Raw genomic sequence first — 124,341 nt, 5'->3', positions numbered from 1 at the left:
TATTTTTTTACAAAATCACTTCTTCAACTTTTAGATTTATGTCACCACGGTTTAAGTATTAATCAAGATTAATTAGGTTGATGAAAAAAATTAATTGAAAAATAATAATTTAAGTATCAAATTAAATTATTTACTATCATATAGTTAGCGTAATTGTAAAAATAAAAATAATATTATATTATTATTTTGACTAATCCAATAACTAATCCAATGTGGGGTTATGGTTAGGGAGGTTTTGGATTTATGGAAAACATGTACTTTTCATCAAATTTTGAAGATGGCTTTGATGAAGCTAATGTCAATGCTCTTATTTATGGCTAATTATTTACTGCAAAATTGATTATTTTCTAATAAAATAAGTCTATTTTCATCACAAATAATTATTTTTGTCGTAAATAATCCGTTATAAATACTCATTTTTCTTGTACTGGTACATATTTGAATATCAGTCTTGTTCATTACCAATTGGTGATAGTTGAGCTGATGATTAATATTGGTGATGATTATATATGGTCAAAAAAGAGACAATGCTAGCGGGCTATCCTGGTTATACCACTGAGCGTGCTCTTAGTGCACTTAGCTTTCTATCTTGGCTAAGTCAGCCAAGAATCAGGCCCAACGCAAACGGCTACAATTTCACGTAAGGAAACCGCCCAACCAGTCAAGGACCCAGAATGGAAGCTACACGCCCAACGACTACGAGCACAGCAATGGAAACTACACAATCAAGCACTGAATCCTCTTAGCATATTTTTCAAATTGTAACGCTACTCTATAATCTGTATAGTACTTTCCTCTGTACATATATATACAATACAAGGCTCTCATAGTTATTATTTATACTTACATATTAAGTTACATACTTACATTTATAATAGGGTATAAGTATAAGAGTACCGTTATATATATATATAATATGTAATTGTAATTTCTTTTAAGCTAAGTAGTTGGTAATAAGATATCCTATAACTCTTTTTATATACTTTGGAGTTGGACCTTTTATTTTGGCGGTTGTATTTGCAAATGTTCGTTCATTTTTTTAGATTTTATTTATTTGATTAATTAGTTATATGCATGATGTTTTGAAAATAATATTTTGGGCTCTACGATATTTGGGATAAAATTTGTTTTCATTTGGGTCAGAAAAACCAACTAGCCGAACAAAAAAAACTCAAAACCGAGTTACAATTGTAAATTGAATCAAACTAGACCAAAACTAAAGAAAATCGAAAGTTCCGTTTTTTTAGATGAATTGGTTTGTATCGATTATCAGAATTCCAAAATCGACTTAGACCAACTCGATTTCAAAATATGTCCAAATCATGAACGAACCAAATTACTGATTACACACCTAATTTTAATGCTTGTTTACGTTCATATTTTGCAGTTTATTTTCATAAATATGGCTAACTAAAATTTTAACTACAGTTGAGGTTGAAACGTTATCGAAGATTAGTAATATTACTTATGAAATGTAATTTTTTCCCTGATTATTTGTGTATTAAATGATCAATTGTTCTTACTTCACATCAATTAAAAGAAATAAAATTCTTGATTTGAGTTCGATCGCGTTTTTCTCATGATTTAGAATACTCTTAATCCATTGAAAGTTTGGTTCATAAGTAAAATAAAATCTAATATATTTTGTAATTTATTTTAACATATACAAGTGATTATTTGATTTTATATTTTTAAGCAAAAAATATATAACATATTTATTTTAGATATTCTCTTATATAAAAAGGGTCTCAACGGTGATATTTTCCATGATGGCGAAATTGATTTCTAGCCATTCTTAACTCAAACTCGATTGCTTGTCTACAACAAGCAGTTAATGTTGTTTCTTCTTAATCTTTTGAACATCTCTCAGGTGATTTTTCTTCCATTATTCTTCATAAACACTTTGTTTTCTATTCCAAGAAAATCAATCCTTCTATGTTTTCTTCTAATGATTAGATAATTGATATTGGTGCGACAGATCACATAGTTTATACATTCAGTATCTTTGTTCACCCCTGCTCATTCTGTACTTAACACATGATTTGTCAAGCTACCTAATGGAGAGCTTTTGCACCATTCAAACACATTTGTCAATTTTTTGTTTTTCGACAAACAGAACTTCATTCAATTGAAAATAGCATCAATACATCAATTGTTATCAAACCCATAAAGCATGATGAACGAAAGAAGGGACTTGCTCCCACCATATATTGATATCAACAACGTTCCAAGCATGTCTAGCTAAAGAATGAGCTACCCCATTCCCCATCCTATTAACATGTTGAACTCGGACTTCTTGGAAACGCATCATCAGATTCTTGGCTTCATTGATCAAATTGCCAGCACTTGCATAAGAATCTTCTGTGGATTGCAGCTCCTGAACCACGTTAATATAGTCATTTTCAATGATCAATTTTGGAATGCCAAGTGGGAGGCATAGCTGTAGCCCTCTCAAAACAACAATGGATTCAATTGTGGTTGCCTCATCCACTCCTAACTCATACTTGCTTGCAGCCCTCACAATTCCTCCACTTATATCTCGCAGGACAATCCCAACTCCAGCTTTCCTCAGATCAGCACTCCATCTACTTTTACTTTGAGAAAACCATTTGGGGGAGCTTGCCACTTAGATAGCTTATGAAAATCCCTTACTGTTGTTGCTCGCACATCATTGAAAGTTTTGCAGAGTGATAAAACATGTTCAGCTGCTTGAACAAGTTGTATTAAATTTTTTTCCATCTGCCGCTGATTTCGCCTGTACCATAAGCTCCAACATAGAATAAAAAACATCGTTAACTCAGCTTCACTGCCTTGCATCATAACCATTCTCATAGTTTCAATAAAACTAAAAGAGGAATGAAAATTTTGTAACATTGGGAGGAATTTCTACCATAAAATATGATTCGTAGAACAAGCTAACATAGCATGGCTAATATCTTCCTCATGATCCTGACAAAAACAACATTGAACCTCCACATCAATCTTTTTCCTCTTGAGATTAGTGAGAGTTGGCAAGATATCCTTGCAAGCCTTCCAGGCAAAAGTTTTAATCTTCTTGGGAACTTTCATGTGCCAAATTCTCCTCCAATGAGTTCTATCTTGCATCTGCAAAGATGTTTCCCCAGCACAACTGGCCACTAAATTTTGAATCAGGTTATAAGCACTCTTGACAGAGAACTTGCTATTTGCTTCCTTATCCCAAATCAACCTATCCATACACTGAGTTGCTAACAATCGAATCTTTAGGATCTCCTTAGCTATACTTGGATTAAAGAGAGCTCTAACCAACTGTTCATTCCATGTCTTAGTAGTAGCATCAATTAAACTGTCCACTGTAATTTCTTCACCAACAATTGGCCCATTTCTGCTATCCAACGTAGGTTATAAGAGTCGAAGGCCAGGTAACCAATGATTCTTCCAAATCTTCATTGTTTCACCATTTCCCACTTGCCACCTAAACCCTTCCAAAAACCATCTCCTTGGTTCAAAAATGCCCCTCCAAGTATAGGAAGGGCTAGGGCCTAAAGAAGCTTGGAAAAAAGTACAGTTAGGGTAATATTTGGCCTTAAATATTCTTTGCATCAGTGAATTCTCATTTTGCAATAACCTCTACCCTTCCTTACCCAATAATGACATATTAAACATGTGTAAATCCTGAAACCCCATCCCACCTCGAAATTTTGACACATATAATTTCTTCGAACTTAACCAATGATTTTTCCTCTCATTACTTCTTTGACGCCACCAAAACTTGCCATCATTCTTTCAAGTTTATGGGACAAAGTCAAAGGTAATTTAAACTAGCTCATTGAGTAAGTGGGTATTGATAAAACCACAGCTTTTATAAGAATCTCTCTACCCCATTGAGAAAGCAGTTTTTCTTTCCAACTCAACAAATTTGTTCACACCCTTGTCTTAATACCTTCAAATGTGCGAGACTTAAATCTCCCAACAAAATTTGGCAAACTTAAATATTTGTCGTACTGTTGAAAAGTATTGATGTCCTATAAATGCAACAGCTCTCTTTGCTTAATAGAATCCACATTTTTAGAAAAAACCATGGATGTTCTCCCTTCACATTTTTCCCATAAGCCATTCCATATTTATCTAACAAACCTTGAATAAATCTAGTTGTATCAACATCAGCTCGACAGAAAAGTATGCTATCATCAGCAAAAAGGAGGTGTGTTATCCATTGGAGCCCCTCTACAAACTTTCACTCCTATCAAATTCCTCTTTTCCTTAGCATCTCTCAATAAGGCTATTAAGGTTGCTTTTGGATGTTGAACTGAGTTGAGTTAAGTTGAGTTGAGATGATAAAATATTGTTAAAATATTATTTTTAATATTATTATTATTTTGGGATTTGAAAAAGTTGAATTGTTTATTATATTTTGTGTTAGAATTTGAAAAAGTTGTAATGATGAGTTGAAGTGAGTTGAGATGAGTTTGGCTTCCAAACGAAGCCTAAACCTTCAGTGCCAAAGAGAAAAATGTAAGGGGAAAGCGGATCCCCTTACCTAATGCCCCTTGTAGGTAAAATGGGTCCATGAGCATTCCCATTAATTAAAACTAAAAAAGTGACAGTTTTAATACATTCCATAATGAGATTAACAAATCTGGTTGCAAACCCCAATTTAAGCATGGTTTTCTCTAAAAAGCCCCATTTAACTCTATCGTATGCCTTACTCATGTCCAATTTAAGAGACATATACCCTTTCTTTTCATGCCTTTTATTTCTCAGATAATTCACTAATTTATAAACTGTCAATACATTGTCACTAATCAGTCTTTCCTCCACAAAAGAACACTGAGACTCAGATATGATAGTAGGTAAAAAACCCTTCATTCTATTCACAATTACCTTAGAAACAAGGTTATAAACCACATTACACAGGTTGATTGGGCAATAATCAGAAACAAGCTCACAAGTTTTCTTTTTAGGAATTAAACTTATAAATGTATGATTTAGTCGAGAGGGCAGCTTACCTGTAGTGAGAGAATCCAACACTGCACTTGTAATGGAATCTCCCACTATATGCCAGTATGATTGGAAAAACAAAGCGGACATGCCATCAGACCCAGGTGCCTTGGTAGGTTGCATTTGATTCAAGGCTAGCTTTACTTCATCCGCTACAAAGGGCTTGGTGAGTTCAACATTCATTTCATTAGTTACCCTTTTGTCAACAAAGCTCAAAACAACCTCCTGGTTACCCTTCACAGAAGAAGTAAAAAGGTTCTTGAAAAAATCAACAACCAACTCATCACGATGTACACCCTCATGCCATATTCCCCTATCATCCTTAAGACCCCATATTAACTTTCTTTTCTTCCAGAGAGATGCCTTAGAATGGAAAAATCGTGTGTTTTGGTTCCTTACTTTTAACCATTGCACCCGAGACCTTTGTCGCCACATCACCTCTTATCTTTCAAGCTACAACTGAACTTCCTTTCTAGCATGACTAAGGCGACCAAGATCTGGATTACAAGAGTCAATAAGATGCATTTTCTCAAGCTGATTCCTAGCTTCATTAAGTTTTCTTGACATGCCCAAACGAGACTTTGTTCCATACTATCAATTCTCCTCCACATCCCTTAATGAGACTAAGAATCCCTTCCATACCAAGGCTATTGTCCCTATTGCTCCAAACTAGTTCAATAATTTCCTCACATTGCTCCTCTCCCACCCATATGGCCTCAAAGCGAGATTGTTTTTTTTTTACACATCCCTATAACATATGGAGTCAAACAGAACTGGCAAATGATCCGAATATGCAACAATACCATGTCTAATCACATCTTGTGGAAACAATTGACACAACAAATTATTTCTCAAATACCTATCAAGACGCTTAAAGATGTTAGCAAACCCTTCCCATTCCACCAAGTAAACTTGGGTCCTTTAAAACCCAAATCTCTCAAATTGCAATTTGTTAACAAATCTCTAAAAGCCCCAATCTATGCTACAAATCGTGGTCTCCCACCTCGCTTTGCAAGTAAATGCAACACTTTAATAAAATCTCCCCTTAACAACCAAGGAATTTGCTCAAAAGAATTAAGTGCGCTAATGAGATTCCATGTAGAAATTCTACTTGAGGCTTCCGGGTGACCATACAAACCCGTAAATCTCCACTCCGTTAAATCCTCTATTTTAATATGAGCATCTATATGATATCTTGAGAAGGACTTAATCTCAACACCTAGGTCGGAATTCCACAACAAACCCAAACCCCCACCACCCCCACAGAATCAACAGAAAAATAATTTGTAAAACCTGATTTATATTTACAAATTTCCATACCACGCACTGTAAGCTTCGTCTCCTGCAAAAACAACAGGTCGGGCCCTTCTCACACGATTAAATCACGAAGAGCTTGAATTCCCTGTGGGTTCCCAAGCCCACGGGAATTCCAGCAGATAATTTTCATGGTTATCGGTAAGGCTAAAATTTAGCCTTTGCTGATAACACAATTACCTCATGAAGAACACAAATATGATCATCTTTAGAAATGCTCCTCCCCTTCTTTCATCGGAACCTCATTCAATAGGTAATTGCAAATGCAATCACCCGTTGAGCAGTAAGTAGCCATTGTGGACTACTTGCTTGGGAAGGGATTTCGACAATTCTCGCCCTCCATGCCCATTTACCTAGATGCTATCTGTGAGATCTCTAATTTTTTTACTTGTGTTTATATTTTCTTATATTTCAATTAGTGTGTTATTTTAATTATTTTTGTTATTGTAATTTATTTTGGTGTGTTTTGTTCTGGATTTTATTTTCCTTATTATTTATTTATTTATGTTATTTAATTTATTTATATTATGATATTTTGGTGTGTTTTTATTTTGGGATTTTTAATTTGTTATGTTTTTATTTTGTTGGGCTTGTGTGTGTGTGTTGTTTTTAATTCAGCCCGTGTGTGTGTGTTTAATTTTGGTCCAACCCGTGTGTAATCTGAGCCCAGTCCAACAACCCAACCTGTGCACCAGCCCAGCCCGTAAGTGAACCCAGCTCCCCCTTAGTGGAAAGGCGCCGTTTTGGGAGAGAACCACTTAGGGTTCCATCTCTTTTCCCCTGCGCCGCTCAGCTCCTTCTTAGGGTTCCATCTCTTTTCCCCTGCGCCGCTCAGCTCCTTCTTCTTCTTTCTTCTTCTTCCTTCTATTTTCTTCTTCTCTCCAGCAGCTACCGTGAGCCACCTCCACCTTTCTAAGGCAACTCCATGTCGCACGGTTGCGGCCCTTAGTCACGCATTTTCACCCACTGCCACCACCTCCTCCTTCCTTGGTCTTTCTCGGTGTCACTCGGCATGTGCATTGAAGGCTTGCTGGCAAGCCATCGCCCCACCGCCACCACCTCCTTCTTGCTTGGGCTATTCGGTGTCGTGCGGCAGTGGTTTCCGTGGTGCGCTATCCAGCTGTCGTGCCACATGTCCATGGGAAATGCCACCTCTCCTCCACGGCTTAAGCTGCCGCATTGTTCTTCTTCCACCAGTGTGACACACGGCGCTTCAAACCGCCATTCTTGGCCTATTTATAGGTGACGGCTTCAGCAAATTAAATCTTCTGAAATCCTCATCTTCTCTCTCTCGCTTCAGTTAATTGCATTTCTTGGTGTTTGAGATTTGTTCTTTATATTTGTTGGTGAACCCATGAGCTTGTGTTGTTCTGCCGAGCTCTATTTGATTCTAAAATTGTGAATTTCACTCGGTTTCTCGGTAAAATTGTTGGGTTGTAGTGAGTTGAGTTTCCATCCTCTTGTAAATTGACCCAACCCGTGAGTTGAGAGGCCTTTTTGGCACTGCTTTGCCGTGAGCTCCGCCGTGTGCCGCCGTTGAGCCGTCACCTTGAGCAACACTTCCTTTCGCTTGATCTTTCAGAGTTATTTCCCATTTTTGTATGTTATTTTTCAGTTTTATAATTATACTGTTGTAATTGTCAATTGTAAACTGTTGGTTTGTTGGAAATGTATTGTATTTGTTAAAGTGTTGGCTTTAAACGGTGTTGTTGTTGGAAATGGGCCTTGGGCCGTTGGAGTGTTGGGATTTTAAACGTAGATGGGCCTTGGGCCAGATTGGAGGTTGGGATTACAGATGTATTTGTGAAACTGTATAATTGTAGATGGAGGATTATTTTATTGTAAATGAGTTGTTTTAATATTTATTCTAATAAACTGTTGTAACGCATATTTATCATTTTTAATAAATTATGCTGTGATGTCACGCTATCTGTTGGAATTGAGATTGAATATGTGGGTGCGTGTGTATCACGACCCTAAGCCGAGATGGGACATTATCTTGGTGAAGCTCCTCTGGTCACTCGGGAGTGTAACAGACTGATATGACGTCCCCTGAGTTGTCACAGGGCGACAACGGGAATGGACGAGACGGTAACGCTCTTGTACCGATTCCATGACCTTTTGGCTGGCGAGGTTAGAGGATGCTTGGCCATGTATACGCTGGGCGCGAAACTGGACATCGCTCGTTACGAAGTCTCATGTACGGATGTTACCCGTGATGTAATGATGAGAGCCAGGGTGTGCGGACGGTCCATAGGGGAGACCGTGGTGCATGCGTAATTTTGTAATACTTATGATCGGGGCCAAAAATTAGATTTTTGGTGTGAGTATTAAAAGTATATTTTTGGAAAAAAGGAATGTGAGTTGTTATTCTGTTTATTTGTTTATATGGGGACGTGTGATTATATTGATATGTTTTAAAATCTCTTAAATGCTGTTTTGCTTAATTACTTGCTGAGATGTCATAATCTTATTATGGTGTTTTACCCTACGGTTCCGTCTTATGGTGCAGTAGAGTCTAACGCAGAGCCCGAGTATGAACCCGAGGGATCAGCTCCGCCGAAGGTTTAAGTTTCTGAATTATTGTTCAGCGTTATGGGATTTGTTTCCCTTATGTTATTTTTTTTTAATTTATCTGTCGGATGACTGTATAATCCTTGTAAAGTTATTAGACTATTTTTGAACAAAGTCTGGTACTTAATAAAGAAAGACTTTTTTATTTTTCTGCTGCGAATATTTTTTGTACACTTATTGCATGTTGTACACATTCTGAGCATTGGTCGTTGGGGTGCGTGATCCGTGTGATCATCATCTTGGTGTCACGAACTCCACATAAATAACACGTGGGGGTTGAGGGCACCACACTATCCATCCCAGCTATGTCTTTGCATAGCTTAAGTTTCTCACTTGTAACTGCCTTTGTCAGCATGTCCGCTGGATTCTCTTTCATATGGATTTTCATAAGCTTCAACAGCTGTTGTTCTATCTCTTTGCATATCTAATGATAGCGGATATCAATATGCTTGGTGTGGGAATGGTACATTGAATTCTTACTCAAGTCTAGAGCACTTTAACTATCACAATGTACCACATAGTCTTCTTGACTAACCCATAGTTCTTGGCGAAAACACTTCATCCACAACATCTCTTGCCCAGCTTTCGCTACGGCAATGTACTCTGCCTCTGTTGTAGATAAAGCAACACACTTTTACAATTTGGACTGCCAAGAGACAGCTGCTTCTGCAAAGTTGAAGAGAAATCCCGAAGTAGATTTCCTACTATCCAGATCAACTGCCATATCTGAATCAGTATAGCCTTCCAAAACTGGTTTAGCTCCCTCCAAACACAAGCACATATTCGATGTACCTTTTAGGTAGTTGAGAATCCACTTGACTACTTCCCAATGATGATTTCCTGGATTTGAAAGGAATTAGCTCACAATGCCTATAGCATGAGCAATATCTAATCTAGTACAAATCATTGCATACATCAGACTTCCTACTGCTGAAGAGTAAGAGACTGTTTCCATCTCTTCAATCTCTTTCTTTGAAGAAGGACACTAGCTCTTGCTAAAGTTGAAATGGTTAGCAAGTGGAGTATTGACTGGCTTAGCATCTCCCATGTTGAAACGGTTGATAACCTATTCAACATATTTTTGTTGTGATAGCCACACCCTTTTGGCTTTTCTATCACGAACAATCTTCATGCCCAAAATTTGCTGTGCTGAGCCTAAGTCCTTCATGTCAAAGGACTTGGATATTTCCTTCTTTAATTTGTTAATCATGGACCTATTCTCACCAATGATTAACATATCATCAACGTAAAGAAGGAGTATGACAAACTTATTATCCTGAAATCTTCGAACATAGACACACTGATTTGCAAGAAGTCTCTTGTAACCCTGACTTATCATGAATGAGTCAAACTTATTGTACCATTACCTCGGTGCTTGCTTGAGGCCATAGAAACTCTTCTTTAGCTTGCAGACTAAGTGATCTTTCCCTAGAGCTTCAAACCTTTATGGTTGCTCCATATAGATTTCCTCCAAATCTCCATGGAGAAAGGTTGTCTTCACATCCATATGTTCGAGTTCCAAATTCAAGCTGGCTACCAATCCGAGTATGACTCGGATTGACATCATCTTCACCACTGGAGAAAATATCTTGTCAAAGTCGATTCTCTTCTTCTATTGGAATCCTTTGACAACCAATCTGGCCTTGTGCTTTATCAGCTTTCCTTGGCCATCTTTCTTCAGCTTGAACATCCATTTGTTCTTTAGGGCTTTCTTTCCTTCAGGAAGTTTCACCAACTCATAGGTATGATTTTTCTGCAAAGAACTCATCTCTTCTTGCATTGCCTGCACCCATAGGCTTCTATCAACATGAGTTTGAACTTCCTGGAAGCTCTCCAGCTCCCCCTCATTAGAAAGCAGAATATAGTTTGATTCTTGATATCTTCTCTAAGGAATCAGTAGGCGGCCTCTTGCCAATCTTCTTGGTTGAGCTTTATCAACCAAAGGAGGTTCATCACCATCTAACCCTTGTGGTGGTATAACAGCTGCTAGTGGAGAGGGTTCTTGCTCCCCCTGCTCAACACCCTGAGTTTGTTTTTCTGCTTTTGGATCTAGATCCTGCATATCCTCATTGTCTGTGGAAAACTGTAATGGTGCAGGATTTGGAGTGTAGGAACTAAGCTTTACTGACATTGAAGAAGCTTCAGTTCCTATGTGCTGGTTTTCATAGAACATAACGTCCCTACTTCTGACTATTTTCTTTGCCACTAGATCCCATAACTTGTATCCGAATTCTTCATCTCCATATCCAACAAAGATACATGGAGTTGACTTGACATCGAGCTTCTGTCTCAGCTCCTTGGATATGTATGCAAAGGCTTTGCACCCAAACACTCTCAGGTGAGAGTAAGAGACATCTTTTCCAGACCAAACCTTTTCAGGAACTTCAAATTTCAATGGTGTAAAAGGTGATCAGTTGATCAGGTAACAGGTAGCATGAATAGCTTCACCCCAGAATGAGCATGCATCTTGTCCTTTCATCTTTCCATGATGGTCCGATTCATTCTTTTGGCTACACCATTGTGCTGATGGGTATATGAGACCGTTTTCTCATGTCGAATACCACAATTAGTGCAGTACGCAACGAACCTTTTAGAGATATATTCTCTTCCATTGTCTATTCGCAGGCACTTCAACTTCTTTCTTGTCTCTCTTTCCACTAGAATGTGGAAACTCTTGAAGTGCTCGAAGACCTAATCCTTTGATTTCAAAACATATACCCAAACCTTTCGTGAAGCATCATCAATGAATGTCATAAAATATTTGATACCTCCCAGTGACTCTTTTTCCATGGGACCACATATATTAGAGTGTACTAGACTTAACAACTCTGATCTTCTCTTCGTAGAGGAATTAAATGAGACTCTGCGTTTGCCAAACAAACCGTACTCACAAGGGTTAAATGCTATTCCTTTGGCAACTTTGATTAGTGCCTTCTTCAAGCGTATCCAACCCCTTCTCACCCATGTGTTTGAGTCTCTTGTGCCACAGATTCGATGATGCCTCGTCTTCCACTACATTGAGGCTATTAGAATAGATCTTCACATGGGTCTTGAACAATGTACCGCAAATATGTCATCGGGCGATAACCATGGCACCTTGTGATAGCTTCCAAGTGCCTTTGCTGAAGTAGCTGTCATAGCCTTGTCGATCAAAGGCTGTTCCTGAAATCAAGTTGAGCCGAAGGTCAAGAATGTGTCGAACATCCTTCAACACAATGGTGCAACCAATGTTGGTTTTTATCTGCACTTCACCAACTCCCTCGATCTTCGAGGAACTGGCGTTCCCCATCCTTACCGTACCAAAGTCTCCTACTTTGTATGTAGTAAAAAATTCACTATGGGAAATGACGTGGTATGATGCTGTTATGTCTACCACCCACTCAACATCGTGGCTTGTAATGTGCAGACACGTTTTATCACTGGTGGAGAGTATTGCCACATCTTCTGAAAGAGTGACAAGTGTTTCACCATCTTCTTTCTTCAACTTACTGCTTGGACCTTGCTTCCTTAAAAACTTGCGGTGGGTTTTCCTCATGTGGCCTTCTTTGCCACAATGGTAACACTTTATGTTACCTGTCTACTGGTTCCTGCTACTATTGGACCTTCCAAGTGGCTGAGACTTCCCTCTGTTTCTGCCTCTACTTCTCTCTCTGTCATTACCTTGAGGCATTTCTTTACTCTCGATGACTAGAACATGAGACTGATTCATGGCCGGTTCCTTTCGTTTGGCCTCCTCATTAAACAGGGCATCCTTAACCATCATCATTGTAAGTTTGCCATCTAGAATAGAGTTACTTAGGGAGACCACCAGCATCTTCCAACTGTCTAGTAACAAACTGAGAAGTAGCAAAACTTGTTCTTCATCGCCAAGATTCAACTAGAGGACCCGAGCTGGTTAACTAAGTTTTGAAACTCGCTAGTGTGCTCGGCAACAGAGGTGTCACTCTTCAACTTCAAGTTAACAAGCCGTCTCATTAAGAGGGCCTTGTTTCGAGCAGTCTTAACTTGATACATATCCACTAACTTTTTTCAGAGTTTGTATGCATCTATCTCTTGGGCCACGTGCTAAAAGACACTATGGTCGATCTATTGCCTGATTTGACCTATAGTCTTCTTATGTATTTTTTTCCACACTTGATCCGTAAATTCATTTGGTTTCTTCCCTTCATCTTCCAAGGGGTCAGACAGATCTTTATAGTTCAAGAGATCCTCTATCAAAAATCTCCAAAGACTGTAGTTTGAGGCAGTCAGCTTTATCATTGCGTATGATGCTAAATCCTCCATGGATTTAGAGTGATTCTAAATACAAAATACAATTACAGGATCTTCGAGGTGGAATATTGCAAAACGGACATCACCGTTGTGTCTGGAACACCTGATTTTTTGGAAATAAGTCTTGTTTCGTCAAAATCACACTCAGATAGCACAAGGATAAGGAAAAGAACCAAAATAGGAACTCTGTCGTGCGTGCGATGCGAAAAATGCATAGGCGCGTGTACTTCATGCACCGAAACTCTCTGTAGCGCGTGTGATTCATGTGCTAGGCAAGTCAGGTGTGCGTGCTTTTCACGCCCTAGGTACCTCTAGAGCGTGTGCGGTGCGTGGGTTTCACACGCTCGACTCTCCCTTGGGGGTGTGTGGTGTGTGTCGAGAGTGGGCCTCACTCTCCGAGTTTTAGGTGGTGCGTGTGGGTGCGTGTAGCGTCCGGTTGGCCTCTAGTTTTCTCTGCTTTTCTTGTCTCAATGAGACGAATACATTGGTATGCTCAAATTTGAAAACTGAGGAACACACTAAAAACAAGTTTTCTATAAAAACTCCTTTCAACAATCGGTCCGATACTACTTGTTAGGGAAATCAACACAGTAGAATGAATAAAAGCAGAAATAAAAGAGTACACTCACGCACTCAGTGACACCAAGAATTTAATGTGGTTTGGCAACTGCCTACATCCGCAGAAAATAATTTCATTAATAAATAGTGGAACACAAGAAAATATTACAGAGGAGAAGGATCATATTTCACTCAACTCAACTCTCTTATTTTCTCTGAGAGCTCTCCTGACTCTCTCTCTTTTCTTTTCTTCTTGGGTGTGTCTGAGGCTCTCGCTAGGAGCCTCAAGTTATAGGTGAATGTATATCACCTCACCGTATGAATGCATTTAATATGCATTAAATAAGTAAATGCAGTTACCTATTGAGCGCTGAGCAGCCATTGTGGATTGCTCAGGGCATGGGCATGGACTTCAACAATGATCAGCTTATAATAAATTTCCTGCAAGAAACATCAAAGACGACATCTTCATGAAAAAGGCCCTATGTCAACGACAGCTCTTAAATTCTAGAATTCCAGCATTAATTCTTAGAACTCACTAAAAGTCCAAACACATTACAATCAAAACAAGGATGGTGATCTGTATTATCTCAAGAAAATCTTCAACCTTTTTAATATGTTGGCGAATGCAGCTACATCTTTGACTTACGGTCAAAATCCTTTGCTCAATACTCACTTTCTGCCACTCCATCTGTTATCCAAAATCGTCCCTAAAACTTTTATATTTAGTGTAGGTTAATTTTCACCGCCTTGGGCAAAGACTTGAAGGAGAAGTTGTAAAGCAATTCATGTAGGGGCAGATGTTAGCTCCCTCGCCTGTCTTCCGAGGGTTTAGCGAAATCTAATACACACATTTTTTTTTAAAAAAAAATTCAATCTATCAAATTCACAAATTCTGACCGCGTTTTCCTTTTTTATTTCAATCTACCAATCTCAAGAGGTTGTCGATCGCGAACTTCAGATGAAACTTGAAGGAACACAACTGTTTTTATTGTGTAGGTTAATGAAAATAGTGTAAAGCCATTTTTTGTTCTAATTTCAAATTACCACTCAAACTAAAGTAAACACAACTTAATTGAGTTAAATTCTGTCATAAGAATATGCCAACAACCGCTTTTACGTTAACAAATATAATTTCGCATCAACTAAATACAGTCAACAATTTGCCCCCATACAAACACGCCCCTGACATTCTCACTGCCGTGCCATGTACAAAGTGTACCGTTTGTATGCTTTAGGCCGACTTCCTTCCCGCAATGACGTTCTCCAAAAACTCACTGATCAAAGCCTCAATTGGGACCCCAACAGCTCAAGTACATGACTGTCCTCAAAGACTCTTCCGACTTCTTCATTTTCTCCTGATCTCTTACTTTGCTTGAAACCACTGCAGAAGTCGAAGAGGAGAGGTTCTTTGCCCGAGATAAGGAGCGGAGATGGTTCTTTGTACTTTGCTGAGCGGATCTTATAATATAATTCCACCTGCATAGACCCATCTGGTCTTTCATGGCCTCCACAACTCCTACGCTGGCTGCTACAATTGCTCTGCTTGTTGAACTCATCTTCTACTAGTCTTCACAAGACTCTGATTTGCCCTTGAAATTAGAGAAAAACGAATGGCAAATTCTGTGTAGCAACTAATCAAAACTGATCGAAGAATTAAGGATTAAATGATTGATGTGGCAAACATATGGAGGAGCTTCTTTTATAGAGGGAGAGTGATGGAAGGTCCGATACTTGGAAAGGCCCGCCGAAGTTTGGGATAATGCATCGATCAGCAATACCACTGGTGTTTATGGTTTTCGGGTCTGGGAGCCAATGGGTTTTTTTTTTTTTCCCCATGATACGACAAATCCTTAATTTCTGTCGCTTTAGGATAAAATGGTCCCGTACGTCCACTTGAGTTGGTGATGCGCACGCTGTTTTGCAATATAAAACTAATGAGTGATGCTATTCATCTACCCGCAAGTCTCATTCATCACACACCCCCTTGCGATGTGTCATTTTTTTTTAAACGTATGCGTTTTACCTTACCCTACATACTCCAAATCACGACCAAGTTGATTTCAAATTTCTCTCACTCCATAATCAAGCTGCAAGGGTTTTCTTTTACAGTTTTCAATATTTTCATGTATTTATTGTCTTCTCTCTATATTCAAGTTAATCCATGGTTTTACAGTTCTTCATTGTCTTCGCTCCATATTCAAGCTGCTCCCTGGATTTTATGCTCATGTGGGGGGTTGTTTTCCTGGCTAGCTATTGGACATTCATTGGATACAATATCTAATAAGCCAATAACTTTTTTGCTTGAACACAATACGTGCATTTGAACACAATAAAGCCAACAACAAATTTTGTCCGCCTGTGGGGGCTTGATGTTGCATTTGCTTAAAAGCTCACTGCACCAAGCCAGCCCTAGTTCATAGAGAGATACTCCTCTTTCTCTTTAGAAACTACTACCAAATCAAAACCTACGCAGAGGGAGGAGCCGCCCCTCCCTCCCTCATCTCTCCTTCATCCCTACTCCCACTCTTCTCTAGTTTTCTTCTTTCATTTTCTTTTTTAATTGTTTTTTCAGGGCGATGTATGGAGGAAGGCCAATCTGCTGCTCTGCGATGTTCAGCAACCACCACGTGCCCTCCTACAAGTTTCCCAAGGCACCGATTCTTCAGACGGAAGAAGTTTTTTGCCGAATCGAGCTGCGCATGACCCACACGCACGGTCCAAAGTGGGTGCATGAAATCCACAAGCCACTACTAAAGGTGCTCTTCTGCTGCCATGCGCAACTTTTCTAGGTCTTGGGCCACCGGTTACTTCAGACCTAACTGACCGCCATACTCCTAGGGTGGCGCGTGGCTCTCACGCACATCACAATCACTTTGTTTGTAATTTTTTCCTCCAATGTTGAAAATGTGGATTTATATCTTTTTAAGATGTAATTCATTTTTTTCCATGTATCTTTAATTTATGTTACGTCTTTTGTTTTAGAAAAACAAAAACAAAAAAAACACATTGTCTCTTGGACTTTTGTCTATAGAGTGTGTCCTCTACTCCCTCTTAGACAGAGTATAGGGTTTGTTAACTCTATCTTGGACAGAGTTGTGCTCTCTCTCATGTGGTCTGAGAGAGGTTTGCAGCATGAACTAGACCATATCAGTCACAGTTGTGTACTAGGGAGTCATTAATGTTGTAGCTGGCTTGTAATGAATGTTTCAAGTCAAAGTTGTAATATTTGTTATTGATGAATGCAGTTTGTTTTATAAAAATAAAAATAATAGTAATAAAAAAAAAACTCTCTGCACCCACCCAACACAGAGAAACAAGACACCCAAAATCCATCTCTCTCTCTCTCTCTCTCTCTCTCTCTCTCTCTCTCTCTCTTTCCCCCATCCACACATGCAATATAAAACAACCAATGTAATACTTTGAGGGTATGTGGATGCTAGGGCTACAAGCGATTTACTGGGACGAGTGATTTACTGGGATCGATGGGTGGGGGGATTATGCTCACGGGGAAGAGGCGACCAATGGGAGCTTCTGATTATGCTCACGTGGGAGAGGGGATTGACAGGAGGGGGAACAGGGATTTCTTTTTGCTTAGAGGCGATGGGAGATGGGAGAGGGGGAGAGTGATGTTAGGGCTACGAGCAATTCATTGGAACGAGATTCACAAATGGACCGGACTTCTCTTAGACTGGGTTTGCCACATTAGAAGTCATGTGGTGTATGATAAAAAAGCCAGACTAGGAATAAAATTTCTCAAAACTCATTCATGCTAGGAGAGTTGGATTGTAATAAACAAAAGGAGTAGTAATCCACTTGTCTTTTTTGTTATAACTTTTTATATAATTATATTTTAAATTAAGAGTATTTTAATAAAATGATATTATTTATATAAATTATTTTACAAAAGCATTTATGCTTTAAAATAAGAATGTGTAAATAATTATGAAAAAATTATATATATATATCTATCTATTCTATATTAAAAGCATGAATGGAAAAAGCAACAGTGATTTTTGTCTTTTTCTTTTTTTTTTCGTACTTCTTCTTTCTTATTTTACCCTTCTGTTTTAATAGTTTTCCCATTTTATCTTTAGCACTCTTACTTGAACGACAATCACTACAAGAAATTTTAGTTTTAGGAATGAAATTATTTAGGGATGAAAAAATTTTGTCCCTAAAAGTAATTATTGATTTGGTCTAAAAAAATGGATGACTTTATAAAAATGTTCGAACAACAAAAAATCCGTTCGAACCAGATCTTCTGTGACGAATTAGGTTGTTTCAAAATGTCAAAACCGTTTGAATGGTCAAAAATACTTTCGAACCTGGAATTAATGTTTGTTCAAATGGTTTATAGTTTGTTCGAATGATAATCTTGGCGAGAAAGTAATTTATTTTGGCGGAGGAAGTTCAAATACGTTTAAACAAAAATATGTTTGTTCGAATGAGAAAGATTTGGTGGGAAAAATAGGCGAGAATGTTGCAAGCTTGTTCGAACACAAAATTTATGCATTCAAACGGAACATTTGGTGGGAAATTAAGTTAAAATTGACGGAGATTTTTTTAAACCTTGTTCGAACAGAACATAAAATATTTACAAATTCATAAATTAATTTTATGTAATTAATGTAAAAATATTTTAGTAATTTATTTTATGTGAAACAAATATTACTTATAGTGCCATTTTTTATATTATTGTGAATGGTAAGTAAAATGAAAAAAAAAACATAATTAACAATAAACAAGCTAGCAAATACTAAAAATAAAAACCATACATTAATTGCATCCCAAAAATATTATGTTTGGCGGGAATATAATGTATGACTATTTGAATATTTAAATTAATTATACAACATAAAAGTAGTCATAATTGTCCATACAAAAAAGCACATTTAATACAAATAAAAGATATACAATACTACTGGGCCAGATCATGTAGCACCGCCTCGACTCCAGCAATGTGTGCCTAAATATCAGTCACTCGAGACATGAGCTTTGACTAAGTCTCTACGAGGGCAACCTGGACTGCATCAATGATCTTTGATGTTTGTGCGAGCATCTTTGCACACACGATATCTACAATCTCCTCACGAGTAGCACTGTGTGACACCCTATGTAGATGCCTCACCAAATATGCCATGTGCACCTCCCTGAGTGTCGACAGCCTATGCAGTGGGTGCACAAATACGGAATCTAAAGTGTCCGGTGCTACGAGACAAGTTCGTCGAGTTGATTGGTCCAATTGGCTGCCGAACATGCTCAAACTCATCTGGCCTGACTCCTTTTGCTAAAAGGAATCGTGTGAGCATGACTCCAAACAACAATATATCTGTGATAATTTTTTTTTTTGATAAATACAAGTATTATATATATCAAAAGGAATAACCAAGTACACTGAATAAAATAAAACTCTACTTGTCGTAATATAGGTGGTCTTTGATCGAATCCTAGTGAATATATATCTCGCCAAGTTGATAGGAACCCCACGAGCAACCCGTAACATAAATCGTGCCCTGTGCATACTCACCTCAGTCTTGTGCAGTCGATGATCGATATTGTTGGCTATTATAATGTTCATGATCTTGAAAAAACTAGATAAGTTCACATGTTTGATGCTCTTGCTCCCATCATAGTAAGGAGCATTTGGACCCACAATCAACGCATGATCCTCATGATTAGTGAAGTCATCGATTCCATCAGGCATCATAGTATCCTCTTCCTCTGCAGTCTCCCCATCGCCTACAGGTGTAGACTGATCTCTAGGCACCACATTAGGATATGCAGTTGGCAGTCGATGGATACTTAGAAAATCAGTAACTGCATCAACTAAAAATCGTACTGAGATGCCTCGAACGGAGAAAGTGTATGCCTCATCCTCCTGGTTGGCACGATCAAGTTCTCTATAGAACTCAGAAACAATATTGATATACGAAACTATCTTGTCCGTGCCTTCGTCCTTCTAATCGATGATCGGTGTCCAACCACGATCGAGAAAGACAGATGGGAGAGAATGTCTCTCCCACATAAGATCCCTAAAATCATCTATCTTCACCTGGCTCTTTAACAAAATAGTCATCTCTCAGACTTCTTCGCTAGATTATTGTCCTGACGCAACTCGCTTCTTTCCTTGTGAAGCTATTAGAATGATGCTAAATTGATGATATAAAATTAAGAACAATGATTACAAAATATCATAATTATAATTAGATCAAGGTAATTATATCTAAAAAAACTAAAATAAAAATGTATCATTTGAAAGCTTAACAACACGTTCCAACAATGTTATAATGCATTTGACTAGTAATAAATATACGTTCGAACGCTGATCGATTTCCGTTCGAACCATCTAATTGTGGTTCAAACGACAACCAATTTTATGTCGTTCAAACGTATACACGGCAATTTCTGGTTCAAAATCGGCAATGGCATTGCCAAAATCGTAAATAATAAGTTTAGAACCATCTTTTTTCCTCCCACAAGTACAATGAAAGGCCGGGATGATCATAGAGTCATCCCGTCCCCCATTTCCAACCAACTACGGGATTGAAATCAAAACCTCATTTTTAACCCATTTAAAACATGTTTTAAGAGGAATGAATCGGTAAAAATGGTTGGGAGAGGACATACATATTGCGGGTTGGAGAGTGGTGGTGGACGGTGGCTTCGATGGCGGCGTTTGGTAGCTCGTGGCACTGGAGTGGAGTAGTGGGAGAAAGGATTTTGAGTTCTAATGGCCCTGGGTCTGGACACGATGCCTAATATTTATTTATTTTTTCGTTCGAACGGCTAGTAATGACGTTTGAACGCATTCATTTTATTCGTTCGAATGCTTACGAATACCGTTCCAACGGAGAAAAAATATTGCATAGGTTATTATTATATTTTGTTATATAATATAGTATATATACTTGTACTACTTATATAATACTTATACTTAATTATTATATACTTATATTTATAATAATACTTATATATATTTGTTAACTTATATTATTGTTAGATATAAAACTATAATATATAATATACTTATATATTTATAACTATCATATAATATACATATATAGTTATATTTATATACATTTGTTCATTTATATATATATTTGTTCACTTATATTATAGTTAGATATACAACTATATCTACTTATATACTATGATATATTATACTTATATATATTTAATATACTTATATAATATACTCTTATATTATACTTATAATACTTATATGGGTGTACAATATAAGTATATAGTTTTGTACACTACTATATCCTTATCTTCTACTATATATTTAGACTTATATATATTCTATTCTATATACCTATAGTTTTGTATATATAGTAATAAAATTAGATATATATATATATATATATATTGTACATTCAAACTGCCTATTATCCATGTTCGAATGGTATAATTACTTGTTTGAATGGAAATTTCCAGAGTTTGAATGCATATAATTTGTTGGTGCCATTGATAAGCTGTGACGGGATCAATTTGCGCCATATTACACTTTCAATTATCCGTTCGAATGTCTATAATGGACGTTCAAACAGGTGTGAGCTAAATTGATCCAGACGGGAAATGTTTCCTGCTTCCTTGTTTTCGGGTTCGAATAGTTAGTAAATTACATTCGAACGAGAAAATAAGAAATAAGACGTCCTGAAGCATAAACGTGCTGGACGTTTGTGCTTATTTTTTCTTGAGATTCAGAGAGCATGAGAGAGAGCAACCGTGAGAGGGACCGTGAGAGGGCTGGAAATCAACTATTTCTTTTCAAATTGGTAAGTTATTTTACTTTAATATTCTATTTCCATGGGATTGTTTTATTAAAAAACTCAAATTAATGTTCTCTTAAACTCAAATTAGTTATTTTCTCTTTTGTTTTTGAACAAAATATTAAGGTTAGAAGAATATATTTGTGTTTGGATGTGAGAAACATGTAAATATATTTGTGTTTGGATGTGTGAATATATTTGTGTTTTTGAACAAATATGAAAATATATTTGTGTTTGTACAATGTTCGTAAAATATGCATCTTATGAGTTTGTGTTTAACCCAAGAACGTGTTTTCTCAGATGTTGTTTGTCTCTATTTCGTGTCTAGAATTTGGGTTGCAACCTTTCGAACGCGTTATCTTGTTCGAATAGATCTTGAAGTGTTGAAACGAGTGTACTCCTATGTTGTAATACTTAAACTCAAATTTAATACTTAAAAGATAATTTATTAAAAACTATAAGGTATAATTAAAAAATAAAAAACATAAGATGGACATTAATACTTAAATTAGAATTAATAATTAAAAGATAACTTATTAAAAACTATAAGGTATTGCTAAAAAATTAAGTAAATTCAAATTATAATTAATACTTAAAAGACTAAAGTTCAAAGATTTTACTTAAAAGACAAATAGCGTTAATAGAACACATTTTGCACTCTAATTAAAGTTATTAATACTTAAAATATATAAACATAAGAATTAGAAATACTTAAATTAAAATATATACTTATAAAATATTTAATTAAAAAACTATAATGTATAATTAAAACATATTTTGCACTCTAAGTAAAATTATTAATACTTAAAATATAATAAACATAAGAATTATCAATATTTAAATTAAAATATATACTTAAAAAATAGTAAAAATTATTAATACTTAAAAATATTGGTGATTTGTAATGTAATTTTGCAAGATATTTGTGATTTGGAATGTGATTTTGCAATGTATTTATTTAGAAGATGGTTGGTTTACTATTTAGGTTCTGGATTTTAGAATTATTTTTACATGCAGTTAAACCTTAGACTCGTTCGAGAGTTGTGGCCAAATATTCTCTTTAAGAATGTTTGGGTACAACTCTTGAATTGTCCAAAGTGAACAGTTTGTGATTCTGTCATCTATATGGCAGATATATTCAGTTTAAACTCTTGTGTTAGTCAATTTAAATTTTAGTTTAGCATTTTCTTACATTCTTCGAGTATTTGGTCCGTAAGTTTCTCGGCCCATAAATAAGGTCGACGACCTATCGTGACTAGCATACTTGGAGATGATAGGCTCGCGAATGGGATAGGACTAACTATCTTATAAAATAGATGGCAATTCAACAAGTCTATTAGAATATACTCTTGATAGTGTTTATCCCATGAAATGAGTTATTTTGTAGCAGCCAACGAGTAATGGAAATACGATGGATAAGAGTTGGATGTTATTGGGAGATGGACTCGAGTGAGACTACAAGGAGGATGCACGATGGCTTAAGTTTTTTTATAGAATTTGCTTGCATGAGTGTTGACAGTCGAGGATTTATAAGCTGCCCATGCAAGAAGTACAAAAATCTTAATTCTTATAATTTGGTGGTAGTAGAGGATCATTTATTTGTAAATTGAATCGATCGAAAATACTCACCTTGGGTCTTACATGGTGAACCATTTCCTAAATGAGTTAGATTTAATAGTCAGTCCAATCAAATGGAAGAGGGTAACGACATCGACATGGAAGACATTAATGTGGATGCTTTTGATGACAGTGGTGATAATGGAGAGGATATGACTGAGATGTTAGGCGATCTGGGTGTAGGAATATTTGGAAGGAGGGATGGAGAAGGAACATTTACACAATCATTTGAGGGAAATAGAAACTTTAGAAGCCTGTGGGAGGATGCACCACTACTTGAGGTTAGTGATGATCCTCTAAATAAATAGTATCTAATTTAAGTTCATGTGTAATAATATAGTATTAGTTGTTATAAATTAATAGTTGACATGAATATGCGCAATGATCATATACAACTACTTCACACGAATGGTGTAACTGACGTAGAAAAGACGCACGAAGAGGAATTTCCTTGTGGTTTGAACATATGATATTACTGTAAACCCCCATCTTATAATAATATGAATTACATAGCACTAAACTTCATAGATTTCTATGTAACATTGATATAACTATAATAATATTTATTGATGTAGTTTGTATCGAAATATACTGAAAATTCAGAAGAAATCTCACCAGAACTGTATGCTATGGCATGTGGTCTATCCAGATGGGCCATCCAATACTTAGGATGTTTGGTGTGTGGATATAAATTTCACACTAGTGACAGAAAACGATATAGGAAAACTCAAAATTGTGGGGTCATAGTTGAAGGATGTCAAGGGATGATAACATTGACTTCTACAGAATTGTGGAAGATATCATAGGTTTAAAGTAGGTGCAGGGGGGGATATATGGTTTGGCTATTTAAATGTAACTGGTGGGATGCCTCAAATTCTAGGTTTGGAGTGTGTAACAATGAAAATTTTGTGAGGGTCAATACAGTTCGTACATGGTATGAGGATGATTCTTTAGTTCTCGCTTGCCAAGTGAATTAAGTTTTTATTTAGATGATTCGAAGTATGGGAACCCATGGAGGGTAGTGGAGAAGTTTGTACTAAGAAATGTATATGATTACATTCCAGAAGCAGACGAACCACATGAAGAAGTTGATAGTCCAGTAAATGAAGAAGTATATGAAGAAAATGAATCAACATCAATTTATTTGTTGATCTAAGCCAATATGACAAGGTCACATTGCGTAGAGAAGATGTTTAACTCGAAGTAATTGAGAGTGAAATGTCGAAAGAAGATGAATCAACTGAAGTGCCTATTGAGGATGAGGACGATTGGTCCAGCAAAACTTATAATGGTCCAACAAAGCAACACGTGCGCCATCCCCATCCATTATTGACTCCTCGTGTGGTTCACCTGCCATCAATAGTGGGCCAGCATTACCAGATCCAGAACAAGGTGTTTTATCAAATTAAATATCACATTTTATGCTCAATTTAAGTAATATATATCTATAAAATAAAATAATTTAATTAAAATATATGCTTTAATTACTGTGCATATAGCTGTTGTAAGCCAGTGCTGAGATCAAGGTACTATGAGGAGTGTCTGCATAGAGAAAGTAAGAAAAATAGGTAAAATTAAAGTTGAAATTCCTGATTATCACACCAGTGCTTTCGGAGATTCAGCAGCATGGCTTAAATCTTATGTTGGTACGCTGACTCGCACGTATGCACCGATAACCACATCCTCCAAGTCTAAAGTTCCCTAAGATGTGAAAGACCACATCAAAAATCATTGCTTGGTAATAAGTTACATCCCAAGCAACTAAGTATATAACATATTAATTTAAAGTTACTTTGTATTTAAACTAATTGTTTATAATTCTGAAAGGACGAGCTTGAACTTAAGTTTAGCCAATGAGATGATCGATTAGCGGTTGAGGAACTGATGTCGAATGCATTCCAAAGGTACAAAGGTTGATGCTATGCACACTATAAGAAATTCAGTATTACAACAGAGGCATACCAAAATCCATTCCAAGCAATGCCACCCAATGAATGGGAGAATATTTGTAATATGTTTAAAGATCCTACTTATCAGGTAATTTCATAGTTATTTTTTTTAATTGTATATGATAGATGTATTAAACATATAAACATAATTTTTTTTAGCAACAGAGTACTGTGAACCAAGGAAATAGATGAAAATTAATGATACAACATCATGCGGGTTTTCGATCTTTTCATTGTTTGTCTAAAAATGATAAGTTATTCTCGTCCTCGTTAAATATTAACATATAATACATTTTTCTGATTAATTAAATAATATAGATTTTCATTTTGCAGGAAGAAGAAAGTCTTGTTGACTATAATCTGACCCAATTATATGCTAAAGCACATTAAAATCGTGATGGTGTTTGGACTAGTATCAAATTATGTAAGTTTAAATTTATCTAACTCCATTGTCTAATAATATTTTTGTTACTTATACTAACTATAATGTTTTTATTTTTGTAGGACAAGATGATATCTTTTAAGGAAATTGTTGCGGATCTGAATGATGAATCATCTGTCAATGATGCTCAGATCATTTTTCAAGTTCTTGGATCACATTTTGGATATTTGAGGGGCCTAGAACTTTGTGTGAAACCATCATCATCATTTTTTTTAGGCAGATTGAATGACAATAAGATTAAGAAATTGGAGGAAGCAACACTTGAGATAGAACGATTGAGGTCCAAGGAAAAAGAGTTGCTGACCCGATTAGATCAAGCAGCGGATTTAGAGGCAAGATTAGAAGAGAACATGCAGAAGAGGTTGGAGTTGAATAACCAAAAAATGTTTGAATAATTCCAGTCAAAGATATCCCAAAACTCGATGCCACCACCACAATCTTAAAATTTATTTTTTCTTTAATTGCCTTTATATTATGATGTTTGAATTGCAATTTGTGTAATATTAGTATGATATTTTTAATTAAATTCTGATTTGTATGATTAATACATTTAAACGGTAAATAACCAATTCGAACGGTTACTTACCATTTATAAATCCATTCGAACAAAACAGACCCATTCGATCAAAAAGTAATCAATTCAAACGACAACCGAGAAATACATTCCGTACGGACGTTTGAATAATAAAATATTTGTTCGAACAATATTAATATACAAAACCCCATTCGAACGTATATAATTTTTGAAAAATAAAATTTCTATTCAAACGGATAGAATTTATGTTCAAACAACAAGACTAAAGAAAAATATATTAGTTTGAACGCATAAAATTTGTTCAAATACTCCATTCATTCGAACAAGATCAAATATGGCTATTAGTTTGAATGAATATTTCATATTGTTTAAATGGATGTGTCGGTTCGAATGGAGAAATATTAGATTCGAACCATTTATTGAGACGAAATTTGTTCGTCTAAAACAAATTCCGTTTGAACGGTTTCGACTGGTTTCGCCCAATTTTGTCTTTAGAATGATTTTTTGAGACAAAATTTGATTTTCGCCTTCAAAAACTTTTTGAGACGATCTTTTCGAGACAAAATAGAGAATAAATTTTTTCATTTTCAAAAATAATTTGAGACGAAATTTGGGATATTTGAGACAAAATTTTTCGTCTCAAAAAACCCAATCTCTTGTAGTGAATGTGACAATTATATTTCTAATTTATTTAGAGTCCCAATGCAGCCTATAAAATCAATATCTAAAATTTTTTAAACACTTGCGTACACGATTTGAGAGTTTGGAAAGCCATAAAAGAAACTCCAATTGCCTTCTTAAAAGTGATCTTTATTCAAAGAGGTTGAGCCTTAGTTTTTCTTATTTTATTGTTTAACAACCGCCACCATCATGTTCTGATGCTCTTTCTGTGATTGAGATTATCCATATATAAGTAATAAGCTCATCGGTGTTTCAATAGTTTTGGTGAACCAGAGAAGTTTGTTTCTTCAGAGGTGCTAAAAATAAATTTCTAAGTTTTGAATTTTTTGAATAGAATGTGTGGCTCACGAGGATTGCAATAATAGAAGACTTTACACAAGTTTGTTGAGATTTAAATTGATTATAATGTCATCTTATCATAGTAACTTGCTAAGCATTTGGAGTGATTATTACTTAAAAAGTCGTTGACAAGGATGAAACTAGGATTTTTTCCCTAGAGGGACCAAATGGGATTAGAAATATTCAACCCATTATCCCAAGTGATGGAGTCACAAGGGCCCCATTCTGACAAAGACCAGGGACCATGGAAGAAGAGGAATGAAGGGAATAACTCAAGACAGAGGCAAGCCCAGGGAAATCAACATATTACCTATGCAAGTCATGCAATCGAGTACAATTTGGGGAATACAGAAGGGAGGTTGAACTGTGGTTTCGATGTGGTAAATCAAGTCACTATATCTACGATGGACCATTACAACTGGATAGCAGCAAAAACACCAACCCACCTCAGGGGACTAATCGAACAACACGGGTTAACAATCATTAGTGTAATACAGTGCCATCTCGAGTTTATGCATTGACACATGGAGAGGTAGAGAACAACAACGACGTAATTACAAATACTCTTTCTATTTTCTCCAAGAAAGCTGCAGTTTTTTTCGACTCTGGGGCTACTCATTTTTTTATTTCAACAGATTATTCTAAGTTTTGTACTATAGATTCTGAAATATTGGGTAACAATTTATTAGTACCAATCCCAATAGGGAACTCGGTGGTATGTAGTAAGATTCTTTGTGGGTGTCCAATCTCCATAGAAGGGAGGTTGATGCCAACTAAGCTAGTGGTATTTTAGATGTTTGGCTTTATGTGATATTGGGGATAGACTGGCTAGTTTTCAAATATGGCACGTTGACTGTTTTAAATAGAGGTAGTGTTCAAGCCTCCTAAGAATTTCGATTTGTTGAATCAGAGTGCATTCTCTTCCACCAATAATATATGTTGTTCAAGTTAGGAAGTTGATGTAAATTGGGTGTCAGGGATTCTTAACCTCTGTGGTTGATACGCTAGCCGAAGGAAGAATTGAAGTTAGAAGACATCCATATTGTGAGGGTAGTGTTCAAGCCTCCTAAGCTAGTGGTATTTCAGATGTTTGAAAAATCCCACTAATAGAGGAGGAGGATTTTGGATTTTCAGTGACACATCGAGGTTGGGATTGAATTTTGTCTTAATTCAACATAGGGAGGTTATAACCTACAGTTTCCGACAACTGAAGGCATATGAACAAAAATACTCCACACGTGGTTTCGAATTAGCAGAGGCTGTGTTTGCACTAAAGTTTTGGAGGCATTATTTGTATGAGGAAAAGTGCGAGATTTATACCGACCACAAGAGTTTAAAATCCATCTTCACCTAGAAGTAATTTAATATGAGATAGGGAAGATGATTCGAGTTGATCAAGGACTACAATTGTACAATCAACTACCATCACGATAAAGCTAATGTAATAGTTGATGCACTGAGATGGGAATCAATGGGGTCAATAGTTTCAGTTCTTATTACTCCACATCAGGTATTGGTGGGCCAAGAAAGGGTTGGGATTGAAGTTATAACCGGTGAACAATAGGCTTTCATGGCCAACTTGATGGTCCAGCCAACATTGATAGAGAAAATTGAGGCCGCCCAAAAAGAGGACATGGGGATAGTGAGACTCGTAGAAGAAGCAAAAAAAGGAGGTAAGTCTGAGTTTGATTTTTCTAAAGATAGGGTATTGAGGTTTAGGGGTAGACTGTGTTTGCCTAATATGATGAAATAAAAGAATGATTCTTCAGGAAGCACATTGTTCCCCTTTAGGGGTGATAAATGGTCCGGTTGGACCGAATGGACCGGACCAGACCTAGACTTGGTCAAGTCGGTCTCGGTCTACATTTTAGAGGACTGAAAAGTTTTGGTCCAATCCACGGTCTAGGGTTTTTTTGGACCGGACCGGACCTAATGAAAAAAAAAATATATTTTATATATAATAATTGTACAATTAACAATATAAAATTTTAAATATGTTATTAATACTTGTTAATATTCTATAAATTAACAATATTTTATATATATCTTCATCTAACCTATCACTATTAACAATATAAAATTCTAAATATGTTATTAACACTTGTTAATATTCTATGAATTAACTAATATATTCTATGAATTAGTTAATTATATAGTAATTATATAAATTAATAATATAATTTTAATCTAATTTATTATCATTGACCTTATAAAATATTTTTTTATTGAGTTTGTTACTTAATCCATATTAATAAGTCACTTAATTTAATTTAGTATTTTAAATAAATTTTTTTATTAATTATTTAAAAAAAAATTAGGCCAAACCGATTGGACCGGACCGGACCGATATCTATCGGTCTGGTCAGGTCCGATCTGGCGATGGACCGAAAATAGCTGGACCGAACAGGGCCGGACCATTTGCACCCCTACTCTCTTTACACCGTTCACCCAGGGAGCACAAAAATGTATCGGGAGAGTGCCACGTGGCATCTAGTTCAAATAGCTATCAAATCGCCATGTAGGATGTCCAAATTAGCCTAGGATCATTGGAAAACCTTTTTGGACATATGGAACAATCTTAATCATTGATTTGGCAATCAAATTGACACTTGTCAAGAGGAGTACAAATGTGTAAGTGATTGGAGTTAAAACCAAGTGATTAGGCTTATTAAAAAATTCAGTATTCCATCTACTTAAGTACTTTTTGACCAACCCAAAAGTGGGTTTCAACCTAGTGAAATCCCAAACTTGATGGGGCTAAATGGTTAGGGTAACCGAAACCTTAAACCTCCAAACCCTAAACTTGTGGCCGACTTTGATCATGTGATTCTCAATTGGTTTAAGCAACTTCCACAAGCAACCAGCCACTCATATACACTCTCCTACACCCTCATATACTCTCTTACACATTGGTACTTGCATTTGACCAAGAAAAACTGGCTTTGGATTAAAACCTAACTGAAAGCCCCTTGAAACCCCAAATGGAATGCCATTTCGGTTACACCCTTTTTAGTCCCATCAAAACCCCTAGTTCCCCCAAGATTCTCCCACAAGATTTCCTCCACTTATAAGGCCATACCATGGCTGACTTCCCACCTCATGTTCATCCTTAAATAGTTTTTATAGAAGGCCAAACAAGCAACCAAAAGCCTCCTCAATTTCACCCCAGTTGACAGCAACTTTCTAGCACACTCCATCATCTTTTTCCTTCTCCTTTTCACAAGTTAACCTCACTTCATGTGTTATGAATTCAACCACCAAGTCAGCCCCAGTACACCCCCAACACCTCTCTCTCATTTCCCCCACACGGTTTATTTTTCATCACTTGTCCTAGAGAGAATCTGAGTGTGCTTGGAGAGAACAATTTCTGCAGGTTTGTGTTCTTGACTTTCAGCCTTTGTAAGTTCCTTCCCTTGTCTTAGGTCTCTTCTATTTTGTTAAGTTATGATTTTTGATTACTTGGGAGAGTATTGGTTGAATTTTCTTAGTACTTTGATGGATGAATGTTGGTGCTGATAATGAAAGGGTTTGGTTTGGATGTTTGTTCTTTATAAGTTTTGTGTTGTTTTGACGAAAAGATTTGTGAGTCTCTATTCTATGAAGTGTTCACATGATTTTTGTGTAATTTTTGGTTTGATTTATAGTATGTTAGGTTTTTATAAAATAGTTTTGCATGATCTATTATGTGCTAGAAACTGAATCCTCCAAATGAGTTTTTGTTTGGTGTAGTTGTCATTTTAGCCTTCGGATATTGAGTCTATAGTTTTTATTTTTTTAAATCTTGTTCTTAAAGCTTTGATCTATGGATTAAGTTGGATTTTTTAAAGTTTTGTGACTTAAGTCTTTGTTGGATTTGTAATAAACATGCAAAAGTATGTTTTTAAGTATGATTAGAGGCTCTCGGGTTTGGTGTTTGTTGAGATGGATTATTTGTTGTAGTATGTTGGATTTAATGCTTGGATCAAGTTAGAACTTGAACGTGAGGAATATGGATGTGTTGTTTCAAGTTAGAACCTGGATCAAGTTACAACTTGGCTTGTTTTCGCATATGAGATAAGATGAGTGAGATTAAAGTTAAAAGTAGAATAAAATATTGTTAGAATATATTTTTTTAATATTCTTTTTATTTTGGAATTTGAAAAAGTTGAATTTTTATTTTATTCTTTTAGGGAATTTGGGAAAGTTGTAATGATTAAATAAGATGAGATGAGTTGAGAAGGGTTGTGAAATCAGGCGATTTGATTCAAGTCAAAAGCATGCAAGTTTTGGTTTCTATGATTTCCTTGTAAACCGAGTTTCATTTTTTGACTTTTGTGCTTTTGTTGTTAGTTATAAATGCTATCAACTAGGTTTGAATGATGAACATCTTAGGAGTGAAATTTGTGGACTTTTGGAGTTCTTGAAGTTGAAATGAAAATATTAGACCAATAACACAAAGATTAGGTCCGATTTGACCTAATCTTGATGTTTCATATTATTCTTTGAAGTGGTAAGTTTAAGTTTTTGTAAAATGTGTGATTTAGTATCTTGGCTTGATCTTAGAACTAAGGATGTGATATTTGAGAGTTGTTCTTTTTGGTTAATCATGTTAGTGTGTTAAATGGTCAAGTAGCAAGCAAAATCATAGTTTTTAGCCTTTATATGAATAAGCCAAAAGTAGTTCTCATAGTAGGGTTTGGGTTTTGAAAATTCTAAGCTCATATTTGGATTTATGATGAAATTTATATGACGTATGTAAATTTTAATAAGTTTTGGAGTTCATTTGCATTTTCCTTAACTTTAGGAGCTAATTTGCAATTTTCCAAAAGTTAATGGGTAATTTTGCAAATTAAGCCCAAAGTTAGTAGAATTTGTTTTTATAAAGATTAAGTGAGAAATGCTAACCATAGAACGTATTTCATTTCAACTTACGCTACACTTACATTACACACGACATTCTGTAAGTTAGCTTCTAACTTATAGTATGCTTATGTATGTATGGTGATGAGATTCAGACAATTAAATTCATTTTTTAATTATGCTTATTAAATTGAATTATGTTATGCAATGCCATGATGCTATTTATCACAATTATGATCATTTGTCACATGTCACAACCATTATGTCATGAAGTATGCAAGCAGGTCATGAATATTTTTAAGTCAAGTATGAAGAGTCAAGTTTACATCAAGCTAAGCCCATGAGACAAGACATCATGGTTACCCCATGAGACAAGACATCATATGTAAGTCTATCTTAAGTAAGCAAGCATTCCATATTTTTCATAAACAAGATCTTGTGCATTAAGCATACATATTATTGTTACAATCACGCACACTTATTTATATTATTAGTAACTTAGGAGCTTTATTTGTTGAGATTTGTAAATCTCATTGTGCTAGTCTCAACTACCGAATGGTAGATGATGTGTCAAGGATCGGCGAACCCGCACACCCCAAGCTGGATGTCGTCGAATAGGCCGAGGAAGAGCCTCAAAAAGCTCACGGAGTTGATCTTCCAGCGTTTGGATTTTATTTTGGAACTAATAATCGAGTTGTGTGAGCAACTTGGAGTTTAGATTAGGTTTTCTATCATCTGTGACTATGGAGTTCTGTCTCCAGTACCTTATTATTTTATTTACAGACAAGTTGGACAAATGTTATGACTTTTGTTTATGTGACTATTAATGAAAGTGTTTTTGTTTTGAGATTAGTATTTTGGTACATTGTGTATTGCTAAAAATTATTATTATTATTATTATTTTCTGTTGCGATTATGTATATTGTTAGAAGCATGTTAGGTGCATCACATTCTTAACTGTTATGAACGAGGGTATGTAACCTTGTGTTGCATGTCCTGACTTTTCAAGTTCAGTCAAATCCCAAGTGAAATTTGGGAGCGTCACAGATGTGTACCTAGCCCATCCCGAAGACCCAAAACCCATTCCACTAGTACAAAATGAGAAAAGATGCAGTGTGCCGCTTTGACCTAAGGTTTTTGTTTTCCCTCTTCTTTCTCCTTCAGCTCGAGACACTATCTCTCTTTCTCCCCTCTGTGATTTTCTTCTCTTCGTGGAAAACCTCGCTTCGCCGCTCTCCATTCTTGATTTTGTCACCGATGTTGGTAAGCTACTTCCATGGACTCTCTCTCTCTCTCTAAATCCTTTTTGGTTCTCTCTCTCTAGGTCTTAGGTCAAGTGTGGTGATCAACAGAGGCCACTTGAGCCAACGTGCGCTTCTCGCCACTAAGGTATGTCTCGATTTCTATCTCTTTTACTCTCTCTCTCTCTCTCTATCTATCTATCTATCTATCTATCTATCTATCTTTCTCTCTCGTGGTCTCTCCTTCCAGTTTCCTCACCATCTTAAACTTGAATTTAACCTTGTTTTTCAGTGTTGTTGAGCATAAAGAACATCACTCGACATTGCCACCTCGCTCTCGAATACGACCGACCATTGCTCCAAAATTGGGTAAGGTACCTTTGAGCTTTTGCCTCATAACCACCATTTAATTTTTGTGAATCTTGTGATTGGTGCCAATTAGAAGTTTAGATTGTCTTTGTTTGCATATTGGAATTTGTAGATTGAGTAATTTCATGATTTATATTTGGAGGGTCTTTGTTTATAATGTCATGGACAGAGGAGGGATGGATGCAAAAGTGTTGGATAGTGTTCTGATTTGTCAGGAGTATGTTTGTAAATGGTGATGTACATTGTGGAGACATATATTGGTGAGTAGTGTGTTAGAAATTGTACTTAGACCATTATAAACCCAAGGCACCATTATGTAATTTTTTTTTTTTTTACAGGATCATATTGGGCTATAGTTTGTGTTATATAATTTTGTTATATGTTAGCAATATTTTTAAGATTATGTTGAAATATATGTTACAATTCATGTTGAAGGCTTAGATAGTACTCCCCAAAAGTCAGTTAAGTGGTGCTCCAATGCTAGAGAATTTGTCAAAAACTGATTAAGGTTGATTTTGTGAAAAACTTACTTCTTCTTGTTATGAAAATAACCTTTGTCGTTTTCTGCATTATTCTTAGTATCTAAACAAGAAAATAAAATATTTATGTCATCAATTGTGTAGCCATGAGCATTTTTGGTACTTTGTTCTCAACTACATAAAAAGGAAATATGAAGTATGAAATTCTTATATGATTTTATGATATTTATCTGCTTAGTACTCTGTTATGGTACGACATTATATTAAAAAACATTCTGACATGACATTCAGTTTTTGCGTCTGTTATGATCTTACTATGGATGTAAAATTGTGGCCTCTATTAGTATGTTGGTACCAACATCTATGTTTGTGACTGCACCCACTTTGTTAAGCAGGGTCAAATTGACCAGATTGTATTAAGAGATAATGAGGCCTTGAGTGACTGTAAAATCACCATCATAGTAAATTTTGCCCCAAAATGACCCGTGAACATGGGCTTTTACGCCGAACCACGTAAATCCAGGTGTCTCTATCTTTATTTATATTTTATGTATTTATTTTATTGTTTATTTTTGTGGATGTACGTTTGAGTACTGTATCGACTCCCAAACCACAATCGTGGGCTTTTTCAATACATCATCATGGCCCGAAGCACCTCCGTGGGCAAGGATGACTCTTTCCTCCCATTTCGGTGTATTGTGCAAATTTATGCATTAACAGTCAGCGTTGTATGTGGAATCAATGTATTCTTTAGACCAAAAATGGGAGAAGGATGATTCCCCGATTTATGAAATCATCTCTAAAGAAGCTAGCAAGATCACTTAACTTTTCACCTCTTATTTTTATTTCGTTAAAAATGTTGTTAAAAAAAGAAGAAGAAGAGAGAAACAAAGGAAAGAGAAGCATGTGCAGATGCATGGCAAACACTATGCACACGAGCGTGCACTCTGCACATAATACGTACATCAGATGTGTGGCACCCACTGTGCACGTGGGCGTGCATTATGCACATAATAGATACATCCACTCTGCATCCATGAATGCGTAGTGGCATGAGAGTGCGCATGGCCGTGCTCCTAGTAGGGGTGATACCCGCATGGTGCGGGGGGGGGGGGGGGGGGTACCCTCCCCCGCACCATGCGGAGGTGGGGGCAGGGGAAAAAATCCCATCCGTCCCGCCACCCGCTTAGGCCACCCCATTGTGTTTAAATAAAATTTTTTTGGTGTAAAAAATAAATTATAATATAATTTAAATAATATATTAAAATTTATAAATATTACATTGCTTAAGAATGACTATTGTATTGCCTTGGTCTCCTATATAAAGGTTGGCTTAGGAGGCCAAATCAATCTAATGGCTTGAAAATAATTTTATGTTTTTAATAAATTGTATATATCTATATACAATATATTTATTTATATATTAATATATATAAATAAAAAATATATATGCGGAGCGGGAGCGGGGGCAATGGGCGGGGCGGGGCACCGCTACCCACCCCTAGCTCCTAAGAGGGTCGTAGTGGTAAGTCGGCTACCCATTGCCCCTCTCACGTGGTGAAGTTTGGGTCCCCCCCCCCCCCCCCCAATTGGATGGCTAGACAGAGCTGGCAGAGGTTCTGTTAGTTGGTTCTCGTTGGCTAGCATCTCGAAGGTCAACGAGGCACACCCCGCCAGCCAATCAGAAGCTAGTAAGGCAATCGAAGACCACCACGTGAACTATCAGTGGTCTCTTCTGCCGAGGTGGTACCCCTTTCCCAAGATGATTTCGAAATTGTTGTACAAGTGGGATTGGGCAAGGCATGCTGAGTAGGGAAGACGGTGGCGAGGATGCCACCTGTAACTCCTTGCACAACACCAGTTGTGTTTGTTGGCCATAATGGATGACCAGACGAAGACGGTTGGGCATCCCTATTGTCCCTCGATTCTACGTGACTGAGAGCCTACTGGAGAATCACACCACTACACCCTGCTAGCGGACTACGAGTTGCTAAAGCCACCCACAACTACCACATGACACGCTGACACTTTCTGTCGTTGGTGTGGTTGTCTTCAACATACGTGGTGGTCCTTAAGCTTGACTACAACATGAGTTACATGGCGTAGCTCGGCAGTAGGCTCACCACGGATGTTGGAAACTGGCAGGTAAACCACCCGCTAGCTATATGCTCACAACCGATGGCGTGGGGCACAGACACCCACAAGCCCACTGTTGGAAGTGATAAAGACCACTGGTGGTAGTTTCTGTCATCAATGGGCTTCCATAGAATCGTAAAGCAACATGTCAGTGTTGGGCTTGCCCACAGCAACTCACCACCCCCGTGGCAGGCAATGGTCCCTCATGAGCACTACTTGTGGTAGGTAGTAACCACTAGCCGTGATGGACTCGTGGTGGCGAGTAACACCTAGGGAACATGAAAGGCAAGTTCCTTGGCATGCCCACAACATTTTATCACCAAGACAACGGGCACACTTGAAGCATTTTATCACCTGCATGGTGGGAAACCTCCCTTGCTCGCTCACAAGTATCTTATTGCCTCTACAGCGGGCAAGCTCCATTGCCGGCCCACCATGACTCACTTCTTTTGTGACAAGTTACTACCCACAATATACGCATCTGCCATTGCTTGCCCCTAGTGACAGGAAGTAGGTGGTGGACCGCTCACTCACATCAAACAAGCTCAAGGCAATGATATGAGTGTCACGATTGAAATTGCATCTTGCCCTCCCTGCGCACTTCCTGGAGTTCTCGTGCACCATATTGTTTTGTGAGATGTTATCGGGACCAGTAATTGCCCAAGGCCAACGAGTTGGAACCCATGGCATAGAAAATTATTGATCATCCACAATAGCTAAGATATAGCACCAAGAAGAACAGATTTGGAAGGCGTGTGACCAGTGCATTTCTCACAACACTCCCATTCTCTAGCAAACATGAGCACAAAATTTAAAAATCCAAATGGCTCAAGTTTGCTTCTTCAAACCTTATTATATAAGTTTATATGTGCTAACAAATTTGGTTCGTGGGTTTTTTCCCTCTAAAGTTCCTTAGGATTTTACAAAGCTCTAAAGGAATGGAGAAACGAAAACATGGAGGACAGGTGGATAAGTGACATATCACTCGCTAGTTTTAAGTAATTTTTGAGGCACCTAGGTTGAACCATGAGTTCCAATTCATGCAAGCAAAGCAAAGAGGATACACAAGCGGAAAAAGAAATTAGAATAAAAAACACTAAAGGATAGGCAACTTCCACCATTCAAAAACTAATTACCAGTGGACAATCTCAATCAAACAAAAATTGAAAATAATAATAAAATGTCCCTAGTTTTCATCCATCGAACTCGCTATTTCAATTATTTTCACTAACAAATTTGGTTTTAGAGGTTTCCCCACCAAATTCCCTAGAATCCCAATGGATGAAGAAACAAAAATGAACCTTACTCGTTGGTCTCAACCAAAAAGCAAGTTTGGACGATCCATATCCCAAACGAGGGTCCCTGGGCGAATAAACAAAATAAAGAGACTGGACAATGACGATTAACTTCCACCAGAAAAAACTAGGAAACCTTACACTTGAGTTGGAACACCAACTGCAGAGTTGCCCTTTAGCAGCGCTTGGGCACCACAACTCCTTATCCACACTAGAGCAAAATCTCACTCCGAGGAATGAAAATGCTCTCCAAAGCAACAAAAGTATCGTGCCACCCTCAAGGCACCTGGGCACCTCGAGCCTTGCTTAAGTGCTACTGGAATCGAATGCCCACCGGACATCACACACACTTGGCTCATGTTTTCAAGTCTCAGACTTGTATCTTGGATTATCTGAACTAAACTATTTGGTCTATGGTGAAAACATATTGTGCAATCGAGTATGTCTCTCGCCATAGCAAAGTGGTAGAGCATTGCTCTCCTCGGAGTAGAGTGGTTGAGTACAACTCCCGCAAAAGCAACGCAGTCGAGCATCTCTCCCACTGGGTCTAATCCTACTCGAGCACATGGGTTGTGTAACGCCCCAGTCCTGCAGGGGTTGGAGAGTTACTTTCAATCACTTACTCACATTTCAACAATATAATAATAGACTCCAAATTTTCATTATCATATAGAAATTTCGATTCAAACTAATTTCTTCAATATAACCAATTTTCCAAAATGCCAAGTCATTATAACACAATACAGTTTCGTAATAAAAATCGACAATACTCATAAAACTTTTCTATGCTTAATCCATTGTACTTAAATCATCTCACCCAATGCCACATAATCTTGATCCTCAGCTGAACCATCAAAATATCCGAAAAATATAGTGGGGATAAGGGGTGAGTTATCAACAATTCAGTAATTGAGAACATATACTAGCATGCAAACATGAGCATTTATAAAGTTCGGTATGTAGAACAACACATTTACTTTTAGAATGCAAAAACAACATATTTACTTTAGGAATGCATAAACAAAACTTGGTAAAAAAAAATTTGAGCGAAATTTTCAGAAAAACAAACTTGTTCCCAAAAAGATAATCCTTTGGCATACCCAAAATGAAACATTATATTCATATAATCTCATAGCATCACATCGGGACAAATACCATGTTTAACCCCCGTAGTAAGGTTATAAACCTCCATTATACCAGTGGCTGGGCCATATACCATCTTTCACCCCCGTGGTAAGGTTATAAACCACCATTATAATCGTGGCTAGGCTGTATATCATGTTTCACCCCCGTAGTAGGGTTATAAACCACCATTATACCTGTGGCTGTGCCGTATACGATGTTTCACCCTCGTAGTAAGGTTATAAACCACCATTATACCAGTGGCTGGGTCTTAACAAAAACAGAACGGAACATCATCGGAATCAGATCACATTTAGATACAAAATCAGAACTCCATGTTAAGGTTTTCAGATGACACATCATATTAAAACAAAATACTGAATAGTTTCAGATCATTTCACATGTTTGAAATAAATAGAATCAAAATATCTTCATTTATTCATAGTAAAAACCTTAAGATTTCATATTCGTTCTTTTGCATAGTTCAGAAAATGAATGCTCAAAATTATCTCATGTTTACACCAGTCATGACAGAAAATATTTTCTCTGATATAGAATTTATGCATATGTAGAACAAGCATTTGAGGTCATTTTCAAATTTCTTTTAAAAACAAACATGCTTAGTTTCAAAGTCAACCTCATTTCATTTCTTTTGTGCAAAACTAGTATATGAACTCCGCTTACCTGGACTTTTTAACTTTTTGAATCTTTTCACAACTATGCCAAAAGAATATCAATTGTCACCTATACGGAATACTAAATGTTACTAAGCTTCTAAAATGACTTGTTAAAACTCTCCATTTACTTAAATTCATGCTACGTAAATAGTTTTAAAAATAATTATTAGCCATAAGAAATCTAACAAAATACTATCGTCATTCAAAGTATATTCTTAACGTATTATAATATAGTTTTATCAAATATGGCAAAACAAACTTAAATTCATTTCAAAAATTAACTTTATTATATTTAAAACTCATCTTTCTATAAATTATTATTAAAAAGATAATTTAATAATGCCAACAAACAAAGTAGTAGGACATCATAAGTTTCTTAAGCAATAGTAATACATAAAATAAAGTTCATTAAAAAAATCATTAACGTAAAATACAACAAATCTATTTTAAACATCAAACTCATTAGAAGTTAGCTCATTTAAACAATATTTCAACAATTTCTAAAATATAAAAGCCAATTTACACTTAGAATTTACAACTTATTAAAATATTTTTGTCAAATTCAAATAATGTAAGAAGTGGTAAACTCATTTAGTAAGATATACTCAAATCGATTTTGAAACATTGAGAATAAAATAAAATCTTATTATTAATTCACTACTGAAAATAGTTATAACCATTATAACTATATAACTAAAATTTTAGATCTTTAAATACTATCTACATAAAATTATAATTTCACGCTAAACATGACTTTCAAGAAACATGTCAAATAAATCAAACTCAAGATCAAAATAAACATCAAATGGCAAGAAAGCATATTGACTTATAACTAGATGTAGTAATATAAATATACTTAAAACAATTTCTTTATAAATATCATGAAACCATCTAAATGAGAAGGGCGTTTTGGGAAAAAACTCATAAACAGAACAAGGAAACAAAAAGAAATATGAGATTTTAACACTTCGAGACAAAAAACCGTGCAACAAACTACGAAGGAGAGTCTCTACTCACAGAGAGAGAAGGAGAGGCGCGACGGGCAGTGTGCTGGGCGGAAGTCGAAGTTGGTTAGCGCGACAGCATGGTACTGAGAGAGTGAGATGGAGAGAAAACTGTCACTCAATCATGGTGGAGAGAGAGAACATAGTGAGAGAAAGAGAGGAGAGAGGGTGTTCCCTGTATAGAGAGAGAGAGAGAGTATTAACAAGGGAACATTCGGGAGGGGTGGAGATACCGTGTGACGGTAGCTCACAGCGGCATGAGGTTGTGCATGGTTGCTTGGGATGATGCAAAGGCACCGTGGGCTTGCTAACTTCTCGGTCATGGCGTTGGCGAAAGCTCTGTTTTGGGTGTAGTAAAATAGGGTTGTTTTGGCTTGGCAAAATTGTGGGTTGCTGTTTGTCATGGCTGTGGGAGGTGGTTTTCAGTGGTTGGTTGTTGTGAAGGAGCACGACACCTCACGTTGAGATCATGGTGGTTACTGGTTGTGGTGCAGTGTTCGCTGCACTTGGCCCTGGCCAACATGCAACGGTGTCGACGAGGGCCACTTGTGACGGCACCTTGGTGGTGATGGTGCGCAACAGCGTGGGAGGGTAATGCTGCTCTGCAAGGTAAGGCTTTGTGAGGGTGGAAAAAAAATACTACACAAAAAGGATTCTTCCAGACCTTCTCTACAACACATCTCTTTCCCCTGTTTCCTTCCGCAACCTTACATGGTATCAGAGCCTAAGCACCACCTCCATGGAAGACCAACTCGAAAGCTCTGCAGACTCTTCTTCCATTCACGCATCTGACCATTCTAACCCCAACCCAAACACCCCTCGTGCCGTTGATATGGCCCGATACCTCAACCTGAGCGATCCCAAAAACCCTTTCCGGCTAGATAACGGTGACAATCCCGTTGTTATTCTCGTCACTGATTTGCTCACAACCGATAACTATATCACTTGGTCGCGTGCTATGCGACGGGCCCTTCGTGCCAAAAACAAATTGGGGTTTATTTCTGGAGATATTCCCAAACCAATCGAACATATGGATCCTCTTCTTGAGCTCTGGGAGCGTTGCAACGACATGGTGGTGTCGTGGATCTAGAACTCCATCAGTTCTTCAATCAAGTCGAGTGTGGTTTTTGTTGATGATGCGCGCGATATATGGCTTGATCTTCAAGCCCGATTCTCCCATCAGAATGGTCCACGGATTTTTCAGTTAAAGAAAACTCTAGTCAGTCTTAATCAAGACACAGACTCTGTAAGTATCAACTATGGTAAGCTCAAAACTCTTTAGAATGAGCTTTCAATTTATGACCCGATTCTTGTGTGTAATTGTGAAACTGTGAAAACCCTCTTAGATAGATATCAACATGATTGTGTATTTCAATTTATTATGGTTCTGCATGATACCTATTCTAATGTCTGTGACCAAATTATATTGTTAGATCCCCTTCCACCCGTGAGCAAAATTTTCTCCCTCATTCAACAATAGGAGCGACAACACCAACTTCTTTCCCACCAACCATCCCTTGATATTATGGCTTTAGCCATCAACAGGCCTTTTACCCAACCTGCTAGAACCACAAATTAGACCAAAAATACCATTAAGAAAGACTGTGCTTATTGCACACATTGCAAAATTTTTGGTCACACATTTGAAACATGTTTTAAAGCTAGAAATGCTGAACCTCCTGTCTGTTCTCACTGCAATTATCTGGTCACACCATAGAGAGGTGCTACAAACTGCATGGCTATCCACCGGGCCATAAGTTTTTTAACAAAAACACCAATTCCATTGTTCTTGCCACACAAACTACATTGTCTCCTGCTTCTGACCTTGATATGGTTAGTGAAGGAAGAATGGGTTTAACTCGAGCTCAGTATTAGCAACTACTAGCTCTGCTTCAGCCACGGGAACCTTCTGCTATTGTTCAGCCTCCCTCTCATTCAATTAAGTCGAATCTCACCTCTGTCAATATGCCTAACCGGCCACCCAACCTTTCTAGTATTTCTCTTTGCCTCTCTACATGCACACACATTCCACTTCACCCCACAAATATTCCTTGGATCATTGACACAGGAGCAACGGACCACATGGTCTGCTGCACATCACTACTCACAACCGTCACTGCCCATGTAATTATTCTGTTAAAATGCCAAATGGCACTGAGGCCCCTGTCACTCACATTGGCTCTATCCAACTCACTCCATCAATTTGTCTACATGAAGTTTTATGCATACCTTCTTTCCAATTTAATTTAATTTCTACAAAAAAATTGGCCGTTGCTCTCACTTGTTGTTTAGTTTTCTTGTCTGATTGTTGCCTTATTCAAGACTTTTTATCTTGGACAACGATTGGGAAGGGTGAAGTACAGAGTGGCCTCTATCATTTCTTGAGAACTGAGGTCTCTCCTTCCACTTTAGTCACTAAACTTTCAACCTTCTCCATTGCTGTTTTTACTGGTTCAGCCTCTATTTTCCACCATACAGATGTTACTGACCTATGGCATTGTCGCCTAGGTCATCTTTCCTTTCCTTGTATTAATCTTATTACAGATCCTATTGTAAAGAAAGATGTTTCATCTATTAATACAAAATCTTGTTACGTCTGTTTATTGGCTAAGCTCCATTGATTGCCTTTTCCTCACAGCCAACATAAGACCTCTAGACCTTTTGAGATAATACATTGTGACCTATGGGGCCTTGCTCAACTGTTGCATATGATGGTTCCAAATTTTTTCTAACAATAATTGATGACTACACAAGAAGTCCTTGGTTGTACCTTCTCCACAATAAATCTGAAACCACAAAATGTATCACTTCCTTTCCTAACTTGGTTGAAAATCAATTTGACCACAAAATCAAAATTTTACGAAGTGACAATGGAAGCGAATTCCAAATGACAGATTTTTTTAACAATAAAGGCATCATACATCAAAGAAGTTGTGTTGCCACTTCACAACAAAATGGCATTGTGGAAAGAAAACACCAACACTTACTTAATGTAGCTCGAGCACTAAAAATACAAGCTGGCCTTCCACTTGAATATTGGAATGATTGTGTTTTAACCGCCACTTAATTAATCGAACCCCCACTCCTCTTATTCAAAACAAAACTCCCTATGAACTTTTGTTTAACTCAAAACTAGTGTATGCACACATGAAAATTTTTGGTTCACTTTGTTTTGCAACAACACTCCCTCAAGGGAGGAAAAAGTTTGAATCCCGAGGTCGCATGTGTATCTTTCTTGGCTATCCCTTTGGCATCAAGGGATATAAACTTCTTGACCTTAACACCAAATCAACCTTCATCTCTCCGAATGTTGTCTTCCATGAGACAATATTCCATTTTCACTCACTTACTTCCAACATTTCTCCACCCTCACATAATGATTTAGTTTTCACCAAACCACTTCCAGACCTACTTGATTTTCCCCCAAACAGCTACACAATCCCATCCCATGCCATCACAAAATAATTCTGGGCAGCCCATCCTCTCTCCTAAAAATACAGCAACCACACCTCACACTTCTCCCTCCCTCCTTCCACAAATACCACTACACCTTCCTCCCTCACACCCCCCCTTCACACGACAACAAGGGTAAGGAAAGCTCCTCAATATCTTCAAGACTTCCACTGTCAACAGGCCACACTCCCTGCTTCCCCACCTTTGTTGTCCAAGCTGGAAGACATTGTTTCAGGTAACAATTATTCTTTATCAAACTATCTCACATACCAGAAATCTTTCTCCCTCATTTACTGCCTTTTCCACTTCAATTTCTTCCATTTCTGACCCACAAACATACAAGCAAGCACTAAGGACTCTGTTTGGTGTGAAGCTATGAATTCTGAACTGTAAGCTTTAGAGCAAAACAACACTTGGCTCATCACTAACCTTCCTCCTGGAAAAGTAGCAATTGACTATAAATACGTGTACATGACAAAGTTTAATTCTGATGGGACTGTTGAGAGGCTGAAAGCTACGCTTGTCGCCAAAGGTTTCAGCCAACAAGAGGGTATTTACTACACGGAGACTTTCTCTCTCATTGTTAAATTAGTGATTGTTCGGGTTTTACTTTTAGTAGCAGCTGTTAAAGGCTGGTTCATCCATCAATTTGATGTCAACAACGCATTTCTCCACGGTGATTTGGAAGAGGAGATCTACATGCGTAAACCTCCGAGATACACAAAAGGAGGACCTCACCAAGTGTGCAAATTGCTTAAGAGTTTATATGGCCTCAAGCAAGCTTCAAGACAATGGTACTCCAAATTTTCTTCCTCTCTTCTTACTTTCGGTTTTAACCAATCTAAGGCTAATTATAGCCTTTTCACTAAATCTGAAGGCACTTCATTTACTGCATTACTTGTATATGTTGACGATATTATTGTAGCTGGAAATTGCTCTTCTTCTATTGCTTCTCTCAAAGCATTCCTCAATAGTCACTTTAAAATTAAAGACCTTGGGTCCTTGAGTTATTTTCTTGGCTTGGAAGTTGCCCGTTCATCCAAAGGCATCCATCTATGTCAAAGAAAATACGCGTTGGATATCTTAGCCAACTCGGGTACACTTGGGAGCAAGCCTCTCAAAATTCCCCTTGACCAGAATTTTAAAATAAGCAAAACAATTGGTGTTCCTCTGGCTGATCCAAGTCCCTACTGTCGACTCATTGGCCATTTATTGTACTTAACACTTACTAGGCCCGACATATGTTATGTTGTCCAGCTTTTGAGTCAATTTATGGATCATCCTATATCTACACATATGGCTATTGCACACAAGGTATTGAGATACATCAAAGCTGCCCCCGGTCAAGGGATTTTGCTGTCCTCTACTTCTCAGCTCCAACTCAAGGCTTTTTGTGACTCCGATTGGGCCTCTTGTCCCGACACTCGCCGTTCAGTCATTGGTTATTGCATCTTCCTCAGTAACTCACTAGTTTCTTGGAAAACAAGGAAGCAATCGGTTGTTTCTCGCTCGTCGACTAAAGCCAAATACCGTTCCATGGCCTCTATTTGTTGCGAACTCACTTGGTTGAGATATTTGCTTGCTGACTTTCAGATTTCTCATTCTCAATCTGCCTTACTTTACTGTGACAATTAGGCGGCATTACACATAGCTGCAAATCCAATTTTTCACAAGTGAACTAAATACATTGAGATGGATTGTCACCTAGTTCGAGACAAGATTCAAGAAAGCAACATCACTACTTGCCATGTTCCTTCTCACAGCCAGCTAACAGATATGTTTACTAAAGTTGTACCTTCTTTCCTTCTCAAGACTCATCTGTCCAAGATGGGAATAGCAAACCTCTATTCTCCATCTTGCGGGGGGCTATTACATAATAAAGAGGATGTTACACATTGTTTGGATAAAGAATAGTAAATTGTTTTTTATTTCAGATTATTTACATTTTACCTTGTTCTTGCATTCTTTGTAATTAGCAGATTGTAGTCGTTTTGGGCAATTGTTTCTGTTAGTTTGTTAGTGAACAGTGCCTATATTTAGTTGTATTATTCTGCTTTGATATATATGAAATATAAGCAATACACAGAAAGGATTCTTCCAAACATTCTCTACAACCATCTCTTTCCCCTGTTTCCTTCCGCAACCTTACAAAGTGCCAGAGAAAATGAATAGGCATTAGTGAGAGGGATTTGAGGAATCTCAAGAAGGGAAGAAAATCAGAACTGTGTGGACGTGGGGAAGATGGGGATCGAGGTGGAGTGATTTTCGGTTTGAAGAAACTGACAAAGGGAGAAGGATTCTGGGCGTGGGGAAGGGCTATCTGGGAAAGAAAAACAAAAAGACAAAAAGAAACTGGGAATGGGAAGTTCACTCACTTCAACGACACCGTATCATGGGTCTTCAAAAGCTGAAAAAGAAAAAAAATAATAATAAAAAATTAGGCCTAGGCCTTGGGCTAGAGTATTACATTCTCCACTTCTTATAAAAAATTTCATCATCAAAATTTGTTGTGCCTAACGTTTGTTTCCACGCCTAATTTAATCCTCAATAAGTATGTCGAAACTAATATCGCTTAAAAAATTAGGCAAGTCCTTAGAATCTAAACCTCAAGGATTTAATTAAAAACCTAATAATTCTGAAATCTCCACATATTGTAATAACCTCGTACAAATATGAAAATAAACTCTCCAAAGTCAATGACTTTCATCTCTCACTCAACTCACGAAGTAATCCAACTTAGCTCATGATTCCTAAAAATCCTCAAACTTGAAATCTATAGCCATGAGATTTTAAAACCTATGCGATCTCAAGCCGCAACTAATTACCCAATCATCACTAAGCTTATTCTCAAACTGTCGTATTACTAAAACCATACTTCTGTTGTGTAGTCTGATAAGGTTTAAGGTTCTGTAGACTATAACATGTGAGGTCTTGGATATATGTGGCTTTTGGAAATAATTTCAGATTTGAGGTGTAGACATTTGCTGGCTGCAAGAAATGATTCTATTGATATTTAAGGTTTTAGAAATTCTATAGGTCCAAGATATGATTTTGAGGATATTTAAGGCTTCCGTATTTGATTACTCATGGTAGGTGGCTTACGAAATCTGAGGTTTAAAGGTTCTGCATACTTTAAAAATAATCTGGATGAGATTTGAGGTTTTAGACTTTTTAGTATTTAATAAATGATTTTCATGAGACTTAGAATTTTACATCTAGTAGGCTTATTTTGTGGACTTTAAGAAATGATTTTGACAGATGTAAGGTTTAGATTTTGAAGGTATATATAAGTTTGACATGTGTAGACTCAAATATTTGAGATTTTGGACTTCGCTTTTATTTTATTTTCTGATATACTTCTTTTATTCATTTTATTTTTTTAGTAAGTCTCTTGGTCCAGCCTAATTTTTTATCATAGTACTTTTGGAAACTATTTTTTTTATAAAGATTTTTTTTTTCCCTTGTATCTTTTGGAAACTGTTAGAGTTTTTCAATGATATGACAAATTTTTGAACCCAACTACATCATGTGATCCTCCTATTCTAGGTGCGAGTTAATTCCTTCCATAGTCACTTAGTGGAGCACACCTATTGTGCTTAAATTTTGATTTCAATCATTAGACTAGTTTCTCTTTCACCAACTGCGAAAAGGTCCCAACTTCACCACTTCATCTTTGACTTTCAATCGTTCCATTATGAATACCCAACCCTATCCACCCCATGGGTTTGATTTGGCATATGGATTTGGCGTATAGATTTCTACGTTCTCAGATCACTCCAAAACAAAAGGATGGTAAAGATGTCGTGAGTACTAGTGTGTGGTCATCAGACATAAATGTATACGTAATGGCTTCAGATTGTAGTTGAGAATGGAATAGGGTATCTAAAAGTATAAGTGAGTGGGCATGTATTGGGTAGACAATAAATCTTTTGTTATCAAAGTGTGGTAAAAGAAATCATGGTAGAGGCTGAAATGGTATCAGAGACTATCCCAACCAGAAATGTGGGACTTGAGCCGTGCCACCTACAATGGACAGGCCCGACGAGGACGTCGGGAATTTAAGGGGGGTAAATTGTGATACCCTATAAGATATGAATAAGGGTAGATGGTGTATGAGATCCCACATTGCTTGGGAAGGAGAAGTTCTTGTTCTTTATAAGGTTTCAATGGGGCTCCAATTGTATCATTGACTAGTCCTTTTGGAGTATAGGCCATGTGGTTTGGGCCTTCCATTGGGACATTACAGGTTGCCCCTCAATGCGATTGAGCATCTCCTCAAGCAAAGTTGAGTGTCTTCACTTGCACCAACAATCAAATGAGGAAACAAATTTTTTAAGTGTTTCACTCCTCGCCAACTAGTAGGATTGAACTCATCCCTCACCTAGCCTAAAAGCTGAGTGTCCACACTCGCATCGGCAACCAAAGGAGGAAACAACTTCCTTAAGTGTTTCACTCTTCGTCGACTAGCACGGTTGAGTTCATCTCCTGCCTAGCCTTAAAGCTGAGTGTCCTCACTTGCACTGGCGACTAAAAGAGGAAACAACTTCCTTAATTGTTTCACTCCTCGCTGACTAGCACTGTCGAGCTCATCTCCCGCCTTTCCTTGAAGCTAAGTGTTCTCACTAGCACCAACAACCAAAGGAGGAAACAACTTCCTTAAGTGTTTCACTCATCGCCAACTAGTGCGAATATGATTGACTTGAAGATTTTCAAGTCCTTCTTGTTGAACAAATTAACCTTAAGAATCATGGACATCTATTGGGTATAAAATCAACTACCGAGAATTAAGCCTAAAGATAAGGCCAAGAAAAAATAAGGCCAAGAAGAGATAAGACTAGCAGACACAAACACATACACGTACAAGGAAAGGGCTTAATAAGACAAGTAAGGTCCAATCACTCCAAGGAAGGAGAAAGACATCTATAAAGAGAATGAATCTCTTCAGATTTTGAGGACTCTATTATGCACAATAACCCCAAAAATATCTTCTCTTTACAAGGATGACATCTTCTGCAACTTCTAGGAAACGCAAATTTCTTTCATTGTATTGAGAGATATGTGAGGCTATGAGAGACTATAAAATAACCAGTATAGCAGATTTCGCCCCCAAACGACCCGTGGACATAGGCTTTGACGTCAAAGGATGTAAATTCATGTGTGTGTCTCTCTTTATTTGCATTTTATATAATTATTTTATTGTTTATTCTCAAGGATGTACGTTCGAGCATCGTATCAACCCCAAACTACCATCGTGGGCTTTTTCACTACATTATCATGGCTCGAATCACATCCGTGGCCGAGGTGACTCTTTTGTCCCATTCTGGTCTGTTGGGCAAACTTACACATTAACAATTATAATTATAATGTAAAAGGTGTTCACTCTGTTTAGTACATTTTTATAACAAGCTAATACCTGATGAGGACCTACTAGTAATTGAAATTGAGTTATGCTCCTTATAAATGAGTTGTGCGACCACGCCAATTATAAAAATTCAAAATAATAATATGTTTTGACTATGCTAATCAAATTTCTACAAGAACTTATATATTTATAAGCGTGTCTTGAAAATAGAATTTATGTAACTTAAACAAGAATAACCTATATCCATTCTATTAATATTAATATAAGCACCTATGGGGAATGTGAATAGTAGTTTGTGTTTGATGGAAAAATTACAATCTTGTCCTTGAGGTCAGTGTTTGATGAGCAAAGAAAATTACTTTCTTTTTCCTTGAGGGTTTATTTTTTGAACAAATAAAAATTACATTTTTGTCGCTGAGGAATGTGTTTAATGAGCAAACTTTCCTCTTTGTCCTTGAGATTCTAATGTGTTTGATGGGTAAAATAATATCTTTTTCCTCAATGTTTTGTTTTGATGAACTACTTTTTGTTCATGAGGTTCTAAAATATTTTTTGTTTGGCATGCAAAATTACCAAGATTTTCATTTACATGATTAGTTCCTCTTTTTTTCTTCTTTTTCTTACTCTTACTGTCTAATTTGCCTGAATTAACTTGTATTATCTCTTGAATAAAATTACATTTTTACACTTGAGAGTTCTTTTGGGATAATTTTAGGTAAATTTGGTCATTCCCTATGACACGCTTAGGATTGGGTTCATGTGCGATTGTTTTTAGGATTAACACCATATGGTATGAGTTATTTAGAAATAAGACCATATAATAATTTTTATGCCCATTAACCTCTACAAAAACATGGTCCAATCATAAGGGTTAGCCTACTAAAGAATGCCAAACTAATTTTCTATTCTTGTTCCTTTCTAGTTTAGTTCAAAACATTAAACTTTCAAGATCATTTTCATATTTACAAATAATGTAAACCTAGGAATGATGAGCCTTGCAGTAAAAGAAAACTATATGTGAGAGTTGGGAAGATCAACTTTATGAACAAAACAGATTCCATCTTCGTAAAACAAGTTTACTATCTTCTTGATAGCCTGATCATGTGTGAAACAAATACATGCCCACAGCTAACAAACACTAAGCTTTACGATGGTTATATATATATATATATATATATATATATATATATATATATCTTGACTTAACTTGTTTAGAAAGCATATTTTGATTCACATATCTATCATTGATTTGATACATTTGCTACTATTGATTTAATAATTATTTTATATTTGACAAAACTCTAAAACACCTTCACATTGTTTAGTTCATTATCATATTAACAACTTTTATCTTTTATTGATGATTAAAGGTCTCGTTTATTTTCGCAGATAAAATGAGATCAGTTGAGTTGAGGTAAAAGTTGAAAGTTGTATAAAATATTATTAGAATATATTTTTTTAATATTATTTTTATTTTGAGATTTGAAAAAGTTGAATTGATTATTTTATTTTGTGTGAGAATTTGAGAAAATTGTAATAATTAGATGAGATAATATGAGAATGGTTGTGAAAACAAACGAGGCAGTTTTAATGGTTAGTTATAATTGATATACATTTTAAAAGATTATATTTTTCCATATAAAAAACACAACAACACTTTCATCTAGACACACGTGCCTTGCAAAGTCCGACCAACACATTACTCGAGATCACCGAATAAGGCCAATCAGACTGACACATTGCTCGAAAATTTTGAGCATCAGAAGAAAATAAACCTTACTTGGGATCCCCAAGCAAATCCAATCAAACGGACACATTGCTTGGTAATTTCGAGAATCGCAAGAAAATAAACCTTGCTCCAGATAACTAGGCAAGACTATTTCGATGGACTCATCGCTTGAAAATTCTGAGCATCGCAAAAAAATAACCTTTGTGATCCCGAGCAAGTCGAGTCCAATAGACATATTGATTGACGTCGGACACACTGATCGGTAATACCAAGCATCGCAAGAATTTAACCCTTGTTCGAGATCACCGAGCAAGACAAGTCTGATTAACACATTATTTGAAAATTTCGAGTAACGCAAGAATATAATCCTTACTCGAAATTACAGAACAAATCCAATCCAATTACGAACACTGCTTGAAAATTCTGAGAGTGCAAGAAAAAATAGCCCATGCTCGAGATCGTCGACTAAGACCTATCTGACCAACATAATGTTCAGTTACCCCCATCTTCAACCGGGCATATGTGGAATCCTTACTAGTGCTTATATAATTGGTAATGTTAAACCTGTTACCATCAAATCAATGTACGTAATTGTTTAAAAACTTGATCGGCTTATCACAAGCCAACAAGAATGATATTCAGACTTCGTTTCGATTCTTAACTCATCTCAACTCATCTCAACTCATCATTACAACTTTTTTAAATTTCAATACAAATATAATAAACAATTCAATTTTTTCAACTCCCAAAATAATAATAATATTAAAAAATAATATTCTAACAATATTTTATCATCTCAACTCAACACAACTCAACTCAACTCAACTCAACATCCAAACACAACCTAACATTTTCAAAACTGTACGTACGATATTTTTAGAGTATTTGCCAATTACATGATTTCACAACTTGGAAGTAATTTCGCATCAACCAAACGGTAGATTCAGCCTACAATTTCTCTCAGCGACTACTAGCTCGGCTTTATAGATCGGCCACCGCCATGGATGCCATGCACAAAGTGTACCGGCCTAGATTCTCCGAGAACTCGTTGGCTCGTACTCGTGCAGTCACTTCCTTGATCAGTCTTAAGACGACCAAGACTCAATAATTGGGACCCCAACAGCTCAAGTACATTACTTTTCTCAACGACTCTTCTGACTTCTTCATTTGCTCCTCTCTTACTTCGCTTGAAACCACTGCAGAAGTTGAAGAGGAGAGGCTCTTGGCCTGAGACAACGATCGGAGATGGTTCCTTGTATTTTGCTGAGAGGATCTTAAAATATAATTCCACTTGCATATACCCATCTGGTCTTTCATGGCCTCCACAACTCCTATGCTGGCTGCTACAATAGCTCTGCTTGTTGAACTCATCTTCACCTTTTCACGTACAAGACTGTTCTTTGCCTGGCCTTGAAATTAGAGAAAAACGAATTTGCAAACTGTGTACGTAGAGAATGAAACTGATCCAAGAAGGATATATATATGTGCTTGATGTAGCAAACCACATGGAGGAGCCTCTTTTATATATAGGGAGAGAGTGATGGGAAGTAGGATACTTGGCAAGGAGACGAAGGATTGGGGAAATCCGTCCACTATATACCATTTGCTGGTGGTTTTGGAGTCTGATCAGGAGCCAATGGCTTTTATCGTTTTTTCCCAAATACGACAAGGACTCAATTTCTGTCACTTCCAGATAAAAGAATTCTGCCCACTTGAGTTACCACTTGCTAATGCGCACCCAGTTTCCAATATAAAACCAATCCATCCAAAGAGATTTGGATTGGAATAAACAAAGCAAGCCAGTTGTGTTCTTCAGTTGAGGCCAAAAGGACCAGATATTTTATCTTTAGATTGCCCAGCTGAAAAGTAAATTTTTCGCAAGTTGCCACCTCTATACTAGTTCTTTGTTACACGTGTCTGTCCGAGTCACTTAGAGGTTGGATAATGGAATTGAGATTCTCTATTTCTTATCTGAACTTTAGGGATTGGAGTGATGTAAAAGATACATAATATAGATATCACAATATTTATAATTGTGATAAATTTTTTGGATAATATTAAATATTCAATAAATATAATATGACCTACTTCATATGCATATCTCTCACACAATAATTATTCAATAATTTAAAAATATTGATATTTTTATAATTAGTTCATTATTTATTCTACAATCAATCGATACAGTATCAGTTCATTAATATTATTAATTTAAAATTCTTGATCATTTTCCGTCATTTAAAGTACGGTTATAAAAAAAAGGTAGTTGAGAAAAAAATACACTAACTATACACTTGAGGGGGCAAGTTGGGAGGCCGAGGAGCATCATCCTATTATATATTGAGAAAGAGCTTTGCTATTTTTTATTTTTTTGAAACAAAAGAACCTCATATATTTCATCTATCAACAGTTAAGACAGTACAATTTGAATCTTTAAGAACTTGTAAAAGGAAAAAAAAAAACTCTGGACTTTCATCTATGCTTTTGGTCAGAATTTAAAGCAATTTTAGCTAACAATGCTTGACTCTCCATGCGCTTCTCCCCTTCAAAACTGCGTTGATATCTTCAATAATATGTCCACCAGAGGACAAATCCTCATCATCACTATTAACAACTTTCACCACCACTTCATCATCCCCTTCTAAGATTAGTCTGTTGATGTCAAGGTCATTACACAACTCGACTGCATACCAAAGTGCCACAGTTTCTGCCAAAACAGAATCATGAACTGGTTGCTTTTTATAGCAAGCACAGGCCAAAACTTCTCTATTTTCATTTCTCAAGGCAATGCCTAACCCCATGCTTTGTTTACTAAGGGAAGCATCCCAATCTGCCTTGATAAAGCCTTGTTTAGGCTTTAACCACATTTGACTAATTCAGTTACCACAGCTTCCCCCATTTAGTAATTCTGACACCCCCCCCCCCCCCCCCTCCCCCTTCCTTGTGCCTCATGAAAATCTTCACGCACTGATCTAGCAACTCTAATTAAACAACCAGGGCCTTTGAACTTATCTTCAAAGACTAAGGAATTTCTCCTGAACCACATCGATCTCATTAAGACAGCCACTAAATGCAGCTCTTCATCATTCAATCTAACCATAAGCTTTTCCCATAAATCTAGAAGATTTTCTTCTGCACTGGATCACTTTTGAACAGATCTGAAAGAATAAGCTCAAAAATCCCTTGCAGCTGGACATTGCCACATAACATGCATAGCAGTCTCCTCCTCATTACCACAAATTGGACAGGTTGCATTCTCCACCATAAATTTTTCTTTGTAATTAGCACGTCATTTCCCAGTTTCCAAAGAATGGTTTTTACCCCCTGGTACCTTCAATCTTCAAATGCTCTTCCATCTCAAGTCCTCATACTCGCTAGAGTTTTCACCCTTTTGTACTCGTTTTCTCTCCTGCTCCACAAAATAAGCACTTCCTACAAAGAAAGAACCTCTGTTAGAAGGCCCCCAAATCAACTTATCAACTGAACCAAGCTTACTCAAGGTAATACTACAAATTTGATCAGCTTCTACCTTCACAAACACATCCCTCACCAACTCCTCAGTCCACCCATTTCCACAATGGTCCAGTAGATTACAGACCCTAGCATTGCTATCAAGAATCCTTATAGGAGATTGGACACTGAAAAATGAAAGAGAGTTAAGCCACTTGTGACCCCACACATAAATACTTTTGCCATTCCCTACTCTCCATCTCATCCCCTCCTTAATAAGTTCAGAGAACCCCAAATACTCCTCTAAATCAGAGAAGGATTGGATCTCAATTTGGCATCCAATAAGTGCTTAGACTTTAAATACTTTTCTCTAAAAATAACAGCTGCAAAAGAGTTAGGGTGCTATAAAAATCTCCAAGCCTGCTTAACTAATAGAGCTGTATTGAAACTGTCAAGGTTCTTAAAATCCATCCCTCATTTTCTCTTCTGAGTCGCCATTTTTTTTAGGTTTGCCACTGCATTTTCTTCTCCCGAGCTACACTGCCCCACCAAAACCTAAATAGCATGCTGTTCATTTGAAAGAGCTTTGCTACTCATCATCTCATACACCACATATTTTTTAACCTTTTTTGTTTTAAACCTTGCTCCAGATAATCGGGCAAGGCTGTTTTGAACGCATGGAAATTCCTAGCATTGAAAAAAAAAAACCTTTGTGATCCAGAGCAAGTTTAGTCCAACGAACACATTGATTGGCGAGCTCAATAATACCAAGTATCGTAAGAATTCAACCTTGTTCAGGATTATCGAGCAAGACAAGTCTGATTAACGTATTGCTCGAAAATTTCGATTATCGCAAGAAAATAATCCTTACTCAAAATTATCGAACAAATCCAGTCCAACGAATGCTGCTTGGAAATTCTAAGCATCACTAGAAAAAATAGCCCATGCTCAAGATCATCGAGCAAGACCAGTCCAATCAACATACTGCTCAGTTAGGTCATCTTCAACAAGGCATATTTACTAGTGCTTATATAATTGGTTGTGTTAGACCTTTTACCATCAAATCAATGTAGGTGTTTAATTTATTCAGGTCATCTAGCTTAAAAACATTTGGTCGCCTTATCACCAGCCAACAAGAATGATAGTCAAACATTTTCAAAACTGTACATACGATATTTTTAGAGTATTTGCCAATTACATGAGTTCACAATTTAAATAATTTCGCATCAACCAAACGGTAGATTCAGTCTACAATTTCTCTCAGCGACTACCAGCTCGGCCTTATATTTCCGGCCACCGCCATGGATGCCATGTACAAAGTGTACCGTATAGATTCTCCGAGAACTCGCTGTCTCGTACTCGTGCAGTCACTTCCTTCAGTCTTAAGATTACCAAGCCTCAATTGGGACCCCAACAGCTCAAGTACATTACTTTTCTCAACGACTCTTCTGATTTCTTCATTTGCTCCTCTCTTGCTTTGCTTGAAACCACTGCAGAAGTTGAAGAGGAGAGGCTCTTGGCCTGAGACGACGATCGGAGATGGTTCCTTGTATTTTGCTGAGAGGATCTTAAAATATAATTCCACCTGCATATGCCCATCTGGTCTTTCATGGCCTCCACTACTCCTATGCTGGCTGCTACAATAGCTCTGCTTGTTGAACTCATCTTCACGTCTTCACGTACAAGACTGTTCTTTGCCTGGCCTTGAAATTAGAGAAAAAAGAATTGCAAATTGTCTACGTAGAAAATAAAACTGATCCAAGAAGGATATATATATATGTGCTTGAGTTAGCACACCACATGAAGGAGCCTCTTTTATATATAGGGAGAGAGTGATGGGAAGTAGGATACTTCGAAAGGAGATGAAGGTTTGGGAAAACCCATCAACTATATACCATTTGCTGGTGGTTTTGGAGTCTGAGGAGCCAATGGCTTTTATCGTTTTTTCCCAAATACGACATGAAGGACTCAATTTCTGTCACTTCCAGATAAAATAATTCTGCCCACTTCAGTTACTACTTACTAATGCGCACGCTGTTTTCCAATATAAAACCAACTGATCATCCAAAGAGAGTTGGATTGGAATAAACCAAGCAAGCCAGTTGTGTTCTTCAGTTGAGGCCAAAAAGATCAGATATTTTATCTTTAGATTGCCCATCTGCGAGTTGCCACCTCTATCCTCTTTGTTACACGTGTCTCTCCGAATCACTTAGAGGTTGGATAATGGAATTGAGATTCTCTATTTCTTATCTGGACTTTAGGGATTGTAGTGATATAATAGATACATAAAATAAACAAATAATTTTTTTGATAAAATTAAATGTTTAATAAATATAATATGTGTAACGCTCCGACTCCGGAAGTGCAGAGAGTTAACTCCTGACACCTAATAATCAACTCCAACAATACTAATATATTTCCAAATCGAAGAATATATACTTCCAAAACTCCAAATCAAATGTAAATATTTCAAATTAATAAATCACACATACTCACATACCAAATTCTCAATACCACAACCCAAATAAAAATATTAACTTCTCTTCATATTCCAATTAACAAACTAGGATAAAATAGAATTGATATAAGTGTCCATAATCCGTCTAAACATATTGAAATCAACCAACTAAAGAAATAAAGTCTACCAACAGTACTAGTACCATGAGGTACCCGATAACTATGTAACGCCCCAATGAAAGACCCAAACCACATAACTTATACTCCAAAAGGACTAGTCAACGATGTAATTGAAGCTTCATTGGAGCCTTATAAAGAGCAAGAACTTCTCTTTCCCAAGCAACATGGGATCCCAATGAAAGGCTCAAAGCACATGGCCTATATCCTAAAATAACTAGTCAATGATACAATTGGAGCCTCATTGGAACCTTATAAAGTGCAAGAACTTATCATTCCCAAGCAATGTGGGATCTCATACACCACCTACTCTTATCCATATCATATGGGATATCACAAACTATCCACAATAAATCTTGCCCACAAACTCTAATACTAATTCTCAGTTGAACCATCAATGTCACCTGAAAAATATTATGAAGATTAAGGGGTGAGTTATTAATAACTCAGTAAGCAGAGATCATATACTCGCATGTAAACATGAACATTTAAAAAGTTTGGTATGCAGAACAAAACATTTACGTTTAGAATGCAGAAATAACATATTTACTTTTAGAATACATAAATAAAAACTTGGTACAAATATCAAAGCAAGATTTTTAGAAAAATAAACTTGCTCCCAAAAAGAAAATTTTTTGGCATATCCAAACTGAAACATTATAGTCATATTATCTCATAGCATCATATCGGGAAAAATATCATGCTTAACCCCTTGGTAGGGTTATAAACTATCATTATACCCGTGGCTGAACCATATACCATGTTTCACCCTCGTGGTAGGGTTATAAATCATCATTATATTCGTGGATGGGTCGTATACCATGTTTCACCCTCGTAGTAGGGTTATAAATCATCATTATACCCGTGGATGGGTCATATACCATGTTTCACCCCCGTGGTAGAGTTATAAATCACCATTATACCTATGGTTGGGTCTTAATAGAAACAGAATGAAACATCATCGAAACCAGATCACATTTAGATACAGAATCAGAACTTCATGCCAAGGTTTTTAGTTGACACATCATATGAAAACAAAATGTTGAATAGCTTCATATCATTTCACATGTTCGAAATAAACAGAATCAGAACATCTTCATTTATTCATAGCAAAAACTTTTAGATTTTCATATTTGCTCTTTTTGCATAATTTAAAAACAGAATGCAAAAAATTAGCTCATGTCTTTACCAATCATGATAGAAAATACTTTCTCTTATATAGAATTTATGCATATGCAGAACAAACATCTGAGGTCGTTTTCATAATTCTTTTTAAAAACAAATATGCATATTTTCAAAGTCAACATCATATCATTTCTTTTGTGTAAAACTAGTATATGAACCTCGCTTACCTGAAGTTCTTAGCTTTTTAGAATTGCTCCATAATAGTACTGAACAATTGTCAATCATCACCTATAAAAATTTATATAACTTAAATAAATCTCCAATGAACAGATATCTTATATTTACACCTGAAGTACCTATTTTAATACCTCAAGAACCTCAAATTTCTCTTAATTCTAAAATATCATCACTTCCTAAATTCCTCAATATCCACATGAATATTAAACTCAGAATATTTCTAAAAAATGCATAATAATATTAGTAATCATACAACTATACCACAAAATACATTTATGGTTTAAATATTCATTATAACCAAAACTGATTAAAGTAGGAGAGCAAAGATTTCATTTAATAAAATAAAAGACTAATTAGTTTCTCTTTAAAGAGTTCAAAATAAAATCTTGCACTACTATGTACTTCTAAAACAATATATATTAATACTAATAATATATTTCAAATCTTTATTTAAAACAAAACTCATGCAAAGTGAGTTTAATATATAAAATAAAAACATGATTAACTTATAATTATTCTGTTAAAACCATCAGTATACTGACTTAATTTATAAGTCCAAAGAAAAAAAACCTGCGGCCAATGTAAAAACTCATCCAAAAATACATATCAACACATGTTTTCAAAAAGGGTAAAAGGGTAACAATACCCCTCTTCTACTAGGTTAACCTAGAAATATGTAAACTACACTTTAAGACCATTAAAAGAGAACAAAGTAACAGGGGAGGCCAAGATGTGGTGGTTGGGGTTTACTGAGTAGAACCGAGATGCATAAGGAAGAGGTAGCGTGCGACGAGGTTGGATTGGATAGGCAGTGGTGGCACGGCTGAAGAGCGGGGGAGAACGAGAGAAAAATAGAGATGAAGCACGGTGAGGACTAAAGTATACGGGGAAAAGGCTGTGGGGTACGTCGTGAACTTACCGAGAGCGAGCAGTGGTTAGGGTGGCTAAGATGTTCGGTCAGCACTATATGTGCAAGAGGTGACGTCAGGGTAGGGCTGGTGCCGAGGAGTGGCTCTCTCGAGATGAGCTGGTGGCTGAAGTAGCTACTCTGTTTTCGGAGAAGCAAAACAGGGGGTCGTTGCTGCGGCTTTCTGTGGTCGTCACGGAGGAGGTTGGGCAAGTGGCAATGTGGTGCTGTGGTGGCGTGGGTCTACAATGAAACGTTGAACGTGGTTTCGCTTCCTTTTTTGTCGGTCCATCCAAGTGCAACGGCGGAGTTGTCTTGGGCTATCTTCTATACGCTGTGACAAGGAACTCCACTTCTATATGTCTATATGACTAGGAACCCTAGAGAAAAAAAAGGGAGAAAAACTACATAATGTGAAAGTATATCTCCTAATGCAAGTTATTGCCATGAATGTCGTGGGGGATAGGAATGTGCATGCCGTGGAGGAACTGACATCAAGAGTGAACCTAGTTGAGAGAGGTTCTATGTGCATGAGATGATAACTAAAAAGGTGGTTGCGTGAAACCCTAAGAGAAAAAAAAAAAAAAAAAAAAAAAAGAAACGAAACGTGCGTGGCATTGGACTTAACAAAACTTAGTTTTGACAAGCTAAAGCAGTCCAAAGCATCCTCGCAATAACTTATTCTTATTTCCATCGGTCGAAAGTATTCTAAATACTACTGCCTCGACTCATTTTTCAATTAACCTAACTCATTACAAAACTTGTCGATTTTTTCATTCGTGTTCTTTGAATCTTATTGGAATGAACGAGTTATTTCGTACAAAGGTGCTAGAGAAGAAATCCCGAGTCTTGGATTTCTTGTACATATGCAACAATTGAGTTGGTCTCTCCTACATGTTATGATCCGAGTCTTCAGCAATTTTTTGTGATCATAATTTTGGCATTTTTTCGGTTACGGGTGAATGCCATTAGTATGGTAAGATGATCATCTCCTTTCATGATGGGTGGTTCTTGATGGTGGTGTACAGCTTGGACCTGACCTCATTCATAGCTTGTTTAATGATAAAATGATAAATGACTGAAAATAAAGGAGACGAGTATTTACGTGGTTCAGTACTACTGAAGTGTGTACATCCAGGGGTCATGGGTGTAAAATCCACAAGCCGTCACTCACCAAGCTCTTTAAAATTACTTCCATGGAGTAATAGATCTGAACTTCTCTCTCTGTGTTGTCGCTCTCTCTTTTAGTATATTTCCCTTCCTTATATCCTATCTCCATCTTTATGTCTCGACGTCTCGTTCTAACTTTATGCTAATCAATTTCTTATCTTTGTCAGATTTTCTCTTCCTCTCCTTCATCATAACATAGTGGGCTTTAATCAACACACGTGTACTCGTTCTACCCTCGACGGATTCTATGTACAAGTAGCACAATATTCGAAGTTGTTTAACTATGAGAAGTCCTCGTTCGCGTTACGGCCTATTGATGAGAATTGAATTGAATATTAAAACTGGTGATAGCTGAGTTAAAAGATATTCACTCGCTTTATGTGAGTATTTTGGGTCTATCTTAACAAGTTTTTGATTAGCATCAAAGTGGGTTCATGACTAAAGTTAAGATTATTTTTATGAGTGATCCTGGATTTAAGTTTCAGACCAATAGATTCCTAAATGGACTACTAAAAGCTCTATATGACCAAGAAGCAGGATATGAAGGACAAGAAAAACTACAGTGGTATTAATGAGATCAAGAAACATCGATGAATTATAGTTGAATGTCCATGAGTATAAGATAATGGGTCTATCTTGTAACATCTTTCTAGAAACTCGATCGACTTATCACTTTCCAACAATAATCATATGTATGAAAGACAACATATAATATCTGTGTATAATACAATTAACAGAGCATTTGCCCGTTACAGTTTACAATTTCAGATATTTCTGCATCAACTATACACAGTCTAACATCTCCCCTCGTGACCAGCAGTACGGCCTGACATTTCCCACCCCCATGCCATTGCCATGTACAAAGTACATGTACCGTATGTATTCTTTTAGGACTTCTTCACGCAACGGCTTTCTCGGAGAACTCACTGCCTCGTGACTTCCTTCAGATCACCAGATATCAGACCACTCAATTGGGACCCCAACAGCTTAAGTACATGACTGTCCTCAAAGACTCTTCCGACTTCTTCATTTTCTGATCTCTTGCTTTTCTTGAAACCGCTGCGGAAGTTGAAGAGGAGAGGTTTTTTGTCTGAGATAACGACCGGAGATGGTTCTTTGTGTTTTGCTGAGCGGATCTTATAATATAATTCCACCTGCAGATACCCATCTGGTCTTTCATGGCCTCCACAACTCCTACGCAGGCTGCTACAATAGCTCTGCTTGTTGAACTCATCTTCACAAGTCTGTTCTTTGCTCTCGAAATTAGAGAAAAAGGAAAGGCAAACTCTGTGTAGCAAACAAAAATCTGATCCAAGAAGGATTTGTGCTTGATGTGGATAATCATATGGAGCTAGGGGGCTCTTTTTATATGGGGAGGGAGTGATGGAAAGTCGAATCCAGGGGAAGGAGCTGAAGTTTTGGAGAAACCATCAAACTAAAACCATTTGCTGGTGGTTTTGGGGTCTGGGGAGCAAATGGTTTTTTCGATGCCTTTTTTCTGTCACTCTCAGTTAAAATAATGCCAACCGCTTGAGTTACAAATGCGCACGCTGTTTCCAATATAAACTGTTCGCGGATTGCCACCTCCGTTCTTTTATTACGCGTGTCCCTCTCTCCGAATCAGTCTCGTTTTATATCTTGGCTCTGGATCGAGTGGAAAACTTGGAAGAGGATTGAACTCCACCTTTTGTATAATAAAATAGAATAGTTCTGCTGCCTCCGATATATAAAATAATTTCATAAATTAAAGGGATTTTATCAAATTTATTAGACATATTTTATAATAAAAATAATTTATAAGATTATTTTTATATAATCATTTTATGACTATAATATTTCTCAATAAAATATTTGTGCAAGTTTCAAAGTTTTTGAAAAATATGTTGAATAAAAAAATTAGATTCACGCGAGAAAAACTAGGCTGTCTTTTGAAGATGAACCTAACTCAACTTGTAACGCCTCGACTCCAGAGGTATAGGGAGTTAACTCCTGTCACTTGATAATCAACTTCCACAATGTTAATAAATTTTTCAAAATCCAGTATATACTTCCAAAGGCTCTAAATCAAACATAGATACCTCAAATTCATTTAACCACATATATCCACCTATCAGAACCACAATACCATAAACCAGATGAAATTGATCAGCATCTCCACATGTCTCAATTAACGTAATAAAAATTAAGATATAGTGTTTACATAGGACTCCACAATCTTCTAAACATAGTCAAATGCATCTATAGAGTAAATACATCCACCAATAGGACTAGTACCTAGAGGTACTCAACTACTATCAGCAGTTAATCTCGCCCATGTACTCTACTACCGATCCTCAGCCGAACAATCAAAGCCATCTGAAATATTGTAAAAACAAAGGGGCGAGTTATCAACAACTCAGTAAGTAAGGAACATAATACTAGTATGTAAATATGAGCATTTACAAAGTTCAGAATGCAACAAAATATTTACTTTCAAAATGCATAATCAGAATATTTATTTCCAGAATGTGTAATCAAAACATGTTATCAATAATATCTGAGTGAAATTTTCATAAACATTCTTATTCAAAAATAAAATCATCTACCATATCATAAACTGAGATATTATCTGCATATCATATCATAGCATTACAACGGGACAAATACTAAGTTTAACCCAATGGTAGGGTTAGAAAACATCATTATACTTGTGGCAGGGCCGTATACCATATTTAACCCCCATGGTAGGGTTATAAACAACCATTATACCTATGGCGGGGCCGTATGCCACTATTTTACCCATTACGGGTTCGTATGTCACTATTATACCCATGACGGGATTGTATGCCACTATTATACTCATGACGAAGTTTACCATGCTTAAATCTCGTAGTAAGGTTATAAACCATCATTATACTTGTGGTAGGGCCGTAAACCACTATTATACCCATCGCAGGGCCTTAACAAAAACATAATAGAAGTAACATCGGAACTAGATTATAATCTGATGCAGAATTAAAAATTCATGCCAAGGTTTTTATATAACACACTCATATCAAAACAAAGTACTAAATAGCTTTAGATCATTTCACACATTCAACATAACATAATCAAAGTGTCTTCATTTAACCAAAACAAAACTTTTTAGATCTCATATTTGCTCTTTTTCGCAGTTCAGTAACAAAAGGTTAAAAATATGCTTATGTCTACATCAGTCATGACAGAAAATACTTCATTCTTATATAGATTTCATGAGTATGCATAACAATTATTTGAGATTGTTTTCAGGTTTCTTTTTAAAACAAACATGCATATTTTCAAATCAACCTCAGTCATTTCCTTTAATGCAAAGACTAGTATAAGAACCTCGTTTACCCGACTTTCGTGTATTATCTACATCTTGAGTCCGCACTATCGTCATATCACAGTAACCTAAATAAAAGTTTAATCACTTGAAAGCTAAACATTAATCCTCACACAAAAACTTATTAATAAGATTTGCACAAGCTTCCAGCATCATAATACAAGCTTCTAGCTAGTTTAGTTTATAAAACACCCAAACAACCATATCTCTTCATTAACTGGCACACAACATTTCACAATCACTCTCTACATTTCACAAACAACCACACCTACAAGTAATTCAATCCTGAGAATCCACACAACTCGCCATAGTGCAAATACAACCAACCAATCATGATCAATCCAACAGTTATATGGTAACCTGGCCAGCCCCACGTCTCACTCTCAACCACCATGCTCATGAACACAACAACCCATTTTTAATCTAGTAAAACACATCAGCTTAACAATCCACTACTTAACTTCGGACAACCACATAACTCCACATCCCATATTATGTGCCCCAACTTCTAACTTATCCAATCTCACGTCAAGAGACTTATCACAAATCAAGAGACCCTCCACAACAACGACTCAACCAAAAATAACCCAATTCACCATTTCTAACAAGGCAAAGAGATAACATAACCTTCAAAATATACTATATATATAATGTGTAGTTAACATAAAATTTTGCGCTCCTAGTGCTTGAATACTTACTAAGTTCTTGTGTAATTGATACAGCTAAGACGATGGTGAGAAGGTACTGTTTAGGATAGATCTTAATGCCCCTGGTGGTGAGTTTGCTCTACAGTTGTCACTGGTTCGTTATGCTACTAACAAAAGCATGTGCTACGCGAGTGAGGAAACCAAGGATCAGTGAGGGAGCATCATGTGATGGAGAAAACTTAAAATCATAGAGGACAACAAACTACAACCAGAGTCAGCAAGGGTCTTACAAACTTTTTAGTTTGTGTACAATGGAAAGGGAGAAATATAGAGGCATTGGCAGAAACTGAATTACGCTCAGAAAGGAGGGTATTGCATGACCAATTCATTTGGCATGGGGAAAATTAAAATAAAATCAATTAAAGATAAATATAAAATCAAATACCAAAATTTTGGGTGGAATGATGAACATATAGGGAGAGCGAGAGACCAGGTCTTACCGACGAGAGGAGAATCCTCTTGGGACGACGCGACCTGCTGTGATGGCATGCCATAATTTAGATGAGTGATATGTGCAGGGGTTCGTGAGTGAACAATCGTCGTGGGTGTGTGTGCGTGAGTAAAAATAGAAAAACAGAGAGTGGGAGAAAACCTATCAATTAAAACTAAAAGGGGAAAGGCTTACTTGTGTGAAAAATGGTCAATTAGAAATGGCCTTGATAGTAGAAGTGCACGGCTGGGTGGAGAAGTGGGGATGCTCTCTGAGTGCAGAAATTCGTGAGGGTGAGTTACAATAATTACAAGAGAAAGGGAATGAAGAGTAGAGAGAAAATCTGAGTGGTGAGAAAAATGAAGGGAAAGGGACAAAGGGACTTACCTTGGTGGAGTATGGCAATTGTGACCGAACGTGGATGACCTGCGGAGAGATGGGTACCACATGAAAGAGTGTGCCACTATGGAGATGAGGATTTGAATGGGGTATCATGGGTGGACTCGATGGGAGTTATCCTGCAGCAGACGTGAGGGAGGGAAAATCGTGAGTTGTTTTCGGGGAGACGAGGAAGAAGAACTGAAGGTGAAGGGCACTCACCAAAACGACAACGTTTGGGTTTCAAGGGCTGGGTTGTCGTGGGCCTGGGCCCTAAGCCCGAATATTACAACCTCCCCCCTTATAAAAAATTTTTCCTCAAAATTTATTATAAGCTATCAAGATCTCTGTCGAACAACTGTGGGTCTTTGACTCACATCTCATCCTCTAATTCCCAAGAGTCTTCCCTGATAGAATGATTATTCCATACCACTTTAACCAATGGGATGGTTTGAGCTCATATCACTTGTTCTTTTCGCTCTAAAATTTGCTTTGGTTCTTTCGCATAAGTCAAATTTTCCTAAAGTTGAAGTGGTTCATAGTCAATCAGTGGGGTGGGATCGGACATATACTTCCTCAGCATAGATACGTGAAATACGTCGTGTACCTTTGAAAGTGCTGGTGGTAGGGCCACCCTGTAAGCCATTGGGCCAATCCGATTTAGAATCTCAAAGGGCCCGACAGATCTAGGACTCAACTTGTCCTTCTTTGCATATCTCATGACCCTTTTCATCGGTGCAATCCTTAAGAATACCTTATCCCCAAGCTCAAACTCTAATTGGCAATGACCATTATCTTCATAACTCTTTTGTCGACTCTGAGCTGCTCTCATTCTGGCTCGAATGGTCTCTATCTTCTCTGTTGTTTTCAGTATGATCTCTGGACCCAAAATTTATATTTCACCCACTTCGTCCCAATACAAGGGAGATCTACACTTCCTACCATATAGTGCTTCATTTGGTGTCATCCCAATACTAGCTTGATAGTTGTTATTATAAGCGAACTCGATCAAAGGCAAGTGTCGCTTCCATGTTCCCCTGAAATCCAGCACACACGCCCTCAACATGTCTTCCAAAATTTGAATGGTCCTTTCTCACTGTCCATCCATTTGTGGGTGAAAACCAGTGCTGGAATTTAACCTAGTTCCCATGGCTGCCTGTACACTTCACCAAAATTTTGAAGTGAATCAATGATCCTTATCCGACACAATGGTCACTGGTACCCTATGTAATCTCACTATCTTCTGAACATGCAACTCTACTAGATTCTCCAATTTATAAGAAATTTTGATAGGCACAAAGTGAGCGGTCTTCGACAAGCAGTCCACTATCACCCATATTGCATCCTGCCTAGTCAGTGCCCGTGGTTGTCCTGTAACAAAGTCCGTAGAAATATGCTCCCACTTCCATTCTAGAATCTGGAGTGGTTGCAATAATCATGCTGGTCTCTAATGTTCCACTTTTACCTGTTGGCATGTTAAGCATTGTTCTACAAATTTGGCAATTTTCCTTTTCATACCATTCCACGAAAAAGACTCTCTCAAGTCTAGATACATTTTTCTACTACCTGGGTGAACTGTGTCAAAAGAGCGGTGCGCTTCTTCGAGAATGATTCTTGTTATTTCTTCATTGTTCGGCATATAGAATCTACTTTCGAACCTTAATATTCCATCTTCAAAAATGCTGAACACGGATTTATTCCATTTTTCTACTTCTTCTTCCAATATCACTAACCCTGAATATTTTTTCTGGGCATGCTTAATTCTGTCTATCAAAGCTGGCTGAACTATCAAACAGGCTACCAACGCTTGCTGGTCACCAGTAACAACCTTAATAGTAGCTCTTTCTAAGTCCATTAATAAGTGGTGTTGAGTGGTAAGAGTTACAATTGTTGGTCCCATTGATTTCCTGCTTAGTGCATCAGCTACGACATTAGCTTTGCCTAGAGGTAGTTAATGGTGCAGTCGTAATCCTTGATCAGCTCAAGTCATCTCCTCTGCCTCATATTCAATTCCTTTTGAGTGAATAAATATTTCAAACTCTTGTGATCTGTATAGATTTCGCACCTTTCACCTTATAAATAATGACTCCAAATCTTAAGTGTCAATACAACAACCACTAATTCTAGATCATGTGTGGGTTAATTTTATTCATATGCCTTCAATTGCCGTGAAGCCTATGCTATAACTTCCCTGTGCTGCATCAATACACATCCCAAACCCAACCTTGATCTGTCACTATAGCCTACAAATCCTCCTTTATCATGGAGAATTGTCAAAACTAGAGTTGTCACCAATCTCTTCTTCAGTTCCTGAAAACTTTCTTCACACTTTGTAGTCAACCCAAACTTATTTTTCTTCCTTGTAAGAGCAGTAAGAGGAACCAAGATTTTTTAGAAGCTATCATAAATCGTCGGTAATATCCTGCCAAACCCAAGAAACTCCTATCTTCATGTACATTGGTTGGTTGTGCCCAGCTAACCATTACTTCAACTTTCCAAAGGTCTACTGAAATACCATCCTTTGAGACTACATGTCCCAAAAACGAAATGGACTCAAGCTGAAATTCACACTTCTTTAACTTAGCAAATAACTTCTTATCCCTAAGTGTCCCGAGTATTTGTCTCAGATGCTCTTCATGTTCAGCATTGTTCTTGGAGTATATCAATATGTCATCAATGAAGACCGCCACAAAGTTATCCAAGAACTCATGAAATACCCAATTCATCAAATCCATAAATATGGTCGAGGCGTTAGTTAGGCCAAAAGGCATGGCCAAGAATTCATAATGATTGTACTTGGTTCTAAATTTTGTCTTAGGCACATCATCTGCCTTGATCTTCAATTGATGATACCCGGATCTGAGATCAATCTTAGAAAATACTTGAGCACCTTTCAATTGATCGAATAAGTCCTCTATATGGGGCAACGGATATTAATTCTTTATGGTTACACGATTAAGTTCTCTGTAGTCAATACACATTCTCATTGTCTCATCTTTCTTTTTCACAAACAAAACTGGAGCTCCCTAAGGTAACACACTGGGCCTAATGAAACCCTTATCTAATAAGTCTTGCAATTGTTCTTTAAGTTTGGCTAACTCAGATGGTGCCATTCGGTAAGGGGCTTTGGAAAGAGGTGTCTTGCCTGTGACTAGTTCAATGGTAAACTCTACTTCCTGCTCGGGTGGTAGTCTAGACAAATCTTCAAGAAATACCTCCAGATATTCTCTCACAATAGGGATCTCCTCTAACTCCAATTCTTGCTTTGATTCATCCACCACGTAGGCCAAGTACCCCTAACACCCATCACATATTAACTTGCCAACTTGAAAAGCAGATATAATTGGTGGAAGGGCACACTTTGGAACCATAAATCGAAACTCCTTTCCCTCCAAAAATTTGAATACCTCCTCTTTCCTAAAATAGTCAATACTGGCATAACTGGAAGCTAACCAATCCATTCTTAATATCACATCAAACCCAATCATAGGAAAAACTTTCAGGTTAGCTGGTATTTCTCTCCCGCTAATTGTTATTGGATATCTACGCAAAATCTTGTTGCAGGTCACTGAATCTCCTACTAGGATTGAGATTATCAAATTGTAATCCATCTTTTCAGCTTCAACTGGGCAAAACTTGACATAATCCATTGAGATAAACGAGTAGGTAGCCCCTGAGTCAAACAAAATAGTAGAGTTATTGAGAAAAAGGGGAATCATGTGATTACGCATATAATCCATAGAGATAAATAGATAAGTAGTCCTAAATTTTTAACAAGAAAATAACTTAATTGGAGAATTGGAGAGATTATACCTGTGATTACGTCATTTTTTTTCCTCAGCTTCTCCAGGCATCAAAGCAAAGACTCGTGCTGGCACAGTTCTCCGCTAGTTGTTACCTTGGTTGCTCGGCCTAAAGCTTTGAGGTGAGTTGGGCTTTTTGTTATCCTCCACAAGCAATGGACATTCTCTAATAACGTGACCAACTTTACCGCATTGAAAACATGACCCCACTTCCTTTCTGCACTCCCCAACGTGTATACGGTTACAAAACTTACAGGGGTTAGTCGAATGATTTCCCTACATCTGTCTCTGACTTGAGCTACTCCCCTCGTTTCGCATCTTCCATGGCCTTTGATCCAAAGTTTTTAATATTGTTTCAATCAAGGCACTAGAACGATATATTTCAATACCGGTATTATTTCATGTATCATTTCGAAATAGTCTATACATGAATAAATTATATATATATATATACCCATAAACTATATTCTAAAATAACAACAAAATAAACCACAAACTCAATAATATTTTTCAATACAAGTCTTAAGTTTTAACAACACATTTGTAAAACTAAATAATACTTACTAAATTTTCAGTTCAACTATTAAAATGAAATCACTCATCTTCATCAATAAGACAATAAAGATCAACATTTAAAATGTTAATCAATAAGGCAATAAGGAAATGGGTTTTTGTGGAAGACAGAAGGAAGGCCTAGAAGGGACTTGAAGGATGGGACCCAAGCTCATAAAATTGTCCTACTTCACGAATCACGAAGAAAATGGAAGTCTCCAAATTCTTCAATATCGGTGTCTCTTAAAACGACTGCTTTCTTATGAACTCCATGGTCAAAGAGGTGATGTTTATTCTTGGTACTCTTTTATGTTCAGAACAAGTAAATTTGGTGGTTTCTTGATTTTCTTTTTCATTTGTTTTACATTTTTATTGGGGAGAACAAAATCATTTCCTTTAGGGTTTGCTAATTGCTTCCATTTTCTGTTCTGGATATTATCATAAACACTCGATTTTCATTGTTTGGATTGGATCGGAAGTGTAAGCTCTATGCCTCTGGTTGTTCTGGTTTTACTTGATTGTATTATCCTATTGGATTATGTAGTCCTTTTTATCAGGGAGGCTCGAAGTCTCATTCTGGAAAGGGGAAAATGAACTCAGCTCCTATTCAACATATTGGACGAAATTAAGATATCGGGCAAAATCAGGCATACCAGCCGGTATTGACCGAAACACTCCGGTACGGCTGGTATTTGTCCTAGTACGAAGCGCAACCCTTACCTGTTTCGGTTACTATTCCGATATGAAAAATATCGATCGTACCGGCCGGTACAGTATGATTTTCAAAACTTTGCTTTGATCCATAATAAGGGATCCTTGTGGAGTAACTCTCTTCCTCTATTCTTGCAACTTAACACTCCTCTTAAGATTCTGTTCAACCAACATCACCTTATACATTAACTCTGAAAAATTTTGAATTTGTAGGACCATCACATGTTCATATATCTTGTGGTTCAAACTCTCCTCCAACTTTTTGGCCTTCTTCTCCTCATCAAGAATTAGGTATGAGACAAAGCATGAAAATTCCATAAATTTTGCAGCATATTGGTGTACAGTCATGGTCTCTTGCACTAATAGGCCAGCCAAGAGGCCATACAGAACGCTGCTTGGGGGAACGACTACTAGGAGGGACTTGAACGGCCACAGGTCTACGAGAATATCCCGAGATGGACCTCAACACTTTGAGTCTGGCATCCTTGAAACCCAACCTCAAGCTTATGCGTTCATCAAGAATCTTGGGAAGCCGGGGATGCCTTCACTCTTCCCTGGTGCTCCCCCTCCATCATAGTTGCTTATCTACGGGCTCCAAGCCCCTTTATCGTTCCCCTTTTCTTCTTCTTTTTTTTGCAACCTGGGCTCCTATGTAAACTTAACTTATATATATATATATGGATCAATTTTCCTTCTTTTTCCTTGCATACTTGTTCTTTCACGTTTTCTCTCTTTCCTTCTGTCCACGCAGTTATGTGGGCATCTGTGCGACGAGTCTGGCCTTAACCTCACAACCTCAACCCCACAATGGGTTTAAGGGCTTGGCCTTGCCGGCCACGAGGCTTGACAAATCTAGGGAGTTGTGTCTGACGGGCTATTGGTGGGGCAGAGCTAGGGAGGCTCTAGCCCAAACTAATGCTTTGCGATAGGTCCTGTGGGCGAATCAATGGACTTTTACTCGACTGGTCATGTGGGTGAGCCCTAGGGCTCTGGCACGACCAATGCATTGTGGCGAGTCTAGAAACTCGACTTGTAGCATGAAGGTTGGCAAGTCGAGGGACTCATGTCCAACTAGTCGTGTGGGGCAGTGTTTGGGACGCTTTGGCCCTAATCAATGCTTTGTGCCAAGTTCAGAGACTTGGCTTGTAGCTCGAAAGTCTACAGGTTGAGGGACTTGTGTCCGACTGGTCATGTGGGGCTGAGCTCGGGAGGCTCTGGTCCTAACAAATGCTTCACGGCAAGTCTAGAGACTTGGCTTGTAACACGAAGGTCAGCAAGTCGAGGGACTTGTGTCCGACTAATAGTGTGGAGTAGAGCTCAGGAGGCTCTAGCCATAACCAATGCTTCACAGCAAGTCTAGAGACTTGGCTTGTAGCACAAAGGTTAGCAAGTCGAGGAACTTGTGTCGACTGGTCGTATGAACAAGCCCTGGGGTTTTGGAGCGACCAATGCATCGCGGTGAGTCGAGAGACTCGACTTGTAGCACGAAGGTTGGCAAGTCGAGGGACTTATGTCCGACTAGTCGTATGGGGCAGATCTCGAAAGGCTCTGGCCCTAACCAATACTTCACGACAAGTCTAGAGACTTTTCTTGTAGCACAAAGGTCGGCAAGTCGATGGGCTTGTATCCGACTGGTTGTGTGGGTGAACCTAGGGGCTCTAGCCCAAACAATGCATCGCGACGAGTCTAGAGACTCGGCTTATAGCACGAAGCTCGACAAGTTGAGAGACTTGTGTCCTACTGGTTTTGTGAGGCAGATCTTGGAAGGCTCTAGCCCTAACCAATGTTTCGCGGCAAGTCCATAGACTTGGCTTGTAGCAAAAAAGTCTGCAAGTCGATGGGATTATGTCCAACTGGTCGTGTGGTCGAGCCCTGGGGCTCTAGCCCAAGCAATGCATCACGACGAGTCTAGAGACTCGACTTATAGCACGAAACTCGGCAAGTCGAGTGACTTGTGTTTGACTAGTCGTGTGGGGCAGAGCTTGGGAGGCTCTTACCCTGACCAATGTTTCACGACAAGTTTAGAAATTTGGCTTGTAGCATGAAAGTCGTCAAGTCAAAGGGCTTGTGTTCGATTGGTCGTGTTGGCGAGCCATGGGGCTTTGGCCCAACCAATGCACTGCGGCAAGTCCAATGACTCAACTTGTAGCATAAAGGTTAGTAAGTCGAGGGACTTGTATCAGACTTGTCATGTGGGGCAGCGCTCGGGAGGCTCTGGCCCTAACCAATGTTTTACGACAAGTCTAGAGACTTGACTTGTAGCATGAAGGTCGGCAAGTTGAGAGACTTGTGTCCGACTGGTCGTGTGGGCAAGTCCTGGGGCTGGCCCAACCAATATCATGGCAACTCTAGAGACTCGACTTGTTGCACGAAGGTTGGCAAGTCAAGGGACTTGTGTCTGACTGGCTGTCAGTGGGGCAGAGCTTGAGAGGCTCTAGCCCTTACCAATGCTTCACTGCTAGTTCAGAGACTTGGCTTGTAGCAAGATGGTAAGTCGAGGGACTTGTGTCTGACTGGTTGTGGAGGCAGAGCTCAAGAGGCTCTAGCCCAACCAATGCATCACGGCGAGTCCAGAGACTCAGCTTGTATGTTCGGAGCTTTTAGATAAAGGTAAATGGAGATGCATCATAAGTATTTTCTCATTCATAAGTTGTTGGTTACATTGTTGGGCGAAACTGAGGTTGTCAGATGCTTTCTCAATTGCTTAGCATTCCATGGGTGGGGTAGTTCGCAACCTTCCTAGTCCTTCAGAAGGTAAGAGCCGAGTCTTTTGCTGGCAGTCACCACAAAGGGAACTTCCCATTGGGGATCTAGCTTTTCCTTCATCTTGGGTGGTAACCCTTGTCAGCTTTAAGACCAAGTCTCCTGCCTTGAAGGCCCAAGGTTTGACTAATTTGTTAAAGTACTGTTTAACTTTCCTCTTGTTGTTCGCCGCCCGACTCACTGCTTCCTCTCTCCTTTCTTTCAGGGGGTCCATGTTTTCTTTTAATCCCTCGTTGATGCGGTTTGGGTTCAAGTGTTGAAATCCTCTGCTGGAATTACAGCTTCGGTCCCGTAGACCAGCACGAAAGGTGTTTCACCCGTGGGAGTCTTGATGGACGTTCGGTAGGCCCATAATACACCGAGGAGTTCTTCGGCCCATCTCCCCTTTTGGTCCCCCAGCTTCTTCTTCAGGATGTTTAGCAAGGTCTTGTTGGTTGCCTCTGCCTGTCTATTGGCTTACAGGTGCCCCGGAGATGCGTACTTGGTTTTGATCATGAGTTCGGCACACCACTCCCAGCAATGCAAGCGGTCGAACTTCCTACCATTGTCCAATATGAGGCTCTAAGGAATGCCTAATTGATAGACTATGGATCTCCAAAGGAATCTTGTGATGGTTTTCAATGCTTCTGCTTCCACCCACTTTGTGAAGTAGTCGACTGCTACTACTACAAACTTCACTCATCCCTTTTCCCCATGAAACGAACCGATAAGTTTGAGCCCCCATTGTGGGAAAGGCCAAGGGGACATGATGGATGTCAGCACTTTCGGTGGACAGTGGGGGATGGGCGCATGTTCTTGGCACTTGGGACATTTTTTCACGAAGTCCTCTGCATTCTAGAGGGAGTGGGGCTAGTAATACCTTGCACGCATGACCCTGGCGGCCAACGCTCTTCCACCAGAGTGATTTCCATAGATCCCATCGTGTATCTCATCCAGGACGTACTGGGCTTCCTAAGGCGAGACACACCTTAAGAGGGGCTCGGAGAAACCTCTCCTATATGGGACTCCTTTCAACAACGTGAAACGTGCTGCTCTGTTTTTTAATCTTTCATGCTTCTTCATGGTCACCTAAGACTAGGCCTTCACCGAGGTACTTTACAATATTGATGGCCCACTTCAGTGGTGCTAGCTAGATGATGGAAACGCTGATCTCGATAGCTGGTCTACTTTGTGGTACGCCCCATTGGGATTTGTTGGATATGGAAATACTTGAAAAGGTCATGCAGCTCCCCTATCTACTGGAGGTACTTCTTCAGTTTCTCCCCTCTGGTGGCGAACTTCCCCGTTACTTGACCGACTACCACTTGTGAGTTGGCTCTCACCTCAATCTCGGTTGCTCCCAATGACCTAGCTACCGATATTCCCACCAATAGTGCCTCGTACTAGGCCTCGTTGTTGGTAGTTTTGAAGTTAAGCTTGATCGCGTAGTCATGCTCCTCCCCTAGCTCTGTGATGATGTGCACCCCTACACTCCCCAATCTAGCAGGACGAGCTGTCAACTTAGACCTGCCAGGGCTTGCCCTGGAGTGCAATAGGCAACTCTTCAGGGAAGTCCGAGAACTCAGCTATGAAATCTACCAGCACTTGCCCCTTGATTGTCTTGCGAAGGACATACTCAATGTCGAACTCGATCAATTCAATCGCCCAATTCATCATCTAGCCAGACATGTTGGGTTTCTACAGTATTTTTCTGAGGGGAACATTAGTGATCACCTTCATCAGTTGGGATTGGAAGTATGGCCTTAGCCGCCTTGCGGCGATGACTAATGCAAATGCCAGCATCTTTGTTCAAGGGTATCTAGTCTCGGCTCCTCGAAAAACACAGCTCATGTAGTAGATAGGTCATTGCTTCCCTCCCTCGCTACAGATTATGACAACAGACACAGTGTTCAAGGTCACTGCCAAGTATATGATCAAGTCTTCTCCTGGCTTGGCTTTACTGAGGAGTGGTGGGTGGGCCAAATACTCCTGGCTTTGTATACAGTCAAGCTTTCTCCCCTCCCACTCCAGCGCATTTCTGAGTACCTTCAAGAAAGGAAGACATCGGTCAGTTGATTGTGCGATGAAATGGTTCAGAGCTGCTACCCTCCCTACCAACCTCTAGACCTCATGAATTGTCCGTGGCGGCAGCGACATACTTACTATCTCCTATACCTTTTCCAGATTGGCCTCAATTTCTCACTCTATGACCATAAAGCCCAAGAACTTCCCTGACTTGATGCCAAAGGCACACTTCAGCGTGTTGAGCTTCATCTGGTATCTCCTCAGCATTACGAAAGTTTCTAGAAGGTCGGCGATATGTTGCTCGAGTTTTCTGCTTTTGACCAAGAGGTCATTTACATACACCTCCATGTTCCTTTTGATATGCTCTTTGAACATCCGATTAACTAGTTGTTGGTAAGGCACGCTAGCATTCTTTAGACCAAACGACATAGTTTTGTAGCAGTTGAGTCCTCTGTTGGTGATGAAGGCTATCTTCTCCTCGTCGTCAGGGTTCATCTTGATCTGATTGTACCCTGAGTATGCATCCATGAAATTGAGCAGGGGTGTCCAGTCGTCGAATCCACTATTAAGTCTATACGCTGCAGGGGGAAGTTATCCTTCGAGTAGGACTTGTTCAGGTCGATGAAGTCAACACACATTCTCCACTTCCCACTTACATTTTTCACTAGGACCACGTTAGAAAGTCATTTGGGATAGTGGGTTTCCCTGATGAACCCAACTAGGAGGTGGTCCACCTCCTCGGCGATGGCATCGTACTTCTCTGTACTAAAGCTACGGCACTTTTGCTTGACATTCTAGTCTTGGGATCCACACTCAAGCAATGCTCGATGGCTGCTTTGTCGATTCCGAGCACTTTTCATGACTCCAGACGAACACGTCTTGGTGCTTGATGAGAAGCAGTTTTACAGATCTTCTCAGCTCAGGAGCCATTTTGGTTCCCACTCGGATAGTTTGTTCAAGTCTTTGCAGGTCCATTGACACCAATTCCAGAGGTTCATTTGGCTCTTCCTGCCATAGTGCCTGCTCGTCCCTGACTTCTTCATCCAGCTCCATTAAGGTCGGAGGTGGGGGCAGGTCGGCAACCTCTCGTACTCCTTCGAGAGATCAGACCTCTTTGGCCTCTTGCTTCAATTCCCGCACATAGTATTCCCGAGCCAGAACCTACTCGTCATGGATCTTACCCACTCTTGTAGGAGTTGGGAATTTCATCTTCAAGTGGAATGTGGAGGTCACCGCCCTCGAGTTTTAGGGTTGGTCACGCCAAGATTGCATTGTAGGAGGAGGGGGCTTTCACCAGAGGAAATCCACCATGGTAGCTGTTGCTCTTGGGGCCTTCCCTGCCAGGATGGACAAGGTGATAGCACCAATTGGCTGGACTATGTCTCCAGTGAAGCCCTTGAAGGGCGTAAGAGCAGGGCACAACTGATCAGGCTTGATTCCCATTTGGATGGAGGCTTCCCAGAATAGGATATCGATTGAACTGCCATTACCGATCAAGATCCTTTTCATCGTATAGTTGGCAATCTGTACAATCACTACCAAAGCGTCGTCGTGAAAGTGGAGGATGCCCTATTCATCCTTCTCACTTAAGGTTATGAACGTCCCCTCCAAGTGGCTCCTGGAGCTTGGGACCGCCTTGCTAGTGGTGAGCACTTCTTCATACTAGGGCCTTCTAGCATAGGCCCTCCACGTCGAGGGGGTGGTCCCTTCCTCTGGCTAGGCTTATTCAGAGCGAACTTACTCAAGGGTGTCCTCTCACCCTTCGCCATGCTAGACTTTCACTTCTTTGTTACCGTACACGACCATCAAGTCATCGAGACAGTCACTTGTCACCCCGCTGGTCAAGGCTTCTAAGATAATGGGTCTATCTTAGTATCATGAGTATAAGATAATGGTGACTGTCACCCCGCTGGTCAAGGCTTCTAAGATAATGGGTCTATCTTAGTATCATGAGTATAAGATAATGGACGTCTGCCCGTTTAAAACTTTCAAAAAAATTTGAGTGAATTTAGATCCCGTTGAAAAAAATGAAGAAAATCTGTATAATTTTTTAATTTTTTTAAATGGGCAGAAAAATCAATAAACATGCTTATGTTTAGACTTGTTACCAATCAATGAGTTGATTGTAGATCGTAAGGAGACAAAAATCTGGAAGGATAGGTGGCTTCCTAAACCTTCCTCTTTCATGATTCATTGTCAAGGGCAGACTATAGATGAAGAAGCGAAAGTTGCTGATCTCATTAATGAAAACACGAAGCAATGGGATAGAGAGAAGATATTTAGCATGCTAGGTCCTTTAAATGCTGCCATAATCCAAAGAATTCCCGTGAGTTCTACAGGTGCAAAAGACAAGCTAATGTGGTTAGGCACAAAGGATGGAGGCTTTACAGTGAAAAGTGCATATCACATTCAGAATGAACTAATAGCAGAACAGAGGGGTCAGTCTTCTTGAGGATACCAAAACTTTAAAGAGTGGACTTGCTGCTGGAAGTACAAGATTCCAAATACTGTTAAGATTTTTGTGTGGAGAGCATGCTTAGAAGCTCTACCGGCAAAAAAGAACCTTTTCAAAAAGAAGATAGTGAACTCTCCATTATGCCCAATATGCTACAGAGAAGATGAAACCGTTGCTCATGTGCTGTGGAACTGTGAATCAGCATTGGATGTGTGGTGCCAAGGGCCCATTGTGTTGCAAAAAAGTACGTTGAGGGCAGTAAGCTTCAAGGAGATTTTTGAATAGCTAAATGCCCAATGTGAAATAGAAACAGTGGAACTTTTTGCTATGACTGCAAGGGGAATTTGGCAAAGGAGGAATAAAAGTGTATTTGAAGGGTCCTTCTTGCATCCTAACCTAATATCCCAGAATGCGGCTCAACAGCTGGAAGAATATAAGGCTGCTCAGCTTGGCTCTAACTCAACAACTAGAAGGAATCCTATTCAAGCTGTGATATGGAGTCCACCTCCTACGAGAATAATCAAGATAAACTAGGATGCTGCACTATGGGAAGATCAAGATAAACTGGGAATAGGCTTGATAGCAATAGATCATGAAAGTAAAATTATAGCTTCTAAAAAAGTGGCTAAGGCTGGTTGTGTGATACCATTACTGGCTGAGGCAACAGGAGCCTATCAAGCTGTCAAATTGGCATTCGAAATGAACTTGGAATCCGTGATCTTTGAAGGAGACTCTCTTCAAGTTGTTCAAGCAATAAATCTGCACAAAGAGAAATGAGACATCGTGAGACTGGTGCTTGATGATACCAGAATGGTATTAGCTCAAGTAGTACATTGGCAATTTAACTTTGTTAAAAGAAATGAAAATGAATTAACCAACTATATTGCAAAGAAAGCTTTAGAACTCACGGTGGAAACTTTCAAAATGATTGTTATTCCCAACTCTAATGAAGTACCTCCTAATTAATTGAGATGAATGAAATTGTTCCTTTTACCAAAAAAAAAAAAAAAAAAAAAATGAGTTGAATCAGGTAATCTTTTTAGAAACTCGATCGACTTATCACTTTCCAACAATAATCACATGCATGAAAGACAACATATAATATCTGTGTATAATATAATGAACAGAGCATTTGCCCGTTACAGTTTACAATTTCAGATATTTCTGCATCAACTATACACAGTCTAACATCTCCCCTCGTGACCAGCAGTACGGCCTGACATTTCCCACCCCCATGCCATTGCCATGTACAAAGTACATGTACCATATGTATTCTTTTAGGACTTCTTCACGCAACGGCTTTCTCGGAGAACTCACTGCCTCGTGACTTTCTTCAGATCACCAGATCAGACCGCTCAATTGGGACCCCAACAGCTTAAGTACATGACTGTCCTCAAAGACTCTTCCGACTTCTTCATTTTCTGATCTCTTGCTTTGCTTGAAACCACAGCGGAAGTTGAAGAGGAGAGGTTCTTAGCCTGAGATAAAGACCGGAGATGGTTCTTCGTGTTTTGCTGAGCGGATCTTATAATATAATTCCACCTGCAGATACCCATCTGGTCTTTCATGGCCTCCACAACTCCTACGCTGGCTGCTACAATAGCTCTGCTTGTTGAACTCATCTTCTACTTACTCTTCACAAGACTGTTCTTTGCTCTCGAAATTAGAGAAAAAGGAAATGCAAACTCTGTGTTGCAAAATAAAAAAATGATCCAAGGATTTGTGCTTGTTGTGGATAATCGAGCTAGGGGCCTCTTTTTATATGGGGAGGGAGTGATGGAAAGCCGAATCCTTGGGAAGGAGCTGAAGTTTTGGAGAAACCATCAACCTAAACCATTTGCTAGTGGTTTTGGGGTCGGGAGAGCAAATGGTTTTTTCGATGCCTTTTTTCTGTCACTCTCAGTTAAAATAATGCTGTCCGCTTGAGTTACAAATGCGCACGCTGTTTTCCAATATAAATCGCTCGCGGATTGCCACCTCCGAGTATTCATATACGCATAACATAATTTTCCAATACATTTTATAATAATATTATAAGACACCGATATTTTTATAAAATATTTTATAAAACTGTTCTTTATTTAATACATTATTATGAGTATTTTAAAAAATATTATATATAAATCATTTTCCTTCTTTTATTATGATCGATTAATGCGTCTCTCAATCAGCATCAATCTCTTTTTATATGTTAGCTCTAGATTGAGAGTGAAACTTCGAAGATGATTGAACTCCACCTTTTGTATACTAAAATAGAATATTGTTGCCTCCAATATACAAAATAATTTTATAAATTAACATGATTTTAACCGATCATTTATAATAAAAATAATTATTGATGTCTTCTTTCACAATCTAGACAACTTCACGCTCTTGAGCTCGGTCTGGATTCTGTTAAGATAGAGAATGGGGTCTCGAGACGTCGTGGTACCTCGGATACCTAACTCAATTGTTGGGATAGTGGCAAAACAAGTGAAAGAAAAAAATATTCAATGAGGTCAACTATTCAATCAAATGATATTGAGCATGTTTCTCATCTCTTTTCGAAAAACAAGTGGGCTATTTCTTTGCAAAATTGTGCTCAATTTCATAAAATGATGAGCTAAAGTGTGAAAAAGTCTGAACCCCTCTCTTGATTGAGGGATGGGTTATTTATACCTAGTCGGAGCGATCCTCGAGATGGAAGTGGTGGGTGTGCTGCCCTGTATTGGGGTCTGATGTCCCTGCTAACTCTCTTATGTGCAACAGACTCACCAGACCTGATTGCGACTATCATTGACACTTCAAGAGAAACATGGTGGCGTGTCAAGTCCCGAAATGCATTAAATATGGCGTGACTCCCTGTCATGACATGCCTCTTTCTGTCTCATTAAATACGACGTGGTTCCGTTCCGTTCCGATCAGGTATGTCCATCCCTCTAATCTGTCTGAATGTTGATCCAATCCTTTCACATATTTGTAATTAAGATCCATAATTTTTGCGATCCATAATTTTTGCTACACATTGACTCCCTTGTAAACATTTCCCCCAAAAGCGCACACAGAAAACAAGTTTTATAACTGAGTTAAGCCATGTCGACTATGTCATGGACATATAAAAGCATATATGCAATGCCCATTGTGATATAGTCCATGGAAAAAGAAAGAAAACCATCAAATAAGAAGACAATAAACTTCAAAATTTTGTTTATATATTAATAGAGCAATTGGCCGCTACACTACTCACTATCTACAACATTTTTGAATCAAATCAATTACAAAGTTGAGTCTACATGATATATAGGAGCCTCAATTGGGAGCCCAACAACTCAAGTACATGACTTTCCTCAACGACTCCTCCGTTTCACTTTCTCCTTTCTTACTTTGCTTGGAACCATTCCAGAAGTTGAAGAAGAGAGGTTCTCCAATTTGGATAACGACCGGAGATGGTTGTTGGTGTTTTGCTGAGCGGATCTTATAATATAATTCCACCTACAAATACCCATCTGGTCTTTCATGGCCTCCACCACTCCAACACTGGCTGCCACAATAGCTGATCTGCTTGTTGAACTCATCTTCTACTCTTTACGAGACTGTTATTTGCTCTTGAAATTAGAAAGAAACGAACTGCAAACTTTTTGTAGTAAATAAAACTGATCCGAGAGGTATATGAGGAAAATGGCATGAAAGGGCGGCCTCTAATATATAGCTAGAGTGGTGGAAAGTTGGATACACGGGACGATCAAGCTGTAAGTTTGGAAAAAACCAAGGGCCAGTTGTAAAGCGTTTGGTAGTGATTTTGGGAACCGGGGGCAGTGGGGAGCCGCTGGTTTTCGATTCCTTAGTATTTGACTATACTGCCGTTCTAGAACCTCGTGGTGGAATCAATTAGGCTGGGACAAATTTGGCTTTCAGATATATGCTTTTCTATCACTTCAGTTACTTAAAATAAATAATGCTTTATTTCTGCCAATTTATATTTTATTGCTGCCAACTTGAGTTAAGAACCACTTATTTTCTCAAATTTTGATCACTTTAAGGGAAATATTATTCTAATTATAAAAATAATTCCATATATTGATATAGTTGGATATAATTTATTAGATCAAACATATTTATATTATAAAATAAATTTAATAAATTAAAAAAAAAATCACATCAATTTATAAATTTCTCTTATACAATTCTTATAGCACTCCTCTTGACACAATATGTACGGATAGTTTCATGGTTTTGTGTACAGGGCAAGGAAATATCTTTTTACTGTTTATGCATTATTGAAAAATTGCCCAATATATCAGTGCGTTTAGTGCATTAATTGTCATTCTTTTAGCTAAAACCCCTATTTCGAGTTGGATTCTTCTAAATCTAATTCCAACTCTGGCTTGTGTAGATGAAGGGAAGTCAGATTTGGGCTTTCTTTGAGATTCTTTTAGTTTCATATTTAACCCTTTTTCTTTTAAGTTCATATTTAAACTTATACTATAGTGTTTAATTAATTGTTATCATAGTACTATACTATTACATATTATTTCTAGTATATAATTACATATTATTATGCTATAGTATTATGTATATTAGACTTGTTTTGATACTAGTATCTAACTTATTTCTATACTAAACTTATACTATAGTGTTTAATTACATGTTGTTACTATAGTCTTATGCATTATTATATTATACTAGTGTCTAACTTATTTATAATTTATTTCTACATTAGACTTATTTCAAGTGTCTAATTACATGTTATTATACTTCAGTAAATTAGTATTATGTATTATTAACTTATTATACTAGACTTATTAATTATTTCTATACTAGTGTCTAATTTATTTCTACACAAGACATATATTATAGTCTCTAATTACCTATTATAATACATTAGTATTACATGTTATTATACTAATGTCAAACTTATCTTTAACTTAATTATATACTAGACTTTCTAGTGTTTAATTATATGTTATTATACTTTTGTAAATTTGTATTATTTGTTATTAATTTATTATACTAGACTTATTTCAATACTAATGTCTAACTTATTTCAATATTTGATTATCTATGGTAGTAATATTTTGATGCTTACATATACTAGACCATTATTAAGTATCGTTTGGATTCGAAGATGAGTTGAGATGGATTGTGCATAGTAGTGAGATGAGTTGTGAATAGTAGTGAGATTTGTAAGTTAAAGTTGATGAATAGTAGTGAGATTAGTTGAGATGGCTTGTGAATACAAATCGGGACTTAATCTATTTATATTATAGTATAAGTATATTATTTGATAATAATTAGCCCATACTAATATATTATTGAATTAAGCTATATAAGTTCTAGTTATATAACTATAAAATTATACTTGTATATATGATAAATATATAAAAAAATATATATTTTTATAACATATGTACAACATCGGAGTCCGAGTTAGAGTATAAAGGCGAAGTTGGATCAGATCGGAGTTGGTCTAGCGACACCTTCGACTCCAACTGAAAAATTAAAAAAATCTAACTTCGACTCTGTTTTTTCAGAGTGGAGTCAAGTTAGGAGTCAGATTTTCTAATTTTTTCTCAATCCTAGGTTCAAAAATATAATTTGGATCCAACAAATGTATTGACGAGAGAATGGACGAAAATACTTCTTGTCGATTCTTGTACACCCCTATTGTATGAGTGCTTTCCCCTCATGTGAAAGGATGCTAACCTGTTGCAATAATGTGGTGTTGTGAAAAATGAAAAATGTATATCATTAAGATCTTGGAACCATATGAGTGCTTTTTCCTCAATGTAAAAGGATGCTTACCTAATGCGATAATGTTGGAATGTATTGTTAAAAGCGAAAAATGATATACCTTGTATAACCAACCACTAAAGTCTTCTCCTTGGAAAACAGGAAACTTCAGGCGTATAGTTCTAGCTTGGAATTCACCCACATGGGAGTTGTTTACATCATCACGAACTTGGACACTAGAGGAGGATTCTCTTAAGCTGTGTGACTTTGATTCTTCTTTTGCAATTCCAACGTTAAAATTGTCAACTGTTGCATCTCTGAATTAATTTGTTCTTTCAAGTCCAACATCTTCGTTTCCAGATTTTGGCATTGAGTCAGCCTGTGATACCTCATATGATATAGATAAAGGTAGGTGGTGTATGAGATCTCACATTATTTGAGAAAGAGAAATTCTTGCTCTTTATAAGGTTTCAATAGAGTTTCAATTATATCATTGACTAGTCTTTTTAAAATATAGACCACATAATTTGAACCTTCTATTGAGACGTTATATAATCAATTTTTATGGACATTTAGCCCATTTTGAAGTTGGTTCAAATGAGTTTCATAGAAATTGATCTTGCACAGATATCGGTGTATTTTTTATACAAAAAGTGTAAAAAATCCTTAATAGATTGAGATAAAATAATGCAACAAGCTCACTTTGAGGACAAGGACCTTCGAGAAGAAGAAGAAGATGATGAAACAAGGAGAAGATTTTTTTTACTTTCTGCTAGATTTTTAAAACCGCTCAGTACATATAGCTGTCAGACTCTAATGGAATTTCTTACTCTGTGGGCCTAGACCAATAAATCAAAAGTAAAAACAAAACAAATCGACAACCACATTCTAGTGTTACGGGCATAAGCCCATTAACAAATAACAACCCAAGGTCCGAATGAAAATAACAAATCTGCTAAATTATAAAGGTACAAAACAACTGGACCCATGGGCCTCTACATCGGTAAAATTCTCTCTCCATTGATTCCCTTCGTACGTCCCAAACACCTGACTTCACAGTTCACACAGGACAATATCACTTTCCAGGTCCAACGCTTCCAAACCGCGGCTTGCGACATGTAAGGTTCTTTTCAGGTTCGATTTTCTCTTCAAAAAGATTTTAGTCGTTTTTTTTAATTGGAATGTGATTTTTTTTTTTTTTTTAGTTTCTCCAAAAAAAGGAGACTACTAGATGAAACCATTATATAATTATAAATAAACCGGAGAAAAGTTTTAATTATAGGAAAGACCCAACACTCTCCAAAAGTGTACCGAGAAGGTTAATTTTTATTTTTAAATATTTTTTAAAATCTATAAACATTTGAAAATAAAAAATAAAAATCAGAAATTTATTAAAAAATAATTTCTTAATCATTAAATAAAAATAAATAAATCGGTGAGAGCCCAACATTAGAGTGGTGCTACAATTATTGAAATGAGTATCCTGAAGATGTCTCGAATAGTGTATTTTAATTTTTTATTTTTTTATGTATTTTTTTAATTATCATAAATATTAAAAAAATAAAAAAAATTTACAATATCATTAAATTTTTTTTTAATTATTAAGTAAAAAAAAAAACAAAAAGAAGTTTCGGAAGAAATATTTGGAACCCATTTTCTGGATCCAAGCATTTCATTTTCCTCCCAGAGCATTATTGTTATAGGAAAATATGGCCCGCTGAAAATTAGGCGAAAACAGACCGAGTAGATCAAGGAAAGAAAAAAGAGATCCCGTGAGGAAAAAGTTTATATAGGGTCGGAATGACAGACCTAGATTTTACCCTGGTTGATGGCAAAGGTGTACCTTGGGGAGGCAGGGAGCCGCACGCAGCCACACCCTCAAAGAGGCAAAGATGTAAAACAAACAAACAAAAACTAAATGTCAGTCTTGGTGTAATACTCCGTATTTATAATGTATTTATTTTTAGTGAAAGATTATTTTAATTAATTTTAAATATTATTTTTCTTGTTTTAAAATTTATCAGATTTCTAGATTTATTTTATAATTTTTAGGTTGTGAAAATTTACTTTGATGTGCTTTCTTGAAATTAATTAGTATTTGCATTTAAATTACTCTTTGTTTTAAGGTATAATTTTATGGTTGCACTATAATTAGTATTATTTTACTTTTTTCCAATTTTATTTTCCCATGCACGGCACTACCCATGCATGTCTATTTATTCACTTTCTCTAGAGTTTTCTTATCACCTATATAAAGATATACTTTCATCTTATACCTTGAGAATTACCCTGTGCCGTCGCTGAACCACTGCAGAACCACCTAGCCCTCCTAGTTCGACACCAAACTCCTTTCTCCACGTAAAAACAAACAGCAACCCACTTCCATCGTAAACGGCCATCACCCAAACTCCTCCTTGAAACCATTCCCAGCTACTAGGCGTCGCAGTCGAGCCCAGCCCAAGAGACAATTGGTAGTTGTTTCCGTGTATTGTTCCCTTAAAAACCAACTTCGGTGCGACCTCACCATCAGCGGATGCAACCTGGGTTGTCCACCACACGTAACCAACTGCCCAGACCGCCGCCACCGTGACCCAGTCGTGAACCCACCAGTGTAGCCTTCGATAGCCATCCCGCAAGCCTCTGTTCTCCACTCCCAAAACAGAGGATGCGTTTCCTTTTATCTTGAGCCATTACAACTACTACCCACCGTGAGCTCCTTCACGTTGCGGCCCCAGAAATCGCCGGCGAAGTTTTCCGTCACCCCGGGTCCGCCTCATGCCACTTCCGCCGCACGGTAATCTCCCTCTCTGTTTTCTCTCTCACTTTTGGCTTGCTCATCCCGTAAACTCTCTCTCTCAGATTTCTTCTCTCTCTCTTTGAATCGCACGTCCCTCTCTCTCATCGTGCCCAGCTCGCCAGCGTTTCCACCCCAGCCGTCGTGCCCAGCCGTTCCTGCCGCTCAAAACTTCTCTCGGTAGGTTCTCCATTACTGTCCAACCGCGCGACGTTGCTTTGTTTCTAGTATGATTTTAATTGTTCCCGTAAACTTCTGTATGTTTAGGAAATATTTTGATTGATAATTACAATTTTGTCCCTTAGTATGATGCAGTTTTCTGATATTGGTTTCGTGGTTTTAGTTTTAATGGGTTTATGTTTTAATGATTGGGCTTGGATTTTATTATACATAAAGAAAAAAAAATGATTATATTGTTAATTTGAATTACTTAGTTTTCAATTGAACTCATTTTTTAAGTTGGCCTTATTTTATGGGATTTTTAAGTAGCCATAGTATTCTATTAATCTATAATACATTATGGGTACCTTAGTATTTTAAAAACACCAGTATTCTTTTATCATAATATTTATTCGATTACTCTCTTCGATATGGATTCGTTTAAGTGGATACTGATGAAATTAGAAAGTGATGATATTTAGAGTTAAGAGAATTTTAAGTATTGAGGAATTAAAATAGGTACTTCAGGTGTAATATGAGATTTATTTGTTAACTGGAGATTTATTTAAGTTACATGAATTTTTATAGGTGACGAGTGACAATTGTTCAGTACTATTGTGGAGAATTTCTGAATAAGTTAAGAAGTCCAGGTAAGCGGGGTTCATATGCTAGACTTTGCATAAAATAAAATGAACTGAGACCCTTTTTGGAAAATGTGCATGTTTTGTTATGAAAAGAATCTGAAAACAACCTCAGATATTTGTTCTGCATTACTCATGGGATTCTGTTTAAGAATAAAGTATTTTCCGTCATGACTGGTGTAGACATGAGCTTATTTTTGACATTCTGTTTCTGAATTTTGAAAAGAGAGCGAATATGAAATTTTGTGCATAAATTATGTTGTGATATAATTTTGTTCTGTTTTGAAGATTTTTTGTACTCTGATGTAATCTGATGAGATTTCTGAAAAACCTTTGGCATGACTTTCTGATTCTGTTCTGACTCTGATTCTGATTCTGATATGGTGATTCTAATTCTGTTTTGCTCTGATATGTGGCCCTGTCACGGGATACAATAGTGACATCTAGCCCTGTCACAGGATATAATAGTGACCTCTGGCACGCCACGGGATATAATTGTGGTTTTCTATTCTGAGTGCAATCGCTTTGATGATATGGTGATTTACGTTCTGCTTGGCTTTCCACAAAATGCACAACCCTACCACGGGGGTTAAACATGACCTCTGTTCTGATATGATGCTCTGATATGATATGATAAGATGAAGATGTTCAATCATGTTGTGCCAAAGGAGTCTTTGAATATGAAAAGTTGGTTTCTGAATATGAAATGTTTGAAAAGTCACTCTGATTTTCTGATAATGTGTATTTTTGAGATTTGCATATTGATACTAAAATGTTTTATTTCTGCATTCTGAACTCTGTGAAATGCTTATGTTTACACACTAGTATATGTCCTCTGCTTACTGAGTTGTTGATAACTCACCCCTTATCTCCAATTATTTTTCAGATGATTTTTGAATAGTCCAGCTAAGAATTATGATTATGGAGCATCAGTGAGATGAGTATTTAAGCATAGTGGATTTACTCATAGAAGATCTCTGAGAAGTGGTAGATTTTATAAAAAGATTTTGTAGTATTCTGATGACTTTATATTTTGGAGTCTGTAAATATATTGATAAATGATGAGTTTTAAGTTATAGGGAGCAACTATTCGATCCCTCCGGGAACGGAGCGTTACACTTGGCATCTCGTTCGGGATATATGCTTTATTTTCTTTATTTTAAGGAAAAATAATGATTAATTAATATAGTTATTTTGATCAGAATCCACACTCAAACTTCATCTATGTATGACCCAGTAATTAAACTAGAGGGTCACATGTGGAACAGAGCTAGCACATATACTAGATAGAAGTTGTTATGTGGAATCTTGGTTTGGTTGCAACCTAAGATTGGAAATGGAGTAGCAGCAGCATAACAATTCCAAGTCTTTTGGAGCCTGTTGGATAGCATTGATGACCTGCAACGAATCCCTGGCCTTCTTCTTCAAGGGTGCTGTGGTCTGAAATGATAAGCCAAACTAGGCTGTCAAAACTGCAGCAAGAGCCTCGGCTTTTGGTAGGGTCGATTATAGTTTCGAAATTTCTTTCTCTAGTCCACGCTGCTAGAAATACTCCTCCATTGTCCTGGCAAATGGACGATATAAGAGAAAAGTTTGCACGGCAGCAGCAGTGTATGCATCATAATGTTACCGTCACGGAGTTTTGTGGAGGAGTCCGCTTATGGGAGGATATATATATATATATATATATATATTGATTCTCTCTTTCTTTCCATGCTTGGGTGCTACTGTAAACATTTACTTGGTAAGACATATTACATCCGATTTCACCCCTACAAAAATCTTTCTGTTCCTTGGAAAGACACACTCGTACATGACGAGAGAGAGAGAGAGAGAGAGAGAGAGAGAGAGAGAGAGAGAGAGAGAGAGCGTTGCGATGTTGTAAACAAGATGCTGGTACTTCAATCTTAGCAAGAGAGAATAGTAGCCATCTAATAAATGCATTTTTGTCCAAGGATCTCTTTCTTAACTAGATGGTCAACCGAGACAGAGTATCATAGTCTAGTGCGTAATTGTTGATCTTGATCTATCTTTGTGAATGTATCATGTTGCAGTGAGCCACTTCACTTGCACTTCGATTAACACATCGACGACATCTTTAGAAGCAACATAACTACATATGGATCTCTCTGATCTTTTTTCCGTCCTTAAAGCAACATGGAATTTTCATTAACACATTTTTATAGCTCACCTCATTCTGAAAGCAAATCCAAGGATTATGCAAAATCGGCACGTAGAAGAAGAAACGTACGTAGATATATCTTTCATTCATTCCACTCGGATATTTTGAAAACACCTTACAACTATACATACATAAGGCTGCATTCATGGTCATAGTAAGTAGCTACAGCCTAGAAAAGCTCCAAGGTCAGAAGGTCCGTTTTGGTTAGACATCAATTGGGACCCCAACAGCTCAAGTACATCACAGTCCGAAGGGACTCCTCAGCCTGTTTGATCTTATTATCCTGACTGGATCTGGCAGCTTTAGCTGAGGTATCAGCATTAAAAGAAGCCGCGGATCTTCTAACCTGCCTGGAAGCAGAAAAACAAGTAGATGCACTACTAGAGCCCTTTAAAGATGTGATTGTGGAGTCACTTTTAGGAGCTTGGTCTCTAATTCCTTCCATCATTTGTGAACTTGATTGCAAGATTTCTTCCGGCCTGCTCATGTACCTCCAGATCATCTCCAACTAACAGACCAATCCAAGTGCTATTCTTTTTCTGTGTATGTGAGTGTGTGTTGGAGAGTGAGAGAGAGAGGGAGAGAAAGAGAGAGGAGTGGGGGACAGGCTTCAAACTGAGGTTATCTACATATATAGGAAGCTAATCAGGAAAGAATGGTGGTTTTGCATATATGGTTCCTTCCTGGTTACAGAAAGTCATGGTGGAAAGTAGCTCCAGTACTGTTTATGTCTAAAAAAAATCCTTCAAAGATCTTAATCATCCACTTGACTAAAATCTACTCACCTTCAAGTTTAATAATCTGCGGCATTGAGGGCCGGCCCCCCCCCCCCCCCCCCCCCCCCCCCCCCCCCCCCCCGGTTCAAGCTATCACCCTAGAGGTACCAGAGAGAGAAGTGCTTAAAGCAATGTGCTTTTTTTAAACTAGACCGATGACATTTTATTGAAAAGCATCACTTGTCAAACACACCTTAACCCATGGGCGTGGTGTGGTGTGGTGTGGTGTGGTGTCTACATGGGACTTTTTATTTGTTGAGGAGATAGATTTGGTCCCAAAAAAGATGAGAATTAATTAACTAACAGAACATGTTGCTTGCTTTCTTTCCTGTCAATGTCTTGCTTTGACTGGTCTAAAACTATATGTCTATTTATCTCCCTCTCCATCATTAATTTCTTGTTGCTTTGCAGTAAAATACCATTTCTTTAAAGATTGCTGCAGATTAACAAGGACAGATAGCATGTTACTTCCATTAACATTGGAGCAGAAAGGCATAATTCCACGTGAATCCATAGATAGCATGTACACGTTTTAGTCAGTTGGATAAGATTGACACATACCCATTGTTGCAAGTTGCAAACCTTTGTCTCTTCTTTTCCTTTGCTCATTTCTTTTTCCTTGAATTTGTTTTCTTTATGCACTGATCTCATGTATCTCTATGCAGCTGGATTGTCTTGTCACCATAAGAATTTGGGCCTACATCCGGACACCACCAATGCTCAGGTCAGTGGCCCAGGCCCAAAGAAGAATAAACATTTGTCAAAGCAGAGCCCCAATGTAACACCCCCTTCCCGTAGGCTAGAAGTGCCACGTATTTTCCATAAAAATAATCCAGTAATAGATCCCATAATTTCATAATTTAAAAAAAAACTGAACTTTTGTTATGCGGAAAAATGTCTAATAAAACTGTCTTCCAAAACATTAAATGAAATAAACTGAAATAAATTCATGTCATAAAAACATGTTTATTTTAGAAAGTCTGAACTAAAAAAAATAAATGCTCCTTCTACTCCTGGCCTGCCTGCTCGTAATCATCATCTTCATCTGGGTGGTTAAAAACATGAAAACAAACTAAAATGAGTCGATGACTCAGTAAGAAATCTATCACAACGTAAACGTAATAAACATAAGATTTTCATAACAACTTTCATGCTGAGCTTAAAAAACTAATGACTGTTCATGCTGATGCTTATGCTATGTATGACTGTCTTAACTGAATTAACAAACTGATCTGACTGATTTAACTGATTTATCTGACTGGCCAACACACTTAACCCTGTGTGCAAGGTTGTGCACCAGCCCCATATCCCGCTGCAGCAAGGGGAACTGCTGATAGTATCCTAGCATACTATGGTGGACCACGACTGAGTTCATGGCTTGCACACCACCCTGAACTGAGCTGCATTGGTACCATGCATCTGAATGGCCATCTTATTAATTGATCTGATATTATCTTACACTTGAATTTAAGATGGCTTACGTGTCTTATACACATGAGATGCATGACATACTACATACATAATCATAAATTCTGAATTTAAACATGATGCGGAATGACATGATCGTATGCTATGCTAGATGACATGCTTGCATATGACATGAGCGGTTCATAAATAGTGGCTATCAATGAACTGGCTTGGATAATACATACATATAAGCTAATTGTGATGATCTTAATTTATGATCAAATTTACTTACCTCGATTCGTTTCTTCTTGAATAATACTTCGTAACTTGAGACCTATATTCAATAAATAACTATCACCAAATTGTTTGGAAATAAATAAATACTAATATCTTACTTAACTAAATTCGAAATTCTAAAATATAGTCAAACCAATATTTGTTTAGCACTAAAATCAATAATTCATAGTATTTAAATTACTTAAAATACTACTTTATAATTTAGTAGAAATACTCGAGTTATTTTAAAATAATTCACAAAAACTTAAATTCTTAAACTAAGTTTCATTTCTCAACATAATTATTAAATCTTATAAGAAACTTAACCAATTCCACTAAATTCTTAACATAGAAATTTTATTAAAATCTTACTAAATTGACAAAGGAAATTTAACTCAAATATTAGACTTAACATTATACTTTAAAACATATTTCTAATTCTTTAAACATTTTTTTTATTAAAAAAATGAACCTTTAATTAACTACATTTATTTAATAACTCAACTAGTAATATTAAACTCAATAAATTTCACTAAAATAATTATTGAAATAAAATAAGATCATATTCAATTAAACATTATTATAGTCTGTAAAAAGGGTTAAAAAAACTCTGGCCCATAAATAATACTGTACAACATGAGCCCAAACAGGAAAATAAGCCCATCCCAACCCCAAACGGGCCTAAGGCCCAAGGCCCATCAAAAAGAAACCCACGGCAGAACCGAATACACGGCCAAAACAAAACACAGAGAGTTTGAGAGAAAGGGTCTGCGATGGAGGAGCTCACCGAGGGAGAGGGGCTAACTCGACGACAGTTCTGGTGGCTGGGAGTGGTCGGCGGCGCGACTGGAGGTTCCTACGATGGTGCGGCACCGAGTGAGAGAAAGAGAGAGAGAGTTTAGAGAGAGAGAGAGACTGAGCCGAGAACTACCGAAACAAAAACAAGGCTGCGGCGGTCGAGATCTTACCGGAAGGGAGTGGGTGTGCTGGGGCTGAGCTGGTCGGCAGTTTCTGGTTCCACGGGTGGTGCTCTGATGTCCTATGGTGGTCGGCGGCGGTTGGAAGAATCTAAGGCTTAAACGGTAGTGTTTTGGTACTCTGGGTGTTTCAGAAGCAGATGCTTAGGAGTGGCTCACGAGATACTCCTCTCGTACGAGGTAAGCGATATTTATAATGGTAGGTGATAGAGAATTAGAGAAACCCTAGAAGAGCATAGACGTGCATGAGTAGAGGAATACACGGCACTAGAGTTGGTGTTCCACTAGGACGCTAGCAAAACAAACAAAATCACCGAGAGAAACACACGGGTTGGGTGGTTTGAAGTTCTCAACAGAGGCTAACAAAGTGATGAGGTTCGGTGACTAGAAGAAAAATTTAAATTTTAAATTTCAAAACAAAACCGTAGTACATAATCTGATACACTTTAGAAATCCTTATTAAAACAAAACTCTAACAAATCATAAATCGCAACTATAATAGAAAATATAAAGATAAAGTACATATAAATTCTGATAAAACTATAATCATAAAAATATAAATTTTAAAAATATAAGTTTACTAGAAAAAAATTTACCTATAAACCCTAAAACCAAAACTGGTATGTCACACCCAACCAAGAAAGTTTTGACCAGTACTCAGGGCTCAGGGCTCCATGAGACCTGACCATACCTCAGACAACGGACAGACGTAAAAACCACGAACAAGAAGAAATACGACAAGAAATTCATTCAACGATACACGCAACAACAAATACGACAATAAATTGAAGAATACACGCTACAAATTCAATGACAATTGACAAACGTCACTACCATCCCATTAGATCAAGTGCAGTCGTTTGCACGGTATTCCACATGTGATTTTTATAATAAATATTTATATTTTCAAAAAATCTATACATCCTCTTACTATTCAGACAACCTCCTCACACCACACTTTTTTAAATTTTTATTATTTTTTCTTTTATCAAATATTTAATATATGAATAATTAATAGATAAATTAATTTAATTTAAAAAGAATAAACTCAAAAAAAATTTAAAAAAAATATTTAAAAATATGAAAATTTTTAAAAAATATTGTGTGAAGGATAAGAAATTGTGTAGCATTGCTCTTCTAATTAAATTATAGTTATTGAGATCAAAGAAAAATAGGTGATACGAGATAATATATGGAGAATAGAGCTGAAACTCCCATTCATACGAGGTAATAAGGTACAACCATATAATCTTATTGTAAATGGACATGATTTCCAATAACACCATGATAAATTCTTCAGTAGTTGACTTATTGTTAATTTGGACATTTAGAATATTTCAAAAATCTAGGAATAATAGCGAAATTATTTGTAAATAATAATAAAATAGTTTGAGTTAACATGTTTTATTGGGCTTTAAAAAATGAGAGAAAAAAATTTGAATAAAAATATTATAAAGCTAAAAAATTACTTGAATATAATTTTTAATGTAATTTTTATTTTGAAGATTGAAAAAGTTTTATTATTTTTTGTATTTATTTAGAAATTTAAAAAAGTTATATTTGGTTTTGTATTTGGATAATAATTAGATGAAAAAAATTGAATATTTAAAATTAAAAAGTATTTTATATTTAAATGATGTTTGAGAAGAAAATATCTAAGAATATATCGTCACACAAATAAAAACTTAGACATCGTATACTCTTCATTTTGCCCACCTTTTAGGTCTTTCCCCAATTCTCTTTATAACTATCCCTATAAACCAGGGGCTATGATGCGGTTAACTGAATCGTCATTTGGTATCGTTTATAGGAGGGCCTTCCTGGCACCCCAAAGACGCACCCATTAGGAGGAAAAACTTAAGACCTAATAACCACACAAAATGCCCTCTTTTCTATGCATCAAAAATCATCTATGCCTCATTGATAACTAAACGTATTATGGGAGTTAAAAATCTTGGGAGGATGGATAATAAAAGTGTACCTATGAAAATTAGGTCGAATGTTGGTGAGTAATGCTAATTGCAAGAATTCACTATTCATGTGAACAATAAAATAAATTCCTGTGCCCCAATCAATTCCACCTTGCTTTAAATCATGCAACTGTAACAATTTTTAGAAGTCATCCTTTAGGGTAAGAAAACTTAAACAACATAAGACAATGCATACTTTAGTCATAGTTTTGATTAAATGATCTTTTTTTTTTTTTTTGAATAAAATTGTAGTCTCTATATTCCATTAAGAATCAATCATTACATGTCTTGTCCTATAAAATATAGTTGTAATAACCCTTCGGGCCATCTTCTATCCAAATTTGATCTTCATTTACGGTATAGGCAAAACTTGCTAAAAAATGAGCTATCTTATTCCCTTCCCATAAGTACGTTAGACCTTCAAGAAATGTCTGTTGGCAAGAAATTCTTTGATGTCTTCCACCTTCTGGCCATTCCATTCCCAATTTGCTTTTGTGTTGTTCACTGCCTTGATGATTTCCAGTGCATCTTCTTTAAATACAGCAGATCCAATTCCTAACTTAGCACCCAAACTCAGAGCTCTCTATACAGCAGTGGCTTCAGCAAGGGCTGGAGATGAGATTTGTGGACTTGGCATAATCAGAGAGACTAGGACTTCCCCTTCTTCATCTATAATAATCACACTTGCCCCCATCTTGTTTTTTGGATCAAAAGCTGCATCCCAATTAATCTTCACAGCGCCACCCATGGGAGCTATCCAACTGACTAAACCTCTATCAATTTCTATGGTTATTGGACTCAAGCTTTGATTATATTGAGCTTGTTGGTATTCTACTATGCTAGTCTTGGCCTGGTTAAAAACCTTACTTGGATTGAGAAACAAGTCTTCAAATACAAACTTATTTCTCCTCAGCCAAATATTCCTTATAACAGTGGCTACTAGCTCTAGGTCTTATCAATCAGTCTCTCTACTATCTTCTTCCATACTGGACCCACATTTTCTTCACCATAGTTCCACTTTTGTATAGGGCTTCCTTTTTCTGCTCAGACATCTGTAGCAGTTGGGCAACACCAAATAGCATGGCAGATGGTTTCTTCCTCCTTCTCACATATTGGACAACATGGATTTTTAAAGACTCTTCTTTGAAACATGTTCCACCTCGTTGATAGGCAATTGTTGAGAGCTTTCCACATGAAAACCTTTACCCTGGTACTTCCAAAGAGTTATCCATCCCTCTTTCCCCTCAAATCCATAAGATGTTTCCCTTTACTTCTTTCTCTTTCTACTTAGCTCAAAATGGTATGCAGTTTTGACACTAAAGATGTCATTCTTTGAAGGTGCGCAAATCTGTTCATCAGATAAGCCTATCTAACTAATGGGAATTCTACAAATTAGTTCAGCTTCTTCCTCACTAAAGGTTTCCTTCACCAATTCTTCTTTCCACCTCCCTCAGCCTCCATCAATTAAGTATGCCACCCTAGCATCATCATTGAGATTCTTTATTGGTGATTGAATCTTATAAGATGACAATTTGGGTATCCATTTACCCTTCCAGATTTGAATACCCTGTCCATTTCCCACCATTCAGACAAGCCCCTCCTTCAATAGCTCTTGGGATCCCCACAAACTTCGCCAAATCAGGGAAGGTTCACTGCCTATTTTTGCTTCCAACACATTAGTTTGCCTGAAATATTTATCTTTGAGCACTCTAGCAGCAATGGACCTAAGGTTAGTAAGGACTCTCCAACACTATTGGCTAGAAGAGCTTTATTGAAACTCTCTAACTCTCTGAAACCCAGCCTTCCACTGGTTTTTGCCATCCCAAGTTTTCCCCAGCTTCTCCATTGTATCTTCTTGTCATTGCTTCTATGGCCCCACCAGAACTGTGACATTAAAGCTGCAATTTCCTTACACAACCTCTTTGGTAGAGCAAAAACACTCATATGGTAGGTAAGTATGGATTGGATGACAACTTTTAAAAGAACTTCCTTCCCAGCAAGTGTTAAAAACTAATATTTTCAGTTGTTGATCTTGAGCCATATCCTGTCTTTGATACCTTTGAAGGTATTATATTTTGACCTACCCACCATTATGGAAAGGCCTAGATACTTTTCATAGTTGTTTTGCACCATTGCCCCTAAATCTTAGCCAATTTGACCCCATTCTTCTTTCTTGCCAGGATGGTAGAGTTTTACTTGTTTAGACACTGACTCGATGCTTGTTCATATAAGTTCATAATAGAGCTTATCTTCTTCCATTCTTTCCAGTTTACTCTCTCAAAGATAATGCAGTCATATGTAAATAGGAGATGTGTCAATCTGATCCCACCCCTTTCCACAACAATTCCTCTTATCTCCCTTCTCACTTCAACCTCGTTTATTAAATTACTCAACCCTTAAACACATAAAAGGAAAATGTATGAGGATAGAGATCACCCTGCCTCACCCTCTCATCGGCCTTATCATCCTCCCTGCCTTCCATTTATTATCACAGCATAAAAGACTGAAGTATTGCAAGCCATTATCAATCTCATCCATTTATTTCCAAAACCTAATTACTTCATCACAGCCTCCAGAAAAGGCTACTCAACTTTGTCATACGGCTTTGAAATGTCCAGTTTCAGGGCCATTCTTCCGACTCTTCCCCTCAATCTGGTCCTCATGGAGTGTAGAGCCTCATATGCTACTATAATGTTATCTGAAATCAATCGCCTCGGTATGAATGCACTCTGATTTTTTGAGATGATATCATTTAGAATCAACTTCAGTCTATTTGCAAGGGCATTTGCTATAAGCTTGTATAACACATTACACAATCTTATGGGCCTATAATCCCCCTACCTTCTGGGGTTTTGCAGACTTTGGAATTAAGGCTACATATGTGAAATTCAGAGAATTTTCCATATTACCACCATTTAGAAAATTCAGGGCTACCTCACTAACATTATCACCTATTATACTTTAAAGGCTTAATAGAAATAAGCACTATAGCCATTAGGACCAGAGGATTTGTAAGGCCCCATTTGCTTCAAGGCCATCTCCACTTCTTCTCTGGTAAAAAGTTTTTCCAAATCAACATTCATGGTGCTTGTGACTCGAGATTCTACTAACTGCAGGCCTCCTTTATTATCGAACTGGAAAGGGCTTCAGTCCTATAGACTTCATCAAAATGCTCCCTAGAAGCTTCATTAATATCCTCCTGTTCAGCTTCATCAATATCCTCCTGTTCAGCTTTTAGATTTAACTTGGCATCCATCACAGAGAGGATCTGGGTTTTCTTCCTTCTTTGATTGGCACAAGCATGAAAACAATTTGTATTTTTATCTCCCATGCTATACCAGTTTCTCTTGGCCCTTAGCCTCCACTCCATATCCTCCTGCTCCAAGAGCCTTCCCACTTCTTGTTGTAGTTTGCTTATTTCTTCAATATTTTGTGGTCTTTCCACATCTTGCAAATCTTTTATTTAAGTAGGTATCTTATCAATGTTTCCAGACCTCTCTTTATCTTTTCTTTTGAAGCCATTTGCCAATGTTCCACTACATATTTGTAGGAGTCTCTACACTTGCTTCATAGGCTCGTGGGATTGCACCTTCTCAGACTAGACATTTTCTACCATATCCTTACATTCCTCTTCCTTTAGCCAACTTGCCTCAAATTTAAATAAGGAGCACCTTATGTTTAGGTTCCTATTTGTCTCCATGTTATCCCTTCTATAGGCTTAAGTCTCGCTAATAACTCCCAAGAAAAGTTTCTCTTCATTATGTCAGGATGCCCAGAAAAGCCAGTGAAAACCCAATCCCCTCTGTTACCTCCTCTTACTTTTGCACTCACATGTCATTGAGAATATGTTTGTATTTCTATTGACTCTTTATCTTTCCAGAAAAGAGCTAAACCCATTTTTCTCCCTATAACGTCAATCGCAAAACAACCCTTCATCCCTATCTTATTCTACGTAGTCTCTACTCTCCTTGCTTTTATCATAGTCTCAATAAGGAACAAAATTTTGAGCTTCTTTTCCTTAACCAAATGGCTAAGGTCTTGAGCTATCCGAGGGTTTCCAAGCCCTTAGCAGTTCCAGCTTAATAAATTCATAATGATTGGTGGGGCTAGCTAGCTGCCTTCGCCATTGAGTCCATCATCAACTTATTCTCCTCTTCAAACTCCATCCTGGCCTTTTTCCCCTTTCCTCCCTTTAGTTTTCCCTCCTCCACAACATGTTCAACATTTCTTTCTAGAACTGTAACAGAGATAGGAAGCTCATCTAGAGGCTTGATCCCTCATGCCCTTCTCTTCCAGTTACCTTCCTTTTGCTTTGTTGGCCCTTTCAAACTTCCTGAATCTTCCCTCCATGGGTGAGCTGATGCTTGATTGATGTTGATCTTCAAATCACCGTAAGTCAGTTTTTGTGGACGCTAACTTTTAAGCCAATTCTCCTGACCCTCTCCACCATAGTCCAATCCAAATCCCTCTACTTCCTTCGCCCCCTCCACTTCTTCCTTCCCCACAATTAGACCCTCAACAGGATCCCTCACTACCTCAGAGCACCTCCCCCCTTCAACCCCCAGCTTCATTACCTACACCTTCCTCATCCACAATCAGATTTGCTTGCTGATGATCCTTAGATCTGCTTCCTCTATTCTGTTTATTCATTTCCCATTTCCTTTCAAAGTTCATTTAATTGCTTGCAGGGGCTCTCAGCCATGATCCAAACTGAGCTGGTCCACCCTTGCCATATGAACCTTTTGGTTCCCCTCTACCACATTCCTGCTTAAAATGTGAAATGCAACCACATCGAATGCAAATTTTGGGCAGTTTTTCGCATTTGAATGGGATCCACATTCTTTGGCCTTAGAATTTTACTATTCTTCCTCTCGCTAGAGCCTTCAGTAAGTCACATTCCACTCTCACCCTATGACATCGTCCCCATGCAACATTATCATCATGACATCCACTTCAATGACTCTTCCAATCGAATTTCCAATTAGCTCACCATTTTTTGATTCATCCTTCCTAGAGGGAGGTTATAGATTTGGATTTAGAACTTTTCACGGGAGAAATCCAGTAAATGAGTCTGGGTATTTCCATCGAACACTTTAAGCACAAAGAGGAAGTTGTCTAACAACCATGGGCACCCATCCAATACTATGTGCCTATCACCCTGATGAGCAAAGGTTATTACAAAACAATTTATCCCAATTTCGTGGAATTTCATATGCTTGCTTACTCGCCAGACCTTCTCCATAATTGATTAGACAATGTCCTTCCTAATCACCTGTTCAGAACAAATCTTCCCCACAATGCTTCTCTCCCCTTTCTTTTTTAATTCTTCTAACCCACTTATTTCAATTTCAATTGGATTTTTCTCTTCGTCATTCAGATTCAGTCCATCCCAATGCTCTTCTGTCCCTTCCATTTTCCTCTATGCTAACCTCCGTAGTGGTTGAAACTCCTCCTCCGTACTTCTTAAGAAATAGTAGCAGACTACTACACTTCACCTTTATCACCTTCTAGTAGACGATAGAGAGAAGACTCATCCCATTGATTAAATGATCTGAATCTTGTATTTAAAGTTGTTACCTTCTATTAATATTAGGACGGTGTTACAAGTACCGATGCATCTGACCTATAAGCATTTTTGCTTCTTTTTCTTTAATTTTTTTTCATATTTGAAAAAATAAAAGACAAAATGCTTATAGTCCTATGAATCGGTCCCATAAGCATTTCCCTCAATATTAATTGAATTAGTTAATTAAATAAATGAAGAATTCAAAAAACACAATTTTAAAAAAATCGAATTGATGTCAATAAAACTGCAATAGTTTTATTTTTCCTTTAATTTTCTTCTATTGGCTGGTCAACTTTTCCATCCCAAATCCCAACTTCTAAAAAACAGGAGAAAACACCCTCCCTACGACTACGAACACACGTGTCAGTTTCTTATAAGCTTCTCCTTAACACACCCAAAACTTTCAATTTCACGCACTGGATAAGCCTCCTTTTGTGGACCTCTCTCTCTATCTTTTTTCCCGAGAAACTTTCGGCAATGCACTTTTTCCCGGAAAATCTCTAACTACCAACTTTTCTATTCTTTCTTTCTATACAATGGCAGCTGTGATTTCTTTGTCTTTCTCAGTACCAAGTCAATGTCCTGAGAGAAAAGCGATCGTATCTTCTACTCGTACTTCAGCTACGAATTCTGAAGGATTTCGATTGCGTTCGAGTTTGTCGTGTCACTATGTGGGCGTTCGATCCTCGGTTTCTTGTAGTAGGGTCATTCATTGCTTGTCCACCTCCATAGGTGATTTTCTCTGCATTCTTTGGTTGCTGAGAAAAAGAGCGTAAGCGAAATATAGAAAAAAAAAAAAAAAAAAAAACTTAATCCCGAGGTAAGCCCGAGGTTGTGAGTTAACTCGATTTTTCTCTTCATTTTGTTGCGGATTAAGTTATTTTTAAAATCGTAATAATAATTAAAAAAAAAATGTGACTGCCATTGTTAAAGCTATCGGTACTATTGGTTGGAATCACTACATTGATTTTTAGGTCATTTGTTAAAGGGCATATAATTTAAATGAATATTTACTATAAAATATATATTTTTTAAGTGAATTAAACTTGTAGTTATAGTTAATCTTCTTCGAAAATCGTACGTGTCGGAAATAGAAGAATTTTGAGTTTGATTATGGGCAGAAATCTCAGGAGCTTCGTGTTTCGAAAACTTTCGTAGCTGAACTGTGTTTCTTTCTAATGTGTCGACTCTTTGCTTCGATAGCCCTATGTTGAGACTTGATTTCTTTTTGGTTTGATAGCTTCTTAAATTGGTTTATTTTACGGCCCGCAGAGACTGCCAAGAAGATTTGTGAAAAGTAATGAAGGAGGAAATGTGATTGCTGCTTTTAGTGCTATTGTAGCTTGTGCTATTGTCTTTTTGCTATGAATAGCTGGTTGTATTGAAGTAGAAGTTAAAAAATTTCAACTTTAGTCAGTGCCCTACCTAATCCTATGAAGTATAATCTTGTATTCATAACAATGGAAGCGTAAAATTTTTTCTTTTGTTGGAAATTTTCCAAAGCTATAAGTGTTCTTCATCAATATTTTAGATATTAAAAAGTATCTCTGTCTCTCTCTAATTTTCTTTAATTGTTTTCCTATCAAAAAAATATTTTAGATATTTTATCTCTCTTTCTCTCCCTCTCATTTTTTTTTTTTTTTCCTGAAAAGACTTTGTTGAAGTTTCTTTAGCCATTCAGCATGTCGTGAAGTGAGCACTTTTTCAAATTAATAGCATAGCCATATAACTCTCTTTTTTCCTTTTTGCAATATTATAATGAGTTATTCCATTGATACAAGTGAAACCATGATGAGATTGTATCCTTACGATGGCATGTTGAATCCTCCAGGAGTTTATGTCCACATCTGTAATTCTTCAATGATATTGGAGTTATGCTATCCTATTTGTTGTGAATTTTCTGCTCAGATTCCTTTCTCATCCTTAGCCCAGAAGAAGAAGAAAGATACTTAATTGTATTTGTTGGTCATGATATGCAGAGGTGCCCACTGTATCTGAGACGAAGTTGAATTTCCTTAAGACGTATAATCGACCTATTCCCACTGTCTATAACAATGTGCTTCAGGAGCTGATTGTCCAGCAACATTTGATGAGGTACAAGAGAACATACCAATATGACCCTGTGTTCGCCCTTGGTTTTGTTACCGTGTATGATCAACTCATGGAAGGATATCCTAGTGATGAGGACCGAGATGCCATCTTCAAAGCATACGTAAGGGCACTGAAGGAGGACCCAGATCAATATAGGTTTGACTAAAATGTTTCTAATCTTCCTTTAACTTGTGATGAGATGATGCAACATTATTCCTTATTAAGACATGAATAATGACCTGCATGAAATCCTGGGATGAATTCTTGCAAATGACAAACTTGGTGGTCCTTTCCCCTGAAAAGAAATTGTCCTGGTGATATGACTATCATCAATTTCCTATGCAGAAAACTTTTTTTTTTGCGTAATTTCCTCTTCAGAACATTATTTGTGGAAAGAAAGCAATCAATGTTTGAAAAAGCTCTTGAGCGAATTTTTCAAATAAGTATTTGACGCTTGTGTTTTATGAACCTTGTGTTGTATTTTGTCAAGTTCTTTTCAATTATATGTGAGAAGCATTCTCAATCTTAAACTGAAAATTCCTATATTATGCACCACAGAGTTGATGCACAAAAATTGGAAGACTGGGCTCGGGCTCAGACTGCCACTTCATTGGTTGAGTTTGCCTCTAGAGAAGGAGAAGTTGAGGGGATATTGAAGGACATCGCAGAAAGAGCTGGGGGTAAGGACAGTTTCAGCTACAGCCGTTTCTTTGCTGTTGGGCTCTTTCGTCTTCTTGAGTTGTCAAATGCAACCGAACCCACAATTTTAGAAAAGGTTAGAGCATTAAATTCAAGGATGCTAAGCTTGTTTACTCTCTGATATTTTTGGAAGTAGAACTTTGAGTTTTCCAGTGTCTACCTTTCTACTGACAGTGGTCGAATTTTAGTGGTGGACCTATAATAAATCACTGGACTTACTTGCTTTTGAAGATTATGAAGAAATTAGACCCATAGATGAATTGATTTGAGCATCTGGAGGCTTGTAATTCGCAAATAGGCCAAGTATTGGTTGATCAACTGAAAAGAACTTCCACTAACAAATAGAGAAAACCTATAATTCAATCATTATCCTATGTTAGTGGGCTCCCTCAAAATCACTTGATATATTTGGTACAGATGCAAGTTTATGCAAGTGTTTTAAAACGTTACTTAGAAACTGCAATATAAGTATTATTTATCTTTGGAGGGTAGATCAGCTCTCAACTATATTCCGCTTACTTGCTGCGATTGATGATAGTATGTAAATTTTGACACCAAAAGGGAAGCTGGTCGTGTAGCCTTGCTTTCCATCATTAGGAATTGATTCCTTTGCAAAAGTCGATACTTCATTGGTAAGATAAAAATTTGACGTGTCTTTCAGCATGGAATGGTGTAGATGTGGCTGTAGCTAGGGATAAGAACGTATCTGCATGAAAATTTGTATGGTTGGGCCTTAAAAACATGTTTGGCCTCACTCTTGTCTTATTTACCAGTCAACATGTTTTGCAATACTCCTGCTCTAGTTCATTACTAAATGCCTGTGTATCTGCAACTGAAACTTATCTAAATTTATGAAGATAGCTGAAATTTCAGACCAGAACCGAGTTAAATCTAAACACAGAATCACACATGACCTATTATATTTTAAATTCTGTTTTTGATATATACAATATTTTTACTTATAAAAAAAAAATATATATTTTCAATTCTGTTTGCTTAAATTGTTAGCAAGAAAGTTTAATCAGGAGCTGATGTATTGTTTTATTGAGTTTCATTCAGGAGAGAGCTTTATGACTAATGGCCTGACAATAACTCTTATTGCCTTCTAACAGCTCTGTGAAGCCTTGAATGTTAACAAAAGAAGTGTGGATCGGGATCTTGATGTATATCGCAATTTGCTTTCCAAGCTGGTTCAGGCAAAAGAGCTTCTAAAGGAATACATGGATAGGTGAAAACAATTACTTTAACAGAATCTTTATCTTGTACTTCTTCAGTGTTACTCTATTATTACACACGACTGGTTCTTCTAGTGGGATGATAATTATACAAATGTGTGGACTTTATCGATGATAATTATACAAATGTCTGGACCTAGATAAAGTCTACAAATTCATCAATTTCCAAAACTGGAAGATTGAACTGTCTTCTTTTCTGGAATTTGTAAGAGGACCAGAATTTCCAAACCTTAGCACAGGGAGGTAAATCATATCAGAATCATACCGTAGGAGTGAGACTCATTGAACTTCCTAACTCTCACACGAAGTCCCTCAAAGAATAGTTATTCACATGACACAACATTTTGGGGTTCGAATTCAAGTCTTTTTATTATCTTGGGCTTTTGTTACCACCTCAGCCTTCCTTAAGGTGGCAAAGGGCTGATCTTGGGTGGGGTTGTGGTAGGTCTTAGTTTTGTACCAATCAAAAACACAAAAAAAAAAAAAAAAAAAAAAAAAAAAAAAAGGATTTTATGTTATTATTGTCCCTGGTAATTGTCTGCAATTGACTGTTGAAACAAATCATTCGATTTATTTTTGGTGAATAAACCACGGTATTTCTTTGCAATTAACTTGGCTTTCAGGGAGAAGAAGAAGAGAGAGGAACGAGCAGGAGCGCAGAAGGCTGATCAGGCCGTCGCAAAATGTTTGGCAGAGTACCAGCAGTCAGGCCAGTAGAGTTTTTGTAGTGGTTCCTCTTGCCCACCATCCTCTCTGAAGCTACGAATCCCTAGTTTGTTTGTAGTGTTGTTGAGGTACTGTTGAAGTTTTTATACTTTAGGCAGCTTTAATCATCTGGTTATTTTGCATGTATAGTGTATCAGTATGAATGGTGATATAGCTACATCTTCCATTGATGATATCCGCATTCATCTCCTGGAAGAAAAGAAAAATCAGTCCTTCGTTTTGCTACAAACTGTATTTTATAATTTCAAAGCTATAATGTAATACTCAAAATGCATATAAATTGGTATTCGCCTTGGCCAATCCAACTTTCTCAAGTATTCTCTCTCTCTCTCTCTCAATTTTATTTTTTCTCCTCTCTTGAGATGTTCATGACCCCTTGTTTTTTTCCCCCAAGATGGTAAGAATATTCAGTTAATATCTGTTTACAGAAATATTTTAGGTTAGAAATTAATAATTAATATGAAATTACAGAAGAGTTACGTTTTGGAGAAATGGCTGCTTTAGAAGGAACGCGAGAGTGTAAGTGAATGCTTTAGAAGCATATGCTCTATGATCTTCAACTATATGTTCATGCATAAAATTATGTTATCTTGATTAATACGTGTATTACAATGAAATTGATAGCACGATATGTGTGCTAACCTATGCATTGTAAATAAGATGATAAACATGTGTTTTGACAAGATTCAAACCTTCGATTAACCAAAAATGATAAAGCTTAGCAACACCTTGGTCAAGTAGGATGGAGAATAAGCTTGATGAAAAGGGGGATGCTGCCATTTGGCGAAAACAATAAAAGAAATATAATTAAAAGTAGAATACTAAAGTTGAAACCCATCCTAGGGCTAAACGGGATTAGACGCTTAGCAATGCTCAGTGATCAAGTGGTGTGAAAAATCTGCTTGCAAAAACATAAAAGAGGCTAAGTGAGAATGATACGATTAGAAACCCATAAGTCATGCGGGAGTTATAAGCTTGAACTTGTGATTGTTCAAGTTTTAATATACTATGTCACTTGCGTACTTGTAATTATTTTCACACTATGTTTTCTGCTTATCTATTTCATTGAATACCTTTCTATCCAAATTAACGAGAAAGACTAATATGACATGTACATTTGAGACTAGGGGTGTAATCGGTTTGGTCAATTCGGCCTTGGAGTAGGTTCCTGGATATAATCTATTTTTTCAATCCACCAAAAGACTAGACCGATTTGGTTCAGTTTAGTTAGTCTTGTAAGGGTGTTTCGGTCCGGATTACTTTTTTATTTTTCATTTTTAGTTCATGTCTTTGTCAAAAAATTGTATAAAATGATGAAGAAAATAATTGAGTGAGTGATTTAGTAAGTAATCTTTTCAATGTTTATCTAAAAATATATGACATATTACATGATGTATTTAATATATTGATCCCTAGCCTATTATGAATGCGGAAGATGTGAAGGCACATTCGGTTTTCATGTAAACAGTATTATGTTATATTATGCCATGATAAGTTGCAAAATTAACATATTTGTGAGAATTCAATGATATATAAAATATGAGCATGTTCTCTTGATCCATCCATTTCAAATATTAACAACAAAAGATTCCGTTACAGTGCACATTTACACCATAAGCTTGTCTGACTTTGGCATAATGTTGAAAAATGGAAAACTTATTCATAATTGGGTTGATATGTAACAAGAAATCGTATAGCACTATGAAGACAAGTCATTTGTTGAAATGCCTCAATGGGCGTATGCCATTTCAAAATGAGTATACAGAGAGTATTCCCTTTCATGTTTAGCACATCATGTTGTACACTATTTATAGAGACGTCAGTAATTCAAACCAGATTTACAAATACATTCTAGATGTTTCCACAGTCCTTTTCCTTAGAATCATGAGGTGGCATCACACAGTTTTTGCCGTTCTATTGTGAGCAATTATGTTGAGCATTTTGTTGTACATTCTGTTGAGGTGTGCTGGCAGTAGATGAGTGTTGTGAGCTGATGTGCAAGGGTGTAGAATATTCAGGTGTGCTAACATCCCCCTGCGATTCAAGCTGCACCGACATGATGGTGAGGCTTGATCGTAGAAGAGAGAAGCGAGCTTAGGAGAGCGGCTTTGTGAGGATATTAGCAATTTGGTCTTTGCTTTGAAGAAACTTGACAGTAAGTGAGTTGGCAGCGACGCGATCACGTACAAAGTGATAGTCCAAGGCAACATTTTTAATACGTGAGTGCATAACAGGATTAACAGATAAGTAAGTAGCACTAAAATTATCACAAAATAAGGTGGGAATATCATAAATGACAATTCCTAATTATGTTAACAAGGATTGTAACCAAAGAATTTCACAAGTAGTGTTAGCCACAGACTTATATTCAGCCTCAGTTGAGAACCTTGCAACAGTGGGTTGTTTCTTTGAACCCCAAGAGATCAAATGAGAACCAAGATAAATGCAGAAACCCCCAGTAGATTTACGATCATCTAGGCAACGAGCCCAATCCGCATCCGAAAAGGCTGTTATTTTAAAGGAAGAGGTGGGAGAAAAATATAGACCAAAGGAAGAGGTGAGACGAAGATAACGAAGAATGCGTTTGACGGCTTGCCAGTGAGTTAGACGAGGATAGTGCATATATTGACATACTTTGTTAACAACAAATAAGATGTCTGGTCTAGTGAATGAGAGATATTGAAGGCTTCCAACAACACTATGATAAAGTTGTGGATCCTTAAAGGAGGGGCCATCAACTGTAGTGAGTTTGGTGTTAGAAGCCATTGGAGTTGACATAGGTTTGGATTGATGCATATTGGTGCGATGTAAGAGATCAGAAATATATCGATGCTAAGAGAGAAATAAACCAGAAGAATTTCTACAAACCTGAATACCTAGAAAATAATGTAACATGACAAGATCTTTAACATGAAAGGATTGACGCAAAGCATCAATAAATTCATTTTTCAGAGATGTGTGAGAGGCAGTAACAACAATATCATCTACATAGACTAAGACATAGATAGAGACGGAGGCAGTAGTAAGAATAAACAGAGAAGAATCAGATGCAGAAGCATGAAGACCTAAATCTAACAATCGAGAACTCAACTTAGCAAACCAAGCCCTGGGGCTTGTTTAAGACCATATATGGATTTTGGAGTTTACAAACAAAATGAGGATAGTCAAGATTCACAAACCCAGTTGGTTGATGCATGAAGACATCCTCTTACAGATCCCCATGTAAGAAGGCGTTCTGCACATCCAATTGATGAAGAGGCCATTTCCAAGTCACTGCAAGAGAAAGAATTAAACAAATTGTGACAGGCTTAACTACAGGGCTAAAGGTATCAAAATAATCAAATCCAACTTGCTGGTGAAACCCTTTTGCAACAAGTTTACCTTTTCGACGTTCTAAGGTACCATCGGCATGTCTTTTGGTTTTAAGAATCCACTTGGAGCCAAGGATATTAAGACTAGGAGAGGGAGGAACCAAATGCCAGGTGTGATTTCACAAAAGAGCTTCAAATTCTGTTGCCATGGCGTCACGCCAAGCCGGATATTGAGAGGCTACACACAGACGTTGGTTCCTTTGGATTAGAAACGGTTTCTGTGAGAGAAGTAGAGTGTTTGGAAGGGGCCAAAGGAGAGTGCCATCCGTGCGAGTTAGAGGACGGGAATGATGAGTTTTGGATCTTGTGAGCATCGGATGTGTAATGATTGAAGAAGGATAGCTGAGATTTGAAGAGTTCGGTGTAGGAGATAGTGATGGAGAAGTAGCAATTGATGGATTGCTTTCGGGTAGGGATTGGGATGATTGAGTACCCTGGGTTGAAGAGTGAGTAGAAGTTTGGGCCAAAGGCAAGCTAGGAGAATGGGTCGGGGAAGAGGATTGGGTATTGGGAGTGGCAGTTGGAGTAATGGGAAAGGGAGAGACGTTGGGCTCTGGAGAAATGGGCTCAGGAGAAGTTGAAGATGGGGATGAAAAATGTAAAAAAGTTTGGTGAGATGGTGAATCAGATGCGTGCAAGGGAGAATTGGAGTTGGAAAAAGGAAAATGTGTTTCATTAAAACAAACATCCCGCGAGACATAGATGCGTCCAGTAGGAACGTGTAAGCAATTATATCCTTTACGATTCAAATTATATCCAATAAAAACACAAAGTTGAGAACAGATATCTATTTTATAACGATTAAATGGATGAAGATTAGGTCAACAAGTACAACAAAAAATCCACAAAAAATTATAATCAGGTTGTTGGTTGGATAAAGCTTGAAAGGGAGAGATATTTTTTAAAATTGGAGTAGGCATTCTATTTATTAAAAAAGTGACAGTTTGGAAAGCCTCAATCCAAAATTTTGATGGAGCCGAGGACTGAGCTAGAAGTGATAGCCCAGTCTCCACAATATGACGATGACGTCTTTCTACACTACTATTTTGAGCATGAGAATAAGGACAAGTAATGCGATGAGAAACGCGTAAATTAAGAAGAAGAGAAGAAAAGGGACGGAATTCTCCACCCCAATTTGTTTGAATGACAATGATATTTTTAGAGAATGTATTTTGTACAAATTTAATGAAAGCTAAAAAAATGGCAAAGACTTCAGATTTAGCACGTAAGGGAAAACACTAAATATATTTAGTAAATCATCAATAATGAAAAAGTAGAATCTAAAACCACTAGAGGATAGCACAGACGCCGGTTCCCAAACATCTAAAAATAAAAGTTGAAAAGCATGAGTAGATTGAGAGGGAGAGAGGGGGTGAGGGAGAGTGTGAGACTTTGCTTGAAGACAAGCATTACAAAGAGGAAAATGTGATGTAGAGGTGGTAGGAAGATTATGTTGACAGATAGTGAAGGAAGTGATACGGGGAGACGGGTGTCCTAAACGGGAATGCAAATTTGAGGAGTAGTCTTTTCACCAATGAAGCCTGGTGTTGAATGGAAGCAGCAGATCCGAAAATGAGCTCATCATGTGATGGAAGAACATACAAGCCGTTCTTAACAGGGCCCTGAAAAAGTACTTCCCGAGTATGCAAATCCTTCATAAGAAAACTAGAGGAGTTAAATTCAAAGAAAACAAAGTTATCAAGACAAAACTGATGAACAGATAATAAATTCTTAGAAATGGATGGAACATGAATTAAATGACGAAGAACGAATTTGCCAGTTGGTGTTGAAAGAAGGCCAGTGCCTGTGTTCTATATGGGAAGAGAAGACCCATCGCCAATATGCACTTGATCAGGTCCAGTATACGATGTGGATTCCAGATTTAAGTTGGAGAAATCTGTCGTGAAATGGTTAGTAACGGCAGAGTCAGGAAACCAAGAATTAGATGAAGAGGCCGGAATAGAGGTATAATTAGCTGTGAGAGATGAAGGTGGGGGAGGCTGATAGTTATGAGTGAAATGATGGTAGCACTGGAAAGCAGAGTGACCAACCCGAGTACAAATTTGACATGTTGATTTATTTAGAGTTTGAGAAGAGAAGAAATTAGGAGGACCCGAAGCAGAGTTACGAGCTCCACCTAGACCACGGCAATAACCATGGCCATGACCACGATTGGAAGGATTTAGAGAAGGGCAAAACTGCGTATAATTAGCAAAAAAGGACGCAACCAAGAGAGTGGTTTGGGTCTGATGAGCAAACCTTGATTCATGATTTAGGAGGTAACTATAAACCTGAGATGTGGATAAGGGTTCGGGTCTGGTGGTTATAGAAGAAATGACAGATTCATAGTCAGCTTCCAAACCAGTCAAGAGATAAACAATGGATTCATGGGAAGAGAGAGGATGACTGGTAGAGGAGAGAGATGAGGCTAATGCTTTGGCTTTGTGAAAGTATACGGAAATGGTTTCGGACCCTTCTTGAGGGTAGCCAATTGGTAACATGTTTGCATGAGAAGAGCGATAGATTGAGCCGAATATAGATTGGTGAGTGTAGTCCAAATTTCATGAGAGGTTGAACAATCAACAACTTGAGAGAGAATCGTGTCAATGAGAGAGGAGTAAAGTGCAGAGATGATCATTTGATCTTGTAGAAGCCATGAGCTGTGGGCAGGATTGGGTTTGTCATCGATGGAGGAAGAAGGACGAGGAATCGAACCATCAAGGTAGCCATAGAGTTGATGGCTTTTGAGAAAGGCGAGAAGTTGAGCTTTCCAAAGAGGAAAATTATCATTGGAAAGTTTGACAGTGATAAGGTGAGCAACGACATTGGTGAGAGAGGGATTCAAAGGTGGGGGAGGAGCCATGATGAAAGAGGAAAAAAAAATGGACAAAGGTCCTATGCGGCTCTAGATACCATAATGAGAAATTGTATAGCACTATGAATACAAGTCACTTGTTGGAAATGCCTCAATGGGCATATGCCATTTCAGAATGAGTATTACAGAGAGTATTCCCTTTCATGTTTAGCACATCGTGCTGTACACTATTTATAGAGACGTCAGTAATTCAAACCAAATTTACAAATACATTCCAGATGTTTCCACAGTCCTTTTCCTTAGAATCATGAGGTGGCATCACACGGTTTTTGCCTTTCTGTCGTGAGCAATTCTGTTGAGCATTTTGTTGTACATTCAATTGAGGTGTGCTAGCAGTAGATGAGTGCTGTGAGCTGATGTGCAAGGGTGCAGAATATTCAGGTGTGCTACCAATATGAATGAAAATCAAGACTGAAAAAAATACCCCTCTTTGCCGAGAGCCTGTGCACCCTCGAGATTAGTCAGAACATTGTTCTTGGACACCCTATGCCAATTAAAAAAAAAATCCAAAATAGATATGAATTACAATCAAGACAGAAAAAAAATAGGCTTCACAGAAGTACACTCTTCAACTTTGCCCCTGCTTCATAATATTACAACATAGTATGGCATAGTGGTGAAGAAATTAATAGGCCACCTGAAACTAGTGGTTGCTCACTAGAGTTCTGGCCTCATCTGTGGTTGATTCCTCACTCGGTTATTGGCAGTCCTAAGTGATAGTAAAATCTTTTTTTGTATTCATTTCTGAAAGCTTTATTGCAATTCCATTGGGACATACATCTATCCACCTAAGCATTGAAAAACAAGTGAAGAACTAATCAAAGCTATTTAATAATACCAAATGGTAGAAGAAGTTGGAATCGACAGACCTGCTCTTGGGACAACTCCTCTAGTGCAGCCACATGTTAATTCTTTTGAGCAAGCTTTCTAGCTTGCATTTTCTACTAGGGATTGGTATTTGTAATAGTCAGAACCCTGAAACAATCACAAAGGACTAGAAGTTTCAAGGATTCACACTCAAATATAGAGTTATACTATATATAGTTCACTCTCATTTTACTTCTATTACACTATGTTAATGTAGCATTGTCCATCAATCATTAGACCATATCTTATTTTTTAAAATTACAAAATTCAACAGTTGATAGATAATGTCACGTATTCACAATAAGATAAAAACAAGCTTAAGGTATAGTACTCAATGTTTAAAATCTTGTAAGCTTACTTTAAAAGATATATTTGTAGATCGAGCAATTTTGTAAGATCATATATAAAGACACAAGTATAGACCCACAAACAGACAGTGGCCATGCATGCCATCTTTCTTGAAACTGACATTACCTCCTCAGCACGCAGTTCCCTAAGCTGACCAAGCCATTTGGACACTTCATCCTTTCTTTGATGTGTAACGCTTTAGTGCTTCTTTACAAGTTCTATATCTTTTTCCACTTTCTTCAATTCTCTCTCAACATGCTTGGCATTAGCCCTAACTTGCAATACTTTTTTTGTTTATTCCATTTAATTCGGTACCTATAACCTGCATAAGGTAAAACAATGTGATATGATGGAGATGTCGGGCATTTAGCTGTGTATTGTAAAACACTCTAGACTCTAGATCTACATCAAGAATTCTAGGAGATCTCTCTTCAACGTTCTTCATCATAGATCATATTAATTCTTAGGTCCCGTTTGAATGTTGAGTTGAATTGAGATAGTTAAATTTTTTTTTATAAATAGTAGTGAGTTAAGATGGTGGGATGAGTTTTGTAGGGCTATCTAAATGAATTTAGATGTGTTTAGATGTTTAGATGAGTTTGTATATATTTATAAGAAGTTAAAAAAAGTTGTAGATCCTGCATGTAAAGAGGTGTTGAGTTGAAAAAGAATGTGAGTTTCATGTGTAAAGAGGTTTTGAGTTGAATGATGTTTAGTGATTTGAAAGTTGGGTATTTTAATATTAGACTCAGTTTAAAATTAGACTGAACTAAGTTGATCTCAATATCTTCCAACATCCATATGGTGCCTTAATCACACCAATTGATTTATAACATCTAAAGTCATTTTTTTTTTTAATCTCAGTGGGCTAATTTATGGAGCTATATAAATTTAGTTAAATCAAGAAGTTAGTATGATTAAGGAGGATAATAGAAGCATTACTCCAAATTTTTTTTTTTCTGAAAAAGGACTAGGTGAAAGAGTAGGGTATTAAGCGTTCATTCTTACAGGGATATCAAGCACTCCTTTAGAAGAGCGCGATCTGGTCATTTTGGTGGGTATGCATTACTTATGAAAAACAACTTGTCCAGAGTTAGTCGAAGAAAATCCATTTTCTCCCTCTTGTCGGCCACACTCTCTCTGAAATATCGATCTTCATTGTTAAGCCATTCCAGATTAGAAATCACATCTTCCAATTTCCTGGTGATCTCAGAAATATCTTGGTTAAGCTTTTTGATTAGCTTTCCAGCCTCTCCGATTCTGGCTTCCAAATTTGGCCACAACTTGACAAAATAGAATCGATGTACTACTTTCTTGGTAACATGCCCTTCTTCAACAACATTGCTTATGGAATCATCATGTTCTGGCCCCTGGTTTTCCTTTGCGGTTCTATCTTGTTCCAACTGCAGGTTGTCTCCTTGGGTCTCAATTACCAGAGGCACTTTTGCGACTTCAATCTTTAATTCCTCCATTGTGCCGGCTAGGGTTGTGCAAAAAAGGTTCAGACCCGGTCCGTCCATGAGATCCGACTCGACCCTACCCGACCCGAGAAAACGGGTTGAAGTAACTTGCGGGTCGAACCCGCTGAAACCGTCTACACCGTTCTCACTCCGCTAAAATGAAGAGCTTCTCTCTGCTTTCTTCTTTGAATATGGATGGGGTTTGTGGGTGGTTCTGAATGCATATGAGAGACCAAAATCTTTCGCCGGTGAAGATTTGTTCACTCTTTGGTGGACCTCTTCGTCTTTATCTTCGACTCCAGAATGGCAGACATGATCAATCATAGCTTCAGGCTTGGGCTCGCAGTCGTTTACAGATCCTCGAAAATTGAAGCATTTTGGAATAAAGGGTTCGTGCTCAAGGAAACAATAAAAATGGTTCCCATCTTCAAAATCATTTTCCCTAACTAAATAAGTACCAATAATGAAAACAATGACACAAAAAAATTGTAAACTATAATACTTGTTTTTACTCAATGAAGATATTCTTACCCAAACACGTGATTGATGAAATGTTTTTTGGCCAGCTACTTTCCAATGTCAACAGCTTGCATTTGGGTCATATACAGAGGCTTAGTAGCAGTAGATTGGAAACCTAGAGGTTGAGGAGGCTTGGGCTTCGGGGTTTCGGAGAGTACCTCTTTGTGTTAGAAGGCTCAAGCTATGAGAAAGGTGCACGACAGAAGAATAAGGAACAAGCTTTAGACTATCCATCCTCTTTTTCCTTAATTTCACAGTCCATTTACAGTCATCCATACGTACAAAGCATCAGATCTCGGTCTTGGTGGTTGAGTTCCCACCAAAGAACGTTGCTGCTTTAGTGAATTAGCAACCCATTGAAGATTTTTTGGCAAAAAACTGTCTGGAACAGCACCAACCTAAGCCATTACTGGTTTGAGCTCAACAATGAGACATAAAAAATTAACCCAGAAGTTTCAGATACAGAGGACGACGTTGTTTGCCCGATTCGTCGTCATCGAGGGTAAGGGCGTTTTGTTCTACAACCGATTTGCAATTTTGCCTCCGTATGCTTCCAATCTCGGGTCGGGTCGGTCCAAACCGATTTGGTTTGTTTTGGAACCGGGTCGGGTCGACCCAAATACAAACCGGGTTGGTTGGGTTGTAGCCCTAGTGCTGGCTTTGCTTGATGTTCTTACAAATTAATGGTTGAAAATCTAACAAGCTTTTGAACACCTGCATTACATTTTATGGCTTTTTTGTTTTTAGAAATGAGATGAGATGAGTTGAGATTAAAGTTAAAAAGTTGAATAAAATATTGTTAAAATATATTTTTTAATATTATTTTTATTTTAGAATTTGAAAAAGTTGAATTGTTTATTTTATTTTATATATAAATTTAAAAAAATTATAATGATGAGGTGAAATGAAATGAGATGAGATATTTTTTAAAAACAAACGAGGACTTAATGAATATAGACAGTATTGAATAATTTTCAGGAAGTAATTGATGTTTTGCTAGAATTAAGTAGCCAGTACATAAACGAAAAGGAAAACTGCAGCATGCAACACTTGAACTGTAAACGCCGTTGAAAGGACAAGTGATTTAGATAAGAGCAGTGCTGTTCTGGCGCTCAAACTCTATTTCAAAATTTTTATTTTATTTTTTTTCAAATTTTTTATTTATATTTTTTATTATATTAAAACATTTTTAAAAAATATAAAAAAATAGTAATACACTAATAATCACTTTATTAACTATTAAAAAAAGAAAAAAAATATATAAGATGTCAAAATGAGGAGGAGACAAATAAAGTGGACAAAATAACATTTTTCTTTAGTTAAACTTACAAAATGATGAAAATTGATGTAATATATTATAATGTAAAGTCAATATTTTTTATAAATTAGATATAATGAAATTATGAATGACATAAAATTATGTTTATTTGTATATTTATTTTTATAAAATCGATTTGTTTGTGGCTATAAAATTTCTCGACGCATAAAGACATCCATACTAACGTCAGCATTTTAGGGGAAAAATATACTCTTGATCGCTGCAGCAAATAGATGCAACTTCATAAGATGAATAATCTCTGAATGCATGAAAAATGGAGCTTGGAGGTAGTAAAAACTGATGAAGTCCTTCAGGCCTGGAAGATATCATGAGTCAAAATCAAGTGTATTGATTTTTTAAATTAATTTATGCACATAATTATCCACAAACCGATTAAGTTAAAAAATTAACAGTAAAAAGAAAATAAAAACTGAGCATAATAAAAGGGACATGCAAGTAAGGAGAGGGTTAGATAGTAAATTCAGATGAAACGAGATGAATTAAAATGAAAGTTAAAAATTAAAAAAAAAAATATTGTGAGAATATTATTTTTTAATATTATTATTGTTTAAATATTAAATTATTTATTATATCTTATATAAAAATTTAAAAAAATTATAATAATAAGATGAGATTAAATAAGACAAAACAAGACAAATTAAAATATTTCAAGAATTGGAGAAATATTTACCACTGCGAGTTGATAATCAGGAACTTTCAGTGTATAGAAATGAGGTCACAACCTATGCGTAGAGTGTAATGATAGTTAATTTATGGTAGAAACGTGATAGGGGGTCTCCTCCCAGATTAAAGTCAGCCACTATGCCGTGCCCAAGGCACTTGCACGGTGCACCCCACGTCTAGTGTTCCAATAATACCTACCTATAAAAAAATATAGTCCAATAATAACAAGTAAAAACAAATAAAGTAAATCCCATCAGTCCAATTTAAAAATTATCATTTTTCTTTATGAATTTTTCAAACTCCAAAACCAGGTTCGGTTATGTCATATATTAATCCCCTCAAATTATTATTTAATTATAATCAACATTTAAGTTATCAATTTTAGCAATCAGCCTCTTAAACTATTGAAAAATTAAAATCTACCCAATTTCATCTTGAAAAGACAAAATTACTCCTAATATTTCTAAAGAATGGCAAAAATATACACATATTAAATATTGACGAAATTATTTTTTATAAATTTTTTTAAATAATTTCTTAAGAATAAAAAACAATGAAAAGTAACTGTATTATTATTTTTTTCAATCTTTAATGTTTTTCAAAACTTTTAAAGAGTTGTTTTCATAGTTTTTATTTTGTATAGATTATCAAGAATATTTACGTTGTATTTCATTGAATGTCTTGACCCAAAATGGGCCATGTCAAATTTAGGACACCAGACACAATGTCCAGAGGGAAACACTAAGCACTTACCGTCTTGAAGTTAATCCAAAGTTGTGTTTCTGGCTGCACCCTGCAACATGTTGAAGTCCCTGCACAAACATGACTGCTTGCTGCTCAACCTTCAGCGCTCAATGCCGAGCGCCCAAAGGTTGCCTATTGAATATATATTAAATGCATTCATACAGTGAGGCGATATACGTTCGTCTATAAATTGAGACTCCCAGCGAGAATCTCAGATACACCTAAAGAAGAAAATAAAAGATAGAGAGCTGGGAGAGCTTTGAAAAAAAAGAAGAGAGTTGAGTTGAGTTGAGTTGAGTTGAGTTGAGTGGAGTGTGATCATCCTCCTCTGTAATATTTTCTTGTGTTCCACTATTTATTAGTGAAGTTCTTTTCTGTAGATGTAGACAGTTGTCGAACCACGTTAAATTCTTAGTGTCACTGAGTGCATGAGTGTACTCTTTTATTTCCTTTTTTATTCCTTCTGCTGTGTTGATTTTCTCAACAAATGATATCAGAGCGATTGTTGGGATGAGTTTTTTTTTTTTTTTTTTTTTTTTTTTCCAGAAAACTCGTTTTTAGTGCGTTGCTCAGTTTACAAATTTGAGCATACCACTGTGTTCTTCTCATCGAGACTAGGAAAGTGGTAAAAACCAGAGGCCGAACAGAGGCTGCACGCACGTGCCGTCTAAAGATTGGAGAGTGAACAAACTCTCGGCACGCGTTACACGCGCCCAAGCGAGAGTCTTGCGCGTGAAACCCACGCTCCCCCACGCGCCGCACGCGCTCCAGAGGTGCCTAGCGCATGAAAACCACACTCACCCCGTGCCGCACGCGCTCTAGAGGTTCCTAGCTCTTGAATCCCATGCGCTCTAGAGATTTTCGGTGCGTGACATACACGCGCCTACGCATTTTTCTTGTCGCACGCGCTGCACGTGCGACAGAGTTCCTGTTTTGGTTCTTTTGCTCATTCCTTATGCTATTTGAGTCTGATTTTGATGAAACAAGAGTCGTTGCCAACAAAATCAGGCGATTCGGGCACAAAAGTGCTGTCCGTTTTACAATATTCCACCTTAAAGATCCTGTACTTGTATTTTGTATTTAGAATCAGTTTAGATCGATGGAGGATTCAGCATCAAGCGCCATGATAAAACTGACTGCCTCAAACTACAGTCTTTGGAGACCTCGGATGGAGGATCTCTTGAACTGTAAAGATCTGTCTGATCCCTTAAAAAATGAAAGGAAGAAGCCAGATCAAGTTACGGATCAAGTGTGGAAAAAGATGCACAAGAAGACTATCGGTCAAATCAGGCAATGGATTGACCATAGTGTCTTTCACCACGTGGCCCAGGAGACAGATGCATATAACTTCTGGAAAAATTTGTAGGATATGTATCAAGCTAAGACTGCTCGAAACAAGGCCCTCTTGATGAGACGACTTGTTAACTTGAAGTTGAAGAGCGACACCTCTATTTCCGAGCACACTAGTGAGTTTCAAAACCTAGTTAACCAGCTTGGGTCCATCAAGCTGAATATTGGCGATGAAGAACAAGCCCTGCTACTTCTCAGTTCATTACCAGACAATTGGGAGACGCTGGTGGTCTCCCTAAGTAACTCTACTCCAGATGGCAAACTTACCATGACGATGTTTAGTGATGCCCTATTTAATGTGGAGGCCAGACGAAAGGAGACAAGCATGAATCAATCTCATGCGCTTGTTACCGAGAGTAGAGAAAGACCTCAAGATAATGATAGAGGGAGAAATGGAGGCAGAAACAAAGGGAAGTGGAGGCAAAAACAAAGGGAAGTCTCAACCACGTGGAAGGTCCAGCAGTAGCAGGAACCAGCAGACAGGTAACATGAAGTGTTACCATTGTGGCAAAGAAGGCCACATGAGGAAAAACTGCCGTAAGTTTTTAAGGGAGCAAGGTCAAAGCAGTAAGCTGAAGAAAGAAGATGGTGAAACCCTTGTCACTCTTTCGGGAGATATGGCAATGCTCTCCACCAGTGACGAGACGTGTCTACACATTGCAAGCCATGATATTAAGTGGGTGGTAGACACAGCAGCATCTTACCACGCCACTTCCTATAGTGAATTTTTCACTACGTACAAAGCATGAGACTTTGGTAAGGTAAGGATGGGGAACGCCAGTTCCTCGAACATCATGGGAGTTGGTGAAGTGCAGATAAAAATCAACGTTGGTTGCACCATGGTATTGAAAGATGTTCGACACATTCCTGACCTTTGGCTCAACCTGATTTCGGGAACAACCCTTGATCAACAAGGCTATGACAGCTACTTCAGCAATGACACTTGGAAGCTGTCACAAGGTGCCATGGTTGTTGCCCGATGACATATTTGCGATACGTTGTACAAGACCCATGTGAAGATCGGTTCCGATAGCCTCAATGCAGTGGAAGACGAGGCATCACCGAATATGTGGCATAAGAGACTTAGACACATGGGTGAGAAAGGATTAGATAAGCTTGTGAAGAAGGCACTCATCAAAGTTGCCAAAGGAACAACGTTAAACCCTTGTGAGTACTGTTTGTTTGGCAAACAACGCAGAGTCTCGTTTAATTCCTCTACGAAGAGAAGATCAGAGTTCTTGAGTCTGGTACACTCTGATGTATGTGGTCCCATGGAAGAAGAGTCATTGGGAGATAACAGATATTTCGTGACATTTATTGATGATGCTTCACGAAAAGTGTGGGTATATGTTTTGAAATCAAAGGATCAGGTCTTCGAGCACTTTAAGAGTTTCCACACATTAGTAGAAAGAGAGACAGGAAAGAAGTTGAAGTGCCTACGAACGGACAATGAAGGAGAATATATCTCCAAAAGGTTCGCTGCATACTACGCTGATCGCAGTATTCGACATGAGAAGACGGTCTCATATACCCCTCAGCACAATGGTGTAGCTGAAAGAATGAATCGGACCATCATTGAAAGAACAAGATGCATGCTCAGTATGACCAAGTTAGCAAAGCCATTCTGGGGTGAAGCTGTTCGTGCTGCCTGTTACTTGATCAACAAATCTCCTTCTGCACCACTGGAATTTGAAGTTCCTTAGAATGTTTGGTCTGGAAAAGATGTCTCTTACTCTCACTTGAGAGTGTTTGGGTGCAAAGCCTTTGCACATGTATCTAAGGAGTTGAGACAGAAGCTCGATGTCAAGTTAACTCCATGTATCTTTGTTGATTATGGAGATGAAGAATTCGGATACAAGTTATGGGATCCAGTGACAAAGAGAATTGTCAGAAGTAGGGACGTTGTGTTCCATGAAAACTAGCATATACGAACTAAAGCTTCCTCGATGTCAGTAGAGCTTAGTTCCGATACTCCACATCCTGCACCATTACAGTTCGCCACAAATAATGAGAATATGTAGGATCGAGATCCAGAAGCAGAAGAAGAAGCTCAGGGTGTTGAGTAGGGGGAGCAAGAACCCTCTCCACCAGCAGTTGGTGTACCACCACAAGGGTTAGATGGTGAGGAACCTCCTTTAGTTGATGAAGCTCAACCAAGAAGATCGGCAAGAGGCCGCCTACTAATTCCGTCGAGGAGATATCTGGAATCAGCCTATATTCTGCTTACTGATGAGAAGGAGCCAGGGAGCTTCCAGGAAGTTCAAACTTATGCTGATAAAAGCCTATGGGTGCAGGCAATGCAAGAAGAGATGAGTGTTTTGCAGAAAAATCAGACCTATGAGTTGATGAAACTTCCTGAAGGAAAGAAAATCCTAAAGAACAAATGGGTGTTCAAGTTGAAGAAAGATGACCAAGGAAAGCTGATAAAGCACAAGGCCAGATTGATTGTTAAAGGATTCCAGCAGAAGAAGGGAATCGACTTTGACGAGATATTTTCCCTGGTGGTGAAAATGATGTCAATCTGAGTCATACTCGGATTGGTAGCTAGCTTGAACTTGGAACTCGAACAGATGGATGTGAAGATAGCCTTTCTCCATGGAGATTTGGACAAAGAAATCTATATGAAGCAACCAGAAAGGTTTGAAGCTCCAGGAAAAGATAACTTAGTATGCAAGCTAAAGAAAAGTCTCTATGGCCTCAAGCAAGCGCTGAGGCAATGGTACAAGAAGTTCGACTCATTCATGATGAGTCATGGTTATAAGGGACTTGTTGCAGATCAGTGCGTCTATGTTCAAAGGTTTCAGGATGACAAGTTTGTCATACTCCTTCTTTACGTTGATGATATGTTAATCGTTGGTGAGGATATGTCCAAGATTAACAAACTAAAGAAGGAACCATCCAAGTCCTTTGACATGAAGGACTTAGGCCCAGCACATCAAATTTTGGGCATGAAGATTGTTCATAATAGAAAAGTCAAAAGGGTGTGGCTATCACAACAAAAATATGTTGAATGGGTCATCAGACGTTTCAACATGGGAGATGCTAAGCTAGTCAATACTCCACTTGCTAACAACTTTAAGTTGAGCAAGTGCTCGTATCCTTCTTCAAAGAAAGAGATTGAAGAAATGGAAGTAGTCCCCTACTCTTCAGCAGTAGGAAGTCTGATGTATGTAATGGTTTGTACCAGACCAGATATTGCTCATGCTGTAGGCATGGTAAGTAAATTCCTTTCAAATCCAGAAAAGAATCATTGTGAAGCAGTCAAGTAGATACTCAGGTACCTAAAAGGTATATCGAAGATGTGCTTGTGTTTTGTGAGAGCTAAACTAGTTTTGGAAGGTTATACAGATTCAGATATGGCAGAAGATCTAGATAGCAGGAAATCTATTTCAAGATTTCTCTTCACTTTTACAGGAGGAGCTATCTACAACAGAGGTATAGTACATTGCCGAAGCAGAAGTTGGGAAAGAGATGTTGTGGATGAAGCGTTTTCTCCAAGAACTAGAGATTAGTCAAAAAGACTACACGGTACATTGTGATAGCAAAGTGCTCTACACTTGAGCAAGAATTCAATGTACTATTCTCGCACCAAGCATAGTGATATCCACTATCATTGGATACACGAAGCGATGGAACAACAGCTGTTGAAGCTTGTGAAGATCCATACGAAAGAGAATCCAACGGACATGCTGACGAAGGTGGTTACAAGTGAGAAGCTTGAGCTATACAGAGACATAGTTGAAATGGATAGCATCTAAGTAAATGACTGGTTGCTGCTCAACCTTCAGCGCTCAACGCCCAGCGCCAACAATTACCTATTGAATGCATATTAAATGCATTCATACGATGAGGTGATATATGTTCACCTATAAATTGAGGCTCCCAGCGAGAGTCTCAGATACACCCAAAGAAGAAAAGAAAAGAAAAGAGAGAGAGTAGGGAGAGCTCTGAGAGAAAAGAAGATAGTTGAGTTGAGTAGAGTGTGATCCTCCTCCTCTGTAATATTTTCTTGTGCTCCACTATTTATTAGTGAAGCTCTTTTCTGTGGATGTAGGCAGTTGCTGAACCACGCTAAATTCTTGGTGTCACTGAGTGCATGAGTGTACTGTTTTATTTCCTCTTTTATTCCTTCTACTGTGTTGATTTCCCAACACAACAAGGCAGCAATAATATGAGGCAATTGATGAGTAGACTTCAGACTCTCACACGTTCGCTTGTTGTTTGAACATTGTTGGCTCAAGAATGAAACTTGGGTGTCATGTTTGACAAAATAAGGCAAGCCTTATAGGATTGTATTAGACATAGCCCTTTTGCCACTTAAAAAAAACTATGCTTTATCGGCTTTTTCTTTAAAATAAATGCCGAAATTTAATTATCCGTGTTTATTTACCCGCGCAACCAAATGTCAGTAGTGGAGGGTCGTAACTTACACGTATTTGGTCAAATGCCAAGAATTGAAAAATCCATTATCAGTGTTTGTGTAAAAATTAACAACATTTATCTAAACACCACCACTAATACATTGCCATCACATTTTATATTTTAATGACGTTTATCAAAATGCCACCACTAGTACTTTGCCGGCGTTTACACAAAGGCAGAACGTGAAAAATCCATTTTTGGCATTTTGGTACAAATTAACAGTGTTGATCTAAACGTCACTATTAGCACGTTGCCTGTGCATTTTAAAATTAGCGATGTGTATCTAAATGTCACCACAAGTACATTTTTTACGCATTACATAAACGCCACTAGATATTTTTTTTTGGCGTTTCGTCACCGCCAAAATATATTATTGGACATTAAAGTAAAGAAAACACATGTTTTTCTCAATATATTGAAATCTATGTTGAAATTAAGAATTTCTATCCATATTGAATATAAGATAGAGAATACAGTCAAAACGAAAGGAAAATACTTTAGTCACAAAAGGATATGTCAAAACTGAGACTTCTATAAAATCTGCTAAAATTCTCCATCTAGACGCTTTTCATTCTACTTTGGAGTTTGGACGTTTAAGAGAAAATTTGACGGACTCCATTGATGAGAAATATGTTTACTGAACTAATTCTAGAAAATGTGATTTGTGTTCATCTAAATATATGTCGCACGACACATTAATGGTCACATCTAAAGATATTGACCCGTTATGAATGTGGAAGATGTGAAGTCACATTTCTTTTTCATGTAAACATTTATGTTATATATATATATTAGAAAAATTCTATTCATCATTCCTACACCACGCACCACACTTGATTTTTTTTCCTTACCAATTAATGTGTGGTGTATGATGATGAGTAGAAAAATTCCTTTAGTTTAGCAAGAATAAAACAAAAAAAATAGGAAAAAAATAAAAATCAAGTGTAGTATAAGGATGATGAGTAGAAAGGCTCTATATATTAAGCCATGCATTGCAAAATTAACATAGTTATGAGTAGTCAATGATACACTAAACATGAGTGTTATGTATAAAATTGACTAGGCCGATTCCACTAGAAAATTATCACCAAAAGCACAAAAGAGGAAAGAGAATGAAAAGACAATATTGAAGGATGTGATAAAGCAAGGGAAGTTAAGTCACGAAAAAGTGAAAGGGACATAAAGTTGATAATAAATCAACTACTCAAAGGAGGCTTCGATAAACGGAGGTTTCTCTATACACATACATAAGCTTCTGATGGGCTTCATAATCATCTTTTTCATGTTCTGGGTGATGGAAAAAAGGGTCTTCCACTTTTATTGTATTGAAAGATACGTGATGCCACAAGAGATTGTAAAAATCATGAAATGTTGGGTGGGTCCCTCTTTGTGAGTGAAATGCATGTGACCACTTGAGTGACATTTTGGTAATTACAAAAGGTAGGGTTCTGTTTTTGTTTTAGAAAGGGTGTGGTGTGTGCCGTCTGTGTGGTGTGGGGGAAAGTAAAGAGAGAATAAAGAGAGAATGTGTCATACGTACGAAAGAGTGTGAATTTTTCTCATACTTGCATCAGAATTTTGAGGGATCATTTGTAGTCTGATTTTGACGAAATTTCAATATGTTGTTCCTGATGGTGAGAGCATCGTTATGACTAGTTCTAATCATTGAGATTCCTCTCTGATTGTTTATTACAAATATCCACTTGATGAGATCTTTTTTGTTGCCCTGATTGATATCCACTTGTATGGTGACAATTATGTATT

General features: G+C 37.5%; 7 protein-coding genes and 1 pseudogene across 8 annotated transcripts; 1 reads left to right on the top strand and 7 right to left on the bottom strand.

Moving 5' to 3' along the window:
• Positions 1-14,890: 14,890 nt before the first annotated feature.
• Positions 14,891-15,485, bottom strand: LOC121248745. The gene has a single exon (XM_041147301.1). It carries the CDS (start codon positions 15,255-15,257, stop codon positions 14,988-14,990), a length of 270 nt encoding a protein of 89 aa, XP_041003235.1. The 5' UTR covers positions 15,258-15,485; the 3' UTR covers positions 14,891-14,987.
• A 36,200-nt stretch (positions 15,486-51,685) lies between these two features.
• Positions 51,686-52,345, bottom strand: LOC121248741. Its single transcript, XM_041147297.1, has one exon. The coding sequence runs from the start codon at positions 52,111-52,113 to the stop codon at positions 51,844-51,846; it is 270 nt and encodes an 89-aa protein (XP_041003231.1). The 5' UTR covers positions 52,114-52,345; the 3' UTR covers positions 51,686-51,843.
• A 2,999-nt stretch (positions 52,346-55,344) lies between these two features.
• Positions 55,345-55,864, bottom strand: LOC121248744. Its single transcript, XM_041147300.1, has one exon. The coding sequence runs from the start codon at positions 55,855-55,857 to the stop codon at positions 55,591-55,593; it is 267 nt and encodes an 88-aa protein (XP_041003234.1). The 5' UTR covers positions 55,858-55,864; the 3' UTR covers positions 55,345-55,590.
• Positions 55,865-60,960: 5,096 nt separating this feature from the next.
• LOC121248743 lies at positions 60,961-79,366 on the bottom strand. The gene is made up of 2 exons (XM_041147299.1): positions 79,034-79,366; positions 60,961-61,499 (listed from the first exon to the last, which is right to left on the bottom strand). The coding sequence occupies exon 2, from the start codon at positions 61,497-61,499 to the stop codon at positions 61,233-61,235; it is 267 nt and encodes an 88-aa protein (XP_041003233.1). The 5' UTR covers positions 79,034-79,366; the 3' UTR covers positions 60,961-61,232.
• On the bottom strand, positions 65,644-65,955 carry LOC121249348. The gene has a single exon (XM_041148059.1). It carries the CDS (start codon positions 65,953-65,955, stop codon positions 65,644-65,646), a length of 312 nt encoding a protein of 103 aa, XP_041003993.1.
• On the bottom strand, positions 78,692-79,035 carry LOC121248742. The gene has a single exon (XM_041147298.1). It carries the CDS (start codon positions 79,031-79,033, stop codon positions 78,767-78,769), a length of 267 nt encoding a protein of 88 aa, XP_041003232.1. The 5' UTR covers positions 79,034-79,035; the 3' UTR covers positions 78,692-78,766.
• Positions 79,367-80,580: 1,214 nt separating the features above from the next.
• Positions 80,581-81,200, bottom strand: LOC121248672 (annotated as a pseudogene).
• A 19,048-nt stretch (positions 81,201-100,248) lies between these two features.
• Positions 100,249-104,933, top strand: LOC121250289 (protein THYLAKOID FORMATION1, chloroplastic-like). 2 transcript variants are annotated; one of them, XR_005937746.1, is made up of 5 exons: positions 100,249-100,600; positions 101,848-102,115; positions 102,518-102,734; positions 103,771-103,996; positions 104,030-104,357. XR_005937746.1 is itself a non-coding variant. In XM_041149375.1 (5 exons), the coding sequence occupies exons 1-5, from the start codon at positions 100,405-100,407 to the stop codon at positions 104,608-104,610; spliced, it is 891 nt and encodes a 296-aa protein (XP_041005309.1). In that variant the 5' UTR covers positions 100,249-100,404; the 3' UTR covers positions 104,611-104,933. The 2 variants fall into 2 exon arrangements, 1 of the variants encoding a protein (XP_041005309.1); XM_041149375.1 differs by lacking the exon at positions 104,030-104,357 and adding an exon at positions 104,517-104,933 and having other exon boundaries at positions 103,771-103,886.
• The last annotated feature ends 19,408 nt before the right edge of the window (positions 104,934-124,341 follow it).

The sequence above is a fragment of the Juglans microcarpa x Juglans regia genome, chromosome 2D (assembly GCF_004785595.1).
Source record: "Juglans microcarpa x Juglans regia isolate MS1-56 chromosome 2D, Jm3101_v1.0, whole genome shotgun sequence".
Taxonomy (NCBI): Eukaryota; Viridiplantae; Streptophyta; class Magnoliopsida; order Fagales; family Juglandaceae; genus Juglans; species Juglans microcarpa x Juglans regia.
This window is presented reverse-complemented; position numbering and strand designations above follow the sequence as displayed.

Coding starts and splice junctions, on each gene's coding strand:
- LOC121248745 (XM_041147301.1), bottom strand. CDS start 15,257: ATGAGTTCAACAAGCAGAGCAATTGTAGCAGCCAGCGTAGGAGTTGTG.
- LOC121248744 (XM_041147300.1), bottom strand. CDS start 55,857: ATGAGTTCAACAAGCAGAGCTATTGTAGCAGCCAGCATAGGAGTAGTG.
- LOC121248741 (XM_041147297.1), bottom strand. CDS start 52,113: ATGAGTTCAACAAGCAGAGCTATTGTAGCAGCCAGCATAGGAGTTGTG.
- LOC121249348 (XM_041148059.1), bottom strand. CDS start 65,955: ATGAGAGCAGCTCAGAGTCGACAAAAGAGTTATGAAGATAATGGTCAT.
- LOC121248743 (XM_041147299.1), bottom strand. CDS start 61,499: ATGAGTTCAACAAGCAGAGCTATTGTAGCAGCCTGCGTAGGAGTTGTG.
- LOC121250289 (XM_041149375.1), top strand. CDS start 100,405: ATGGCAGCTGTGATTTCTTTGTCTTTCTCAGTACCAAGTCAATGTCCT. Junction 100,601..101,847: donor TTGCTTGTCCACCTCCATAG/GTGATTTTCTCT, acceptor CATGATATGCAG/AGGTGCCCACTGTATCTGAG. Junction 102,116..102,517: donor GAGGACCCAGATCAATATAG/GTTTGACTAAAA, acceptor TATGCACCACAG/AGTTGATGCACAAAAATTGG.
- LOC121248742 (XM_041147298.1), bottom strand. CDS start 79,033: ATGAGTTCAACAAGCAGAGCTATTGTAGCAGCCAGCGTAGGAGTTGTG.